Genomic DNA, 121,896 nt, shown 5'->3' with positions numbered 1-121,896 from the left:
TCTCTAGTCAGAGACCTCCTGAAGCCAAAATAGGTAGCGGTGCATCATTGCACGCGAGTCCTGGGAAAAATGGTAGCTTCCTACGAAGCAATCCCATTAGGCAGGTTCCATACAAGAACTTTTCAGAGGGACCTGGTGGACAAGTGGTCCGGATCGCATCTTCCGATGCATAGGCTGATAACCCTGTCTCCAAGGACCAGGGTATCTCTACTGTGGTGGCTGCAGAGTGCCCATCTTCAAGAGGGCCGCAGGTTCGGCATACAGGACTAGGTCCTAGTGACCATGGATTCCAGCCTTTGAGGCTGGGAGGCAGTCACACAGGGAAGAAATTTCCAGGGACTTTGGTCAAGTCAGGTTATTTCCCTACACATAAATATTCTGGACCTGAGGGCCATTTACAATGCCCTGAGGCCGGCAAGGCCTCTGCTTCAAAACCAGCCGGTACTGATCCAATCAGACAACATCACGGCAGTCGCCCATGTAAACCAACAGGGCGGCACAAGAAGCAGGATGGCGATGGTAGAAGCCACAAGGATTCTCCGATAGGCGGAAAATCATGTGTTAGCACTGTCAGCAGTGTTCATTCCCGGAGTGGACAACTGGGAAGCAGATCTTCTCAACAGACACGACCTCCACCCGGGAGAATGGGGACTTCCTCCAGAAGTCTTCCAATAGGATTGTACACCATTGGGAAAGGCCACAGATGGACATGATGGCGTCCCGCCTCAACAAAAAGCTATAAAAGATATTGCACCGGGTCAAGGGACCCTCAGGCGATAGCTATGGACGCTCTGGTAACACCGTGGGTGTACCAGTCGGTTTATGTGTTCTCCCCTCTGCCTCTCATACCAAAGGTACTGAGAATAATAAGAAGGCGAGGAGTAAGAACGATACTCGTGGATGGCCAAGAAGAGCTTGGTACCCAGATCTTCAAGAATTTATATCAGAGGACCCATGGCCTCTGCCACTCAGACAGGACCTGCGGCAGCAGGGGCCCTGTCTGTTCCAAGACTTACCGCGGCTGCGTTTGTCGGCATGGCGGTTGAACGCCGGATCCTGAAGGAAAAGGGCATTCCGGAGGAAGTCATTCCTACGCTTACTAAAGCCAGGAAAGAGGTTACAGCAACTCATTATCACCGCATATGGCGAAAATATGTTGCATGGTGTGAGGCCGAAAGGGCCCCAACAGAGGAATTTCAACTAGGTCGATTTCTGCATTTCCTGCAAGCAGGAGTGACTATGGGCCTTAAATTGGGTTCCATTAAGGTACAGATCTCGGCTCTGTCGATTTTCTTTCAAAAAGAACTAGCTTCAGTACCTGAAGTTCAGACATTTATAAAAGGAGTGCTGCAGAGTCAGCCCCCGTTTGTGCCTCCTGTGGCACCTTGGGATCTCAACGTGGTGTTGAGTTTCTTAAAATCACATTGGTTTGAACCACTAAAAACCGTGGATCTGAAATATCTCACGTGGAAGGTGGTTATGTTATTGGCCTTGGCTTCTGCCAGGCGAGTATCAAAGTTGGCGGCTTTGTCTTGTAAAAGCCCTTATTTGATTTTCCATATGGATAGGGCAGAATTGAGGACTCGTCCCCAGTTTCTCCCAAAGGAGGTGTCAGCGTTTCACCTGAACCAGCCTATTGTGGTGCCTAGGCTACTAGGGACTTGGAGGACTCCAAGTTGCTAGACGTTGCCAGGGCACTGAAAATATGTTTCCAGAACGGCTAGAGTCAGAAAATCTGACTCGCTGTTTATCCTATATGCACCTAACAAGCTGGGTGCTCCTGCTTCTAAGCAGACTATTGCTCGTTGGATTTGTAGTACAATTCAGCTTGCACATACTGTGGCAGGCCTGCCACAGCCAAAATCTGTCAATGCCCATTCCACAAGGAAGGTGGGCTCATCTTGGGCGGCTGCCCGAGAGGTCTCGGCTTTACAACTTTGCCGAGCAGCTACTTGGTCAGGGGCAAACACGTTTGCAAAATTCTACAAATTTGATACCCTGGCTGAGGAGGACCTGGAGTTCTCTCATTCAGTGCTGCAGAGTCATCCGCACTCTCCCGCCCATTTGGGAGCTTTGGTATAATCCCCATGGTCCTTACGGAGTTCCCAGCATCCACTAGGACGTTAGAGAAAATAAGAATTTACTCACCGGTAATTCTATTTTTCGTAGTCCGTAGTGGATGCTGGGCGCCCATCCCAAGTGCGGTTTATCTGCAATACTTGTACATAGTTATTGTTAACTAAATCGGGTTATTGTTGAGCCATCTGTTGAGAGGCTCTATTGTTTCATACTGTTAACTGTGTTTCATATCACGAGTTGTACGGTGTGATTGGTGTGGCTGGTATGAGTCTTACCCGGGATTCAAAATCCTTCCTTATTGTGTACGCTCGTCCGGGCACAGTACCTAACTGAGGCTTGGAGGAGGGTCATAGTGGGAGGAGCCAGTGCACACCAGGTAGTCTAAGATCTTTCTAGAGTGCCCAGCCTCCTTCGGAGCCCGCTATTCCCCATGGTCCTTACGGAGTTCCCAGCATCCACTACGGACTACGAGAAATAGAATTACCGGTGAGTAAATTCTTATTTTTCCCCTCGTCATTTCATTACCCAAGGTACTGAGAATCATAAGGAAAAGAGGGGTGAGAACAATACTCATTGTTTCGGATTGGCCAAGAAGAACTTGGTATCCAGATCTGCAAGAGATGCTCACAGAGGACCTATGGCCTCGGCCTCTAAGACAGGCTTGGTTGCAACAGGGGCCCTGTCTATTCCAAGAAGATGGAGCAAATATGTGTGTGAGTGGGTGTCTCCGTCGACGACGACGACATTTGTTTGGATATGTGCTAAGGTGAATTTATTGCACCTAAGTTTGGAGAACGGACAGGAAATCTACCCATGTCTGTCCTTATGTCGCAGAGACCGTTAGTCTCTCAAGGTTCACTATCCAAAATAAGGGACGCTGAGAGCGACACGGCGTTTGACCCCAGTGTAGACTACTATAATGTACAGTGTTCAATGTGACGGTTGAACATTATCACCGTATATGGCAAAAATATGTTGCTCGGTGTGAGGCAAGGAATGCTCCTACTGAGGAATTCCAGCTGGGCCGTTTTCTTTCACTTCCTACAGTCGGGAGTGTCTTTGGGCCTAAGAATAGGATCCATTAAGGTCCAGATATCAGGCTTATCCATTTTCTTTAAAAAAGAACTGACTTCTCTTCCTGCAGTTCAGACCTTTGTGAAGGGAGTACTGCATATACAGCCCCCGTTTGTGCCTCCAGTGGCACCTTGGGATCTGAACGTGGTGTTGATTTTCTTGAAATCACATTGGTTTGAACCACTGAAATCAGTAGAGTTAAAATATCTCGCGTAGAAGGTGGTCATGCTTTTAGCCTTAGCTTTAGCTAGGCGTGTGTCGGAATGGGCGGCTTTGTCGCATATAAAGCCCCTATCTGGTTTTTCATATGGACAGGGCAGAATTGTGGATTCGTCAGCAATTTCTGCCGAAGGTAGTGTCATCTTTTCATATGAAACAACCTATTGTGGTGCCTGTAGCTAACCAGTGGCTGGAAGGATTCCGAGTTACTAGATGTAGTGCGGGCTTTGAAGAGTTATGTGGCCAGAACGGCTAAGGTCAGGAAAACTGAGTCGCTGTTTATCCTGTATGCATCCAACAAGCTGGGTGCTCCTGCTTCAAAGCAAACTATTGCTCGCTAGATCTGTGACACGATTCAGCAGGCTCATTCTGCGGCTGGGTTGCCGCATCCAAAATCAGTAAAGACCCATTCCACAAGGAAGGTGGGCTCTTGGGCGGCTGCCCGAGGGGTCTCTGCATTGCAACTTTGCCGAGCAGCTACTTGGTCGGGATCAAACACATTTGCAAAATTCTACAAGTTTGATACACTGGCTGAGGAGGACCTTGAGTTTGCTCATTCGGTGCTGCAGGGTCATCCGCACTGTCCCGCCCGTTTGGGAGCTTTGGTATAATCCCCATGGTCCTTACGGAGTCCCCAGCATCCACTTAGGACGTTCGAGAAAATAAGATTTTACTCACCGGTAAATCTATTTCTCGTAGTCCGTAGTGGATGCTGGGCGCCCGTCCCAAGTGCGGACTTCTTCTGCAATACTTGTACATAGTTATTGCTTAACAAAGGGTTATTGTTATGTTACATCAGTTTGTCTGATGGTTTGTAATTGTTCATACTGTTAACTGGGTTTGATTATCACGAGTTATACGGTGTGATTGGTGTGGCTGGTATGAGTCTTACCCTGGATTCCAAAATCCTTTCCTTGTAATGTTAGCTCGTCCGGGCACAGTTTCCTTAACTGAGGTCTGGAGGAGGGGCATAGAGGGAGGAGCCAGTGCACACCAATAGACCTAATTCTTTTCTAGAGTGCCCTATCTCCTGCGGAGCCCGTCTATTCCCCATGGTCCTTACAGAGTCCCCAGCATCCACTACGGACTACGAGAAATAGATTTACCGGTGAGTAAAATCTTATTTTATGCCTTCTCCAGGTTAATACATCTGCCCCGAAGTCACCTGTGTCTAAGCACGGATAGCCTTAAACCCTGGACTGTTGGGTTCCTTGAGGACTGCGTTTTAGAACCACTGCCTAAGGCAGGCATGTCCAAACTGCGGCCCTCCAGCTGTTGAGAAACCACATCCCAGCATGCCCTGACATAACTTTAGCATTCTTTGACAGCAAACTGTGTCAAGGCATGCTGGGATATGTAGTTTCACAACAGCTGGAGGGCTGCAGTTTGGACAGGCCTGGCCTAAGGGCTAGATTTACGATCTGTCAAGTTTACAAAGATCATCAGCAACTTTGACCGATGGATTTCTGAGGTGAATTGTATTTCTCATACGTCCTAGAAGATGCTGGGGTCACATCAAGAACCATGGGGAATAGACAGGATCCACAGGAGACATGGGAACTCTAAGACTTTCAAAGGGGTGTGAACTAGCTCCTCCCTCTAGGCCCCTCCCCCAGACTCCAGTTTATAATCTGTGCCCAGGCAGACTGGATGCACACTGAGGAGCTCTACTGAGTTTCGCAAAGACTTGTTAGGTTTTTTTTATGTTCAGGGAGAATTGCTGGCAACAGTCTCCCTGCTTCGTGGGACTTAGTGGAGAGAAGTCAGAACTATTTCTGTGAGTTTAAAGGCTCTGCTTCTTTGGCTACAGGACACCATTAGCTGCTGAGGGTCGCTAGGCACACCTAGATGCTCGTTCCCAGAGCCCGCCGTCACCCCCCTTGCAGAGCCAGAAGACAGGTGAGTAGAAGATCAGAAGACTTCAGTGACTGCTTTGAGGTACCGCACAGCGGCCGCGCTGCGCGCCATGCTCCCACAAACAGCGGCACTGCAGGATGCGAGGGGGGGGGCGCCCTGGTGATTTTGGTGCAGTATATGTAACTTATAAAAGTGCTGCAGGTCTGGGACATTTTTGGTAGTGTTTTCAGACCGGGTTTGGGCGCTGGGGTGTGAGCTGGCAATATCTCCCTCTGTGTCTCTCTAACAGGCTTTACTGTGGGTCTGCGTGTGGTGGGTGCACGTGTGTTGGCATGTCTGAGGCGGAGTGCTCTTCCCAGGAGGAGACTGTTAGGGACACAAGTGGCTGTGGGAGTGACCCTGTCTGCACCGCCAACACCTGATTGGGTTAATGTTTTGAGTGCTTTGAATGCAAATGTGGCTCTGATAAAAGATTGGATAAATCGGAGTCTCAGATCCAGGCTTGGAAGAAATCTGTAGAGGATGTGTTGTTTCATGTCGAGACCCCCTCGGGGGTCACAAAAATGTTCATTTGCTCAGCTGGTAGACACGGATACGGACACTGACTCAAGTGTCGACTATAGTGATGCCAGATTAGATCCAAAACTGGCAAAGAGTATTCAGTACATGATTGTGGCTATAAAAGATGTATTACATATCACTGAGGACCCTACTGTTCCTGATACTAGGGTCTGTATGTATAAAGGGAAGAAACCTGAGGTAACGTTTCCTCCCCCTCATGAACTGAACACGCTTTGTGAAAAAGTTTGGGAAAGTCCTGACAAAAAGTTTCAGATTCCCAAAAGGATTCCAATGGCGTATCCGTTTCCCTCTAGGGATAGGGAAAAATGGGAGTCACCCCCCATTGTGGACAAAGCTCTATCACGGCTGTCCAAAAAGGTGGCTCTCCCGTCCCCTGACACGGCAGCCCTAAAGGACCCTGCGGATCGCAGACAGGAAAATACATTGAAATCCATTTGTCACCACGGGTACGCTACTCAGACCAGCCATTGCATCTGCGTTTGGTGAGTAGTGCTATCGAAAAATGGGCAGATAACTTGTCATCTGATATAGATACCCTGGATAGGGATAACATTCTTCTGACACTAGGTCATATCAGCGACGCTGCAGCCTACCTAAAGGAAGCTGCGAGAGATATTGGCCTCTTGGGTTCACGGGCCAATGCCATGGTAGTCTCAGCTAGGAGAGCATTGTGGATTCATCAATGGAATGCTGATGCTGACTCGAAGAAAGCTATGGAGTCTCTACCGTATAACGGTGGTGTGTTGTTTGGTGACTGCCTCGCTGATGTGGTATCTACGGCTACCGCCGGTAAGTCATCGTTTTTGCCTTGTGTGCCTGCACCACAAAAGAAAGCTCACCACTATCAGATGCAGTCCTTTTGGCCCAATAAATACAGAATGGGCCGAGGGTCTTCCTTCCTTGCTACTAGAGGAAAGTGAAAAGGTAAACGATCACCGGCCGTGGCCGGTTCCCAGGAGCAGAAGTCCTCACCGGCTTCTGCCAACTACACTACATGACGCTGGGGCTCCTCTGCGGGAGTCCTCACCGGTGGGGGCACGTCTCAAGCTCTTTAGTCAGTTCTGTGCTCGTTCGGCCCTGGATCCATGGGTTTTAGAAATAGTGTCCCAAGGGTACAAACTGGAGTTTCAAGACGTTCCCCCTCACCGATTTTTCAAATCTGCCTTACCAGCTTCTCTTCCAGACAGGGAGGTGGTATGCGCCGCAATACAAAAATTGTGTCACAAGCAAGTCATTGTCAGGGTTCCCCCGTCACAACAGGGAGAAGGCTTTTATTTGAGCCTGTTCGTGGTCCCGAAGCCAGACGGCTCAGTCAGACCAATCCTGAACCTCAACTCCCTCAATTTCTACCTAAAAAAAATTCAAGATGGAATCTCTCAGGGCAGTGATCTCCAGTCTGGAGGAGGGGGATTTTATGGTGTCTGTAGATATAAAGGATGCCTACTTGCATGTTCCCATTTATCACTCACATCAGGCTTACCTGAGGTTTGCAGTTCGGGATTGTCATTACCAATTTCAGACGTTGCCGTTTGGTGAAAACTCTCGGAGTCGTGGAAAGACCAAAGTAATAGCCGAAATGATGGTTCTCCTACGCAAACAAGGAGTCACGATAATCCTGTACTTGGACGATCTCCTGATAAAGGTGAGATCCAGGGACCAATTGATGCAGAACATTACGCTCTCCCTGACAATTCTGCAGCAACATGGTTGGCTCCTAAACTTGCCAAAATCACAGTTGGTTCCGACGAGACGGCTGTCGTTTTTGGGAATGATTCTGGACACACAATTACAGAGTGTCTTTCTTCCAGTGGAAAAGGCTCTGGAAATTCAGAACCTGGTCAAACAATTGCTGAAACCAGCAAGAGTATCGATCCATCAATGCACTCGGTTGCTGGGAAAGATGGTGGCGGCATACGAGGCCATTCAGTTTGGCAGATTCCATGCCAGAGTGTTTCAGTGGGACCTGTTGGACAAGTGGTCCGGGTCCCATCTGCACATGCACCGAAGGATAACCCTGTCTTTCAAGACTAGAATCTCACTCCTGTGGTGGATGCACAGCTCTCACCTCCTAGAGGAACGCAGGTTCGGGATCCAGGACTGGATCTTGGTGACCACGGATGCGAGTCTCCGAGGCAGGGGAGCAGTCACGCAGGGGGGGTAAGCTTCCAGGGAAGATGGTCAAGCAGGAAATGTCTACACATAAATGTTCTGGAGTGAAGGGCCATTCACAATGGCCTTCTGCAAGCGAAACATCTTCGCAATCGGCCCGTCTTGATTCAGTCGGACAACATAACAGCAGTAGCGTACATAAACTGCCAGGGCGGAACAAAGAGCAGAGCGGCAATGGCAGAGGCCACAAAGGTGCTCCGTTGGGCGGAAAAGCAAACAGGCGCTCTGTCAGTGATCTTCATTCCAGGAGTGGACAACTGGGAAGTAGACTTCCTCAGCAGACATTATCTCCATCCAGGAGAGTGGGGTCTTCATCAAGAGGTCTTTGCAGAAGTGACAAGTCTTTGGGGAACTCCTCAAATAGACATGATGGCGTCTCGCCTCAACAAGAAACTTCAGAGATATTGTTCCAGATCAAGAGACCCTCAAGCAATAGCGGTGGACGCTATAGTGACACCGTGGGTGTTTCAGTCGGTGTACGTGTTTCCTCTGCTTCCACTCATTCCAAAAGTGATAAAGATCATAAGAAGAACAAAGGTTCGAGCGATCCTCATTGTTCCAGACTGGCTAAGAAGGGCTTGGTATCCGGATCTTCTGCAATTACTTGTAGGAGATCCCTGGCCTCTTCCTCTGAGGGAGGCCATGCGTGTTCCAAGACTTACCGTGACTTCGTTTGACGGCTTGGAGGTTGAACGCCGGATCCTAGCCTGGAAGGGTATTCCCGAAGAAGTTATCCCCACTCTTATTCAGGCCAGGAAGAGAGTAACGTCCAAACATTACCACCGTATTTGGAGAAAATACGTGCCTTGGTGTGAATCAAGGAAGGCTCCTACGGAAGAATTTAGTTTAGGAAGTTTTCTCCATTTTCTACAAGCCGGGGTGGATGCGGGCCTAAAGTTGGGCTCAATTAAAGTTCAAATCTCAGCCTTATGGGTTTTCTTTCAAAAATAATTGGCCTCCCTTCCAGAAGTTCAGACCTTCGTGAAAGTAGTGTTGCACATCCAACCTCCCTTTGTGCCACCTGTGGCACCATGGGATCTTAACATGGTGTTGCAATTCCTTCAATCTCATTCGTTTGAACCCTTGCAGAAGGTAGTTAAAATTTCTTACTTGGAAAGTGGTCATGCTGTTGGCCTTGGCATCCGAAAGGCGGGTGTCTGAATTGGCGGCCTTGTCTCACAAGACCCCTTATTTGATCTTCCATGAAGATAGAGCTGAAGTGAGGACTCGTCAGCAGTTTCTGGCGAAAGTGGTTTCATCATTCCACTTGAACCAACCTATTGTGGTGCCAGTGGCTACTGACGCCTTGCTGGAATCGAAGTTTCTCGATGTAGTAAGAGCTTTGAAAATTTATGTTGCCAGAACGGCTCAGTTTAGGAAAACAGGCTCTGTTTATCCTGTATGCTCACAATGAAATTGGGGCCCTTGCATCCAAGCAGACTATTGCGCGCTGGATCTGTTATACGATTCAGCAGGCTCATTCTACGGCTAGATTGCCGTTACCGAAATCGGTGAAGGCCCATTCTACCAGAAAGGTGGGCTCGTCCTGGGCGGGTGCCCGGGAGGTCTCGGCATTACAACTTTGCCGAGCAGCTACTTGGTCAGGTTCAAACACCTTTTGCGAAGTTCTGCAAGTTTGATACCCTGCCTAATGAGGACCTCATGTTTGGTCAATTGGTGCTGCAGAGTTATCTGCACTCTCTCGCCCGTTCTAGAGCTTTGGTATAACCCCATGGTTCTTGATGTGACCCCAGCATCCTCTAGGATGTAAGAGAAAATAGGATTTTAATACCTACCGGTAAATCCTTTTCTCTTAGTCCGTAGAGGATGCTGGGCACCCATCCCAATGCGTACTGTATCTGCAATTATAAGTTGTGGTTACACACATGTTGTTACGTTTATAGTCAGCCTGTTGCTGCTGATGTTCATGCCGTTGACTTGAGTTGTGTTAAATGCTATGTTGTATGGCGTGCTTGAGGTGTGAGCTGGTATATATCTCACCTTAGTTTAACAATAAATCCTTTTCCTCGAAATGTCCGTCTCCCTGGGCAGAGTTCCTATAACTGGAGTCTGGAGGAGGGGCATAGAGGGAGGAGCCAGTTCACACCCCTTTGAAAGTCTTAAAGTGCCCACGTCTCCTGTGGATCCTGTCTATACCCCATGGTTCTTGATGTGACCCCAGCATCCTCTACGGCAGGCTTTCCCAACCACGCTCCTCAAGGCACACCAACAGTGCAGGTTTTAGTGATATCCAGGCTGCAGCACAGATGGTTAAATCAAAATAACTGATCTACTAATTAAGTCACCTGTGCTGAAGCCTGGCTATCACTAAAACATGCACTGTTGGTGTGCCTTGAGGACCGTGGTTGGGAAAGCCTGCTCTACGGTGTAAGAGAAAAGAAGATTTTTAGAACTGGTGATGTTGCCCATGATAACCAATCAGATTCTACTTACCATTTACCTGGCTGCTTCTAGCAGATAATAGATATAATCTGATTGGTTGCTATGGGCAACATCACCAGTTCTAAAAATCTCACACCTTAGTAAATTTACCCCTAGGTGAGAACCACTGATGCAGATGCTGGATGCGTATGGCGTGGCATTGTAACATTAAGGCAGTAGTTCCCAAATGACTCTTAACAGTCCAGGTTTCAAGGATATCCCTACTTGTGCACAATGGTATAATCAAACTGACTGGAATAGTGGGGGCTGATATATTAAGTCTGGAGAAGGCATAAGGAAATGATACAGCAGTGATAAATGCACCAGCCAATCAGCTCCTGTCAATTTACATATTGGACCTGATTGGTGCATTTATCACCTTGCACTTATCACTTCTTTATGCCTTCTCCAGGTTAAAACATCTGCCCTGAAGTCACCTGTGCTGAAGCACGGATAGCTTAAAACCTGGACTATTGGGTGCCTTGTGGACTGTGTTTTACAACCCCTGCCTAAGGGCTAGATTTACGATCTGTCAGGTTTACAAAGATCATCAGCAACTTTGACCGATGGATTTCTGAGGTGAATATTATTTAATGATACACCATGCTGATTTAACATTACTTTTGCCCTTTGAAACATAGTCACCGATCACTGATGGGTTTGTAAACTTGCCGTGTAACCTGTCCCTAGGTGCCGTGGGAATACTAAGATGATGAAACAGTAAGGGTGGGTACAGACTGATGTGCTCTATGAGCGACGTCGCCTAGTGTTTCCTTTCCCTGCCGGGTGGTCAGCAGCAGTGCGTACACACTGACTATATGACAACCCTATCGCCCAGTGACGTTACACTGCGGTCGGGCTGTGCATGCAGTTTTTGGACGACAGGCCAAATTGAGCTGCATGCACGGCTGACAGTGAAGGGTCGTTAATGACCTGCGGGGCTATACATCACTCAGCGACATACACATTTAGCGAAAAATTAAACGGCGTCGCTCAGGAAGGGTCAAAATGAGCAACGTTGTTAATCGCTAAGTGTGTCCTCACCTTAAGGTCTTGTTCTGATATAGACTAAGGACAGCTAATTACCAAACGCGTGTCATGTTGGGCACATGAACCCAGCTGGAATTACCGGTCAAGGAACATCTGTTTCAACAGCAACCGCCATGCACACAGAGAATCACGGGAAAGGAGGGGCACGGCCGATCCTATAAGTGCGTCATTTCTAGCAAGAGTTGCCATGTTTGATGCCAATTGCCCTAAAGCTGACGCAGTCAGAACAGCAGTGACTACAACAAAAGGGTACCAATTGCAGCTGTCAGTCAGCCAATCAATTGTGAGCGCTGTCCTGATATTAAAGAGGTTGTGTTGTTCAGCTGGCCAATCTGGAAGCGTGGGGTGTGGAGAGAGGATGTGGAGTAAGCAGTATTCCAGAACTGGTGGCATCCGTAAGAAGGTATCCGGACTCCAGGTCGACAGCAAAAAGGTCGACGCCAATTGGTCGACAGGAACAAGGTCGACATGAGTTTTTCACGATTTTTTTTCTTATTTTGAACCTTTTCATACTTAACGATCCACGTGGACTACGATTGGAACGGTAATTTGTGCCGAGCGAAGGCTCCATGCCCAAAGCATTCGCTCACCATGCGAGGGGACGCGGTGCACTAATTTGGGTTCCCGGTCACTCTACGAAGAAAACGACACCAAAAAAACATAAAAACCTCATGTCGACCTTGTTCCTGTCGACATTTTGTCCATGTCGACCTAAGGTGTGTCGACCACTTGGCGTCGACCTATGGTGTGTCAACCTTTTTGCTGTCGACCCTCAGTCCCAGACCCCATAAGAAGCCTACCTTCCTGGAATATGCACACTGCACTAATAACGCTCGCTTGCATTACCAAACTCCCCGTAAACAGCTGAAAGCGGATTGGCTGCATATTTTGCGCACGTGTAATGAAATACATAGCTCCCAGTATCTAATGCCACAACACACACCTGTAACAACAGATACAAGCACACGTTTATCTACAGTTGAAGACTGAGTTTGGGCTACACTGGCCTAAACGCTCCTAGTTCAGAAATCATTTCCCCAGTACTTGGGTTCATGGAGTTTAATTTCATAGGATACAATACAGCACATATAAATAAGAGTGGTTTATATAAGGAAACGGGACTCTGCACATACAGTTCTGCTACAGTGGTGGTGGGGGGGGTGATTACTTCTGCTCCCTCCGCCAGATGATCACCATCCCCTTTGCGTCGCTGGAGGCCAGCAAGCTTTCATCACAGTTGAAACTAACGCCCAGGACGGCTGCGCTGTGGCCCTGCAGTTTGTTCACAATGGCTTTGGTGGCCCGCTCCACATCGAAGAAGTAGACGCACATGTCTTCACTCCCCGTTACTGTAGAAGGAAATAGAAAGCTTGGTCAGGGCGACGTTACATAACTAGAACACTGGTGCCAAAGAGGAAAGAGCTGAATGTTACACCATACCACCAGCAGAAGACACTATGGAGATGTCACTGCTTAATGCCAATGCTTGCTGGGTGGTCGGCTTAAGTAGTGGGAGGAGCAAGTTTCTGCCGCTTTTAGGGCTGATTCTGTTTGGACCGATCTCTTCAACGACGCAAATGGTGAGTTTACATGGAAATATTAGCAGTGGTAAGTACCGGGAGTACCAGCGCACAAAACTCTACAAGGGACCCCTGAAAGCTCCAGAAGCAGTGCGGCCCTGGGACCTGATGCCATGGCTACTTTGGGCCCCTTGCAGCATTAACTTTGAGGAGCCTTTCAGTAGTATGTAAAGCTCTGGTAAAAGCCATTTGTTCGTTTGGCATTAACACGCCAATCCACCTCCCACCTGTCCTGTCTGCTATGCAGTGGTAAATTAATTATGCCAGAGGGGAAAGAGGTGCTGCAGCAGCCATGCCCACTGCAGGAGTGTAAGCAGCTCCAATGCAGGAGCCTGGCAATGATAGAGAAAGACTTCTACAATTGTGGGCACTAGCTCAGTGCCCGCAGTTGTAGGACAGCGATGGGCATGGAGACCTGGCAAAAAGAGGAGTGGTTAGTGATGGCATACGGATAAACTCCACCCGATCGCTTGGTGCAGTCAGCCAATCTGACATCAGCGACTGAGCGGAAACACTTATAAGGGAATCTCTATACTAATAATATACACTGGGTGGAGATGGCACCGTTGTTGGGTCCTCATTCATCAGGACCACTATTGGACAAGGTAATTCAGACATCATTGTTGGGCTGCGTTTTTTGCAGCCCTGCGATCAGATAGTCACCACCTACAGCGGGAGGGGTAAAATGCTGTGCAGGTGTGTGATCGCTTTTGCAGCAGATCTGCACAAACATCACTTTGTGCAGTCTCCGCATTGCCCAGGACTTAGTCTGCCGCTGCGTTTACTGGCTGCTGATCGGGGGCCGGAGCTGACGTCGGACACCCTCCCTGAAATCGTCTGAGCCCGCCTGCGTTTTTCCGGACACTCCTGTAAAACGACCAGTTGCCAAACACAAACTGCCTCTGCCTGTCAGTCACCTTGCGAATGCCCGTGCGTTCGGACGTTTCGCCCCATCTTGTCGCTAGGCACCGATGTCCGACGGGTCGGCGCATTGGGGTGCATACGCATGCTCAGATCTGAATGCACGCAGGTCTGAATTGCCCCCTATGACCACTACTTTCTACTATAGGGCACATTGTATAGTGGGAGCATGGTGCAATTACGACAGCTGTATATAAAATTGTGTCAAGCACCTACCCAGACAAACCTGAATAACTGGAATGAGGGCACGCCCTGCTATGGGTTGTGTGCCGGAGAAACGGCCGTATATAGACTGTACCTCCATGTGCTGCTACAGTTCTGGCTATTCCTCCTGCGGTAATGCACTGTACTACACGGAGATCAGTCTCGGGTATGAAGGAGAAACCCAAGGCGGTACTTCAGCCTGTTCATACTTACAATAATAGTTAAATAGAAGACTAAAATAACTTTCAGGAAATAATGGAGTATTTTTTCATATGTAAAAATAAATAAAAGTGCATAAGGTTATTCGGTTAACAAAAAAAAAAAAAGGCACTGTTGCATGATCCAAAAAGACTGAACCCCTCCCCCCCGTACTACGACGTACTTACCGACACAGGCTCCTTGTCTGAAGGACATGAGTGGGCAGAAGATACTGCGGATGGCATTACTGGATTGCTGGATCGGGAAGGTTCGTTTTAACTGCAAAGTTCCCTCGTTATCCACAACCCTGCAGCACAGAGAATGGGAGGTGATAATTAGGCATCGATCTGATTGTACGCAATTAACTTAAAGGAGCACAAATTGTGCCAAGCGGAGGAGAATGTACATATTAGACATGGTTTTATTTTATGGAATCTGAGAAACGTTTGGCGCAAAGATCCTCAAATGCGGTCCTCAAGGCACGCCAATGATCCAGGTTTTACGTATATCCATGCTTGGCCACAGGTGAATTAATTAGTGCCTCAGTCACTTTGGTTTAACAATCTCTGCTGAGCCATGGCTATACCGAAAACCTGGACTGTTGGGGTTGCTTTGAGGACCAAGTTTGAGAACCTCTGCTGTAGGGGTTTATCTGCCACTTATATATCTACTTATTGACATCATTTTGGAGCGATCACCCCATTTAATGATGTAATATTCCATCCCCAGCTCTTGCCATTGGACACACCTCTATTCTAACCCAGAGCGATCCTTTTTCACTGTGCCGTGACCGCATTATCACGGCGATAACCCGGGTTTTAGCGGCAGTTTACAACATGGGAAGATCCGCGGGGAAGCTGCTTCCTGCAGCGCCGATACTGATCCTGGGGCGGAGCCAATGATGTCAGGGGCGGGGCTGGAGTCTCTACTGCTGCTGCTGCAAGACTCCCATCCCTACTGTACCAGTGTGCAGTGTAAATGGCTCCGGGTCGGCGTTGCGGTGGAAAGGGGTCATTCCCGGGCCCAGTTTTGAACTGTTTCATATCTCAGGTCCGACCTGGTACTTAGGTGGAAAAGGGGTGTCAGACTCATACTAGATTAAGGATAGGAAACTACTGTAGAGTGACCCCAGCGAGCATATTTACTAACACCATGGCAGCCACATTCCTTCATACAAAGAGATAATAAATAGTATATGGTTCTGTTCGCCGGCAGGTGTCGTACCTGTACAGTAGCAGTTTGTTAATACAGGCGTTGACCAGCAGGGAGGGGTCTCGGGCCTCGCGGCTGATCCACGAGCGGGCAGAGATGCTGGTGATGGCACTACCTTCTGACACGACCAGACGTTTGGCTTTTGTCAGCTTACCTGCAGGAGATAAATATACATTACTACTGTGTGCAAGAGAAGTCACAATTCGCGGCACTGCTCCATCTGTATAACGCCGGCATATACCCCCAAGCCAAAACCGATTGTTACCGCAACAGAAGCGTTGTAGAAACGTTTCAGCCTCCAAAACCGCTGCTTCCTCCGTATGCTGAAGCGTACATTGGTGGTCATTCCGAGTTGTTCGCTCGCTAGCAGATTTTAGCAGCCGTGCAAACGCTATGCCGCCGCCCACTGGGAGTGTATTTTAGCTTAGCAGAAGTGCGAACGAAAGGATCGCAGAGCGGCGGCAAAGTTTTGTTGTGCAGTTTTAGAATAGCTCAATACCTACTCAGCGCCTGCGATCACTTCAGACTGTTCAGTTCCTGATTTTACGTCACGAACACGCCCTGAGTTCGCCCAGCCACACCTGCGTTTTTCCTGGCAAGCCTGCCTTTTTCCGAACACTCCCTGAAAACGGTCAGTTGACACCCAGAAACGCCCTCTTCCTGTCAATCACTCTGCGCCCAGCAGTGCGACTGAAAAGCTTCGCTAGACCTTGTGTGAAACTACATAGTTCGTTGCAATAGTACGACGCGCGTGCGCATTGCGCCGCATGCGCGGAAGTGACTTTTTTTTTCCTCGTCGCCTCCCAGCAAACGACTGCAGCTAGCGATCAACTTGGAATGACCACCATTGTAAACTGGGTTTCCGTCACCCCCCCCCCCCCCCTTTTCCCCCGCACTACAGAATAAATGCACCATGCCGTCACTCAACTCCCACTCACCAGTGGCCATATCGAAAAGGAACGAGAAGATACTCCCGCGGTCGTCGCCTGCCCACAGGATACGCCCGGCCGAGTCGAAAGACAGCGACAACACTCGCCCGGTCAGTTTGCTGCTGCCGCCCTTGACCTTTTTACCAGTGGAGATATTCATGACGTGGACGTTGTGTTTCCCGTTACCGACCTGAAAAAAATGGCACAAGACCGCGCAGGCCGTTAGAAAGTGGCGGCGCGGGAGGAATATGGAGACGGGTACGAGAAGGCGGTTGCTCTGCACTCACCACGGTGAGATTGTTATTGATGGGCTGAAACGTGCAGCACAGCAGCTGAGCCGAATCCGGGTCCGGGATCTGTCGGATGCAGCGGCCGTCCTGGGTGTTCCAGATGCGCATGCTGCCGTCCAGCGAGGTGGAGACGATAATGTCGTTCGACAAGGACCAGGCGAAGTCACTGACAGGACACGTGTGGCCACGCAAGGTCTGCAGCACTGCGGGGGGTGTGGGCACCAGCTGGCACACGGATATCGTCCCATCCAGCGAGCAGCAAGCCAGGAGGTTCTTGTCGTCGTTGGCAAATTGCACCTTATGGACTGGACACAATATAAATCAATCATACGCTGGCCCAATGCCACGTCTCTGTGTACGCGCTGCATCAATGAATCCAGCGCTCAGAACTGCGACTACGTTTAGCCCGCCGGTTCCCAAACATCTACTCTCGACCAAGGACAAGTCTGATGGTCACCTACCTGCTTTATCCACGTGTTGGTCAAATATATGGTACATGCCGGCAAAGGCGTAATTCTCGCTCAGGGTGGTGTCGCCAGCCATTGCCCGGCTGGCCTCTGCCAGTGGCGTCGGCACCACGCTGCCGGGAGCTCTGTGGGGGTACAGACGCTGTTAGCAGGCATCCATTGTAACTGTGTGTCCCCGTCCCCCCTGGGGATTTTACTCACCTTTCCTCTTGTGCCACACGGTTCATTTGCGCCTGCAACTGGTAGGAGCCGCGACTGACCGAACGTCTGTGTCCTCGTGACCCCTGGGAACGTGGCTCTTCGTCCAAATCCTAAAATTTAAATGACTCGGTATTCTCTTTCTGCGAGTACCAACATGTCCAGGACGTGCCCCCCCCCCAGACCACCAAATAAGCCTCCCTGCTACTCACTTCCATGCGGTCCAGGGTAGTGCGGGAGCTGCGGATGCTGTTGCTGTGTGCCCGGAAGCTGCTCTGCTCAGACAGGGGACCGTACCGCTGGGCAAGGAGTTGGCTGCGCAGCTTCAAGTACTGGCGCCGCAGGAGCGGCTCATATCCAGCCTTCGCATTCTCTCGCAGAAGCTGACTGCGTCTGCGGATGTACTGTGTGCGGAACTGCGGGTGTGCAGGAGTGCGGTATGCGTTGTACCTGAGAGAGTTATTAGAGTCACACATCCGTCATAATGCATACAGCCTGCCCCCCCCAGTCACCACACACACACACACACACACACACACACACACACACACACAGCCTGCCCCACCCCAGTCACCACACACACAGCCTGCCCCCCCAGTCACCACACACACAGCCTGCGCCCTCCAGTCACCACACACACAGCCTGCCCCCCCAGTCACCACACACACAGCCTGCGCCCTCCAGTCACCACACACACAGCCTGCCCCCCCAGTCACCACACACACAGCATGCACCCTCCAGTCACCACACACACAGCCTGCCCCCTCCAGTCACCACACACACAGCCTGCGCCCTCCAGTCACCACACACACAGCATGCACCCTCCAGTCACCACACACACAGCCTGCCCCCCCAGTCACCACACACACAGCATGCACCCTCCAGTCACCACACACACAGCCTGCCCCCCCAGTCACCACACACACAGCATGCACCCTCCAGTCACCACACACACAGCCTGCCCCCTCCAGTCACCACACACACAGCCTGCGCCCTCCAGTCACCACACACACAGCATGCACCCTCCAGTCACCACACACACAGCCTGCCCCCCCAGTCACCACACACACAGCATGCACCCTCCAGTCACCACACACACAGCCTGCGCCCTCCAGTCACCACACACACAGCCTGCGCCCTCCAGTCACCACACACACAGCCTGCGCCCTCCAGTCACCACACACACAGCATGCACCCTCCAGTCACCACACACACAGCCTGCGCCCTCCAGTCACCACACACACAGCCTGCGCCCTCCAGTCACCACACACACAGCCTGCCCCCCCAGTCACCACACACACAGCCTGCGCCCTCCAGTCACCACACACACAGCCTGCGCCCTCCAGTCACCACACACACAGCCTGCACCCTCCAGTTACCACACACACACACACACACACACACACACACACACACACACACACACACACACACACACAGCCTGCACCCTCCAGTCACCACACACACACACACACACACACAGCCTGCACCCTCCAGTCACCACACACACAGCCTGCCCCCCCTCCCCAGTCACCACACACGCACAGACTGTCCCCTCCGGTGATTATATACACTGCTCAAAAAAAATAAAGGGAACACTAAAATAACACATCCTAGATCTGAATGAATGAAATATTCTTATTAAATACTTTGTTCTTTACATAGTTGAATGTGCTGACAACAAAATCACACAAAAATTATCAATGGAAATTAAGGGGTATATGCAATTGCGGTCGAATTCCCGAAATCGCCAAAAAAAAAAATCGTCAATGCAATTCAGTACTTTCCGTCAAAAAAACGGACTTTCAAAATTCGACTTTTTGAAATTCGACTTTTGTCAAATTCGACTTTTCTGCAATGATACAAGTGCTGCAATTCGACCAAAGTATATTCAATTGAAGTTTGGAAATTCGACAACAGTGCTTTTAGACAGTAAATTCGTCATTTTCAATCCGCCACACTTTGGTGGGTGAAACTAATAAAAAAAATTTAAAACATGTTTTTTTTGGTGTTTTTTTTATTGGTAATAGCATATCTATTTATATTAGAAGGGATTAGGTACTTGGTTTGTCTTTTTTGGAGGCACAAGTATTTTTTATATATTTTTAAAAATAATATTATTTTTTTTAGATGGAATGGTAAAATCCCGGTAAAAAATGGTGTGGGGTCCCCCCTCCAAAGCATAACCAGCCTCGGGCTCTTCGAGCCGGTCCTGGTTCCCAACTCCCCCAGGGTACCCCGGCCAGGGGTGACTAGTTGGATATTTAATGCCACGGCCGCAGGGCACTGTATAAAAGTGACCCCCGGCTGTGGCATTATCTGTCCAGCTAGTGGAGCCCGATGCTGGTGTATAAAATACGGGGGACCCCTACTCTTTTTGTCCCTTGTATTTTTTGCACCAGCACCAGGCGCAGAGCCCGGTGCTGGTTTTAAAAATACGGGGAATCCCTGTCAATTTTTCCCCCGGATTTTTAGAACCAGGACTAGCTCGAAGAGCCCGAGGCTGGTTATGCTTTGGAGGGGTGACCCCACGCCATTTTTTTTTCGGGTTTTTCCTGTTTTTTCCCGTTTTAAAAAAAAAAACGGATCAAAATCCGTCAAATCGGCCGTTTTTCGGCCGCGGGACTGTCGAATCTGTTTTTTATTGCATATGGTCAATTTCGGCACCCACTTGCCGAAATTAGCCTGTCGAATTGTGTCGAGTTGAAAAACGGCCGCTAATTTGCCGCTAATTGCATATACCCCTAAATGTATTAACCCATGGAGGTCTGGATTTGGAGTCACACTCAAAATTAAAGTGGAGAAACACACAACAGGCTGATCCAACTTTGATGTAATGTCCTTAAAACAAGTCAAAATGAGGCTCAGTAGTGTATGTGGCCTCCACGTGCCTGTATGACCTCCCTACAACGCCTGGGCATGCTCCTGATGAGGTGGCGGATGGTCTCCTGAGGGATCTCCTCCCAGACCTGGACTAAAGCATCCGCCAACTCCTGGACAGTCTGTGGTGCAACGTGGCGTTGGTGGATGGAGCGAGACATGATGTCCCAGATGTGCTCAATTGGATTCAGGTCTGGGGAACGGGCGGGCCAGTCCATAGCATCAATGCCTTTGTCTTGCAGGAACTGCTGACACACTCCAGCCACATGAGGTCTAGCATTGTCTTGCATTAGGAGGAACCCAGGGCCAACCGCACCAGCATATGGTCTCACAAGGGGTCTGAGGATCTCATCTCGGTACCTAATGGCAGTCAGGCTACCTCTGGCGAGCACATGGAGGGCTGTGCGGCCCCCCAAAAGAAATGCCACCCCACACCATTACTGACCCACTGCCAAACCAGTCATGCTGGAGGATGTTGCAGGCAGCAGAACACTCTCCTTGGCGTCTCCAGACTCTGTCACGTCTGTCACATGTGCTCAGTGAGAACCTGCTTTCATCTGTGAAGAGCACAGGGCGCCAGTGGCGAATTTGGCAATCTTGGTGTTCTCTGTCAAATGGCAAACGTCCTGCACGGTGTTGGGTTGTAAGCACAACCCCCACCTGTGGACGTCGGGCCCTCATACCACCCTCATGGAGTCTGTTTCTGATCGTTTGAGTAGACACATGCACATTTGTGGCTTGCTGGAGGTCATTTTGCAGGGTTCTGGCAGTGCTCCTCCTGTTCCTCCTTGCACAAAGGCGGAGGTAGCGGTCCTGCTGCTGGGTTGTTGCCCTCCTACGGCCTCCTCCACGTCTCCTGATGTACTGGCCTGTCTCCTGGTAGTGCCTCCATGCTCTGGACACTACGCTGACAGACACAGCAAACCTTCTTGCCACAGCTCGCATTGATGTGCCATCCTGGATGAGCTGCACTACCTGAGCCACTTGTGTGGGTTGTAGACTCCGTCTCATGCTACCACTAGAGTGAAAGCACCGCCAGCTTTCAAAAGTGACCAAAACATCAGCCAGAAAGCATAGGAGCTGAGAAGTGGTCTGTGGTGACCACCTGCAGAACAACTCCTTTATTGGGGGTGTCTTACTAATTTCCTATAATTTCCACCTGTTGTCTATTCCATTTGCACAACAGCATGTGAAATTGATTGTCAATCAGTGTTGCTTCCTAAGTGGACAGTTTGATTTCACAGAAGTGTGATTGACTTGGAGTTACATCATACTTGCCTACCTGCCCCTCTCCATGAGGGAGAAAATGCTCTGTTCCTGGACTTTCCTGGTAATGTATGATTGCCATCACCTGTGGTGAGCTAGGTAATTGATAAAGGTGTTTCACCACAGGTGATGGCAATCATACATTACCAGGAAAGTCCAGGAACAGAGCATTTTCTCCCTCATGGAGGGGGTCAGGTAGGCAAGTATGAGTTACATTGTGTTGTTTAAGTGTACCCTTTATTTTTTTGAGCAGTGTACACACACACACACACTCCGGTGATTGTACACACACACTGTCCCCTCCGGTGATTATACACACACACTGTCCCCTCCGGTGATTATACACACACACTGTCCCCTCCGGTGGTTATATATATATATATATATATATATATATATATATATATATATATATATATATATATATATATATATACACACACACACACACACTGTCCCCTCCGGTTATTATACACACACACACACACACACACACACAGTCCCCTCCGGTGATTATACACACAGAGACACACACTGTCCCCTCCGGTGATTATATACACACACACACACCGGCCCCCTCCGGTGATTATACACACACACACACTGTCCCCTCCGGTGATTATACACACACACACTGTCCCCTCCGGTGATTATACACACACACACACTGTCCCCTCCGGTGATTATACACACAGACACACACTGTCCCCTCCGGTGATTATACACACATTGGTTACCTTGCATCCACTGCCAGAACCTGCTGCCAAACTGCAGCCATTCCCTGAACACGAGCAGCTTCCTCACTGGGAAAGGACGGAGAAATCCTGAGAATGGAGTGCAGTAAATACATCAATTAATAAATTCAATTATGCGTATTGTTCTAGCCTCTATTGCACAACAGCATATATATGTCACGCGAGGTAGTGGGCTGGTACACTTGGGGGAGATTTATCAAAGCTTGGAGAGAGAGCACCAGCCAATCAACTCCTGCCATGTTACGGGCTGTGTTTGAAACATGACAGTTAGGAGCTGATTGGTTGGAATTATCCACTGGATCGCTCTACAAACTTTGATACATTTCCCCCATAGATTTCACTGTATGGTTTGAACTGCAACTGTCTGTTCACTCTCCAGTGAGACATGCATGGACGCCCGCACGCTGTATAACGGAGAGGTAGCCCGCAGCTGGCACACTCGCCATGGAAAAAGCGGAAGCATGTCCAGCTCTGGCTTCAATAAATTGATTTTATAACCTTTTCTAATGACGGAATGTTACTCCTGATGAAGCACCCGTGGTGAAGTCCTTGTGGCCACATTTTAATAATTCACTAGTCATCTATGAACATTACAGAGACATACAGGACGCGCACAGACACAATATTACTTCAGTCAGAAACAGTGACATCACAGTGCCTACATGATGTCACTAGTTCCTACTGAATTGATAATTTGGAGAATGAACTAATAACTTATCTCCAGTGTGCGGCTGATGTAGAGATAGTAGGAAAATGGGTGTAAATCACTAAATAAAACAATAGCGTATTGCTGACCATATGTACAGATATATACATCTTGAGATGGGCATGGCATAGATATGTGCCTGGTTTATGCCAAGTCACCAGCAGCGGCGTGTGTAGCGGGTGATAAAGATACACCCCCTGTGTGGGCAAATCGTCTGCACCGGCTGTGTGCCCATGTATGGAGCAACTCCGTCACTCTACACGGGTTGGGATTGAAATGCCGGCATTTGGGATGTTGGCGGTCAGAATACTGATGTGCCATCCCAATGATCAGAATCTCAACAGGAGATGGTAAGCATACTTACCCTCCCCCAATAGCCCCCTAACCCCCCCCCCCCTTCTAGCAGCTAACCCTAACCCCTCTTCCTGCAGCCTAACCCTCCTCCTCAGGGGTGCCAAACTCTAACACCCCACAGCATAAATGGTCATTAGCCAAGTACACACTCACTAGGAGGAGGACCACAGAGGGCGTATTTTACTCTCATCAGGAGGGTCACCTGTGCCCCAGGGCCGCAGCTTAACCACTGCTCAATTACCTGGCAGTCCTAGCTGTGCTGAGCTCCTCGGTTTTCCTAGAGAACCTGAAAAATAATGTATTGTCTTCTCCAGCCAGGAATGGCTCCTACTGATCTCTGAGGGGTGACTCTATACGGATCACAGCTATCCAATCAGGTGCTAAGGAAATCCGCACACCAATCAGAATCATCATTACTTCCCCAAATGCTATACTCACTCATATCCAGCATCCATTTCCCTCGGTGTGATTTGTGTTTATGTAATATATAGCTTGGTGTGAACTTCTTACCGTGATAGCAGGATATGGAGGTTGTCGTATTTTTATACACACTGATGCATACACCGCAGGACAAACCTCTGACAATTACACCCAGTATAGCTAGGCTAACCATACTGTCCCTTTAAACCGGGACACATGAATTACACAGGCTCTGTGGCTGGTTGTACTTAGCCACAGAACCTGTGCAATCCATGAGCGTCCCGGTTTAAAGGGATAGTATGTTAAGCCTAACTACAGCTAGCTATATGCCTTACATTATCCATCTGCCTAACTACAGCTAGCTATATGCCTTACATTATACATCAGCCTAACTACAGCTAGCTATATACCTTATACTATACATCAGCCTAACTACAGCTAGCTATATGCCTTACATTATCCATCAGCCTAACTACAGCTAGCTATATGCCTTACATTATCCATCTGCCAAACTACAGCTAGCTATATGCCTTACATTATCCATCAGCCTAACTACAGCTAGCTATATGCCTTACATTATACATCAGCCTAACTACAGCTAGCTATATGCCTTACATTATACATCAGCCTAACTACAGCTAGCTATATACCTTACATTATCCATCAGCCTAACTACAGCTAGCTATATACCTTACATTATCCATCTGCCTAACTACAGCTAGCTATATGCCTTACATTATACATCAGCCTAACTACAGCTAGCTATATGCCTTACATTATACATCAGCCTAACTACAGCTAGCTATATGCCTTACATTATACATCAGCCTAACTACAGCTAGCTATATGCCTTACATTATACATCAGCCTAACTACAGCTAGCTATATACCTTACATTATCCATCAGCCTAACTACAGCTAGCTATATGCCTTACATTATCCATCTGCTTAACTACAGCTAGCTATATGCCTTACATTATCCATCAGCCTAACTACAGCTAGCTATATGCCTTACATTATCCATCTGCTTAACTACAGCTAGCTATATGCCTTACATTATCCATCAGCCTAACTACAGCTAGCTATATGCCTTACATTATACATCAGCCTAACTACAGCTAGCTATATGCCTTACATTATCCATCTGCTTAACTACAGCTATCTATATGTCTTACTTAGTGAGCCTGGGCTACTGTATGCAAGATATACTATATATAGCAAGACACCAGTAATTGCTGGTTTATTTACCTAGAGTGCGAAATACACACAATATATATATATATATATATATATATATATATATATATATATATACACACACACACACACACACTCTCTCTCTGTTGGTTATATGGTGTGATGCCTATGCCTTATAAATAAGTGGACACTGTAGGACACCTGATACCATTAGAAATGGATTATACAGGTAACATACTAGCAATAGCAGAGGTATGACATCACAGTGAGACATGAAGCTGATATATATAATATATAGACAGCGGGATACCTGCTCCGCCGGAAGCTCCATCCGCCCAGACTCCAGCGGTGACGTCATTACGGGATAAACCTCTGGCTCCAGCAGCTGTCAAACGCTCCACCAATCACAGAGCAGCTTCTCTCGGCTTCGGCCAATAGCCGCACAGAGCAGGCGGGGTTTTTGTTGTCAATCACCTTGATTGTGTCAACTTCACAACAAACGCCCGCTTCCGGCACTAGGGGGAAGAATGTGTGTAATGTTTCTGTCACGGCTGCAGGAGACATGTTTCTGTAGTCTCGCGCTAGGCTGATTTGCCGGCAGCGTTTAGAGCTGAGAATGAGAAGGAGCCTCTCTGGTTATAACTATCATAGTGTAAGGCAGAGGAAGGCAATCTGCTGCTGCCCGGCTGCAAACACGTACTGGAAAGGGACTAATGATTGATGTGGAAACTCCCTACACTAGTATGGCGGCTTGCTAAGGCGCCGTTTCCACGACAACAGGCGCAACGTCTGATGGGAAGGGGCGGGACTGGACCAATGAGGACGCTGATGAGGCGGTATGGCCATCCAATAGGATTTGTAGTGTGGGAGCGGGAAGCAGTGACAGGAGGAGGAGGATGGCGGAGACCGCTGAACGGTAGGTACCGGGCGCCTGAGGGCCCTCCCACACGTACCGGCCTCTGATGGGTCATGCGTTGGTCTCCGCTGGATAATGAGTTGATATCCCTGACATTGTCCATGGCCGCAGTCTACCCTGTACTAGCGTTGCTTTGTTGTAGTCTGCCCACTGGGGGCGCTGTTCCATTGCAGTCTATGGGGCAAATGTATTAACCTGGAGAAGGCATAAGGAAGTGATAAACCAGTGATAAGTGCAAGGTGATAAAGGCACCAGCCAATCAGCTCCAATATGTAAATTAACAGTTAGGATCTGATTGGCTGCTGCCTTTATTACCTTGCACGTATCACTGGTTTATCACTTCCTTATGCCTTCTCCAGGTTAATACATCTGCCCCTATGGGTGATATGCCATTCCTCTAATGTGCGACATGTCAGCTCCTATTACTTACAGTGTGTGTATATATATATATATATATATATATATATATATATCCAGTCAAAAAGTAGGAGCACTCACCAGTCTTCTTATTATTCTCATTGTTTATTAGCAGCAAAGCATCAATACACCCCTCTATTGATGCTTTGCTGCTAATAAACAATGAGAATAATAATGAGAATAATAAGAAGACTGGTGAGTGCTCCTACTTTTTGACTGGATATATTTGCACTAATGGATCTCTGAGGATTCATTATTATTTGGAAGGCACCCCAGCATATATGGATAAGGCCAGAGTGTGGACTGCCTCTATGAATATATATATATATATATATATATATATATTTCTCTGACGTCCTAGTGGATGCTGGGAACTCCGTAAGGACCATGGGGAATAGCGGCTCCGCAGGAGACAGGGCACATCTAAAGAAAGCTTTAGGATCACCTGGTGTGCACTGGCTCCTCCCCCTATGACCCTCCTCCAAGCCTCAGTTAGATTTTCTGTGCCCGACGAGAAGGGTGCACACTAGGGGCTCTCCTGAGCTCTTTGTGAAAGTTTTAGTTTAGGTTTATTATTTTCAGTGAGACCTGCTGGCAACAGGCTCACTGCATCGAGGGACTAAGGGGAGAAGAAGCGAACTCACCTGCGTGCAGAGTGGATTGGGCTTCTTAGGCTACTGGACATTAGCTCCAGAGGGACGATCACAGGTTCAGCCTGGATGGGTCACCGGAGCCGCGCCGCCGGCCCCCTTACAGAGCCAGAAGAGCGAAGAGGTCCGGAAAAATCGGCGGCAGAAGACTTTCCTGTCTTCAGATAAAGGTAGGCGCACAGCACCGCAGCTGTGCGCCATTGCTCTCAGCACACTTCACACTCCGGTCACTGAGGGTGCAGGGCGCTGGGGGGGCAGCGCCCTGAGACGCAATAAATCGATAGAAAACCTTTTATGGCTAAAATAAATGCATCACATATAACTCCTGGGCTATATGGATGCATTTAACCCCTGCCAAAACATACAAGAAAACGGATGATAGGCTCCGCCCCTTTCTCGGCGTCCTTATCTCCTCAGCACACTGGCGCCATTTTCCCTCACAGCTCAGTTGGAGGGAAGCTCCCTGGCTCTCCACTGCAGTCACTACACTACAGAAAGGGGTTAAAAAAGAGAGGGGGGCACAAATTAGGCGCAGTATAAACAATACAGCAGCTATAAAGGGAAAAACACTTATATAAGGTTATCCCTGTATATATATATATATATAGCGCTCTGGTGTGTGCTGGCAAACTCTCCCTCTGTCTCCCCAAAGGGCTAGTGGGGTCCTGTCCTCTATCAGAGCATTCCCTGTGTGTGTGCTGTGTGTCGGTACGTTTGTGTCGACATGTATGAGGAGAAAAATGATGAGGAGACGGAGTAGAGTGTCTGTAATAGTGTTGTCACCCCCTGGGGGGTCGACACCTGAGTGGATGTACTGTTGAAATTGCGTGACAGTGTCAGCTTTGTATAAAAGACAGTGGTTGACATGAGACAGCCGGCTACTCAGCTTGTGCATGTCCAGACGTCTCATACAGGGGCTCTAAAGCGCCCGTTACCTCAGATACAGACGCCGACACGGATACTGACTCCTGTGTCGACGGTGAAGAGACCACCGTGATTTCCAATAGGGCCACACATTGCATGATTGAGGCAATGGAAAAAGTTTACACTCTTCTGATAATATAAATACCACCAAAAAAAGGGGTATTATGTTTGGTGAGGAAAAACTTCCTGTAGTTTTCCTGAATCTGAGAAATAAAATGAGGTGTGTGATGATGCGTGGGTTTCCCCCCGATAACAATTGATAATTTCTAAAAAGTTATTGGCAGTATACCTTTTCCCGCCAGAGGTTAGGGTGCGTTGGGAAACACCCCCTAGGGGGGATAAGGCGCTCACACGCTTGTAAGAACAAGGGCTCTACCCTCTCTGGAGATGGCCGCCCTTAGGGATCCTGCTGATAGAAAGCAGAAGGGTATCCTAAAATGTATTTACACACATACTGGTGTTATACTGCGACCAGCAATCGCCTCAGCCTGGATGTGCAGTGCTGGGTTGGCGTGGTCGGATTCCCTGACTGGAAATTTGATATCCTAGATAAGGACAGTATATTATTGCCTATAGAGCAATTAAAAGATGCATTTCTATATATGCATGATGCACAGCGGAATATTTGCCGACTGGCATCAAGTATAAGTGCGTTGTCCAATTATACCAGTAAAGTGGTCAGGTGATGCGGATTCCAAACGGCATTTGGAAGTATTGCCTTAAAAAAAAAAAAAAGGGGATGTACCCCAGGTCGCCTCTCAAAATAAGACGCCGTATTATCAGGCGCAGTCCTGGTTGGCAAGCGGACAAAAGGGTTCCTCTTTTCTGCTCCTCTTTCCAGGGCTCACTCGCAAGTAGACCCCTGGATCCTTCAGGTAATATTTCAGGGGTACAAATTGGAATTCGAGACGTATTCCCCTCGCCGTTTCCAAAAGTCTGTTTTACCGACGTCTCCCGCTGACAGGGAGGCAGTTTTGGAAGCCATTCACAAGCTGTATTCCCAGCAGGTGATAATTAAGGTACCCCTCCTGCAACAGGGAACGGGGTATTATTCCACACTATTGTGGTACCGAAGCCAGACGGCTCGGTGAGACCGATTTTAAAATCTAAAATCTTTGAACACTTACATACAGAGGTTCAAATTCAAAATTGAGTCACTCACAGCAGTGATTGCAAACCTGGAAGAAGGGGACTACATGATGTCTCGGGACATCAAGGATGCTTACCTTCATGTCAAAATTTACCCTTCTCACCAAGGGTATCTCAGGTTATGGTACAGAACTGTCACTATCAGTTCAGACGCTGCCGTAGGGATGGTCCACGGCACCCCGGGTCTTTACTGAAGTAATGATGATATTCCTTCGAAGGAAGGGAATTTTAGTTATCCTTTACTTGGACGATTCCCTGATAAGGGTGAGATCCAGGGAACAGTTGGAGATCGGTGTAGCACTACCTCAGGTAGTGTTGCGGCAGCACGATTGGATTCTCAATATTCCAAAATCGCAGCTGGTTCCGACGACTTGTCTTCTGTTCCTAGGGATGATCCTGGACACAGTCCAGAAAGAAGGTGTTTCTCCCGGAGGAGAAAGCCAGGGAGTTATCCGAGCTAGTCAGGAACCTCCTAAAACCGAACCAAGTCTCAGTGCATCAATGCACAAGGGTTCTGGGTAAAAATGGTGGCTTCCTACGAAGCAATCCCATTCGGCAGATTCCACGCAAGACTTTCCAGTGGAACCTACGGGACAAATGGTCCGGGTCGCATCTTCAGATGCTTCAGCGGATAACCCTGTCACCAGGGACAAGGGTATCCCTCCTGTGGTGGTTGCAGAGTGCTCATCTTCTAGAGGGCCGCAGATTCGGCATGCGGGACTGGGTCCTGGTGGCCACGGATGCCAGCCTGCGAGGCTGGGGAGCAGTCACACAGGGAAGGAATATCCAGGGCTTATGGTCAAGCCTGGAGACATCACTTCACATAAATGTCCTGAAGCTAAGGGCCATTTACAATGCTCTAAGCTTAGCAAGACCTCTGCTTCAAGGTCAGCCGGTGTTGATCCAGTCGGACAACATTACGGCAGTCACCCACGTAAACAGACAGGGTGCCACAAGAAGCAGGAGGGCAATGGCAGAAGCTGCAAGGATTCTTCGCGGGGCGAAAAACCATGTGATAGCACTGTCAGCAGTTTTCATTCCGGGAGTGGACAACTGGGAAGCAGTTTTCCTCAGCACGACCTCCACCCGGGAGAGTAAGGACTTCACCCAGAAGTCTTCCACATGATTATAAACCGTTGGGAAAAACTCGACAGGTATTGCGCCACGTCAAGGGACCCTCAGGCAATAGCTGTAGATGCTCTGGTAACACCGTGGGTGTACCAATCAGTGTATGGGTTCCCTCCTCTGCCTCTCATACCCAAGGTACTGAGATTGATAAGAGGGAGAGGAGTAAGCACTATATTAGTGGCTCCGGATTGGCCAAGAAGGAATTGGTAACCGGAACTTCAAGAGATGCTCACGGAGGATCCGTAGCCTCTACCTCTAAGAAGGGACCTGCTCCAGCAAGGACCTTGTCTGTTCCAAGACTTACCGCGGCTGCGTTGACGGCATGGCGGTTGAACGCCGGATCCTGAAGGAAAAAGGCATTCCGGATGAAGTCATCCCTATCCTGATCAAAGCCAGGAAGGATGTAACCGCAAAACATTATCACCGCATTTGGCGAAAATATGTTGCGTGGTGCGAGGCCAGTAAGGCTCGACGGAGGATATTCAACTGGGTCGATTCCTACATTTCCTGCAAACAGGAGTGTCTATGGGCCTGAAATTGGGGTCCATTAAGGTTCAAATTTCGGCTCTGTCAATTTTCTTCCAAAAAAGAACTAGCTTCAGTCCCTGAAGTTCAGACATTTGTTAAAGGGGTACTGCATATACAGCCTCCTTTTGTGCCTTTAGTGGCACTTTTGGGATCTCCAGGTGGTTTTTGGGTTCCAAAAGTCACATTGGTTTGACACACTTAAATCTGTGGAGTTAAAATATCTCACAGAAAAAGTGGTCATGCTGTTGGCTCTGGCCTGGGCCAGGCGCGTGTCAGAATTGGTGGCTTTATCCTGTAAAAGCCCTTATCTGATTTTTCCATTCGGACAGGGCGGAATTGAGGACTCGTCCTCAGTTTCTCCCTAAGGTGGTTTCAGCGTTCACCTGAACCAAACCTATTGTGGTGCCTGCGGCTACTAGGGACTTGGAGGACTCCAAGTTGCTAGACGTTGTCAGGACCCGGAAAATATATGTTTCCAGGACGGCTGGAGTCAGGAAATCTGACTCGCTGTTTATCCTCTATGCACCCAACTAGCTGGGTGCTCCTGCTTCTAAGCAGACTATTGCTCGTTGGATTTGTAGTACAATTCAGCTTGCACATTCTGTGGCAGGCCTGCCACAGCCAAAAATCTGTAAATGCCCACTCCACAAGGAAGGTGGGCTCATCTTGGGCAGCTGCCCGAGGGGTCTCGGCTTTACAACTTTGCCGAGCAGTTACTTGGTCAGGAGCAAATACGTTTGTAAAATTCTACAAATTTGATACCCTGGCTGAGGAGGACCGGGAGTTCTCTCATTGGGGGCTGCAGAGTCATCCGCACTCTCCCGCCCGTTTGGGAGCTTTGGTATAATCCCCATGGTCCTTACGGAGTTCCCAGCATCCACTAGGACGTCAGAGAAAATAAGAATTTACTTACCGATAATTCTATTTCTCGTAGTCCGTAGTGGATGCTGGGCGCCCATCCCAAGTGCGGATTGTCTGCAATACTGGTACATAATTATTGTTACCAAAAAAGTTCGGGTTATTGTTGTAGTGAGCCATCTTTTCGAGAGGCTTCTCTATTATCATGCTGTTAACTGGGTTCAGATCACAAGTTGTACGGTGTGATTGGTGTGGCTGGTATGAGTCTTACCCGGGATTCAAAATCCTTCCTTATTGTGTACGCTCGTCCAGGCACAGTATCCTAACTGAGGCTTGGAGGAGGGTCATAGGGGGAGGAGCCAGTGCACACCAGGTGATCCTAAAGCTTTCTTTAGATGTGCCCTGTCTCCTGCGGAGCCGCTATTCCCCATGGTCCTTACGGAGTTCCCAGCATCCACTACGGACTACGAGAAATAGAATTATCGGTAAGTAAATTCTTATTTTATATATATATATATATATATATATATATATATATATATATATATATAATATAGTGATTCCTCGCGCCCTACACACCGTCGCAAGGGGCCACGCCCCTTTAACCCTTGCAGTCCCTTGGGGTGTGCAACAATTTTAATATATGGAGTATTATCTCCAATCATAATTGTGTGAGTGGTTAAATATTGCACAGACAAAAGGCATGCAATGGTTAAGGGGTCGTAGCCCCTTGTGACGGCGTGAACCGCGCACGCAGGGCACGATGAATCACCTAGTAGGTGCTGTGGGTGCGGGGGAGATGTGGATGTGGGAGAGGGGCGGGTGGGGAGGGAGTCCTAAGCCAATGCGGGTGGGGAGGGGCGGTTGCAGAGGGTTGTGTGGATGGGGGAGGGGTCCAGAGGCGCTGCCGGTGGGGAAGGGGCGGGTGCACAGGGGGCGTGGAAGGTCCAGAGATGGTGGGGGAGTGGGTATGTAGATGCTGGTGGGGGAGGGGCGGATGAAGGAGGGGGGTCTGGAGGTGCTGTCTGTGGGGGAGGGGGGTTGCGTTTGGGCTAGGGACAGGGTGGGATGGGTTTGGGAGAGGGGTAGTGTTAGGGTGTTGCGGATGGGGTCTGTAGATGGTGGGGGAGGGGTGGCTGTGGATTGGGGAGGTGGAGGCCATGGATAGGGGATGGGTTCCGGAGGCGCAGCAGGTGGTGGAGGGGTGGGCGCTGGGGCACCATGGGTGGGTGAGGCGCGGGAGGGATGGGGCAGCAACTACTCACCAGAAATTAAAAGGATCATGGCCTGCATCCAGCCACCTCTCCTATATATTTGGGTAGATCTATGACTCCGTCCAGCATTGGGAAATGAGTCACAGATCTGGGCTAATACAGTATATATATATCTGTGCAAAAGTTTTAGGCAGGTGTGAAAAATGCTTTGAATGTTTAAAAAAATAGAAATGTTAATAGCTTATTTTTTTATCAATTAACAAAATGCAAAGTGAATGAACAGAAGAGAAATCTAAATCACATCGATATTTGTTGTGACCAGCCTTTGCCTTCAAAACAGCATCCATTCTTCTAGGTACACTTGCACACAATTATTGAAGGAACTCCGCAGGGAGGTTGTTCCAGATATCTTTGAGAACTAACCACAGATCTTCTGTGGATGTAGGCTTGCTCAGATCCTTTTGTCTCTTCATGTAATCCCAGACAGACTCGATGATGTTGAGATCAGGGCTCTATGGGGGCCATATCATCACTTCCAGGACTCCTTGTTCTTCTTTAATCTGAAGATAGTCCTTAATGACATTGGCTGTATGTTTGATACTAAGCAGGCTTAGGCTGGGTACACACTCGACGATGTGCACCTGAGATTAAGGTTCAAAAAGGGTTGAGATTATCTAAAGGATTAAAAAAAAAGGGGCAGACTAGATGGGCCAAGTGGTTCTTATCTGCCGTCAAATTCTATGTTTCTATGATCTATCGTCCAAACCGGTGGGATATATCGTTTATATTGTCCAGTGTATAAACACTATATCGTTAACGATGCGCGTTCCCGCGGGTCATTAATGAAGTCCAATATATTTAGTTCCAGCATGCCATCACTGACTATATTGCTGACCATATCGTTTAGTGTGTATGTCCGATATCGTTTCACTTGACGATGTCACATCTTATGCGCATCGGTAAGTGTTAACCCAGCCTTAGTCAATTCTCTTTTCTCTAACGTCCTAAGTGGATGCTGGGGACTCCGTCAGGACCATGGGGAATAGCGGCTCCGCAGGAGACAGGGCACAAAAATAAAGCTTTAGGATTAGGTGGTGTGTACTGGCTCCTCCCCCTATGACCCTCCTCCAAGCCTCAGTTAGGTTTTTGTGCCCGTCCGAGCAGGGTGCAATCTAGGTGGCTCTCCTAAAGAGCTGCTTAGAAAAAGTTTTTTAGGTTTTTTATTTTCAGTGAGTCCTGCTGGCAACAGGCTCACTGCATCGAGGGACTTAGGGGAGAGAATTTCAACTCACCTGCGTGCAGGATGGATTGGATTCTTAGGCTACTGGACACCATTAGCTCCAGAGGGAGTCGGAACACAGGTCTCACCCTGGGGTTCGTCCCGGAGCCGCGCCGCCGACCCCCCTTACAGATGCTGAAGATTGAAGGTCCGGAAACAGGCGGCAGAAGGCTCTTCAGTCTTCATGAAGGTAGCGCACAGCACTGCAGCTGTGCGCCATTGTTGTCACACACTTCACACCAAGCGGTCACGGAGGGTGCAGGGCGCTGCTGGGGGCGCCCTGGGCAGCAATATTTTAATACCTTATGGCAAAAGAATACATCACATATAGCCATTGAGGCTATATGTATGTATTTAACCCATGCCAGTTATCTAAAACTACGGGAGGAAAGCCCGCCGAAATAGGGGGCGGGGCTTATTCTCCTCAGCACACAGCGCCATTTTCCTGCTCAGCTCCGCTGTGAGGAAGGCTCCCAGGACTCTCCCCTGCACTGCACTACAGAAACAGGGTAAAACAGAGAGGGGGGGCATTTTTTGGCGATATATTGGATATATTTAAGCTGCTATAAGGAACAACACTTATATAAGGTTGTTCCCATATATATTATAGCGCTTGGGTGTGTGCTGGCAAACTCTCCCTCTGTCTCCCCAAAGGGCTAGTGGGGTCCTGTCTTCGATAAGAGCATTCCCTGTGTGTCTGCTGTGTGTCGGTACGTGTGTGTCGACATGTATGAGGACGATGTTGGTGTGGAGGCAGAGCAATTGCCGATAATGGTGATGTCACCCCCCAGGGAGTCGACACCGGAATGGATGGCTTTGTTTATGGAATTACGTGATAATGTCAGCACATTACAAAAATCAGTTGACGACATGAGAAGGCCGGCAAACCAGTTAGTACCTGCCCAGGCGTCTCAGACACCGTCAGGGGCTGTAAAGCGCCCTTTACCTCAGTCGGTCGACACAGACCCAGACACAGACACTGAATCTAGTGTCGACGGTGATGAAAAAAACGTATTTTCAAGTAGGGCCACACGTTATATGATCACGGCAATGAAGGAGGCTTTGCATATCTCTGATACTGCAAGTACCACAAAAAGGGGTATTATGTGGGGGGTGAAAAAACTACCTGTAGTTTTTCCTGAATCAGAGGAATTAAATGATGTATGTGATGAAGCGTGGGTTAACCCAGATAGAAAAATGCTAATTTCAAAAAAGTTATTAGCATTATACCCTTTCCCGCCAGAGGTTAGGGCGCGCTGGGAAACACCCCCTAGGGTGGATAAGGCGCTCACACGCTTATCAAAACAAGTGGCGTTACCGTCTCCTGATACGGCCGCCCTCAGGGATCCAGCGGATAGGAGACTGGAAACTACCCTAAAAAGTATATACACACATACTGGTGTTATACTGCGACCAGCCATCGCCTCAGCCTGGATGTGCAGTGCTGGGGTTGTCTGGTTGGATTCCCTGACTGAAAATATTGATACCCTGGATAGGGACAGTATTTTATTGACTATAGAGCAATTAAAGGATGCTTTCCTTTATATGCGAGATGCGCAGAGAGATATTTGCACTCTGGCATCGAGAGTAAATGCGATGTCCATATCTGCCAGAAGGAGTTTATGGACGCGACAGTGGTCAGGTGATGCGGATTCCAAACGACATATGGAAGTATTGCCGTATAAAGGGGAGGAATTATTTGGCGTCGGTCTATCGGATCTGGTGGCCACGGCAACTGCCGGAAAATCCACCTTTTTACCTCAAACCCCCTCCCAACAGAAAAAGACACCGTCTTTTCAGCCGCAGTCCTTTCGGTCCTATAAGAACAAGCGGACAAAAGGACAGTCATATCTGCCTCGGGGCAGAGGAAGGGGTAAGAGAGGGCAGCAAGCAGCCCCTGCCCAGGAACAGAAGCCCTCCCAGGGTTCTGCAAAGCCCTCAGCATGACGCTGGGGCCTTACAAGCGGACTCAGGAGCGGTGGGGGGTCGACTCAAGAATTTCAGCGCACAGTGGGCTTGCTCACAGGTGGACCCCTGGATTCTGCAGGTAGTATCTCAGGGTTACAGGTTGGAATTCGAGAAGTCTCCCCCTCGCCGGTTCCTAAAGTCTGCTTTGCCAACGTCTCCCTCAGACAGGGCAACGGTATTGGAAGCCATTCACAAGCTGTTTTCTCAGCAGGTGATAGTCAAGGTACCCCTCCTACAACAGGGAAAGGGGTATTACTCCACGCTATTTGTGGTACCGAAGCCGGACGGCTCGGTAAGACCTATTCTAAATCTGAAATCTTTGAACCTGTACATACAAAAATTCAAGTTCAAGATGGAGTCACTCAGAGCAGTGATAGCGAATCTGGAAGAAGGGGACTTTATGGTGTCCCTGGACATAAAGGATGCTTACCTGCATGTCCCAATTTGCCCTTCACATCAAGGGTACCTCAGGTTCGTGGTGCAAAACTGTCATTATCAGTTTCAGACGCTGCCGTTTGGATTGTCCACGGCACCTCGGGTCTTTACCAAGGTAATGGCCGAAATGATGATTCTTCTGCGAAGAAGAGGCGTATTAATTATCCCTTACTTGGACGATCTCCTGATAAGGGCAAGGTCCAGAGAACAGCTGGAGGACGGAGTAGCACTAACCCAACTAGTGCTGCAACAACACGGGTGGATTCTGAATTTTCCAAAATCTCAGTTGACCCCGACGACACGTCTGCTGTTCCTGGGAATGATTCTGGACACGGTTCAGAAAAAGGTGTTTCTTCCGGAGGAGAAAGCCAGGGAGTTATCCGAACTTGTCAGGAACCTCCTAAAACCAGGGACAGTGTCTGTGCATCAATGCACAAGAGTCCTGGGAAAGATGGTGGCTTCTTACGAAGCGATTCCATTCGGCAGATTCCACGCACAAACTTTTCAGTGGGATCTGCTGGACAAATGGTCCGGATCGCAGCTGCAGATGCATCAGCGGATAACCTTATCGCCACGGACAAGGGTGTCTCTTCTGTGGTGGTTGCAGAGTGCTCATCTGTTAGAGGGCCGCAGATTCGGCATACAGGCCTGGAGATGTCTCTTCACATAAATATACTGGAGCTAAGAGCGATTTACAATGCTCTAAGTCTGGCAAAACCCCTGCTTCAGGGTCAGCCGGTGTTGATCCAGTCGGACAACATCACGGCAGTCGCCCACGTAAACAGACAGGGCGGCACAAGAAGCAGGACAGCAATGGCAGAAGCTGCAAGGATTCTTCGCTGGGCGGAAGATCATGTGATAGCACTGTCAGCAGTATTCATTCCGGGAGTGGACAACTGGGAAGCAGACTTCCTCAGCAGACACGATCTACACCCGGGAGAGTGGGGACTTCATCCAGAAGTCTTCCACATGATTGTGAACCGTTGGGAAAAACCAATGGTGGATATGATGGCGTCCCGCCTCAACAAAAAACTGGACAGGTATTGCGCCAGGTCAAGAGACCCTCAGGCAATAGCTGTGGACGCTCTGGTAACACCGTGGGTGTTCCAGTCAGTGTATGTGTTCCCTCCTCTGCCTCTCATACCAAAAGTACTGAGAATTATACGGCAAAAGGGAGTAAGAACGATACTAGTGGCTCCGGATTGGCCAAGAAGAACTTGGTACCCGGAACTTCAAGAGATGCTCACGGAGGATCCGTGGCCTCTACCTCTAAGACGGGACCTGCTTCAGCAGGGACCGTGTCTATTCCAAGACTTACCGCGGCTGCGTTTGACGGCATGGCGGTTGAACGCCGAATTCTAAGGGAAAAAGGCATTCCGGAAGAGGTCATTCCTACACTGGTAAAAGCCAGGAAGGAGGTGACTGCACAACATTATCACCGCATTTGGAGAAAATATGTTGCGTGGTGTGAGGCCAGGAAGGCCCCGACAGAGGAATTTCAACTGGGTCGATTCCTACATTTCCTGCAAACAGGATTGTCTATGGGCCTCAAATTGGGGTCCATTAAGGTTCAAATTTCGGCCCTGTCGATTTTCTTCCAGAAAGAATTGGCTTCAGTTCCTGAAGTCCAGACTTTTGTAAAAGGAGTACTACATATACAGCCCCCGGTTGTGCCCCCAGTGGCACCGTGGGATCTTAATGTAGTCTTGGATTTTCTCAAATCCCATTGGTTTGAGCCGCTCAAATCGGTGGAGTTGAAGTATCTTACATGGAAAGTAACCATGCTACTGGCCCTGGCTTCAGCCAGGAGAGTATCAGAATTGGCGGCTTTATCATATAAGAGCCCATATCTGATTTTCCATACGGACAGGGCAGAACTGCGGACGCGTCCTCATTTTCTGCCTAAGGTGGTGTCAGCGTTTCACCTGAACCAGCCTATTGTGGTGCCTGCGGCTACTAACGATTTGGAGGATTCCAAGTTGTTGGACGTGGTCCGGGCATTGAAAATATATATTTCAAGAACGGCGGGAGTCAGAAAGTCTGACTCACTGTTTATATTGTATGCACCCAACAAGATGGGTGCTCCTGCTTCTAAGCAGACGATTGCTCGTTGGATTTGTAGCACAATTCAACTTGCACATTCTGTGGCAGGCCTGCCACAGCCTAAATCTGTCAAGGCCCATTCCACAAGGAAAGTGGGTTCATCCTGGGCGGCTGCCCGGGGGGGTCTCGGCATTACAACTCTGCCGAGCTGCTACTTGGTCAGGGGCAAACACGTTTGCAAAATTCTACAAATTTGATACCCTGGCTGAGGAGGACCTTGAGTTCTCTCATTCGGTGCTGCAGAGTCATCCGCACTCTCCCGCCCGTTTGGGAGCTTTGGTATAATCCCCATGGTCCTGACGGAGTCCCCAGCATCCACTTAGGACGTTAGAGAAAATAAGATTTTACTTACCGATAATTCTATTTCTCGTAGTCCGTAGTGGATGCTGGGCGCCCATCCCAAGTGCGGATTGTCTGCAATACTTGTACATAGTTATTGTTACAAACAAATTCGGGTTGTTATTGTTGTGAGCCGTCTGTTCAGAGGCTCCTACGTTTGTCATACTGTTAACTGGGTTCAGATCACAAGTTATACGGTGTGATTGGTGTGGCTGGTATGAGTCTTACCCGGGATTCAATATCCTTCCTTATTGTGTACGCTCGTCCGGGCACAGTATCCTAACTGAGGCTTGGAGGAGGGTCATAGGGGGAGGTGCCAGTACACACCACCTAATCCTAAAGCTTTATTTTTGTGCCCTGTCTCCTGCGGAGCCGCTATTCCCCATGGTCCTGACGGAGTCCCCAGCATCCACTACGGACTACGAGAAATAGAATTATCGGTAAGTAAATTCTTATTTTTTTTCTTTTTAATCTGACCGATCGGCTGGACAAATCTCTCTGTTCATGGCCAGCTATACTATCGCAGATTTTCTAGGTTCAACCAATGGGTGAAGGCTGTTACTCATATCGATCACTAACATGTAACATTTGTACAAACGTTATGTGGTATCGATTGAATGCATCGATGCCCGAGTCACCGTCTCTGCTACAAACACATACAGCAGCTGGGAGTATACATGCGTGTATGAAGCCGGGCACTGGTAATAATAAGTGGAGAGAATGAGCTAATAAGAAGCCGATTTACTTGGAGGTAGTGACAGTGTTTGGGCAATCGTATTAGGTCTGGTGTGAGGATAACAGTCTTGACATGGGATTACCTGTGATCTGGGAGACGGGATACAGGCTGCACCCACCGCTAGTCCCCGGTGACACCCGTTTATTGCCGCGTTTGTAATGGGACCTGTTTTATACAGTGCAGCAGGGATAAAAGTCTGTACTCATTAAAGATAAACGGGAAAGCTACTTTAAAAAATAAATTAAAAAAAAATGAATTTTATTCCAAAACAGGCAGAAATGGTTTCCCGGTCGCTAAAGTAAAAGTTCCCACCGTGTATTTACTGCTCCAAGTTATATCTGTGATCTGACGCAGATAACGAAGTGTTGCTACAACAGCAGGAAAAAAAGGCAATGAATGCGTTAAATCATTATTTTACATTTGATATTAATGATTACATCAAAATGTAATAAATATGTTTCTCTTTTTTTTTTCTTTTTTCTTACTTTTTGCTCAGAAAAAAGCCACTTTCTTTGTGTTGTGCACTAATGTACTAAGTTACCTTGTTCAGGCTCTTGGACTCTCTTTCCAACATCTCCTGGCTGGACGTGCGGCAGAAAGCAGATGGGGATGCAGAGGTCCCGGCTAAAGTCCTGGTGGACTATTCTGTGGTGAGAAATCCGCTATCATACTGTCAGTGTGCTCCCTAGAGGTGCTGCGGAAACGCTTCCTGCATCCGTTGGTTCTGTCAGTGGGTCTCTTATGTCATTGGGGGTCATTCCGAGTTGTTCGCTCGCTAGCAGTTTTTAGCAGCCGTGCAAACGCTATGCCGCCGCCCACTGGGAGTGTATTTTAGCTTAGCAGAAGTGCGAACGAAAGGATCGCAGAGCGGCTACAAAATAATTTTGTGCAGTTTCAGAGTAGCTTCAGACCTACTCAGCGCTTGCGATCACTTCAGACTGTTCAGTTCCGGATTTGACGTCACGAACATGCCCTGCGTTCGCCCAGCCACGCCTGCATTTTTCCTGGCACGCCTGCGTTTTTCCGAACACTCCCTGAAAACGGTCTTGACACCCAGAAACGCCCACTTCATGTCAATCACTCTGCGGCTGCCTGTGCGACTGAAAAGCTTAGCTAGACCTTGTGTGAAACTACATCGGCTGTTGTGAAAGTACGTTGCGCGTGCGCATTGTGTCGCATGCGCAGAAGTGCCTTTTTTTGCATCATCGCTGTGCAGCGAACATTTTCAGCTAGCGATCAACTCGGAATGACCCCCATTATACGTACAGAACATACAGACTTCTAGTTAAGTGCCGCCTAACACTATAAACCTCATTGTAACAATTTGGACCTGAGGCAGAGTTGAGCGTACGACTGTACATATCTTGCGTGTCTTCACACTGCGCGTGCTCTGGAAACTGTGCACACACAAGTACAGGCGATGCATAGCCGTCCAAAGTTCTGTCACATCTACCTGATGAGTGTTTTCCTGGCAGCCTAGCTAATGGGGAAACTGCATTATTTTTAGACCCGTTGGCTAATACCATGTGAAGATGGCATTACCCGATTTCTCCCTATGAAGGCATTAAATGAGGAAAGGGATCAAGCTAATGCTGCCATTTTTGCCAAACGGTGCTGCTTGTGCATAGTTGGCGACTCTGGGACTGCCAGTCGAGGAGATCCTGGAGCAGGGGGTGGTTCCAGGGGGCATAGTGGTGCGAACCTTATCAGCGTTATCATAGCCCCACTGAAGATGCGGAAGGGTTGTGAACTTTCCCGGGATCCCAGGAAATTCGGGAGTCTCCAGGATGTTCCAGGACAGTAGGCCAGTATGATTTCTTATGGCCTGGCATGCCCAGTGTCAGCAGTTGCAATGACGTGATAACAATAGCTATTATCTCACCGCAACTCTCCACGCCAGGGCTCCCTCTTATTAGATCTGCTGACCCGACACAAGCTCATTGATAAATAGCTATGACTGACTAGTCCTCAGTGCTACGATGATGATTAATAGGACACGTCACCTTTTTTGATACTTTCATACTCCCACTAATGAATATTCATTGTTACCTAGCAGACTGATAATTTCTGGTGACTACAGATGAAACTACGGGTGGGGGGGAGGGGCGGTTGTTCTACCTGTTCCATAAGTAGTGCTGCTGGCCACCATAGCTAGGCAGCACAGACCAGGGCTAGGCCTGTGATATTGCGCAAGTTAATTTCCATTTCTCTAACGTCCTAGTGGATGCTGGGGACTCCGTAAGGACCATGGGGAATAGACGGGCTCCGCAGGAGACAGGGCACTTTAAGAAAGAATTTGGATTCTGGTGTGCTCTGGCTCCTCCCTCTATGTCCCTCCTCCAGACCTCAGTTTTGAATCTGTGCCCGGACGAGCTGGGTGCTGTTCAGTGAGCTCTCCTGAGCTTGCTATAAGAAAGTATTTTGTTAGGTTTTTTTATTTTCAGGGAGATCTGCTGGCAACAGACTCTCTGCAGCGTGGGACTGAGGGGAGAGAAGCAGCCCTACTCTCTGAAGATAGGTCCTGCTTCTTAGGCTACTGGACACCATTAGCTCCAGAGGGATCGTACACAGGATCTCACCCTTTGTTGTCCGATCCCGGAGCCACGCCGCCGTCCCCCTCGCAGAGCCGGAAGACAGAAGCCGGTGAAAGAAGCAAGAAGACTTCAAAATTGGCGGCAGAAGACTCCAGTCTTCAAACTAAGGTAGCGCACAGCACTGCAGCTGTGCGCCATTGCTCCCACATTAAACCCACATACTCCGGTCACTGTAGGGTGCAGGGGGGGGGGCGCACTGGGCAGCAATTAGGACCTCTTGGCAAAAGTTGGACATATATACAGTTGGGCACTGTATATATGCATGAGCCCCCGCCATAATTTTACACAGAAACGCGGGACAGAAGCCCGCCGCTGAGGGGGCGGGGCTTCTTCCTCAGCACTCACCAGCGCCATTTTCTCTCCACAGCTCCGCTGAGAAGAAGCTCCCCAGGCTCTCCCCTGCAGATTCACGGTAGAAGAGGGTAAAAAGAGAGGGGGGGCACATAAATTGGGTGCAAAAACATTATATACAGCAGTTACTGGGTTAACATTAAGTTACTGTGTGATTCCTGGGACATATAGCGCTGGGGTGTGTGCTGGCATACTCTCTCTCTGTCTCTCCAAAGGGCCTTGTGGGGGAACTGTCTTCAAAAAGAGCATCCCCTGTGTGTGTGGTGTGTCGGTACGCTTGTGTCGACATGTTTGACGAGGAAGGCTATGTGGAAGCAGAGCGGGAGCAAATGAATAAGGTGTCTCCGCCGACGGCGCCGACACCTGATTGGATGGATATGTGGAAGGTTTTAAATGATGATGTTAATTCCTTGCATAAAAGGTTGGATAAAGCTGAAACCTTAGGACAGCCGGGGTCTCAGCCCATGCCTGATCCTATGTCGCAGAGGCTGTCAGGGTCTCAGAAGCGCCCACTATCCCAAATTGTTGACACAGATACCGACACGGATTCTGACTCCATTGTCGACTATGATGATGCAAAGTTACAGCCTAAATTGGCTAAAGCTATACGTTATATGATTATAGCAATGAAGGAGGTGTTGCACATCACAGAGGAAACCCCAGTCCCTGACAAGAGGGTTCATATGTATGGGGAAAAAAGGCAGGTGGTGACCTTTCCCCCTTCACATGAGCTAAATGAGTTATGTGAAAAAGCTTGGGAATCTCCAGATAAAAAACTGCAGATTTCCAAACGGATGCTTATGGCGTATCCTTTCCCGCCAACGGACAGGCTACGCTGAGAATCCTCCCCTAGGGTGGACAAAGCTCTAACACGCTTATCCAAGAAGGTGGCCCTACCGTCACAGGATACGGCCACCCTAAAAGATGCTGCGGATAGAAAGCAAGAGGGTACCCTGAAGTCCATTTATACACATTCAGGTACCTTACTAAGGCCGGCAATTGCGTCGGCCTGGGTGTGTAGTGCTGTAGCAGCATGGACGGATACCTTATCTGAGGAACTTGATACCTTGGACAAGGATACTATATTAATGACCCTGGGGCATATAAAAGACGCTGTCCTATATATGAGAGATGCTCAAAGAGACATTAGCATACTGGGCTCTAGAATAAATGCAATGTCGATTTCTGCCAGAAGGGTCCTGTGGACTCTGCAATGGACAGGCGATGCCGACTCAAAAAGGCATATGGAGGTTTTACCTTACAAGGGTGAGGAATTGTTTGGGGAGGGTCTCTCGGACCTGGTCTCCACAGCTACTGCTGGAAAGTCACATTTTTTGCCATATGTTCCCTCACAATCTAAGAAAGCACCGTATTACCAAATGTAGTCCTTTCGTTCACAAAAAGGCAAGAAAGTCCGAGGTGCGTCCTTTCTTGCCAGAGGCAGGGGCAGAGGAAAGAAGCTGCACAACACAGCTAGTTCCCAGGAACAGAAGTCCTACCCGGCTTCCACTAAATCCACCGCATGACGCTGGGGCTCCACAGGCGGAGCTAGGCCCGGTGGGGGCGCGTCTCCGAAATTTCAGCCACAAGTGGGTTCACTCCCAGGTGGATCCCTGGGCAATAGAGATTGTGTCTCAGGGATACAAGCTGGAATTCGAGGAGATGCCCCCTCACCGATACCTCAAATCGGCCCTGCCAGCTTCCCCCTTAGAGAGGGAAATAGTATTAGCTGCAATTCACAAATTGTATCTTCAGCAGGTGGTGGACAAGGTTCCCCTCTTTCAACAAGGAAAGGGTTATTATTCGACCATGTTTGTGGTACCGAAACTGGACGGTTCGGTCAGACCCATATTGAATTTACAATCCCTGAACATATACCTGAAAAGGTTCAAGTTCAAGATGGAATCGCTCAGAGTGGTCATCGCAAGCCTGGAAGGGGGGGATTTTTTGGTGTCTCTGGACATGAAGGATGCATACCTTCATGTCCCCATTTATCCACCTCATCAGGTGTACCTCAGATTTGTGGTACAGGATTGTCATTACCAATTCCAGACGTTGCCGTTTGGTCTCTCCACGGCACCGAGAATATTTACCAAGGTAATGGCGGAAATGATGGTGCTCCTGCGAAAGCAAGGGGTCACAATTATCCCATACTTGGACGATCTCCTCATAAAGGCGAGGTCCAGAGAGCAGTTGCTGATCAGCGTAGCACGCTCTCGGGAAGTGTTACAACAGCACGGCTGGATTCTAAATACAGGTTGAGTATCCCATATCCAAATATTCCGAAATACGGACTTTTTTGAGTGAGAGTGAGATAGTGAAACCTTTGTTTTTGATGACTCAATGTACTCAAACTTTGTTTAATACACAAAGTTATTAAAAATATTGTATTAAATGACCTTCAGGCTGTGTTTATAAGGTGTATATGAAACATACATGAATTGTGTGAATGTACACACACTTTGTTTAATGTACAAAGTTATAAAAAATATTGGCTAAAATGACATTCAGGCTGTGTGTATAAGGTGTATATGAAACATAAATGCATTCTGTGCTTAGATTTAGGTCCCATCACCATGATATCTCATTATGGTATGCAATTATTCCAAAATACGGAAAAATCCGATATCCAAAATACCTCTGGTCCCAAGCATTTTGGATAAGGGAGACTCAACCTGTATTCCGAAGTCGCAGTTGATTCCTACGACTCGTCTGCCCTTCCTGGGCATGATTCTGGACACAGACCAGAAGAGGGTTTATCTCCCGATGGAGAAGGCTCAGGAGCTCATGACACTGGTCAGAGACCTATTAAAACCAAAACAGGTGTCGGTGCATCACTGCACGCGAGTCCTGGGAAAGATGGTGGCATCATACGAGGCCATTCCCTTCGGCAGGTTCCATGCGAGGACCTTTCAATGGGATCTGTTGGACAAGTGGTCCGAATCACATCTTCAGATGCATCGGCTGATCACCCTATCCCCCAGGGCCAGGGTGTCTCTCCTGTGGTGGCTGCAGAGTACTCACCTTCTCGAGGGCCGCAGATTTGGCATTCAGGACTGGGTCCTGGTGACCATGGATGCAAGCCTCCGAGGGTGGGGGGCAGTCACACAGGGAAGAAATTTCCAAGGTCTGTGGTCAAGTCAGGAGACTTGCCTTCACATCAATATCCTGGAACTAAGGGCCATATACAACGCCCTACGTCAAGCGGAGACCTTGCTTCGCGACCAATCAGTTCTGATTCAGTCAGACAACATCACCGCAGTGGTTCATGTAAACTGCCAAGGCGGCACAAGGAGCAGGGTGGCGATGGCGGAAGCCACCAGAATTCTTCGCTGGGCGGAGAATCCCGTAAGCGCACTGTCAGCAGTGTTCATTCCGGGAGTGGACAACTGGGAAGCAGACTTCCTCAGCAGGCACGACCTCCACCCGGGAGAGTGGGGACTTCATCAAGAAGTCTTCACGCAGATTGCAAATCGGTGGGAACTGCCACAGGTGGACATGATGGCATCCCGCCTCAACAAAAAGCTACAGAGGTATTGCGCCAGGTCGAGACCCTCAGGCGATAGCTGTAGACGCACTAGTGACACCGTGGGTGTTCCAGTCGGTTTATGTGTTTCCTCCTCTTCCTCTCATACCCAAGGTGCTGAGAATCATAAGAAAAAGAGGAGTGAGAACAATACTCATTGTTCCGGATTGGCCAAGAAGGACTTGGTATCCAGATCTGCAAGAAATGCTCACAGAGGACCCATGGCCTCTGCCTCTAAGACAGGACTTGTTGCAACAGGGGCCCTGTCTGTTCCAAGACTTACCGCGGCTGCGTTTGACGGCATGGCGGTTGAACGCCGGATCCTAGCAGAAAAAGGCATTCCGGATGAAGTTATTCCTACGCTGATAAAGGCTAGGAAGGACGTGATGGCTAAACATTATCACCGTATATGGCGAAAATATGTTGCTTGGTGTGAGGCCAGGAATGCCCCCACGGAGGAATTCCAGCTGGGCCGTTTCCTTCACTTCCTACAGTCGGGAGTGACTTTGGGCCTAAAATTTGGTTCCATTAAGGTCCATATTTGGGCCCTATTTTCTTTCAAAAAGAACTGGCTTCTCTGCCTGAAGTGCAGACGTTTGTAAAGGGAGTGCTGCATATTCAGCCCCCTTTTGTGCCTCCAGTGGCACCTTGGGATCTAAACGTGGTGTTGAGTTTCCTGAAGTCACACTGGTTTGAACCACTTAAAACTGTAGAGTTAAAATATCTCACGTGGAAGGTGGTCATGCTATTAGCCTTGGCTTCGGCTAGGCGTGTGTCAGAATTAGCGGCTTTATCACATAAAAGTCCCTATCTGGTTTTCCATATGGACAGGGCAGAATTGAGGACCCGTCCACAATTTCTGCCTAAGGTGGTGTCCTCTTTTCATATGAACCAACCTATTGTGGTGCCTATGGCTACTCGTGACTTGGAGTATTCCGAGTTACTAGATGTGGTCAGGGCTTTGAAGATTTATGTAGCCAGAACGGCTGGAGTCAGGAAAACTGAGTCGCTGTTTATCCTGTATGCATCCAACAAGCTGGGTGCTCCTGCTTCAAAGCAAACTATTGCTCGCTGGATCTGTAACACGATTCAGCAGGCTCATTCTGCGGCAGGATTGCCGCTGCCAAAATCAGTAAAAGCCCATTCCACAAGGAAGGTGGGCTCTTCTTGGGCGGCTGCCCGAGGGGTCTCTGCATTACAGCTTTGCCGAGCAGCTACTTGGTCAGGTTCAAACACTTTTGCTAAGTTCTACAAGTTTGATACCCTGGCTGAGGAGGACCTTGTGTTTGCTCATTCGGTGCTACAGAGTCATCCGCACTCTCCCGCCCGTTTGGGAGCTTTGGTATAATCCCCATGGTCCTTACGGAGTCCCCAGCATCCACTAGGACGTTAGAGAAAATAAGATTTTACTTACCCGTAAATCTATTTCTCGTAGTCCGTAGTGGATGCTGGGCGCCCGTCCCAAGTGCGGACTTCTTCTGCAATACTTGTATATAGTTATTGCTTGCATAAGGGTTATGTTATAGTGCATCAGGGTTGATCTGATGCTCTGTTGTTGTTCATACTGTTAACTGGGTAAGTTTATCACAAGTTATACGGTGTGATTGGTGTGGCTGGTATGAGTCTTGCCCTGGATTCCAAAATCCTTTCCTTGTACTGTCAGCTCTTCCAGGCACAGTTTCTCTAACTGAGGTCTGGAGGAGGGACATAGAGGGAGGAGCCAGAGCACACCAGTATCCAAATTCTTTCTTAAAGTGCCCTGTCTCCTGCAGAGCCCGTCTATTCCCCATGGTCCTTACGGAGTCCCCAGCATCCACTACGGACTACGAGGAATAGATTTACCGGTAAGTAAAATCTTATTATATCAGGTGGTGCAGCCAATGATAGAGCTGTCTGCCTGATTTGGGTCCAGGACCTACAGCAGCCACTTGAAGCTAATTAATATTTACAAACTCCTATTGGCTGCGGACGCTCGGGCAGAAAGCCCTGTCATTGGCTGCAGTGCCCGCTATTCGCAAAAGGCTTCTTCAACTAATATTCCGTGTTCCGACCCCAGCCGTAATGTTTCTGTGCTGTAATCAGCCGTGAGAAGGTCTCAGCTTGTATATGAACCGCATGTGACACGTTGGTGGCTGGTGCTCCCAAACTTTATATTCCCCATGTTTAGTTACTGTCCCCTGGTCGTCATTTACCTGCCAGGGGTACATTGTCTGGGCACATGCAGTTTAAACGGCCTTTAAGGTGGACGTATAATGGTCTGGGTACATACGCTAAACCCGGCTCTGAGTCTGAGCTTCAGTGTAATGGTCTGTGCAGGAGAATTGTGCCATGTACCAGTCTCTGTGTAATGTCTGTGCCCACCTCACACAGGAGAGAAGCAAGAAGCAGAAGATGCTGTGCGGCCAGCTACAAGTCCTGCGTTTCATGCTCGAGTTTCTCAGAGACGCCGACTCCGTCAGCTGGGAGGACACCATCCCGGAGTTACTGAGTGAGTGTTTGGGTCGGTGCGTGAGAGTTGGGTCTATGCTGTGCATATTGAAAAGGTGGTCTATACAGGGATAAGGTGCCCAGAGGGAGCAATCTGGTGTTATAGAGGGGAAAGGTGTTCGGAGGGAGCAATTTGGTGGTATAGAGGGGAAAGGTGCCCAGAGGGAGCAATTTGGTGGTATAGACGGGAAAGGTGCCCAGAGGGAGCAGTCTGGTGTTATAGAGGGGAAAGGTGCCCAGAGGGAGAAGAGGGGAAAGGTGTTCGGAGGGAGCAGTCTGGTGTTATAGAGGGGAAAGGTGCTCGGGGGGAGCAATCTGGTGTTATAGAGGGGAAAGGTGCTCGGAGGGAGCAATTTGGTGGTATAGAGGGGAAAGGTGCCCAGAGGGAGCAATTTGGTGGTATAGACGGGAAAGGTGCCCAGAGGGAGCAGAGGGGAAAGGTGTTCGGAGGGAGCAATTTGGTGAAATAGAGGGGAAAGGTGCCCAGAGGGAGCAATTTGGTGGTATAAGAGGGGAAAGGTGCCCAGAGGGAGCAATTTGGTGGTATAGAGGGGAAAGGTGCCCAGAGGGAGCAATTTGGTGGTATAGAGGGGAAAGGTGCCCAGAAGGAGCAATTTGGTGGTATAGAGGGGAAAGGTGCCCACAGGGAGCAATTTGGTGGTATAGAGGGGAAAGGTGCCCAGAGGGAGCAATTTGGTGGTATAGAGGGGAAAAGTGCCCACAGGGAGCAATTTGGTGGTATAGACGGGAAAGGTGCTTGGAGGGAGCAATCTGGTGGTATAGATGGGAAAGGTGCCCGGAGACAGCAGTGTGGTGGCATAGAGTGGTAAGGTTCCTGGAGGGAGCAAATTTGCGGCATATAGGGAGCATGGTACTTGGAGGGGGCTAACTGGCGGCATGGATGGGGGCGGAGGAGGTGCCCAGGTGGAGCAAACCTAGTGGCTTAGAGGATGATGTATTCGGAGGGAATAAATTATCGGAAGAGACCCTGCACCTACCCCAGTACCTGTCATCCAGGAGGGGGTGTAGCCAAAGCGTAGCCTGTCCTGGCTTATTGTTCTTCATCAACAGGCCGGGAGGTGGAGGAGGTTAAAGAGAAGTGGAAGGCTCTTAAATGTGAGTATCAGGAGAAGGTGACGGATGTGGTGGATGTCCTCCCCCAGCTCTTGGACAGAATCCAGCTACTTCAGGAGAAGAGGAGACAACTGGAGCAGAGTCTGCAAAGGTACCAGAGCCAGGTAAGGGCGCGGCTTCCTGACCAATATTATAGGGTCTGAGTCAGAGGTGGATGTGATCCGGCTCAGGGCTGCATCTGTGAATGTGCACGCAGTTGTGAATGAGCGTGTGATGGCTCCGGTCGCCGTCTCTTCTTTATGCAGTTGCTTCTGTTTACAAACACGAATTAGGCCCCATGTTATTAATAAAGCCAAAATATACCGCAGTCAGAGAACTTACAATCAAACTTCCCTACTATGGGCCCCACACCCCAATAAGTACTTGTCACCTGTCACCTACCCACAGTGTACCAGCCCCTGTCCCCTACCCACAGTGCACCTACCCCGGCACCTGTCACCTACCCACAGTGCACCTACCCCGGCACCTGTCCCCTACCCACAGTGCACCTACCCCGGCACCTGTCACCTACCCACAGTGCACCTACCCCGGCACCTGTCAGCTACCCACAGTGCACCTACCCCGGCACCTGTCCCCTACCCACAGTGCACCTACCCCGGCACCGTCCCCCCTACCCACAGTGCACCTACCCCGGCACCTGTCACCTACCCACAGGGCACCTACCCCGGCACCTGTCACCTACCCACAGGGCACCTACCCCGGCACCTGTCACCTACCCACAGGGCACCTACCCCGGCACCTGTCGCCTACCCACAGGGCACCTACCCCGGCACCTATTCCCCAGCCACAGTGCACCTACCCCGGCACCTGTCCCCCAGCCACAGTGCACCTACCCCGGCACCTGTCCCCCAGCCACAGGGCACCTGTCACCTACCCCGGCACCTGTCACCTACCCACAGGGCACCTACCCCGGCACCTGTCACCTACCCACAGGGCACCTACCCCGGCACCTGTCACCTACCCACAGGGCACCTACCCCGGCACCTGTCACCTACCCACAGGGCACCCACCCCGGCACCTGTCGCCTACCCACAGGGCACCTACCCCGGCACCTATTCCCCAGCCACAGTGCACCTACCCCGGCACCTGTCCCCCAGCCACAGTGCACCTACCCCGGCACCTGTCCCCCAGCCACAGGGCACCTGTCACCTACCCCGGCACCTGTCACCTACCCACAGGGCACCTACCCCGGCACCTGTCACCTACCCACAGGGCACCTACCCCGGCACCTGTCACCTACCCACAGGGCACCTACCCCGGCACCTGTCACCTACCCACAGGGCACCTACCCCGGCACCTGTCACCTACCCACAGGGCACCTACCCCGGCACCTATTCCCCAGCCACAGTGTACCTACCCCGGCACCTGTCACCTACCCACAGTGTACCAGCCCCTGTCCCCTACCCACAGTGCACCTACCCCGGCACCTGTTACCTACCCACAGTGCACCTACCCCGGCACCTGTCCCCTACCCACAGTGCACCTACCCCGGCACCTGTCACCTACCCACAGTGCACCTACCCCGGCACCTGTCACCTCCCACAGTGCACCTACCCCGGCACCTGTCCCCTACCCACAGTGCACCTACCCCGGCACCGTCCCCCCTACCCACAGTGCACCTACCCCGGCACCTGTCACCTACCCACAGGGCACCTACCCCGGCACCTGTCACCTGCCCACAGGGCACCTACCCCGGCACCTGTCACCTACCCACAGGGCACCTACCCCGGCACCTGTCACCTACCCACAGGGCACCTACCCCGGCACCTGTCACCTACCCACAGGGCACCTACCCCGGCACCTGTCGCCTACCCACAGGGCACCTACCCCGGCACCTATTCCCCAGCCACAGTGCACCTACCCCGGCACCTGTCCCCCAGCCACAGTGCACCTACCCCGGCACCTGTCCCCCAGCCACAGGGCACCTGTCACCTACCCTGGCACCTGTCACCTACCCACAGGGCACCTACCCCGGCACCTGTCACCTACCCACAGGGCACCTACCCCGGCACCTGTCACCTACCCCGGCACCTATTCCCCAGCCACAGTGTACCTACCCCGGCACCTGTCACCTACCCACAGTGCACCTACCCCGGCACCTGTCACCTACCCACAGGGCACCTACCCCGGCACCTGTCACCTACCCACAGGGCACCTACCCCGGCACCTGTCACCTACCCACACGGCACCTACCCTGGCACCTGTCACCTACCCACAGGGCACCTACCCCGGCACCTGTCACCTACCCCGGCACCTGTCACCTACCCACAGGGCACCTACCCCGGCACCTGTCACCTACCCACAGGGCACCTACCCCGGCACCTGTCACCTACCCACAGGGCACCTACCCCGGCACCTGTCACCTACCCACAGGGCACCTACCCCGGCACCTGTCACCTACCCACAGGGCACCTACCCCGGCACCTGTCACCTACCCCGGCACCTATTCCCCAGCCACAGTGTACCTACCCCGGCACCTGTCACCTACCCACAGTGCACCTACCCCGGCACCTGTCCCCTACCCACAGTGCACCTACCCCGGCACCGTCCCCCCTACCCACAGTGCACCTACCCCGGCACCTGTCACCTACCCACAGGGCACCTACCCCGGCACCTGTCACCTACCCACAGGGCACCTACCCCGGCACCTGTCACCTACCCACAGGGCACCTACCCCGGCACCTGTCACCTACCCACAGGGCACCTACCCCGGCACCTGTCACCTACCCCGGCACCTATTCCCCAGCCACAGTGTACCTACCCCGGCACCTGTCACCTACCCACAGTGCACCTACCCCGGCACCTGTCACCTACCCACAGGGCACCTACCCCGGCACCTGTCACCTACCCACAGGGCACCTACCCCGGCACCTGTCACCTACCCACACGGCACCTACCCTGGCACCTGTCACCTACCCACAGGGCACCTACCCCGGCACCTGTCACCTACCCCGGCACCTGTCACCTACCCACAGGGCACCTACCCCGGCACCTGTCACCTACCCACAGGGCACCTACCCCGGCACCTGTCACCTACCCACAGGGCACCTACCCCGGCACCTGTCACCTACCCACAGGGCACCTACCCCGGCACCTGTCACCTACCCACAGGGCACCTACCCCGGCACCTGTCACCTACCCCGGCACCTATTCCCCAGCCACAGTGTACCTACCCCGGCACCTGTCACCTACCCACAGTGCACCTACCCCGGCACCTGTCCCCTACCCACAGTGCACCTACCCCGGCACCGTCCCCCCTACCCACAGGGCACCTACCCCGGCACCTGTCACCTACCCACAGGGCACCTACCCCGGCACCTGTCACCTACCCCGGCACCTATTCCCCAGCCACAGTGCACCTACCCCGGCACCTGTCACCTACCCACAGTGCACCTACCCCGGCACCTGTCACCTACCCACAGTGTACCTACCCCGGCACCTCTCCCATAGCCACAGTGTACCTACCCCGGCAACCTGTCACCTACCCACAGGGCACCTGTACCCTGGCCACAGTGTACCTACCCCGGCACCTGTCCCCCAGCCACAGTGTAACTACCCCGGCACCTGTCACTTACAGTGTATCTGTTGCATCACCTCTACACAGTGTACGGAGGAATGCGAAAGGGGAGGCAACGATATTCTTGAGAACACAGTCCATCACTTCACCAGGAACTAGTGGCTCGTGCCTCAGTAATGTCTGATGTCATAGTGAATTATTTTATACATTGGGGGTAGGCAACTTTTTTATTTGCTGTTGTTTTTCATTTTTATTTTTTATACTTAATTATTCCTGCATATCGCGCTGTATGTCACTGCAGCAGGCGGCCATGTTACAGGGGAGGAGCTTCTGTAATAGAGCAGGAGCAGCGACTGGCGACGGCACTTGCTGTACAGTATTGCGCAGTCTAGTGGCGGTTTCCTGCACTGGGGTTATGTCACAGTAATTAAGTAATGTCATCTGTCTGTTACCCCTTCCCACTAGATTGTTAGCTCTTCAGAGCAGGGCCCTCTTTCCTCTTGTTGTCTAAGCCATCTTCTCCTCACATGTCACTCATAGCTCTCTACTATTCAGCGACCATCTTTACCGCTTTTCTCCTGCTGGTAAAGGCTCCTCTCTATCTATGGCCGCCAGCCCCTAATAGTACGATGATTACTCCCTCACTACTTACATCTTAGCTGTATTATGTATGAGAATGTGTGGTGCTCTGTTACCTGTACTCTATTTCTGTTATTTATTTACTGTAATGCTAAGTTTTGTCTCCCTGTACTGTCCTTTGTACGGCGCTGCGAAACACTTGTGGCGCCCTATAAATAAATTAAAACAAACCACAAATCCCTGGTGAAGAATGTAGAGAATTAATAAGGATATCCTACATTTTCCTGCAATATATACTGTATATTGATCGCCTTCTCTAACGCGTTCCCCTGAGAAGGGAGTTACCGCACGCCTCTCACTGGCAGACGAACGCTCAGCATTTCAAAGCGAGTTACCTAGAGCGGATTCTGGTCTCTGGTGCCAGCGGGTGGAAGGCAGCAGGTCAGGCCTGCAAGCCCTTTGTTGATCTATTTTTGCTGACGCAAGCCGACATTCCTGCCAACTGCAAATCATATACTGCGTGTAAGAATCCGATTGTTCCGCGAACCTTTGGTTACGGGCTTCTATGGTTGTTTTCACTTTCATGGTCGGATCTCTCTCCTACCAAAAATCCGTTGTTAAAGCCCTTAACCTGCAGACATAGCATTGTTCTAAGGTGCAATGGAATGTTAAAATATATATTAGAACTCAGGTAGGAGAGAAGGATTTGCACCAACACAAAGTTTCCAAGAAATACATTGCTTTATTAAGGATATTACATTTTATAAAGACCCAACAAACATTTCTGTCTGAATAGTCTTTCCTCTGGAACCCCTGAGGAAAGTATTCAGACTGAAATGTTTGTTCGATTTGTGATGTAACTGCTGTAATAAAGTAATCTATTTCTTGGAATCTTTGCGTTTGTGTAAATACTTCTTGCCAGCCTGCTGGAGGAGAGTAGTGATATATTGTAAGATTTGTATAGCACCAGACTATTCTGTTGTCGGTCACAGTGGATTGATGTCATCTGAAGTGTGTCTGAGAGGCGCATGCTGTTTGAATTGTATTCATACAGAGAGGCAGTACAGATTTAGCCGTATGGTAGCAAAAGTGTATTGGCAATGTATGGGTCTCTCCTGGGAGGTAACGGGGGTGACTAATCAGACGCGCGGCATCTTATGTGAGTGTCTCTGACAATGGCTGTGTGCACAGAGGCTCAGCTCCTCACATATTCAGACGAAGAATGCGAGTAGGCACATTCCGAAGCATGGTGGTTGTACACCAGGGAAGAGCATAAAGTCACCGCTGCAACTGCAACCGACTCAGAATTATTATTATTATCCTTTATTTATATGACGCCACAAGGGACCCGCAGCGCCCATTACACAGTACATAATCAAATGAGCAAACAAGAAAACCGCACTTACAGTTCAAGACAATATAGGACAGGTATAGAAAACCCGGGGTTAGGTGCCATCAAAGGGAGTAGGAAGTATAAGATAGTGTAAGTAAGAAAAGGAAAGGCACATGAAGAAAGAAGTCCCTGCTCTTGCGAGCTTACAATCTAAAAGGTGAGGGGCTAACAGACCGGAGTGACACAGAAGGGGTAGACAGTGAGCATAGACAAGAGGGTTAGGAGGAGAGTTGGCTGGGTTTGGTGAAGAAGTGGGTCTTGAGAGCCCGTTTGAAGTTTTGTAGAGAGTTGGAGAGTCTGAGGGGGAGAGGTAGGGAATTCCAGATATAGGGAGCAGCACGTGCAAAATCTTGAAGGTAGGAGTGGGAGGAAGTAATCAGTTGGCAGGAGAGATGACGTGCATTAGCAGAGCGAAGAGGACGGGTGGGAATGTAAAGAGAGATAAGGTCAGAGATGTAAGAGGGAGAAGAGTGGGTGAGGGCTTTGTAGGTGAGTGTGAGAAGCTTGAATTGGATTCTGAAAGGGAAGGGTAGCCAGTAAAGGTCCTGCAAGAGAGGGGATGTGGATGTAGTACGTTTGGTGAGGAAGATTAAACGGGCAGCAGCATTGAGGATAGATTGAAGGGGAGAGAGGCATTTTTGAGGGAGGCCAAATAGGAGGAGATTGCAGTAGTCTAATCTGGAGATGACCAGTGAGTGGATGAGGGTCTTAGTAGCATCCTGGGTGAGAAAGGGTCTGAATCAGGCCCCATGAAAGATTGCAAGCTCTAACAAAGAAGAGAGCTTTGAGGGCATGTATGAAGGCTGGGAGGCAAGTCCGATTAGGTGTGGGATGCACTCCACAGGTTTGCAACAGCATGGGAGAAGTCATGAAGGTGAGACTATGAGGAGGCTGTGGGCTGGAGCGAGTATGAGTGGAAGAGTCTGGACATTTAGGAAGCAGTAGATTGGATGAGAGCCTTGTAGGAGAGAGGGAGGTTTGTATCTGATGCTGAGTGGTACAGGGAGCCGGTGATGTGACTGTCAGAGGTAGAGCCACGAGACAGGCAGCAGAGGTAAGGATAGATTGAAGAGGAGTGAGGCAGGAGATGAGGAGGCCAGAGAGGAGCGGATTACAGTAGGCGAGGTGATGAGGGCATCCAGCGTTAGAAAGAGCCGGATCATGGAAATATTGTGATGGAGAGGACCCAGATTTTGGTGGAAGGAACGGGCACAGTCTGGGACGACACTCAGACAACGGTCCTGGGGGATAAGAGAAAAGGAAGATGTGAGACAAATACCATTTAGCCTAATGAGTAAATATATTCCATCTATATCTAATGGGGGTGTCCCGCTCTCGCATCAAAAGCTCATCTCTGGGGTGCACTACACATATTATCCTGAGCGGGCGATTCCAGTACTTATAGATTCCAGCAAATAGGCACTCTCCAATTCTTATATATGTGCTTGAAGATATTTTTCATATATTGTACTCGCAAGGATACAGATGCAAGGCTTCATATCATATGCATGTGGACAATATAGCAACATTTTCGGTCCCTCAGGACCTTTGTCAAGCATGTCACCAGGACAGGCCAACAACATAACAGCAAAGCAGAGTCATTACAGCGGAAGTCTCAATCGGCAGAGGTGGCTGGAGAGGAAGAGTGAGGGCAGCAGCAGAGTTGGGGATAGACTGAAGGGGAGCGCGGTGGGTGATATGTAGGGCAGTGTAGACCACATTACAGTAATGCGGGGGAGAAATAATTATAGAGATGGATGATGCTGGTCACCTTTTCTTAACCGCCTTTTTATTTATTTTTTCTTCTTTCTTGATCCTGCTAGAAAGAAGTTGCAGAAATGAAGGTACGTCAGGCGTTCTGCCTTTTCTTTTGCTCCCCCTTCCACCACCCAACCTCCCAGTTGAAGGCGCGATTGGTCTTCCTGCGCATGATCATCTTCTTTTTTTATTTTTTTCTCCTCCTAAGGCCAAGGAGAAGCTGCAGCATTTGCAAGAGGTTGTTGAGAAGCAGCGGCTCGTGGTAGAGAAATGCCAGGGCCAAATACTGGAGCTGAAGGAAGAGTTACAGAGACTGGAGCAGTCTGCGGACAGCTGGATACAAGCTGTGAGCAGGTGAGGCAGGAGTCCACTCAGGCGGCTTGGAACCGGTACTCGTGGCCTCCTCACACCATTCCACCTTCTCTTGTAGAGACTCCACGCACTTGGGTCTCCTGAGGTCTCTGAGTGGAGTCTCGCTGGTGAGTATTGGAGGGAAGGAGCTTGTTCTAGACGTGAGTGCTGATGAGAAGACTGAGATCCCACCACTGAGGGTGACTCTGCACGGGACAGCGGAGGGGAAATTCCAGGTGGAGGTAAGGTACACCACCACGAAGAGGTGACCTCTACGTGGGTTTCCACAGAGCCTCAGACTAGTACATTGGTGAATCCCTTTAATGGGACTGGTACCTGAAAGTTTGCCTGAATAGATATGACTACAGTATTTGCTGCTTATTGGATGGCTGCAGCAGTCTTACCATCTGGTGGGGGCAATCAGACCCAACCACTAGATGGCTCTCCTACAGTGGTGTTTGTACAGATACAGTGAAAGCTGCATTGCACATATGGAAAGTACGCTAGTTAGCAGTGTACTAGTCTGGGGGCGGTGTTTGATCTACCCACTTTAGTAGGCTTGTACTTACAGGCAGTCGTCCATCTGCCCCTGGTACGTTGCTTTCCAAAATTGTGATATGCTCATTGAAACCCTTTGCGGGACGTTCATTCAATTCCTTTGCAAGAATGTAGCCTCCAGGTCACACTTTCCAACAATAATTCCCAGGATTAACAGGGTTAAGCTGCACCTCCCGGGATAACCGGCGAGCGCAATGCAGCCGTCTGATCACGTCTAGCCCTGTAGCACCACATGAAGCAGATTTCTGGCCGCACCTCAGGAGGATGCAAGCAGAAACCCATGGTGAATGCCGGATCGGAGCTAGTCATGGGTAGTCATTAAATAGCTCCCAGGCACTTAGCTGTATTGTATTGCCCCCTTTTATGCTCGCTGGGTCCCAGATAGACCAAAAATAGAACAATTGCATTCAAGGTCCCGCCATTGTCTATTGCTGTGAGAGTGCATAACCCATTCAAGTTGTATCAATTGTTCTGTTGTGTCCTTGCAACCCTTAGTAAGAAAGCTAGGCCACAGGTCGCAGAAATTCCCAAATGGCCTCTTGTCTGAGCTCAAGGTGCTGTAACCTTTATTTTTGCTCCAATATCAGCAAGCAGCAACAGGATAAGCTATGCGTCAAGGAATTGTGTTTCCATGGCAGTGCCCTTAATAAAACGAATGTAGGTTTTGTAGTACACCAGCGTGCTTGTGTGGTTCATGTATGTGGTGCTTTCTGCAGACTGACAGCTCTGTGCCCAGCCTGCCCGCCGACCTACAGCACGTCAGCAGCTCCCACATCACGCCCGTCATCCTGGAGCTGCAGAGCTGGTACCGGAGCAATACCCGACTACTAAAGGAGCTGGGAGAACTGCAGCAGAGGTAACCCTACAGTGTGTGCTGCCGTCCTGTACATAATAGCTGTATAATCAGTGAGATCTGATGTCATCGCTTAAATGAGGTCACAAGGTCAACAGGGGTAAAGAATAAATGTTTACAATCTCTGATGCAATAATAATTCCCCAAATAAAGATTAAAATGGAAAAGTATTTAAAGTGAAAGTAAGAAAAAGTTGAAGAAAATAATGAATTAAAATAAGATCTGGGGCTGTCCGTGTCACAAGCCGGAGGCTATCCTATATAATAAAAGGCTAACACTACTCCTCACCTCTATGGGGGGAATTTAAGTGTTTTGCGCACCGGCGGCCACTAGATGGCACCTGATGGAGCAATTCAAGTGTTCCTCCGTTCGGCCGCACACAGCTACCGGAGCTGCCGTCACTGTTCCGTCAATTTGACGAGCTGGTAAATAGTATATGGTAATATTGGTAATCACTCAGTCCACACTGTATTTATTACAACAGTGAATATCGGGGAGTAATAAAGCGATCGTACGTGTATTGAGCAGCTGGATGATAAATATCTGTATTTATGATGTATCCTTGCTGACGAACGCTAGGAATTAATATTGTGCATTAATCTTGCTGTCGTGTCATTATTCCTAAAGTCCTATTCTAATTAAATTAAAATTGGTTCGGATTACAATCAATGACCGGTGAATGTTCAGAAATACTTGAGCGCTGCAGTGAAAGCTCATCGTTCTAGAATTATTTTACTAGAAAACACACTAACCCTACGGACGCTGGTATAAGAAAACTTTTCTAGGATGAACTTTACATCCTAAAATCTATGTAAAGGATATTTGTCTGTAATAATACCCAATACAATTTTTATTATCAAGACTAAGACACTCTGGGCATTCTACTTGAACAAATTCAAGGTGGTTTTCTGAATAAATGAACTAGGAGGACACTAGGGGAGAGAGATCTGCGTATTAGGGGGCTAATTCAGTAAGGATAGCAAATTCTGCTAATCGGCAGAATTTGCTATCCTGTAGCAGGCATGCTGGGGGCCACCTAGCATGCTGACCGGCGCCTCCCCCCCTGCTACAAGCAGAAATTGCGATCGCCTCGCAATTTCTGCTTGTCAGCAGAAACTAAGGTTGACTCCCGGCCCCATTTTACCTGTCGCAGCGGCTGCGTATGACTTCATGCCGAACATCCCACCATTTCCTCCCTGAAAAAGGAGCATTGCCACCCTGCATCCGCCTGATTGACAGGCAGAGGCGACCACATTTTCTGCACCCCCCACCCTGCAGAAAATGCGGACACATGCGCAGTAGGGCCTGCTGAGCATGCGCCCGCGGCACCCCCGCAAAAATTCCGTCTGGATCGCGATTTGCGATCCGACCTGAATTAGCCCCTAGGGGTAGTAAAAGTCCAAATACCCCAGTGTTCATATGAGAATTAACAAGAGTTTGTCTCCTATATATCAAGAAAGAACCTTACTGTATGGAGATGCTATAATATAAATCTCTTAGAGGCACCCAGTTTCAGTTGAAGAATTATTTAATATCTAGCCGATACAGTTACCACCATTTCAATTTAATTTAAATATGACTTTAGGAATAATGAGACGACACCAAGATTAATTCACAATATTTATTTATTCCCAGCATTCGTCAGCAAGAGTACATCATAAATACAGATATTTATCACCCAACTGCTCAATACATGTACGTTCGCTTTCTTACTCCCTGATAGTCACTGCTGTAATAAATACAGATTGGACTGAGTGATCACCAATACGATCAGAAGCCGCCTCCAGCCTGTAACACTGATGACTCCCGGCAGCCAGTGCTCTTAAGTCTTTTTCTTACTTCATGATTTTAAATACTTTGAAATTGGAATCTTTATTTGGGCGATTTAGTATTATATTAGATCAGCGATTTGTAATCTTACAGAAATGCGAATACATATAAACTGTGTGCATTTGTTAGATACACACTGCTCCAGTATAAGGTGAAAATCGTGTTTCTAATGGGAGCAGCGATGAACACTTTCCAAATCCTTGCGGGGGCAGAATTGGGGACTGTTCAGAGATTACTAGGAATGGACAGGACACGTTACAATTAGGGATGTGCACCTGAAATTTTTCGGGTTTTGGGTTCGGTTCCGTGGCCGTGTTTTGGGTTCGAACGCGTTTTGGCAAAACCTCACCAAATTTTTTTTTGTCGGATTCGGGTGTGTTTTGGATTCGGGTTTTTTTTTTTCAAAAAACCCTAAAAAACAGCTTAAATCATAGAATTTGGGGGTCATTTTGATCCCATAGTATTATTAACCTCAATAACCATAATTTCTCTGACGTCCTAGTGGATGCTGGGAACTCCGAAAGGACCATGGGGAATAGCGGCTCCGCAGGAGACTGGGCACAACTAAAGAAAGCTTTTAGGTCACCTGGTGTGCACTGGCTCCTCCCACTATGACCCTCCTCCAAGCCTCAGTTAGATTTTGTGCCCGGCCGAGGTTGGATGCACACTAGGGGCTCTCCTGAGCTTCTAAAAAGAAAGTATATAATTAGGTTTTTTATTTTACAGTGAGACCTGCTGGCAACAGGCTCACTGCAGCGAGGGACTAAGGGGAGAAGAAGCGAACCTACCTGCTTGCAGCTAGCTTGGGCTTCTTAGGCTACTGGGCACCATTAGCTCCAGAGGGATCGACCGCATGGAACTGGCCTTGGTGTTCAGTCCCGGAGCCGCGCCGCCGTCCCCCTTACAGAGCAAGAAGCAAAAAGAGGTCCGGAAAATCGGCGGCAGAAGACATCAGTCTTCACCAAGGTAGCGCATAGCACTGCAGCTGTGCGCCATTGCTCCTCATACACACTTCACACTCCGGTCACTGAGGGTGCAGGGCGCTAGGGGGGGGCGCCCTGAGCAGCAATAAAAACACCTTGGCTGGCAAAAATACCACAATATATAGCCCCAGAGGCTATATATGTGATAATTACCCCTGCCAGAATCCATAAAAAAGCGGGAGAAAAGTCAGCGAAAAAGGGGCGGAGCTATCTCCCTCAGCACACTGGCGCCATTTCTCCCTCACAGCTCCGCTGGAAGGAAGCTCCCTGGCTCTCCCCTGCAGTCTACACTACAGAAAAGGGTAAAAAAGAGAGGGGGGGGCACTAAATTTAGGCGCAGTATATATAACAGCAGCTATAGGGGACATAATTCAGTTAGTCCCTGCATTATATAGCGCTCTGGTGTGTGCTGGCATACTCTCACTCTGTCTCCCCAAAGGGCTTTTGTGGGTCCTGTCCTCTGTTAGAGCATTCCCTGTGTGTGTGCGGTGTGTCGGTACGGCTGTGTCGACATGTTTGATGAGGATAATGATGTGGAGGCGGAGCAGATGCCTATAGAAGGGATGTCACCCCCTGCGGGGCAGACACCTGAGTGGATGGACTTATGGAAGGAATTGCGTGCACGTGTCGACTCCTTACACAAAAAATTTGACGACATGCCAAATGCGGGACAGCCGGCTTCTCAGCTCGTGCCTGTCCAGGCGTCTCAAAGGCCATCGGGGGCTCTAAAACGCCCGCTACCTCAGATGGCAGACGCGGATGTCGACACAGATACTGACACCAGTGTCGACGACGACGAGTCTAGTCTAATGTCCACTAAGGCCGTTCGTTGCATGATTGAAGCAATGAAAGAGGTGTTACAAATTTCTGATATAAACCCAGGTACCACTAAAAAGGGTATTATGTTTGGGGAGAAAAAACTACCCGTAGTTTTTCCCCCATCAGAAGAATTAAATGAAGTGTGTGAAGAAGCGTGGGCTTTCCCTGATAAAAGATTGGTAATCTCTAAGAAGTTACTAATGGCGTTCCCTTTCCCGCCAGAGGATAGGTCACGTTGGGAGACACCCCCTAGGGTGGATAAAGCGCTCACACGTTTGTCTAAAAAGGTGGCACTACCGTCTCCGGATACGGCCGCCCTCAAGGAACCTGCTGATAGAAAGCAGGAGGCGATCCTGAAGTCTGTATATACACACTCAGGCATTATACTTAGACCAGCTATTGCGTCAGCATGGATGTGCAGTGCTGCCGCTGCGTGGTCCGATTCCCTGTCAGAAAATATTGACACCCTAGACAGGGACACTATTCTGCTAACCATAGAGCATATAAAAGACTCAGTCTTATACATGAGAGATGCACAGAGGGAGATCTGCCGGCTGGCATCTAAAATAAGTGCATTGTCCATTTCTGCTAGGAGAGACTTATGGACTCGCCAGTGGACAGGGGATGCAGATTCAAAAAGGCACATGGAAGTTTTGCCTTATAAGGGTGAGGAGTTATTTGGGGATGGTCTCTCGGACCTAGTTTCCACAGCAACTGCTGGGAAGTCAGCATTTTTACCCCATGTTCCCTCACAGCCTAAAAAGGCGCCGTTTTATCAGGTACAGTCCTTTCGGACTCAGAAAAACAGGCGTGGAAAAGGCGGGTCCTTTCTGTCCAGAGGCAGAGGTAGGGGAAAAAGGCTGCAACAAACAGCAGGTTCCCATGAGCAAAAGTCCTCCCCCGCTTCTTCCAAGTCCGCCGCATGACGGTGGGGCTCCACAGGCGGAGCCAGGTACGGTGGGGGCCGCCTCAAAAATTTCAGCGATCAGTGGGCTTGCTCACAGGTGGATCCCTGGATCCTGCAAATAGTATCTCAAGGGTACAAACTGGAATTCGAGGCGTCTCCACCCCACCGGTTCCTAAAATCTGCCTTGCCGATTACTCCTTCAGACAGGGAGGCTGTGCTAGCAGCAATTCACAAGCTGTATTCCCAGCAGGTGATAATCAAGGTGCCCCTACTTCAACAAGGACGGGGTTACTATTCCACACTGTTTGTGGTACCGAAACCGGACGGTTCGGTGAGACCCATTTTAAATTTGAAATCCTTGAACACATACATAAAAAAATTCAAGTTCAAGATGGAATCGCTCAGGGCGGTTATTGCAAGCCTGGACGAGGGGGATTACATGGTATCCCTGGACATCAAGGATGCTTACCTGCATGTCCCCATTTACTATCCTCACCAGGAGTACCTCAGATTTGTGGTACAGGATTGCCATTACCAATTCCAGACGCTGCCGTTTGGACTGTCCACGGCACCGAGGGTGTTTACCAAGGTAATGGCGGAAATGATGATACTCCTTCGAAAAAAGGGAGTTTTAATTATCCCGTACTTGGACGATCTCCTAATAAAGGCGAGGTCCAAGGAGCAGTTGTTGGTGGGAGTAGCACTATCTCAGGAGGTGCTACACCAGCACGGTTGGATTCTGAATATTCCAAAATCACAGCTGGTTCCGACGACACGTCTACTGTTCCTGGGTATGATTCTGGATACAGTCCAGAAAAAAGTGTTTCTCCCGGAGGAGAAAGCCAAGGAGCTGTCATCTCTAGTCAGAGACCTCCTGAAACCAAAACAGGTATCGTGCACCACTGCAAGCGGGTCCTGGGAAAGATGGTGGCTTCTTACGAAGCAATTCCTTTCGGCAGGTTCCATGCCAGAATCTTTCAGTGGGACCTGTTGGACCAGTGGTCCGGATCGCATCTTCAGATGCATCGCCTAATAACCCTGTCTCCAAGAACCAGGGTGTCTCTGCTGTGGTGGCTGCAGAGTGCTCATCTTCTAGAGGGCCGCAGATTCGGCATACAGGACTGGGTCCTGGTGACCACGGATGCCAGCCTTCGAGGCTGGGGGGCAGTCACACAGGGAAGAAACTTCCAAGGACTATAGTCGAGTCAGGAGACTTCCCTACACATAAATATTCTGGAACTAAGGGCCATTTACAATGCCCTAAGTCAGGCAAAATCCCTGCTTCTACACCAGCCGGTACTGATCCAGTCAGACAACATCACGGCAGTCGCCCATGTAAATCGACAGGGCGGCACAAGAAGCAGGATGGCAATGGCAGAAGCCACAAGGATTCTCCGATGGGCGGAAAATCACGTACTAGCACTGTCAGCAGTGTTCATTCCGGGAGTGGACAACTGGGAAGCAGACTTTCTCAGCAGGCACGACCTCCACCCGGGAGAGTGGGGACTTCATCCATAAGTCTTCACGCTGATTGTAAATCGATGGGAACGGCCACAGGTGGACATGATGGCGTCCCGTCAAGGGACCCTCAGGCGATAGCTGTGGACGCTCTAGTGACACCGTGGGTGTACCAGTCAGTTTATGTGTTCCCTCCTCTGCCTCTCATACCAAGGGTACTGAGAATAATAAGAAAACGAGGAGTAAGAACAATACTCGTGGTTCAGGATTGGCCAAGACGAGCGTGGTACCCGGAACTTCAAGAGATGATCTCAGAGGATCCATGGCCTCTGCCGCTCAGACAGGACCTGCTGCAGCAGGGGCCCTGTCTGTTCCAAGACTTACCGCGGCTGCGTTTGACGGCATGGCGGTTGAACGCCGAATCCTGAAGGAAAAGGGCATTCCGGAGGAAGTCATTCCTACGCTGATTAAAGCCAGGAAAGATGTAACTGCAAAGCATTATCACCGCATATGGCGGAAATATGTTGCTTGGTGTGAGGCCAAAAAGGCCCCAACAGAGGAATTTCAACTAGGTCGATTTCTGCATTTCCTACAAGCAGCAGTAACTATGGGCCTAAAATTAGGCTCCATTAAGGTACAGATCTCGGCTCTGTCGATTTTCTTCCAGAAAGAACTAGCTTCACTACCTGAAGTTCAGACGTTTGTGAAAGGAGTGCTGCATATTCAGCCCCCGTTTGTGCCTCCAGTGGCACCTTGGGATCTCAACGTGGTGTTGAGTTTCTTAAAATCACATTGGTTTGAGCCACTTAAAACCGTGGATCTAAAATATCTCACGTGGAAAGTGGTCATGTTATTGGCCTTGGCTTCAGCCAGGCGTGTGTCAGAATTGGCGGCTTTGTCATGTAAAAGCCCTTATCTGATTTTCCATATGGATAGGGCGGAATTGAGGACTCGTCCCCAGTTTCTCCCTAAGGTGGTATCAGCTTTTCACTTGAACCAACCTAATGTGGTGCCTGCGGCTACTAGGGACTTGGAGGATTCCAAGTTACTGGACGTAGTCAGGGCCTTGAAAATTTATGTTTCCAGGACGGCTAGAGTCAGGAAAACTGACTCGCTATTTATCCTGTATGCACCCAACAAACTGGGTGCTCCTGCTTCTAAGCAGACTATTGCTCGCTGGATTTGTAGCACAATTCAGCTGGCGCATTCTGCGGCTGGACTGCCGCATCCTAAATCAGTAAAAGCCCATTCCACAAGGAAGGTGGGCTCATCTTGGGCGGCTGCCCGAGGGGTCTCGGCTTTACAACTTTGCCGAGCTGCTACTTGGTCAGGGGCAAACACGTTTGCAAAATTCTACAAATTTGATACCCTGGCTGAGGAGGACCTTGAGTTCTCTCATTCGGTGCTGCAGAGTCATCCGCACTCTCCCGCCCGTTTGGGAGCTTTGGTATAATCCCCATGGTCCTTTCGGAGTTCCCAGCATCCACTAGGACGTCAGAGAAAATAAGATTTTACTCACCGGTAAATCTATTTCTCGTAGTCCGTAGTGGATGCTGGGCGCCCATCCCAAGTGCGGATTGTCTGCAATACTTGTACATAGTTATTGTTAAGTAAAGGGTTATTGTTGAGCCATCTGTTGAGAGGCTCAGTTGTTTTCATACTGTTAAACTGGGTATAGTATCACGAGTTATACGGTGTGATTGGTGTGGCTGGTATGAGTCTTACCCGGGATTCAAAATCCTTCCTTATTATGTCAGCTCGTCCGGGCACAGTGTCCTAACTGAGGCTTGGAGGAGGGTCATAGTGGGAGGAGCCAGTGCACACCAGGTGACCTAAAAGCTTTCTTTAGTTGTGCCCAGTCTCCTGCGGAGCCGCTATTCCCCATGGTCCTTTCGGAGTTCCCAGCATCCACTACGGACTACGAGAAATAGATTTACCGGTGAGTAAAATCTTATTTTACACTAATTTTCAGTCTATTCTGAACACCTCACAATATTATTTTTAGTCCTAAAATTTGCACCGAGGTCGCTGGATGGCTAAGCTAAGCGACCCAAGTGGCCGACACAAACACCTGGCCCATCTAGGAGTGGCACTGCAGTGTCACGCAGGATGGCCCTTCCAAAAAATACTCCCCAAACAGCACATGACGCAAAGAAGAAAAAAAAGAGGCGCAATGAGGCTTTTGCCGCAAGTCTTTTCTTTTTTCTAGCGAGAGGATGAGTGCTTCCATCCTCCTGTGAAGCTGAACCACTAGCCATGAACATAGGCCAGGGCCTCAGCCGTTCCTTGCCACTCCGTGTCGTAAATGGCATATTGGCAAGTTTACGCTTCTCCTCAGACGCTTTTAATTTTGATTTTTGGGTCATTTTTTTACTGATCTTTTGTGTTTTGGATTTTACATGCTCTGTACTATGACATTGGGCATCGGCCTTGGCAGACGACGTTGATGGCATTTCATCGTCTCGGCCATGACTAGTGGCAGCAGCTTCAGCACGAGGTGGAAGTGGATCTTGATCTTTCCCTATTTTTTTAACCTCCACATTTTTGTTCTCCATATTTTGCGCACAACTAAAAGCCACCACAGGTATACAATGTAGATGGATGGATAGTATAGTATTACTTATACTTATGGACGACGAGTGACGACACAGAGGTAGGTACAGCCGTGGCCTACCGTACTGCTGCTTAGTGCTTATATATAAATATAATATACTGTATAACGGACCTGGTGGACAGTGTCAGCAGACTGCTAAACTAGTATGAAGAAAGAAAGAAAAAAACACCACAGGTATACAATGTAGATAGATGGATAGTATTACTTATACTTATGGACGACGAGTGACGAGTCGACACAGAGGTAGGTGCAGCCGTGGCCTACCGTACTGCTGCTTAGTGCTTAATTATATATATAATATACTGTATAACGGACCTGGTGGACACTGTCAGCAGACTGCTAAACAAACTAGCATGAAGAAAGAAAGAAAGAGAAAAAAACACCACAGTGTTTTTCAGGCAGACAAACGTATACTGAACTGGTGGTCACTGTCAGCAAAACTGTGCACTGTACTCCTGCTATAACTGCTCCCCAGTCCCCACAATTAGGCAGTGTGAGCAGTGCACTCAGCACAGATATGGTGGAGCGTTTTTTTTCAGTCAGAGAAACAACGGATTAAACTCAAAACCCTGCACTGTACTCCCTAACAGCTGCTCCCCGTCCCCAATCCTCCCCACAATTATAACTAACTAAGTTCTAATAATTAATAATAAACGGACTCGGAGAGGACGCCAGCCACGTCCTCTCCCTATCAATCTCAATGCACGTGTGAAAATGGCGGCGACGCGCGGCTCCTTATATAGAATCCGAGTTTCGCGAGAATCTGACAGCGGGATGATGACGTTCGGGCGCGCTCGGGTTAACCGAGCAAGGCGGGAGGATCCGAGTCGCTCGGACCCGTGTAAAAAAAAAAGGTGAAGTTCGGGCGGGTTCGGATTCCGAGGAACCGAACCCGCTCATCACTAGTTACAATGACATGTTCATTTGAAATACTAATACACACACTAGTCTTCCAGTAGGCACTCAAAATCATGCTATTTACGAACACTCTGTCATCCCTGAGGTGGTACAGGTGATGGCGGTACCTTTCCTCACACCATCAATGCCTTTCTTCTGTCTATGCAGGTTTGCCCTAGACTGGATCCCTGCAGAGCAAATGCTTATCGTCCTGAAGGGGGGCAAACAGTTCCGTTTACTCATAGAGCCAGGTTACCCGCTCAGCGGAAGCATCCGGCTAGTGTCTGTGACGGGAGCCGAGCCATACACCGTTCCTGAGAACTTCAAGGTAACGCGCCGGGATTCGGTCTCCGGTGGGAAATGATTATATGGGTATTGGGGGTGTTATACAGAGGGGTTAAGATCTGGACTCTGAGCTGGCCAGTCCATCCGCTTACCAAATTCTCTGTATGCCAGTCTATTGCGCAGCCCACGATGATCCCTCTTCAAATGTTAGGACCTTCCGGCAAGCCGTAGCAAGTGATCTAATCAGCACCCATCTACCTGTTTTATACCTTCACGAACACGTGTCCGCTGCAGGGGCACACCATTTTGCTTGGGGCGGGGGCAGTTAGTTTGCAATCACTTTTATCTAATTAGTGTAATCATGTTTCTTTCTTTAGCCCCCGGTTGAGAGCCCGTCGCTGAGTGAATGGCTGGAATACCTGCACGATTCTCCTCACTTCACTTCCTGATTGGACGTCTGTCCATGAAGACAAGAATCCGCTCGATCCCGGTGTGCGGTCGTCTTCTGTGTCACTGAGGCCGCACGTCGTTGCCCAGATGTCACGGGATCTCTGCCGCCTCGCACACACCCCACGTTTCACTGCTCGGCTAGACTATATGTAACTGTACTGAGCCCCACTGACTGCTCCAATAAACCGTATTTATACCTTTCTATGCACTGAGCCAACCTGTATAATTTCCAATGAGACTACACTGCTTCCCACTATGCCACCGTGCTTCATAAATACTTTTCAGGCCCAAAGCATGTGAGCTGAGACTCGCAGGAGAGGTGCTGACAATTATACTGACATATTACAGAATGCTGCTGCCATTTATGTATAGAATATGTGCCAGGAACTATGGGGGTCATTCTGACCCGCTCGCTGCTGTTTCTTGCAGCCGAGCGAACGGGTCTCTACTGTGCCGTAGTACGCCGGCGCATGCCAGACGGCCGTAGCAGGGCTACGATCGCCTCTGCCTGATTGACAGGCAGAGGCGATCGCTGGTTGGTGAGGGGCGGAACGGTCCAGCCAACGCAGGTGTGGCCGGACCGAACGGGGGGCGGTCCGCAGCGGCTGCGTGACGTGGGAGTGATGAGTAGCTCCCGGCCAGCACGCTAAAGCTGTGCTGGCCCGGAGCTACTCTTGAAGTGCAAAGGCATGTGTTAGCTGATGCTTACACACAGAATAAACATCTGATCACAAGATTTGATCACAAGGCCATCTGGATCACAGCCAGAGCCACCCAGCCTGACCCATTTATCTTCCCTCTACAAGGAACAGAAAGCTGTGCGGGAACGTCACTGCCACTAAGGGGTTAATCCGATATAGAGGAGCGAGCTGGGACAAATTGGATTACACCTTTGTAAAGATGGAGGAGGTGATGGCAGATTAATAGAATGAGGGATTTAAATCCACACACGTCTCAGATAAGAGGAATCCACCCCTCAGGCTGGCCGGAAATGTCACATCCGGGGCTCAGTAACGATCCAGATTCTTACCTAATTTTCTGTTGTAAAAGTTTCACGTTCTAACATTGCGGGAGTTGTGAGGTGTTCCTTTTATTTACTGGTAATTAAAAGCAAAACGGGACATGAAGACGTAAATCGTCATTTAGAAATAAATAACAATGCGGAAAAAAAATAGTGATGAAACCCAGCCAGGAACGGACACCAGGATCTTCTCTGAACTGACCTATGGTTGTGTTCTGGCGCTGGACCAAGATGACATGGTTTTGGTGGGATTATTGTATATGCTAGTCATTTCAAATAAACAATTTGCTGTACATGGTATATTTATTTATGTTGCTAAATCCCACAATTTACAAATAGGAGCACGTGACATTGGAGAGAAACAAAACAAGAGAAAAATCCCGATCCCACAAATGTCCTTGCTGAGCAGAGTGCATTTCTGTGTATTGTGCTGTGCATTGCAGGGTGAAACGCACTCCGGTATAACAAAACATCGCTTGTCCATGGTGGAAGGTGTCACATTCAGCAAATCACATGTAATAGCCAGTGTCAATACCAGATATATACATAGTATTTTTGAGTTGGGTAATAATTACAGGGCCAGTTCTAGCCCTTGTGGCGCCCCGGGCGAAAATAGGGGCGTGGCTTCATACAGGGGCGTGGTCAGTTACGCCCCCTGTAGAGTTTTGCCCCCATTTGTGCCCCCTGTAGAGTAGTGCCGCTTACACACTCAAAAAAAATTAAAATACTTACTATCCCCGCTCCTGATTCACGACCGCTGCTGACCTCCGCCGGCGCCGCTCCTCGGATCTATGGGAGAGACGTCATGACGTCTCTCGCATAGCACAGCATAGACACTAGAGGTCAATTATGACCCTTAGCGTCTATGTGCCGCTCCCACAATGCTGTGCGCGATGACGTCATCGCGCACAGCAAAGGTCCTCTACACGAAGGGAAACTAGACGGGTAGCGTCTACCCGTCTAGTTTCCTTCACAGCACCGGGGGGGCACTGACCAACAGTAGTGGATCATGGCATGGCGCCGGAGCCCCGGGCAAAAATCCCGTGTGCCCGTAGCAAGATCCGCTACTGAATAATTATATATATATCTAGTGGTAAAAGAAGTGGGATTGTGTGGGTTGAGGGCAGCTATATTTGTCCAAGATTTCTGTCCTTTGAGTTTAAAACCCCCAGGAAAAGGTCTGTTTCTGCTAAACAGACTTATGGGCCCTACACAATCTCGTTCCGTAATGAACAATAAATTGTTCATATCGCTCAGTGTGAATGCACCAACGATGCGCGTCTCCGCGGTCGTTCATCATTGGTCTTCCCTCATTCTGCATAGCAAGCCAATTTGGACGATGGTCGTTCATCGTTGAAACAGACCATCGTCCAAATCGGAAACATCGGCAAGTGTGTAGGGCCCATTAGTTAGCGTACGGGTTTTGAAGACCTGTATCCTGAGAGAAGACTAATTAGTGCTGACACCTGCATGGGTGTAATAAAAGCCTGTCACTCCGGACAAGAAATTGCTCATTGCCTGGGGAGCCAACTACTGGCTTGCCGATAGAGCCGCCATTACTGCCTGAAGTGAGTGCTGTGTTGAACTGCTGTTTTGATGAGCAGGACAGTACGTCCTTTCGCACATGTATAATTAGTGGTCAGATGGGCTAGGATTTATGTGTATGTTTTGTTTTACTTTTGCTGCAAATAAAAAACAGCTGCGGCTATTTGCACCAGACGTCCCGGACTGGTGTGTCACTATTTGGCAAAATATATACTGTATATATATACCTGCATAGTCAAACAAGAATAGAAAGCAAATCACAGTAAGACTATTGGCAATAGAATATAAATAAAGGAGGATGATAAGAATGGCAGGAATTTCTCATGATGTATTTTACTCATGTACAAAGCAGGATCAAGAAACAGTCTGCAGTGTCCTATGTATCAAGGTTACACTGTCCAATCATAAATAGCTTCCTAAGTGCCTGTGGGCGAATCACAAAAGGGCAGGATACACAGTTGCAGGAAGGGCATATGGTTCCATCTGGCCCATACTTGCTCCGTCTTTACCACGCAGGTCCTAGTGGCGTACACCGATCACTCACGTCCTTATATTGACAGGTTAGCGGGTTACAAATATGCATCTTTATTTATTCCGTACGTTTAGATTAAATCCAAAGTGATTGGTAGCTGGAGATGAGCGTGAAACAGAGAAGCCTCTTCTAGCTATACAGCCTTGCTCCGGACCCAAAGAGGCCTGTACCAGGGGTCATACCCAGGTGAGGTGCCCAGTATTGCTCTGAACTGAGGACATGGGTGTGGTATGGAAGGTAGATAGTGTCTAGGTCGGCTACTATTGGACAGGTCAAAAGGTCGACATGAGTTTTTTATGGGGGGGTTTGTGTCGTTTTCTTCGTAGAGTGACTGGGAACCCCAATTAGAGCACCGTGTCCCCTCGCATTGCTCGTTTCACTTGCCATGCTTCGGGCAAGGGGCCTCACTCCACTCCACTCAGCACAGGTTACCGTTCCCAATCGTATTCCGCGTGGATCGTTAAGTATGAAAATGCTCAAAAAAAGAAAAAAATCGTGAAAAACTCACGTCGACCTTTTCATCTATAACATGTCGACCTAGAAACCCTGTCGACCAATAGTGGTCGACCTAGATAGTGTCGACCTAGAGACCGGATCCCGAGGACATCTAGGCATCTGACCACCCCTGACTTTAGCAAGGCCTGATTCAGAGATGTCCGCCAATGTCACCGCAGCTGCATATTTGTGAAAATCTACCGATGTCGCAGCCTCCGGGATTTGCATTGAGAACCCAATGCAGGCGTCTCTGTAGCGCCTCTTGCGTACAAAGACGCACATAGGTTAAACAAACACTGGTGGCGCAGCATGGCCGCTGGCAGTAAGACGCCATCGCCCCGTTACCTCTCCTTACTGTCACTTACTACGAGTGCAGTGGCAAAAAAAAATCCTTTTCTTTGATTCCATAGGGGAGACAGGGATGACTCTGGGTATAGCCTGGAGAGGATGAGTCTGGGCACCAAACAGTTAACACTGGTTTCACTGCAGCTCAGGCTCCCTCTCCTCTATATCCGCCAGCCAGTTAAGTTAGCAAGCCCAAGGCAAGGAGAAAGAAGAAGGAGAGTGAAGACCGGCACTCACACAGAACCACTTACACAGGGAAGGTGAGCAGAGAACAAGTAGTAATGTAACAAACACGGCAAGCCAGGTGCGTCAGGGTGGGTATCCTGTGTCCCCTATGAAGTCAAAGAAAAGGATTTAATAGGTAAGAACATAAATCTCCTTTTCTTCTTCCTCAACTAGGGGACACAGGGATTACTGAGAGACGTCCCAAAGCTGTCTCCCTATGGGAGGGAACGCTCCTGAGCTGTACTGAGAACCCTTTGCGTCCGAAGTCGTGAAGGTGTCAAAGTAATACAATGACTGGAAGTGTGGGCACAGAACCACGTGGCAGGCTTACAAAGCTGCTCCGCGGAGGTGCCACATTGAGCTTGCTCAAGACGTTCCCACTGACTGGGTGGAATGAGCAGTCACCACGTCAGGGGCAGGAAGATCCACTGCAGTTGGCCTGGTGGATTGTCAAACAGCCACTTGGCCGAGGTCTGCTTAGTAGCCAGCCAGCCAGCCCCGCTTGTGAACATCATACAGGACAAGCAGAATCAGTCCTGCGGAGATTCTTGGTCCTGTGGACATAAATCCAGAGAGCCCTCACAACGTCCAAAGAGGCCTCCTTCCGGCGAAGAGTCGGTAACTCGGAAAGACGGGACTACAATCTCCTGGTTGATATAAAATAGAGACACATCCTTGGGAAGGTCCACAGAATGGCCCGATCCGAGTGGAATTTCATTAACCGGGAGCGATAAGACAAGGCGCTCAAGTCTGACACTCTCCGGGCTGATGCGATGGCAAGCTGGAAGACAGTCTTCCACGTAAGCCAACGAATGTTCACTGTATCCAAGGATCTCAAAGTGAGCAGACTGTAGAACCCTAAGAACCAGAGATAGGTTCCATGGAGCCGCCGGAGTAACAAATGGTGGCTGAACATGGAAGACGCCCTGAAAAAAACGTCCGTACATCGAAAACCATGAGGGACCACCTAAAGCAGCCTTCCTCAATGGTGCTGCTCCTGCTGGTACCAAACTAAAACTGGCTGCTGGTAGCTGGGATGAGGAATAAAGGAGCGGGAGCCTGGGCTGCTGGGAAACAGTTAACTGTTTGGTGCTCCGACTCGCCCTCTCCAGGCTATACCCGTGGTTATCCCTGTGTCCCCTAGTGGAGGTAGAAGATCCCTCCACTGTGTAATAAATCAATTTTGCGTATCTCTGTGAATCAGGTCCATAGACTCCTATGCAAGATATAAAGTAGTATCTGTTGCAATAGCTACTAAAGATAAGCCGCCTACTCCCCAGTGAGTGAAGAAAATGGATTGAAAATTAACTTATTCTAAGTTGCCTTGTCCCTGGTTTATTTACTCTCCATATAAAGAGCTGCTGGCTGCCATGTTGGGGGAGGAGCTTCTCTGATACAGCACGCACAGTTACAGGTAAGTTTGCAGTGCTGCCGTGCAAGAATCCTCTGAATGGGTGTGGCATGGCTGACCGGCGCAGGGATCCTGGCGGGGGGAGGAGCAAGTGCAACAAGCCCCTTGCGGGCAAAGTGGCAACCTATTCCCACTCTATTGGTGTGGTGGACACCCACGATTGGAAATAGTCCCTGTTGGTTAGCATGCTGACTGTCGGGATAGTGAGGGGGCGGGATGTTGGTGATGGTCATGTGACCGCTGGTCACATGAATACCACACCTCTGAATTGGTGCATTATGCAGAGGCTGTGCCAGTGATGCAATTACTGCATTTTCATCTTTTTGAGCTGTGGGGGTGATTGAGACCTGATCACACGCAGGTGGTTTCTTGCAGTGTTGCGATCAGGTAATTGCTGTGCAGGGGAACGATCGCTTGTGCAGAGAGCTGCACAGCTCAGGATTTACTCAGCCGCTGCCAGGAGCTGACGTCAGGAACCCTCCCTCCAAACGGCTGGGCACGCCTTCATTTTTCCGGACACTCCCTAGAAACGGTCACATGACACCCACAAACGGCCTCTTCCTGTCAATCTTCTTGTGATCGCCGATGCGATCGCTTTCTTCGTTAAAGCCGTCTCTGTCCGGCGATCCCCGTCGCCGGCGGCCAATGCGCCTGCGCACTGCGGAGCATACGCATGCACAATACAGACCCGATCACACCGCTGCAAAAAAAGCTAGCGTGCGATCGGGTCTGAATGACCCCCTGTAACTGAAAGGATTTGCCCTTATATTCATTAACCCTCGATGTGATGGCCTCTTAGACGTCTGGAGTGTAAATCTTTAGCCACAAGGTACATGCACAACACAAGCAGTAAAAATTCACACTGTTTATTATGAAGTTAACAAAAGTATATAAGACAATGCATATGGGTGTAACTGACATGTCGTTACACTCCCATTGGCTCGTTAATAGTTACCAGGCAGAACAGAAAAGGCGGATGTCCATATATGGGTTTTCTACAAGTTTCTCAAACATTTAACAAAGTTTTTTGTAACACAGTATATTTGGGTAGAAAGAACAAGTTTCATCTGGTATGGAACTGACCTTGGATGCCAGACCCACACAGGCCTGGTATCTGTATGAGAGACAAAGGCACCTAGCACAGGGCAGCACGCATCCATGCAAACACATAAGAGTTCATATAGCATGTTTTAACCCTTCACTAGGGAAATAGAAATATTCACTTTTACACTGTAACTATTATAAGGAAATTGATCATATAAAAAGTAATATTTACAAAGCACAGAAGAGTTAACCCTTCAATCCCCTCTTAGAATCATGATTATTATATGACATGATTCTTGAGTGAGGCTCCTTTTAAATTTCTCCCTGTGGTGGTGTTAGATGTATAACAGGTATAGTTTCCAGGATATATGGTTATGGTGCTTCCTGGGTTGGGATTTTTTGACAATATGGGATATTCCCTTTTCCACATTTCGCACTGACTGTCATTTGTTTTGGTGTCATTGGAAAGGCTGAAAAAACAATTTTCCTGTTCTAGGGGTATATTAAGGGGCACTGTACCTAGGTGGGGCCTAGATTTGCCACAGACATAACAGTTGCTTTTATTGTGTTTGTTAGCACTATACTTCATCCATTCCAACCAAAAATTAATGTCAGGGAAACCAGTTTCAATAGCTAGGGTGTCTTCAAAGGTAGGGTTAGTAATAGCCACCATATCTTTAGAAGTGGCAATATGGGGCTTTAAAGGTTTGTTTTGGGGAGCAATTTTAGGCTGGTATTTTGGGTTTTTATACATGTCCCACAAATAAAACATTTGCCTTGCACTATAGTATCCTGCTTGCCACCCCACAGCTTCCCAGGAATTGCAATTAGATCCATAATATCTAATGTCATAGTACCATTCGTCAGTAACACAAATATATACTGTCTCAGACATTCCTGATTTCCTCCTGTGTTGTATATAATATTTGTCATCAGCAATTTTGGGGAACATAAAATAGTCAAGGATATATGTGGCTACGTGTGTGTTAGAGGAATTATACCACAAGGTGGGGATCCCATTTGTTTGTGTGATGTCGACTTCACATATTGTGAGGTGAATAAGGGCCAGTAGGGCTATCGAGATAGTCCCCAGGATAGAGATAGGGGACAGGTTCCTCATCTTCTTCTGTTCTTCTTTCTTCGCTAGGTGGGAGGTCAGGGCTGTCTGCCCCGGTTCGTACCTCACTGGAATCACTTGCTTCCCTCTCTAGGTCTGGTCTAGGAACCTTTTTTACTCGGGATGCATGGATCCAGGTAGGACTTTCCTCTGTCAGGACTGCTGTCCGGGTAACTGCTACGACCTCTGTCTCTGGACCATAGGTGAAGTCTCCTGGGCTCTTGTTCCTGGGGAGCACCTTCACCACGACTCTGTCTCTGACTTTAAAGGGGTGTGTAGGTTCCTGTGGATTCAAAAGGGTTTTTACAAACAACCTCATGTTCAATTTCATTCAGTTTTGTTATCAGGGACCTGACATACTCTTCTCTGATGAGTTCTAGATCTCCTTCCTGTATTACTAGTGGTTTCTTAGCCCAGGGTGTAGGAAAAGGGTCTGCCCATTAGTATTTCAAATGGGGAGTAACCTAGAGTCTTTTGTGGGGTATTCAAGATGCTGGTGTTTAGCTTTATTAGGGTTGTTCCTGAGGCAAGTGATGCATCTGCTAACATACTGGTCCACAAGTGATTTGGCATTAGTAACATAAAAATCATTGGTTAGTAGGAGGAGTGTTGTGGCTTCACCACGGTGACCAACACCACGGCACTGGGCAACGAGCAAAGGGGCACTGGACTGGGGTATACAGGGTTTCCCCTCTTTGCAGATTAATCCTGATTTAGGATTTTTTCTGCAGAATTGGGTAAGTCCAGTCGGAGAGATCAGTATTAGTCGCAGCAGCTTGAAGTTGAGTGAGCAGATGGACGTTATCAAGGGAGGGACATGCTCTAGTGAGTGCAATGAGTTCTGCAGCTTGCGCGGACTGATAAGGTATTGGCAGGGTTTCCAACACAGTGTCAGGGAGGGTGACAATGGCATAGCCAGCCCGGTATGTATTGTCATTGGGCCTACTACAGGAGCCGTCAACAAAAACTATGTCTGCGCCTGGTATGGGAACGGGAGACATGTCAAGTCTGGGAGAAGTTTCAGCTTCAATGGAAGCAGCACAGTCATGTAGGTCGGGTGGTTCATCCTCGGGACCTTTCAAGCCTAAAAGGGCATTGAGAATGGGTGCAGGGCCAGAAGAACTAGCAGTGTACTTGATGGTAAGGGTAGGGTTACTCAAAAGGAGTACTTCATATCCACTAAGGCGTTGTGCTGACATGTGCTGTGTGTGCAAGCCTTTAAGTATTGCCAGGACATCATGTGTGGTGTGGAGTACTGTGATGTGGCCTAAAGTGAGGGTAGTGGCCATTTCTGCAACCATTGCACAGGCTGCCAAAGCCCTGAGGCAGGCAGGCACACCTTGCACAGACACTGGCATGACTTTGGGAAAAAAATGCCACGGGGCGCAACTTCCCTCCATGAAACTGTGTGAGCACCCCCGCCATGGTTTTACAATTGTCCCTTGCATATAGATGGAAAGGTAGTACATAATTGGGGAGGCCAAGTGCCGGACTTTTCATCAACATACATTTTAAACTTTCATATGCAGTTAACATTTCTTGTGACCATTGTACAGTTTTAGGTTTGTCCTTCAGTGTGGCTTGTCTCAAAATGTTATCATAATAAGAGCAATCAGAAATCCACTGTCTGCAGTAATTTACCATACCCAGGAAGGACAGTAGTTCCTTCTGGGTAGTTGGGGTGACCAGGCCCAATACAGACTGTATGCGTTGTGGACTGACTTTCCTCTCTCCCTGAGTGAGCACAAAACCTAAGTAATCAACATGCTTTTTACACCATTGCATTTTTATTTTGGACACCTTGTGTCCACATTCACAAAGCCAGTTTAGTAATGAAACACCATCCTCTCGGCAGGCCTCCTCAGTTTTACTACAGAGCAGCAGATCATCTGCATACTGTAGCAGGACTGAACCATGGTGAGGTTGCCAGGGCCTCAATGTGGCCTGGAGACAACAGGTGCGTCAATAATCTGCACCAGGTAAGTTGTTTACCCTCAAAAGAAAAGGCAAAAAGTAATTGTGTCTGTGAATCTACAGGTATGCTGAAAAAAAGGCATTCTTCAAATCAATTACAGAGAAGAACGCAGCATCTGCAGGGATTGCAGAAATGAGTGAGTTTACATCTGGAACAATTGGTGCAATTGGGACAATTAACTGATTGATCGCTCTGTGATCCTGTACAAATCTTATACTACCATCAGCTTTGGCAACAGGGTTCACAGGAGTACAGTATGGTGATACAATATGTCTGAGAATACCCTGTTGTAAGAATTGCTGTATCATGGGGCGGGGACCTTCTATCTTTTCTGGTGAGAGGGGATACTGCATAGGTCAGAACACAAAACACTGGTTGTTGCACCGCTGTCCACTAAAAAGGGAATTTTACTTCCATTTATAATAAGTGGCAGCAGAGGTGAATATTTTTACTATGACGGGAGAGTTGAATAAAGGCTGGGATATCCTCCTCCGGGCCCCGTCAGTGCGCGGGGTCTTTGGAATCTTCCCTGACTGCGGGGTTGGCTCTGTCTGTCAAAGCGTCTGGAGTTCTGATAGGCATGAGTGGGTGGGGAAATGAGTAAGCTTTCTGAGTTAAGCAAAGGTAAGCCAGCGTCATCTGTCCAGCAGTCCTTAAACCTTTTCCAAAACGCAGTAACAGACTATGAAGGTTTCTGTTTACAAGCCACAGCGACAGGCAAAACAAAAAAAAAAAAAAAAAAGCACAGGCAAAAAAGCCTTCCTTCATATGTGTATAGCTGCGTCCTTTGCAAGCTTTGCGCAAATAAGATATACAGCCATCGAGGGTAATAGTGGGCTTGGGACAGTGTTTTACTATTATCTAAACTCTGGGTTATTGGTGCTAGGGATAGAGCTAGTGGACGCACCCTCCAGCAGTGGAGCTGGAGGCAATCCCATTTGGTGTGAAAGGGTTACTGCTGCCAAGAGATCTGTGTCCTCAAGCGCAGGATACATTGGAATGCAAGGGGGGGAGGCGAGAGGGATTTAAAAGATTTACAGTTCTCTGCAGTTTCGCTTCTGTGCTAAACTGACATTTTTTCTTAAATCTCCATATAGAAAGGGTAATTACTGCCTTCCCGTAGGAATGGGTCCTGTCCTGCCTTCTCTGTCCATCCCGCTAAATTATCCACCCATGGGTTAACTAAATAATAATCTGTGGTGGAGTTACGGGCAACATACATCTTGCATGTCTCACCAGGGAGGGGCGGGGGATATGCAGTTTTTTTTTACTCTGACTAGAGCCCATTGTCAGACAGTAATATAAATCAACAATACAACTTTAAAGGAAAATATCTAAAATTTACAACTCTACTATACATGCATCAGCTAACCAGTTAATTAGTCATTGACAATATCACAATATTATCTGTATAGTGAGAACATGAAATCTTTTGACGGTACGATACTTACCATTCGTACAAGATGTCAGAAAAATACAGCGTTTTAGACAGGAAGCAAGAAAAGTGTTTGAGTAAAGATATCTGGCAGACGAAAACTTACCAGCCGTCTGGACCAAATATAAGAACTTATCTCACTACAAACATACAAGAATATAGACGATCAAATCGAGGTATTCTCTACGTTACGTATAGACTCCCAGGTCTATTTTTTTTAAGTATCCCAGATACTAACGTCTTTGGAGAATTGCGCTTGGACGCCTGGTCCTTTCTCAGACGTATCTTTAAGTCCCAGACATTAAAGATTCTATGGTATCCCTGATACCTGTTTTATGCTTTTACATAAAACTTCGTAATATTAAGTCCCGGACTTAAATATTACCTTGTCACGTGTTCCCGGAACACTGACACGGATTCAGCTTCAGTGTATGACCGCAATCCTGTATGGCAAAGACAGACAATAAATTCTCTATCTTACCATTCAGGGACGATCACTGAATTCCGGACATAGCCCCCAGCTGAAAGGATTTGCCCTTATATTCATTAACCCTCGATGTGATGGCCTCTTAGACGTCTGGAGTGTAAATCTTTAGCCACAAGGTACATGCACAACACAAGCAGTAAAAATTCACACTGTTTATTATGAAGTTAACAAAAGTATATAAGACAATGCATATGGGTGTAACTGACATGTCGTTACACTCCCATTGGCTCGTTAATAGTTACCAGGCAGAACAGAAAAGGCGGATGTCCATATATGGGTTTTCTACAAGTTTCTCAAACATTTAACAAAGTTTTTTGTAACACAGTATATTTGGGTAGAAAGAACAAGTTTCATCTGGTATGGAACTGACCTTGGATGCCAGACCCACACAGGCCTGGTATCTGTATGAGAGACAAAGGCACCTAGCACAGGGCAGCACGCATCCATGCAAACACATAAGAGTTCATATAGCATGTTTTAACCCTTCACTAGGGAAATAGAAATATTCACTTTTACACTGTAACTATTATAAGGAAATTGATCATATAAAAAGTAATATTTACAAAGCACAGAAGAGTTAACCCTTCAGTAACCAGTCCCATCAGGACACTGTCCAAAAAGAGGAACATGGGCTCTCCTGTAATGGGTGTCAGAGGTAATGGTTTAACAGAGCTGCCCAAAAAGTCACCGTAACATTGTATTTTCCCTTCATATATGTGAATATTTCAGTTTTGAATCATGCTCCGTTTAATCTGATTTGCCAGAACAACCTTATTGGGTAATCCATTCCGCGTCTCTTCTGCTGTCACTGTACAGAATCCTTTTTCTGTTAGTTATAACAGTCTCTTCATGTAAGCAGTGACCTTGTCTCCTGAGCTGAACATGAAGCATCAAACAGCTGTTTGCAATGACCTTGAATACTTTGTTGTAAAACAATTCTTGTATTGCCACTGTGTATTTCCTCTGTACGCCCTTCACAGCAGAGGACAGGCCTTGTCTCACACTCAGCGCCTGATTCTGAGTATATATATATATATATATATATATATATATATATGCTCCTTCTGATGCTGGTGGGTGATCCAGTGCAGATTAGGGCTGCGTATATGTGTTTTAGGGTACCCGAGTGCCATGATTTGCTCTCTGTGAAACCGTATACCATGGCATTGTCCAGGTATCATTGAGGTACTTACTAGTGTTGTCACCTTTACATAGGATTTCATCTGGGACATGTGAATCACACAGGTTCTGTGGCTGGTTAAAGTCAAGCCGGCATTTCACCTAGGTTTTAATCAGCCACGGAACCTGTGTAAATCATAGGTGACTCGGTTTAAAGGGATGTTATGGCAAGTCTACCTTTACACCAATTTCAGAAGACTCTTATCTAGATCATATCGGTTGCAGCGCCACCAATTGCGTTTTCTCCCTGCGTCAGACTGGACAGCCCGGTAATCATTCTAGTGTCTGACGTCTGTGTCATTATGCTATTACTGCCACGCTAGCAGTGTGTGGTGTGACCATGTGGGAGCTTGTAGACTTACATAATGTTGGCGCAGTTGGATCATCCATTCTGCAACCCAAACACCCGCCTGGGGCCACGTGAGGGTGCACTTAAAATGCTGCCCGACGGGATCTCGGCGGGTGAAATACTGACACCGGAATTCCGACCTATGGCATAAGCTTAGCCCGGTGTCGAAATACCGACGAGGGTCACGATCTTGGCGTCAATACTGGCAGCCGGAATCCCGATCGTTGTTTCAGTGGGACATGCTTGCTTCCTGCAGCGGTTCGGGGGGAGGTTGGGGTTAGGCACTAGTAGGGCAGTAGGGTACAGGGATGGGAATGGTAGAGTTAAGTACCGGGAAGAGACAGTTAGGTTTAGGCAATTAGAAGGGGAGGTTAGGCGGGGAGAGTTGGGGTTAGGCAGCGGGGAAGGGAGGGTTAGGCACCACCGGGGAGGGTTAGGGTTAGGCAGCGGGGAAGGGAGGGTTAGGTACCACCGGGGAGGGAGGCACCCACAAGGGAGGGTTTAGGGTAGGGAGCAGGGGGGGGGTTAGTCACCCACAAGGGAGGGTTTAAGGTAGGGAGCAGGGGAGGGTTAGGGTTATGCACCCACAAGGGAGGGTAGGGAGCAGGGGAGGGTTAGGCAGCAGAGAGAGTTAGATTTGGATGTGGTGTGTTCAATCTGCAGTCTAATTTGCAGTGTAAAAATAAAGCAGCCAGTATTTACCCTGTACAAAAACAAAATAACCCACCGAAAAACTAACTCTCTCTGCACATGTTATATCTGCCTCCCCTGCAGTGCACATGGTTTTGACCAACTGCTAAAAAATTTCCTGCTGCGATCAACTTGGAATTACTTTCATGGTTCGTCCAGGCACAATTTTGTAAGGCTCTGCCATCGGTGGTTGATGGTTTTCCACATTAGCAAATAGCAACTGATGGTGAGCCATCGATAGTTGGGCTATGCGCACAGCAGTGCCGATGCTATGCTCATCATTGGGGATCAGCCACTGCTGTTCATCTTTGGTGGCCTCCCATCAATGATGAAAACACGCGGGGTATAGTATCGAGTAATCTCATAATATAACCTAAGTACATTTTTACTATTTATAGGGGGAGATTTATCAAAGCGTGGACAGAGATAAAGTGGCAGCCAATCAGCTTCTAACTGTCGTGTTACAGGCTGTGTTCAAAAGATAACAGTTTATTGGTTGGTACTTTATCTCTCCAAACTTTGCTAAATATCCCCCTGTATCTCTCCACTTTATCGCTCTCCAAGTATTGATACATCTCCCCCTGTATCTCTCTCCAACCTGTGATAACTCTCTCCCTGTATCTCTCTCCAAACTTTGATAAATCTCCCCCTTTATTTCTCTCCAAGCTTTGATACATCTCTCCCTGTATCTCTCTCCAAGCTTTGATACATCTCCCCCTGTATCTCTCTTCAAACTTTGATACATCTCCCCCTGTATCTCTCTCCAAGCTTTGATAAATCTCTCCCTGTATCTCTCTTCAAGCTTTGATACATCTCCCCCTGTATCTCTCTCCAAGCTTTGATAAATCTCTCCCTGTATCTCTCTCCAAGCTTTGATAAATCTCCCCCTGTATCTCTCTCCAAGCTTTGGTAAATCTCCCAATGTATCTCTCTCCACTTTATCTCTCTCCAAGTATTGATAAATCTCCTGTATATTTCTCCACTTTATATCTCCCCTAGCCTTGATAAATCTCCCCCTGTATCTCTCTCCACTTTATCTCTCTCCAAACGGTGCTAAATCTCCTGTATATCTCCACTTTATCTCTCTTCAAACTTTGATAAATATCCCCCTGTATCTCTCACCACTTTATCTCTTCCCTAGCTTTGTTCAATCTCCCCCTGTATCTCTCTCCACTTTATCTCTCCCCTAGCCTTGATAAATCTCCCCCTGTATCTCTCTCCACTTTATCTCTCCCCAAGTTTGACAGACCTCCCCCTGTATCTGTCCCAGCTGCAGCACTTGGATGCACCGTCAGCCTGAAAAGTTCCAGCAACTGCAAAATGTTTCCACTGTGCTGTACCATCTGCCACCATGAATGGAGTGTAAACGGGGTCGCCCACGCACACACTGCCCCTGTAACTGTCCTTCTTAGTAAATATGTATACAGAATTCATAATAATAAAATGTCATAGAGGCTTTTTCATGACTCTGTTAAATTGGCTATCATCAAATGAGGGCTTATAACCAATCAATAAAAATAATAACATTAGGCAGGCGGCTGTTACTGTTGTGCCTAGGGGTGCCCTCACCCCTAAATCCGCCCCTACCCATAGACAGAGAGAGATAAAAGGTTAGTGTACGCCACGTCCTGACCCTTACACCCAGCCGGCGGCAGGACAGGGGGCTGAGTGTAATGGGAAGGCTGATGGAAAGGGAGGAAGGCGTGGTGTAAAGGCTTCAGCTCTCTCCCACTCAGGGCTCACACTACAAGCGGCGGAAGCAGCCACAGGCAGGGATTCCCGGGTCTAGCAGTCAGTAAGTGATCAGCTGTGGATATGTGGCTGTCCTGAGTGGGGTGGGAGGCTGGAAGGTGCAGCTATTTGCTGATAGATAATTGCATTGTGTGCCTGCGGTGACATTGTATCAGGATGGTGTGAGCTGTTCCAGACTCTCTGCAGTGGAATCTGCTGGGCTGGTGAGCCCCTGGGGCACGTCACTGACTCCCCCTCCCCTACTGCTACCCCGGCAGTGGCCCCATATAATAGCTGTGTACAGTATGGATTGTATCGGCCCTTAGAGAGGAGGGAGGGGGGTAATTAGCTGGTAAACACGGGAGTTCTGCAGCCTAATCCTGGTCAGGCCGGCTGCTGTGTGGTAATCTCTGAGGCTCCTCTCGGTTACATGATGTAATTGCCTTAAGTTACAACAGTTGGTGTTGTGGTTAGCAGTACTGCCTCACGTCGCTGAAGTCTGGGAACCTATTCCAACCAAGGTCATTTATGTGTGGAGTTTGTACTTGCTCATTGTGCTTGCGTCTGTGTGTACATGTGGTAGGAGATATAGGGCCTAATTCAGAGTTGATTGCAGCAGCAAATTTGTTAGCAAATGGGCAAAACCACGCGGCACTGCAGATGGGCCAGATGTAACATGTGCAGAGAGAGTTAGATTTGGGTGGGTTGTATTGTTTCTGTGCAGGGTAAATACTGGCTGCTTTATTTTTACACTGCAATTTAGATTTCAGTTTGAACACACCCCACCCAAATCTAACTCTCTCTGCACATGTTGCATCTACACCCGCCCCCTGCAGTGCACATGGTTTTGCCCACTAGCTAACAAATTTGCTGCTGCGATCAGGTCTGAATTTGGCCTATAGATTGTAAGCTCCACTGGGCCAGGGACTGATGTGAATCATGGAAAATACAAATGTCAATAGTTTACCAAGTGTTAAGCCGTAGGGAGAAATTCCCTTTCGTGATGTTTGGCGATTACTTGTGCACATAGTGTAGTCTCATGAGAGGTGCGAGGCTTTGCAGGCCAGGATTACGAGGTAAAAGTGCGCGCTGGCTGATGGGAGAAGCTGCGTGGATCTAGAGCGTGACTTGCTGAGTGTAGATCAGGGGCCTGAGTGGATGGAGGGAGGAAGCGTACATACAGGAGGGGTCCATTATATTTTTAATGGGACACATTCTCCACGCAGAAGAGTGACACGTGTGATAAAGTCCTAATGTTCTCTTACTGTGATGATTATTTAATCAATAAACAAATCTAAGCCAAGCGGCATTATCCGACTCCTTTTCCACCAAAACCCCGGGTCCGACCCAGGATTTGGAACACGGTTCCAATCCGGGACAGACCCCTTTCACATTGCAGCTGCGGCCAGGGGTTCTTCCCGGGTAGGCGCTGTTTACACTGCACACGGGTGCAGTCTCGCTCCTCTGCTGGCGCCTGGAGATGACATCACATCCCAAGTGCTGGGAAAATCCAGCATATAACCGGAATGCCGGACTGGCGATCTGCATCAGGAGTGGGGGTGTCCCACTTGGGAGGGTGTCTGTCACAGCTGTCGCGGGGTGACGGGCAGGGAGAGACTACAACCTCCTTGTATGAAGCGGAAATGGTGTAGAAGCCGGAAGGGTCTGGGCCTCTTGGGATGGCTGTAATCTCTCTCCCCAGTGATCGGATGATCTGGGTTACCCATTTACACTACCCCTTAACCCAGGTCCAACCCTGGTCGCTACCCGGGTTGGATTGCCGGGTCACCAGATCCAGTTTTTTTTGGGGGGGACTCTTTTCCACTGAGGCGTATCCCAGGTTCTAGCGGCAGTGGAAAAGTCCGGTATTGTACAGGGGATCCACAGGGATGCGGTCATGTGACAGGCGCTCGGGATCAGGGCGGTCACCATGCAACGCCAGGATCCCGAGCGATCAAACAGCCGATAGTCGGCCGGCCCACTAACAGGGACAATTCCCACTTGTAGGTGTCCACGACACCCGTATACCGCTTTCACATTGCAAAAATAACTCGGTATCCACCCGGCATATTACTGGGTTGACGCGGGTCAGTGTGCGACTTGATAGGGGCCTTGGAGAATTCTCAGGTCACCTGACCCGGTAATTTAACCCGGGTTATTCCCGGGTTGAATACCAGGTTAGTGGCAGTGTAAACGGGTTCCCGTGTCGATGCAATGATGTTTACTACATAGGGAGAGACGGCGCGGAGATGAGCTTATCTCCCAGCGCCGCCTCCACCGCTATGGCAACCGGCCCTGCATATTGGCCCCGTTTCCAATTCCCAAGTGGGATCCAGCATTGAAGATGTGAAAGGGTCTATAGAGTGCGAATAGAACCTGGTTGCTATGGGCAACATCTCCACTTTAGAAGGTTTGGCACATCCCCCTAGTTTTAGTAACAATGGCAGACCTGATGTTTGTTTATAAATCTGGCAGATTGGCGCTTGTTCCCTGACGCCGGCCGCGTGATGCTATCGGTGGTCCTGACTCTCGGTGCGGTTCTGGTGGCGGCCGTCCTCCTGGTCATCTGGAAGGTGCGTACGGATGGCCAGTGGGCACTCTGGTGGCATGATAACTACCTAGAACGAATACGGGACTTCCTCTCCGGCACCACGCGCCCTATGCGGATCCTGCAGCACGTGCAGCGTCACGCCATTCGTGGCGATGCCCTCAGTGTCATCTCAGCGGTGGATTCCTATTGCTCCCAAGTGGAATGGGCCATGAACGTGGGCGATAAGAAAGGTAAGAGGAGCGGGACGTCTCCTGCTTTCTACAAGTCATAACCTGTGTGCCATCTCCATGATCTGTCTCGTTTTCCACCCCAGGGGAGATCTTGGATGCAGTGGTCACGGAGACCCGCCCGCGCTGGGTATTGGAGCTTGGCACCTACTGTGGATATTCAACTGTGAGGATTGCCCGTTTGCTGCCCCCCGGTGCCCGACTCGTCACAATAGAAATGAACCCGCACTATGCCCAGGTGGCTAAGGAACTGTTCCAACATGCGGGACTGGATGCACAGGTGGGCAGAGTATGCTGTGTGCCAGGGGCGTAGTCTGGGCAAGAGTAGGTAGATACTATCGGGTCCTCCATATGCCATGTGCTCATGCATTTCTCTTTCTTCTCATTGACTGTACCCCTTACACCTGTCCACCTGTAGCTGCTCCCTCTCCCTGATACCCCATTGCCCCCCGCTCCCCACTCTCCCTGCTGCCAGGCAGAACAGCCAGCTGTGGACGCCATCCAGCCCGCCTCCTGCCAACCCAAGTGGCGCCTGCAGGATGCTCTCCTCTACACTACCCTGCAATGTCTGCAGCTGCCCCTTCAGCTCTTTTCCCGTAGCGCCCAAAGCCCACTGACCCCCTCCTCACTTCCAGCTCAGGAGAGAGAGACCGAGAGGCGGCCGACAGGTCAGACCTGCAAGGTGAGACCCTATTCCCACCTCCCTGAGCGTTCCCTGGACTGTGAGGAAACAGAATCTGCGTCTTGTTGTGCTCCTATTGCGTCAACGCTGGAACCCATCGCAGACCCCAGGCTTCAGCGCTCTCCTAGAGGCGGCATTGATTAGGGTTCAGCTATCGGCCATGATGATGTAATTGCATGTGAGTTACCCATTCTGCATGGCTGGCCTACAGGAGGTCACGTGGCCGTCTGCAGCTTTTACTACACAGCATGCCTCGTGTGTGTGTGCTGATGTGTAAGGAAGGCGTGATCAGCCCACATTTATCATGGGGATTGTGCCTGTTACAAGCGTAGGAAACGGCAAAAGCTGCAGTGACCCAAAAACACATTTTATTTTTATTATAGGCAGTTTCTCTTCTGGTTTTTCTCCTTTAATGATGAATCTGACCAAGGTATGAGCCCATTGTTACGTCATCTCTTACTGATCTGGGTGTACCCTAGATCTTAGCCAGTCATCAGATTGCCCACAGCAGCACAGAGTATATCAGGAGAAGAGTGATGTGTCAGTGAGGACAGGGCTGCATGTGACAGGGGCAGTGACATGATGTGAGGAGGGGAATGGAGGCAGCAGGAAGCCACAGACTGAGAGTTATATAGTGGGAGGAGCAGAGTCCCCAGCAGCACAGAGTATATCAGGAGATGAGTGATGTGTCAGTGAGGACAGGGCTGAATGTGACAGGGGCAGTGACATGATGTGAGGAGAGGAAATTGAGGCAGCAGGAAGCCACAGACTGAGAGTTATATAGTGGAAGGAGCAGTGTCCCCCAGCAGCACAGAGTATATCAGGAGATGGGTGATGTGTCAGTGAGGACAGGGCTGCATGTGACAGGGGCAGTGACATGATGTGAGGAGGGGAATGGAGGCAGCAGGAAGCCACAGACTGAGAGTTATATAGTGGGAGGAGCAGGGTCCTCAGCAGCACAGAGTATATCAGGAGATGAGTGATGTGTCAGTGAGTACAGGGCTGTATGTGACAGGGGCAGTGACATGATCTGAGGAGGGGAATGGAGGCAGCAGGAAGCCACAGACTGAGAGTTATATAGTGGGAGGAGCAGGGTCCCCAGCAGCACAGAGTATATCAGGAGATGAGTGATGTGTCAGTGAGGACAGGGCTGCATGTGACAGGGGCAGTGACATGATGTGAGGAGGAGAATGGAGGCAGCAGGAAGCCACAGACTGAGAGTTATATAGTGGGAGGAGCAGGGTCCCCAGCAGCACAGAGTGTATCAGGCGATGAGTGATGTGTGAGGACAGGGCTGCATGTGACAGGGGTAGTGACAATGATGTGAGGAGGGGAATGGAGGCAGCAGGAAGCCACAGACTGAGAGTTATATAGTGGAAGGAGCAGGGTCCCCAGCAGCACAGAGTATATCAGGAGATGAGGGATGTGTCAGTGAGGACAGGGCTGCATGTGACAGGGGCAGTGACATAATGTGAGGAGGAGAATGGAGGCAGCAGGAATCTACAGACTGAGGGTTATATAGTGGGAGGAGCAGGGTCCCCAGCAGCACAGAGTATATCAGGAGATGAGTGATGTGTCAGTGAGGACAGGGCTGCATGGGGCAGTGACATGATGTGAGGAGGGGAATGGGGGCAGCAGGAAGCCACAGACTGAGAGTTATATAGTGGGAGGAGCAGGGTCCCCAGCAGCACAGAGTATATCAGGAGATGAGTGATGTGTCAGTGAGGACAGGGCTGCATGTGACAGGGGCAGTAACATGATGTGAGGAGGGGAATGGAGGCAGCAGGAAGCCATAGACTGAGAGTAATATAGTTGAAGGAGCAGGGTCCCCAGCAGCACAGAGTATATCAGGAGATGAGTGATGTGTCAGTGAGGACAGGGCTGCATGTGACAGGGGCAGTGACATGATGGAGGAGGGGAATGGAGGCAGCAGGAAGCCACGGACTGAGAGTTATATAGTGGGAGGAGCAGGGTCCCCAGCAGCACAGAGTATATCAGGAGATGAGTGATGTGTCAGTGAGGACAGGGCTGCATGTGACAGGGGCAGTGACATGATGGAGTAGGGGAATGGAGGCAGCAGGAAGCCACAGACTGAGAGTTATATAGTGGGAGGAGCAGGGTCCCCAGCAGCACAGAGTATATCAGGAGATGAGTGATGTGTCAGTGAGGACAGGGCTGCATGTGACAGGGGCAGTGACATGATGTGAGGAGGGGAATGGAGGCAGCAGGAAGCCACAGACAGAGTTATATAGTGGGAGGAGCAGGGTCCCCAGCAGCACAGAGTATATCAGGAGATGAGTGATGTGTCAGTGAGGACAGGGCTGCATGTGACAGGGGAAGTGACATGATGTGAGGAGGGGAATGGAGGCAGCAGGAAGCCACAGACTGAGAGTTATATAGTGGGAGGAGCAGGGTCCCCAGCAGCACAGAGTGTATCAGGCGATGAGTGATGTGTGAGGACAGGGCTGCATGTGACAGGGGTAGTGACAATGATGTGAGGAGGGGAATGGAGGCAGCAGGAAGCCACAGACTGAGAGTTATATAGTGGAAGGAGCAGGGTCCCCAGCAGCACAGAGTATATCAGGAGATGAGGGATGTGTCAGTGAGGACAGGGCTGCATGTGACAGGGGCAGTGACATGATGTGAGGAGGGGAATGGAGGCAGCAGGAAGCCACAGACTGAGGGTTATATAGTGGGAGGAGCAGGGTCCCCAGCAGCACAGAGTATATCAGGAGATGAGTGATGTGTCAGTGAGGACAGGGCTGCATGTGACAGGGGCAGTGACATGATGTGAGGAGGGGAATGGAGGCAGCAGGAAGCCACAGACTGAGAGTTATTTAGTGGGAGGAGCAGGGTCCCCAGCAGCACAGAGTATATCAGGAGATGAGTGATGTGTCAGTGAGGACAGGGCTGCATGTGACAGGGGCAGTGACATGATGTGAGGAGGGGAATGGAGGCAGCAGGAAGCCACAGACTGAGAGTTATATAGTTGGAGGAGCAGGGTCACCAGCAGCACAGAGTATATCAGGAGATGAGGGATGTGTCAGTGAGGACAGGGCTGCATGTGACAGGGGTAGTGACAATGATGTGAGGAGGGGAATGGAGGCAGCAGGAAGCCACAGACTGAGAGTTATATAGTGGAAGGAGCAGGGTCCCCAGCAGCACAGAGTATATCAGGAGATGAGGGATGTGTCAGTGAGGACAGGGCTGCATGTGACAGGGGAAGTGACATGATGTGAGGAGGGGAATGGAGGCAGCAGGAAGCCACAGACTGAGAGTTATATAGTTGGAGGAGCAGGGTCACCAGCAGCACAGAGTATATCAGGAGATGAGGGATGTGTCAGTGAGGACAGGGCTGCATGTGACAGGGGTAGTGACAATGATGTGAGGAGGGGAATGGAGGCAGCAGGAAGCCACAGACTGAGAGTTATATAGTGGAAGGAGCAGGGTCCCCAGCAGCACAGAGTATATCAGGAGATGAGGGATGTGTCAGTGAGGACAGGGCTGCATGTGACAGGGGCAGTGACATAATGTGAGGAGGAGAATGGAGGCAGCAGGAATCTACAGACTGAGGGTTATATAGTGGGAGGAGCAGGGTCCCCAGCAGCACAGAGTATATCAGGAGATGAGGGATGTGTCAGTGAGGACAGGGCTGCATGTGACAGGGGTAGTGACAATGATGTGAGGAGGGGAATGGAGGCAGCAGGAAGCCACAGACTGAGAGTTATATAGTAGGAGGAGCAGGGTCCCCAGCAGCACAGAGTATATCAGGAGATGAGTGATGTGTCAGTGAGGACAGGGCTGCATGTGACAGGGGCAGTGACATGATGTGAGGAGGGGAATGGAGGCAGCAGGAAGCCACAGACTGAGAGTTATATAGTGGGAGGAGCAGGGTCCCCAGCAGCACAGAGTATATCAGGAGATGAGTGATGTGTCAGTGAGGACAGGGCTGCATGTGACTGGGGCAGTGACATGATGTGAGGAGGGGAATGGAGGCAGCAGGAAGCCACAGACTGAGAGTTATATAGTGGGAGGAGCAGGGTGCCCAGCAGCACAGAGTATATCAGGAGATGAGTGATGTGTCAGTGAGGACAGGGCTGCATGTGACAGGGGCAGTGACATGATGTATCCCTCACAGTCCAGAAATGAGATATCCTCTGGTAATGATGAAATATAAGAGCTCAGCATATTCATTTCCCATAAGAAAGAAAACATCTGCTCGTACTTCTGGCTGGTACATGTGAACTCACTGACATCGTCGGAAACACCATATGCATGGCAGGGAGTAAGCTGCAAGTCTGTGCTATACTTTTGAGGCTCCCGTGGTTATAGCCACTCGCTCACTCATCTTCCAGACTCACAGGGCATGTTTTCAGGATTTACTTTGAGGAGCGGAAGAAACAAACAATGATTACTGTCACACAGAAACAGATAAATTAATCTGTGCATCATTAAAAGAACAAAATTAAAACAGAACTGAGTAATAACAGGCAGACATAGAGGTAGGAAGGCCCTGCTCGCACGCTTTGGAAACAGATATTGGTACACAAGGGGGGGGTCATTCCGAGTTGATCACTAGCTAAATTTGTTCACTGCGCAACGATCAGGCTAAAAATCGGCAGTTCTGCGCATGTGCAACGTACGGGCACAACGAACGATGCAGTTTTGCACAGGGTCTAGCGATGCATTTCAGTCGCACTGCTGGCCGCAGAGTGATTGACAGGAAGAGGGCGTTTCTGGGTGGCAACTGACTGTTTTCAGGAAGTGTGCGGAAAAACGCAGGCGTGGCTGGCCGAACGCAGGGCGTGTTTGTGACGTCAAATCCGGAACTGAACAGTCTGAAGTGATCGCAAGCGCTAAGTAGGTTTTGAGCTACTCTGAAACTACACACAATTTTTTTGCAGGCACTCTGCGATACAACCGTTCGCACTTCTGCTAAGTTAAAATACACTCCCAGTGGGCGGCGGCAAAGCGTTTGCATGGCTGCTAAAACTAGCTAGTGAGCGATCAACTCGGAATGACCCCCATGGCTAGGTGCTATCTAATGCATAATAGTCCAGCCAGATTGCAAAGGTTCTTTGCGATCTGGTACATGTTCACATGTACCAGCCAGGAGTACAAAGGTTGTTAGTGAGCTGTATGGGTGGTCTTCTGTATGCCGAATGTAGGGATCCCGGCGCACAGTATACCCAAGACCCCCGATCTGTATGATATAGTTACACAGCAATGTTGGTCTTGGGGTCAGGAGGAAGTGAACGTGAAGAGAGAGAAAATGTTACGGTATGTGTGGACTGTACAGAGGGGATAATAAGAATTTACTTACCGATAATTCTATTTCTCATAGTCCGTAGTGGATGCTGGGGACTCCGTAAGGACCATGGGGAATAGCGGCTCCGCAGGAGACTGGGCACATCTAAAGAAAGCTTTAGGACTATCTGGTGTGCACTGGCTCCTCCCCCTATGACCCTCCTCCAAGCCTCAGTTAGGATACTGTGCCCGGACGAGCGTACACAATAAGGAAGGATTTTGAATCCCGGGTAAGACTCATACCAGCCACACCAATCACACCGTATAACCTGTGATCTGAACCCAGTTAACAGCATGATAACAGAGGAGCCTCTGAAAGATGGCTCACAACAATAATAACCCGATTTTTGTAACAATAACTATGTACAAGTATTGCAGACAATCCGCACTTGGGATGGGCGCCCAGCATCCACTACGGACTATGAGAAATAGAATTATCGGTTAGTAAATTCTTATTTTCTCTAACGTCCTAAGTGGATGCTGGGGACTCCGTAAGGACCATGGGGATTATACCAAAGCTCCCAAACGGGCGGGAGAGTGCGGATGACTCTGCAGCACCGAATGAGAGAACTCCAGGTCCTCCTCAGCCAGGATATCAATTTTGTAGAATTTTACAAACGTATTTGCTCCTGACCAAGTAGCTGCTCGGCAAAGTTGTAAAGCCGAAACCCCTCGGGCAGCCGCCCAAGATGAGCCCACCTTCCTTGTGGAGTGGGCATTTACAGATTTTTGGCTGTGGCAGGCCTGCCACAGAATGTGCAAGCTGAATTGTACTACAAATCCAACGAGCAATAGTCTGCTTAGAAGCAGGAGCACCCAGCTTATTGGGTGCATACAGGATAAACAGCGAGTCAGATTTCCTGACTCCAGCCGTCCTGGAAACCTATATTTTCAGGGCACTGACAACGTCTAGCAACTTGGAGGCCTCCAAGTCCCTAGTAGCCGCAGGCACCACCAATAGGTTGGTTCAGGTGAAACGCTGAAACCACCTTGGGGAGAAACTGAGGACGAGTCCTCAATTCCGCCCTGTCCGAATGGAAAATCAGATAAGGGCTTTTTCAGGATAAAGCCGCCAATTCTGACACGCGCCTGGCCCAGGCCAGGGCCAACAACATGACCACTTTCCATGTGAGATATTTTAACTCCACAGATTTAAGTGGTTCAAACCAATGTGACTTTTGGAACCCAAAACTACATTGAGATCCCAAAGTGCCACTGGAGGCACAAAAGGAGGCTGTATATGCAGTACCCCTTTTACAAACGTCTGAACTTCAGGGACTGAAGCTAGTTCTTTTTGGAAGAAAATTGACAGGGCCGAAATTTGAACCTTAATGGACCCCAATTTCAGGCCCATAGACACTCCTGTTTGCAGGAAATGTAGGAATCGACCCAGTTGAATTTCCTCCGTCGGGCCTTACTGGCCTCGCACCACGCAACATATTTTCGCCAATTGCGGTGATAATGTTTTTGCGGTTACATCCTTCCTGGCTTTGATCAGGATAGGGATGACTTCATCCGGAATGCCTTTTTTCCTTCAGGATCCGGCGTTCAACCGCCATGCCGTCAAACGCAGCCGCGGTAAGTCTTGGAACAGACAGGGTCCTTGCTGGAGCAGGTCCCTTCTTAGAGGTAGAGGCCACGGATCCTCCGTGAGCATCTCTTGAAGTTCCGGTTACCAAGTCCTTCTTGGCCAATCCGGAACCACGAATATAGTGCTTACTCCTCTCCATCTTATCAATCTCAGTACCTTGGGTATGAGAGGCAGAGGAGGGAACACATACCCTGACTGGTACACCCACGGTGTTACCAGAGCGTCTACAGCTTATTGCCTGAGGGTCCCTGGACCTGGCGCAATACCGGTCAAGTTTTTAATCATGTGGAAGACTTCTGGGTGAAGTCCCCACTCTCCCGGGTGGAGGTCGTGCTGAGGAAGTCTGCTTCCCAGTTGTCCACTCCCGGAATGAATACTGCTGACAGTGCTATCACATGATTTTCCGCCCAGCGAAGAATCCTTGCAGCTTCTGCCATTGCCCTCCTGCTTCTTGTGCCACCCTGTCTGTTTACGTGGGTGACTGCCGTGATGTTGTCCGACTGGATCAACACCGGCTGACCTTGAAGCAGAGGTCTTGCTAAGCTTAGAGCATTGTAAATGTCCCTTAGCTTCAGGATATTTATGTGAAGTGATGTCTCCAGGCTTGACCATAAACCCTGGATATTCCTTCCCTGTGTGACTGCTCCCCAGCCTCGCAGGCTGGCATCCGTGGTCACCCGGACCCAGTCCTGAATGCCTAATCTGCGGCCCTCTAGAAGATGAGCACTCTGCAACCACCACAGGAGGGACACCCTTGTCCTTGGTGACAGGGTTATCCGCTGATGCATCTGAAGATGCGACCCGGACCATTTGTCCAGCAGGTCCCACTGGAAAGTTCTTGCGTGGAATCTGCCGAATGGGATTGCTTCGTAGGAAGCCACCATTTTACCCAGAACCCTTGTGCATTGATGCACTGAGACTTGGCTCGGTTTTAGGAGGTTCCTGACTAGCTCGGATAACTCCCTGGCTTTCTCCTCCGGGAGAAACACCTTTTTCTGGACTGTGTCCAGGATCATCCCTAGGAACAGAAGACACGTCGTCGGAACCAGGTGCGATTTTGGAATATTGAGAATCCAATCGTGCTGCCGCCACACTACCTGAGATAGTGCTACACCGACCTCCAACTGTTCCCTGGATCTTACCCTTATCAGGGAATTGTCCAAGTAAGGGATAACTAAAATTCACTTCCTTCGAAGGAATATCATCATTTCGGCCATTACCTTGGTAAAGACCCGGGGTGCCGTGTACCATCCATACGGCAGCGTCTGAACTGATAGTGACAGTTCTGTACCATAAACCTGAGGTACCCTTGGTGAGAAGGGTAAATTTTGACATGAAGGTAAGCATCCTTGATGTCCCGAGACATCATGTAGTCCCCTTCTTCCAGGTTCGCAATCACTGCTCTGAGTGACTCAATCTTGAATTTGAACCTCTGTACGTAAGTGTTCAAAGATTTTAGATTTAGAATCGGTCTCACCGAGCCGTCCGGCTTCGGTACCACAACAGTGTGGAATAATACCCCGTTCCTTGCAGGAGGGGTATCTTGATTATCACCTGCTGGGAATACAGCTTGTGAATGGCTTCCAAAACTGTCTCCCTGTCAGAAGGAGACATCTGTAAAGCCGACTTTAGGAAACGGCGAGGGGGAGACGTCTCGAATTCTAATTTGTACCCCTGAGATATCACCTGAAGGATCCAGGGGTCTACTTGCGAGTGAGCCCACTGCGCGCTGAAATTCATTGAGACGGGCCCCCCACCGTGCCTGATTCTGCTTGTAAAGCCCCAGCGTATACTGAGGGCTTGGCAGAGGCGGGAGAGGGTTTCTGTTCCTGGGAACTGGCTGATTTCTGCAGCCTTTTTCCTCTCCCTCTGTCACGGGGCAGAAAAGAGGAACCTTTTGCCCGCTTGTCCACGAAAAGACTGCGCCTGATAATACGGCGTCTTCTCATGTTGAGAGGCGACCTGGGGTACAAACGTGGAATTCCCAGCTGTTGCCGTGGCCACCAGGTCTGAAAGACCGACCCCAAATAACTCCTCCCTTAATAAAGCAATACTTCCAAATGCCGTTTGGAATACGCATCACCTGACCACTGACGTGTCCATAACCCTCTACTGGTAGAAATGGACAACGCGCTTAGACTTGATGCCAGTCGGCAAATATTCCGCTGTGCATCACGCATATATAGAAATGCATCTTTTAAATGCTCTATAGGCAAAAATATACTGTCCCTATCTAGGGTATCAATATTTTCAGTCAGGGAATCCGACCACGCCAACCCAGCACTGCACATCCAGGCTGAGGCGATTGCTGGTCGCAGTATAACACCAGTATGTGTGTAAATACCTTTTAGGATACCCTCCTGCTTTCTATCAGCAGGATCCTTAAGGGCGGCCATCTCAGGCGAAGGTAGAGCCCTTACAAGCGTGTGAGCGCTTTATCCACCCTAGGGGGTGTTTCCCAACGCACCCTAACCTCTGGCGGGAAAGGATATAATGCCAATAACATTTTAGAAATTATCAGTTGTTATCGGGGGAAACCCACGCATCATCACACACCTCATTTAATTTCTCAGATTCAGGAAAACTACAGGTAGTTTTTCCTCACCGAACATAATACCCCTTTTTTGGTGGTACTCGTATTATCAGAAATGTGTAAAACATTTTTCATTGCCTCAATCATGTAACGTGTGGCCCTACTGGAAGTCACATTCGTCTCTTCACCGTCGACACTGGAGTCAGTATCCGTGTCGGCGTCTATATCTGCCATCTGAGGTAACGGGCGCTTTAGAGCCCCTGACGGCCTATGAGACGTCTGGACAGGCACAAGCTGAGTAGCCGGCTGTCTCATGTCAACCACTGTCTTTTATACAGAGCTGACACTGTCACGTAATTCCTTCCAACAGTTCATCCACTCAGGTGTCGACCCCCTAGGGGGTGACATCACTATTACAGGCAATCTGCTCCGTCTCCACATCATTTTTCTCCTCATACATGTCGACACAAAAGTACCGACATACAGCACACACACAGGGAATGCTCTGATAGAGGACAGGACCCCACTAGCCCTTTGGGGAGACAGAGGGAGAGTTTGCCAGCACACACCAGAGCGCTATATAAATACAGGGATAACCTTATATAAGTGTTTTTCCCCTTATAGCTGCTGTATAGTTAATACTGCGCCTAATTAGTGCCCCCCTCTCTTTTTTAACCCTTTCTGTAGTGTAGTGACTGCAGGGGAGAGCCAGGGAGCTTCCCTCCAACGGAGCTGTGAGGGAAAATGGCGCCAGTGTGCTGAGGAGATAGGCTCCGCCCCTTTTTCGCGGACTTTTCTCCTGCTTTTTTATGGATTCTGGCAGGGGTTAAATGCATCCATATAGCCCAGGAGCTATATGTGATGCATTTTTTGCCATCCAAGGTGTTTTTATTGCGTCTCAGGGCGCCCCCCCCCAGCGCCCTGCACCCTCAGTGACCGAAGTGTGCTGAGAGCAATGGCGCACAGCTACCTTGTTGAAGACAGGACGTCTTCTGCCGCCGTTTTTCCGGACCTCTTCTGTCTTCTGGCTCTGTAAGGGGGCCGGCGGCGCGGCTCTGGGACCCATCCAAGCTGGGCCTGTGATCGTCCCTCTGGAGCTAATGTCCAGTAGCCTAAGAAGCCCAATCCACTCTGCATGCAGGTGAGTTCGCTTCTTCTCCCCTTAGTCCTTCGATGCAGTGAGCCTGTTGCCAGCAGGTCTCACTGAAAATAAAAAACCTAAACTAAAACTTTCACTAAGAAGCTCAGGAGAGCCCCTAGTGTGCACCCTTCTCGTTCGGGCACAGAGATCTAACTGAGGCTTGGAGGAGGGTCATAGGGGGAGGAGCCAGTGCACACCAGATAGTCCTAAAGCTTTCTTTAGATGTGCCCAGTCTCCTGCGGAGCCGCTATTCCCCATGGTCCTTACGGAGTCCCCAGCATCCACTTAGGACGTTAGAGAAATGGGGGGTCATTCCGAGTTGATCGCTCGTTATTTTTTCTCTCGCAATGGAGCGATTAGTCGCTAATGCGGATGCGCAATGTCCGCAGTGCGACTGCGCCAAGTAAATTTGCTATGCAGTTAGGTATTTTACTCACGGCATCACAAGGTTTTTTCTTCGTTCTGGTGATCGTAATGTGATTGACAGGAAGTGGGTGTTTCTGGGCGGAAACTGGCCGTTTTATGGGTGTGTGTGAAAAAACGCTACCGATTCTGGGGAAAACGTGGGAGTGTCTGGGCGAACGCTGGGTGTGTTTGTGACGTCAAACCAGGAACTAAACTGACTGAACTGATCGCAGATGCCGAGTAAGTCTGGAGCTACTCAGAAACTGCTAAGAAGTGTCTATTCGCAATTCTGCTAATCTTTCGTTCGCAATTCTACTATGCTAAGATTCACTCCCAGTAGGCGGCGGCTTAGCGTGTGCAAAGCTGCTAAAAGCAGCTTGCTAGCGAACAACTCGGAATGACCACCATAATTGGGTAGGAAAGCTTATGGAGGTTATGTGGGTGGTACTGAGATGTGATAAGATGTGAGTTTTCAGGGAACGCTTGATGGTTTGGAGACTAGAGGAGAGTCTTATTGTGCGTGGGAGGGCATTCTACAGAGTAGGTGCAGCCTGAAGAAAGTCCTGCAGTCGTGCATGGGAGCGAGTAATGAGCCGTAGATCTTGTGCAGAGCGGAGAGGTTGGGAGATATTTTGAGATAAGAGATGTACATAGGTGCAGATTGATTAATGGCCTTGTGTGCGAGTAAAAGTATTTTATATTGATTACGGTAAAATCCAGGTAACCGGTGAAGGATTTGCCCCTGTACAATACCATGTGGAGAGGACCCCTTTCCCTGTGAGACTTCTGATGATATTAGGCTTCTATGGGGATGGGGAAGGGGGGGGGGGTTCTTATCTGCTCTACTTAATGACACAGTTGGAGCGGGTTGGGGGATGTTATACCTTTAATATTGCAGCTTACTCTGACAATCAAACCTCCTACCTGAAGGCCCAAGTATATCGGGGCTGCTATACCACAAAGTAAGCTTGTCTCAGATGAGTAACACCCCAAGAACAGCCTACTAATCAGGTGTAAGTCCATTGTGTATAGAGGTAGCCTTGTTTTGAGGGCTTCACTAATATTCATTTAAATCCAGACAGCGCCCCATTAGGCCGCCAGACCAAGTACATATCACTCATGCAGGACCTCAATAGCATCACTGGTCAGACTTTTAAAGGTGTTTTTGGCTTCAGCCCAGTTGATTCCACCATAATCACTGTGTAAGTGACTAAGACATCTGTGCTTAAGCAGCCTGGCTGGTGTAAGACCACTTTATAACTTGGTTTCAGGACAGTGTTGCCTGACGTCATAGCAATGGTAGGCCACTGTTTCTGGAACCGTGGTGCAGGGCTGTATGGTCTTGTGTCAGTCTCGTAATATCAAGTAATGTGCCCTGCTTAACTGCCCCATGACCGCCATAGACCTGTAGGTAGAAGCAGGGATGAGAACATCCTACTAGCCTTGAGAGACAACCGATGATGAGTTCAGCCAATACAAGGTGAATCCACTGAGCTTCTGCAGAAACGGTAGCGGTTGCGGCTAATGAAAGGACTAGGTGCTGAGAAAGGAGAGTGAAGCCGGAACAGTTGGTGAGGCTACTTGGTAATAGTGTAGGCATATATCCATCCTGTGGCAGTCCGCGAGAGGCGCCATGGTCCTTATCCAGCCCATATGCGTATCACTGTCCTGTACTGGTAATGTTCTCATCTGCTTCTTGTCTCCTAGGTGGACCTGTTGGTGGGATCCAGCTCCGTCCTGATTCCTCAGCTGAAGAAAAAATTTGACATTGAAAAGTTTGACCTGGTGTTTATAGATCACTGGAAAGTCAGTTACCTTCCTGACACCAAACTGCTAGAGGTGAGTAAGGTATCACCTCTCCCCCTCAGCTTGAAGTGCAGGTCTAAGGAAATGTCTGCGCTTTGTGACATAGGGGGTAATTCAGATCTGGTCGCAGCTGTGCGTTTCCGCACAGCAGGTGATCAGATCCAAACTGCGCATGCTCAGTAATGCGCAGGCGCGACGGACTGCTGCAAAGGGGACCGCAGGTCAGCGACGGGTTTGTGCGACTGATCCATTCGCACGGGCGATCGCAAGGAGATTGACAGGAAGAGGGCGTTTGTGGGTGGCAACTGACCGTTTTTAGTGAGTGTCTGGAAAAACGCAGACGGGATCCTGCGTTTGCAGGGAGGGAGTCGGACGTCAAATCCGGCCCCCCGAACAGGCTGAAGTGATCGCAGCGGCTGAGTAAGTCCTGGGCTGCGCAGAGACTGCACAAAATCTGTTTGTACAGCTCTGCTACACATGCGTTCGCACACTTGCACTGCGAAAATATACTCCCCCTGTAGGCGGCGATTCTCTGATCGCCAAACAGCAAAAATCGTTGACCAGCGATCAGATCTGAATTACCCCCATAGTTGCTGCGTGTACAACAGTTTCAGCTAAATGGGATCATAAGACTTCACCAGGAGAGTTTTGTCTTAGGTGCAAGCTCACCTGGCTTTTGTGTTCTCCTCTGGGCACATCGACCCTACTCTAATGTGAGCTCTCTGAGCTTGTGTGGGGACACTCTGCTCTCTACTGGGAGCCCTCTGCTATGAGTTCTCTGGTCCTGGCACTGCCCTCTACCGTTACCACTGTGCCCCTGACCCTGCTCTCCACTGTGAGAACTCTGCACCTGACTCCTCCCTCTACTTTGAGGACTCTGCCCCTGACTCTTCCCTCTACTGTGAGGACTCTACCCCTGACTCTTCCCTCTACTGTGAGGACTCTACCCCTGACTCTTCCCTCTACTGTGAGGACTCTACCCCTGACTCTTCCCTCTACTGTGAGCACTCTGCCCCTGACTCTTCCCTCTACTGTAAGGACTCTGCCCCTGACCCTGCTCTCCACTGTGAGGACTCTGCCCCTGCTCTCCACTGTGAGAACTCTGCCCCTGACTCTTCCCTCTACTGTGAGGACTCTGCCCCTGACTCTTCCCTCTACTGTGAGGACTCTGCCCCTGACTCTTCCCTCTACTGTGAGGACTCTGCCCCTGACTCTTCCCTCTACTGTGAGCACTCTGCCCCTGACTCTTCCCTCTACTGTGAGCGCTCTGCCCCTGACTCTTCCCTCTACTGTGAGGGCTCTGCCCCTGACTCTTCCCTCTACTGTGAGGGCTCTGCCCCTGACTCTTCCCTCTACTGTGAGGACTCTACCCCTGACTCTTCCCTCTACTGTGAGGACTCTACCCCTGACTCTTCCCTCTACTGTGAGGACTCTGCCCCTGACTCTTCCCTCTACTGTGAGGACTCTGCCCCTGACTCTTCCCTCTACCGTGAGGACTCTGCCCCTGACTCTTCCCTCTACCGTGAGGACTCTGCCCCTGACTCTTCCCTCTACCGTGAGGGCTCTGCCCCTGACTCTTCCCTCTACCGTGAGGGCTCTGCCCCTGACTCTTCCCTCTACCGTGAGGGCTCTGCCCCTGACTCTTCCCTCTACCGTGAGGGCTCTGCCCCTGACTCTTCCCTCTACCGTGAGGGCTCTGCCCCTGACTCTTCCCTCTACCGTGAGGGCTCTGCCCCTGACTCTTCCCTCTACCGTGAGGGCTCTGCCCCTGACTCTTCCCTCTACCGTGAGGGCTCTGCCCCTGACTCTTCCCTCTACCGTGAGGGCTCTGCCCCTGACTCTTCCCTCTACCGTGAGGGCTCTGCCCCTGACTCTTCCCTCTACCGTGAGGGCTCTGCCCCTGACTCTGTGCTGTACTGTGAGGACTCTGCCCCTGACTCTGTTCTGTGAACTCTGTGCTCTTACCTGTGTGGGTGCTTCTGTCCTGTCTTCCACTATTGCTCATGCAGACCCCCCGCGCTCATGCTTGTGTGCTCTGCCCCTAGCTCTGTGCTCTCTGTGGGTGTATGTTCTGGCCCTGTCTCTGCACCCGTCCCTTTTTCTTCAGTAGAGGTTTACCTTTACCCTCTCCATTCTAGGAATGTGACTTGTTGAGAGCCGGCTCCGTTCTTGTGGCGGATAATGTCGTCTGTCCTGGAACCCCTGAATACCTTCAATATGTAAGGAATAGTCCTCGTTACCGGAGCCAGTATTTCAAGTCACACCTGGAGTACCTGCAGGTAGAGGACGGCTTGGAGAAATCTGTCTTCTTGGGCTGATGGATGGTCACAACTCCTGACCTGGGTACTGCTTATCAGCAGAGGTTGGGTGCTGATTACGACCTGATGGTCATTATATAACTGGCACCAGAAGAGCGCCGACCATCTCTGCTTCCTTGTAACATAAACTAAGGGATTATACTGGTTTTATACCTATTTCACCACCAGTCCTGGGCTGCGTTCTCATAAATATTGGTTCAGACTACAAAATGGCTGCCTCAGCTGTGTACAGGTACCGCATACCATTTACCCCTTACTTCTGCCACTGATGTAGGATTTACAACAGGACTCGTCCTGCTCTTGTCAAACATTAAGTGATTTATCTCAAGCCTTGGAATACTGTTCTGTGTCAGGTAGTACGTGTACCCGCATTGTAAGAATGAAGAGATGTACAATAAATGTCACCCTTTCCTAATTATAATCACAAAACTCCAAAGTGTTAATCCTGAAGGTTGTGGAACACGGAGTTGCTCAGATTGGCCTACTATGCGGGATTCCCTACTGCTGGAGAATAAGGAGCTCAACAAGTAGGACAGGAAAACCCATAACGTAGCTAGGGCCTGTGTAACTACATATAAACCACCCTTTTCTATAACTTGCCCTTCACTGTAGAAAATAGAGGAGGTTTCCTCCCTCCCTCCACCCCCTTACCTGAAACTGAGAAGTCTTTGGGAGAGACTGGTGACTGCCATGGATTTACAGCTCCCGACTTCGTCTATAGTGGGCAGGTGAAACTAGTCTTATTTTGACATGGGCATAAGGTTGGAAAGGCTCCCCTTACCTCCTCTCCTGATATACTCTGTGCTGCTGGGAGCCCCACTTCTCCTCCCACTACATAACTCTCAGTCCGTGGCTTCCTGTTGCCTCCATTCCCCTCCTCACATCATGTCACTGCCCCTGTCACATGCAGCCCTGTCCTCACTGACACATCACTCATCTCCTGATATACTCTGTGCTGCTGGGGACCCTGCTCCTCCCACTATATAACTCTCAGTCCGTGGCTTCCTGCTGCCTCCATTCCCCTCCTCACATCATGTCACTGCCCCTGTCATATGCAGCCCTGTCTTCACTGACATATCACTCATCTCCTGATATACTCTGTGCTGCTGTGGACCCTGCTCCTTCAACTATATTACTCTCAGTCTATGGCTTCCTGCTGCCTCCATTCCCCTCCTCACGTCATGTCACTGCCCCTTTCACATGCAGCCCTGTCCTCACTGACACGTCACTCATCTCCTGATATACTCTGTGCTGCTGGGGACCCTGCTCCTCCCACTATATAACTCTCAGTCCGTGGCTTCCTGCTGCCTCCATTCCCCTCCTCACATCATGTCACTGCCCCTTTCACATGCAGCCCTGTCCTCAATGATACATCACTCATCTCCTGATATACTCTGTGCTGCTGGGGACCCTGCTCCTCCCACTATATAACTCTCAGTCCGTGGCTTCCTGCTGCCTCCATTCCCCTCCTCCATCATGTCACTGCCTCTGTCACATGCAGCCCTGTCCTCACTGACACATCACTCATCTCCTGATATACTCTGTGCTGCTGGGGACCCTGCTCCTCCCACTATATAACTCTCAGTCTGTGGCTTCCTGCTGTCTCCATTCCCCTCCTCACATCATGTCACTGCCCCTGTCACATGCAGCCCTGTGCTCACTGACACATCATTCATCTCCTGATATACTCTGTGCTGCTGGGGACCCTGCTCCTTCAACTATATTACTCTCAGTCTATGGCTTCCTGCTGCCTCCATTCCCCTCCTCACATCATGTCACTGCCCCTGTCACATGCAGCCCTGTCCTCACTGACACATCATTCATTTCCTGATATACTCTGTGCTGCTGGGGACCCTGCTCCTCCCACTATATAACTCTCAGTCTGTGGCTTCCTGCTGCCTCCATTCCTCTCCTCACATCATGTCACTGCCCCTGTCACATGCAGCCCTGTGCTCACTGACACATCATTCATCTCCTGATATACTCTGTGCTTCTGGGGACCCTGCTCCTCCCACTATATTACTCTCAGTCTATGGCTTCCTGCTGCCTCCATTCCCCTCCTCACATCATGTCACTGCCCCTGTCATATGCAGCCCTGTCCTCACTGACACTTCACTCATCTCCTGATATACTCTGTGCTGCTGTGGACCCTGCTCCTCCCACTACATAACTCTCAGTCTATGGCTTCCTGCTGCCTCCATTCCCCTCCTCACATCATGTCACTGCCCCTGTCACATGCAGCCCTGTCCTCACCGACAACCCCATCATCTCCTGATATACTCTGTGCTGCTGGGGACGCTGCTCATATTTTAATATTTCTAACTAGTGTTAAACGGATTATTTTATATTGACACCTGTTACACAAAGTCAGGCGTTGCTCAGTGGGAGCTGCCATGATGGACAAGCCTCACAGCGTAATATACCATGCTGTGTATACTGACATCCATTACACAAAGTCAGGCTGTGCTCAGTGGGAGGTGGCGGGTATACTGTGCTATGTATACTGACACATCACCACAGCTGGGATGTTTGTAGTGATGAGCAGGAAGGAAGGAGGCAAATCCCTGCAGCAATTGAAGGCTGATTTGTGGGGAGGGGTATTAGGGACTGCCTAGTGCTTAGGAAGGGTACACATGTCCTACATTACTCTAAAGAAGCCCCCTAGACAGAGCTAAAATATTCGTAATGTTGGACAGTGACACCGATGTAAATTCTGATGGATCACCGAATCATCAGTGATATGGCAGCATGCACGGAGCAACCTCTCAAAGATTTTCAAGTCCTCTACCTGAGCCTCAGTGGTGTTACTTGTTAATAGTGCACTCACTGATCCAGTGTTATAGTTTAAGGTGCTAATTAAGATATTCTACATCAACATTTAGAAAAAAGAATACTATGAGAAGTTAAGTATTACGTTCCTAAAGGGGTTTCCCCATCTCAGGTGGTTTGTATACACCCTCATGCAACATCCACAAAAACCAGTGTGCTGTCAGTCCTTCTGTGTTCTTCAGCCTTGTCTTTACAACAGGGGGCAGAGCTGTTTATTTTTCTTATAACCCTATGGCAGTGGTTGTCAACCTGGGGCACTTGATGTGACGTTCCGGGCTAGTGAACAGTTTTCCAGCAATGGTGGGTTGGAACATCCAGATGATAATTAGACACACAGAGAAAGCAGCGTGCTAGGAACCCCTGGCTGCATGCATCACAGTACGGCTGCTGTAGGTACATACTATATAACTAGGTGCTTCATCGCGCCCTACGGGCGCTCTTCACACCGTCGCAAGGGGCTACGCCCCCTTAACCCTTGCATGCCTTTCTGGGGTTCAATATTTGTGTTATATGGAGTATCACCTGCATTCCTTTGTTAGTGGTTAAATATTGCACAATGAAAGGGCGTGCGATGGTGAAGGAGGCGCAGCCCCTTGCGACGGCGTGAACAGCACCTGCAGGCCACAATGTACAGAATGTAGCGGGTGCGGGGGGTACTGCGGATGGTGTCTGTAGATGCTGCGGATGGAGGGGGGCGGAAATGGGGGTGGGGCCCGGGTGGGGAAGGGTTGGGAGGTGCTGCGGGTGGGGGAGGGGCAGAGGAGTGGGGGATGCAGATGGGGGAGGGGTCCGGAGGCACTGCAGGTGGGGGAGGGGCAGGTGTGGGGATGTTGCAGATGGGTGAAGGGTTCCGGAGGTGCTGTGGGATGGGAAGGGGCGGGAGTGCCGCTGGTGGGGTAGGGGTCCGCAGGCGCCATGGGTAGGGGAGGGGCAGGTACAGGTGTTGCGGCGGATGGGGAAGGAGGTCCGGAGGTGCTGCAGGTGGTGGTGGGGCAGGTGCGGGGATGCCATTGGTGGGGGAGGGGTGGGTGAGGGGGGGACCGCGGATGGAGGAGGGTGTCTGCAGATGCTGCGGGTGGAGGGGGGCAGGTGTGGGGGAGACATATAAGGGGGGTGAATGGTGGAGGGGGCCTGGAGATTGCTGGGGGTGGTGAAGGGGCGGAGGAGTGGGAGCCGCGGGTGGTGTAGGGGGTCTGGAGGCACAGCATGTGGGGGAGGGGTGGAGTGCCGCATGTGGTGGAGGGGCTAGGTGCGGAGGTGTGGTGCATTGGGGAGAGGTCTGGAGGTGCTGCGGGTACTGTACCTGCCAAAAAGGTAGTTGGAGGGTATGCAGTAACAGGGCCAGGACAGGGGTGACAGGGTCAGAACAGGGTTGACTGGGCCAGGACAGGGGTGACAGGGTCAGAACAGGGGTGACAGGGTCAGAACAGGGGTGACGGGGCCAGGACAGGGGTGACGGGGCCAGGACACGGGAGACGGGGCCAGGACAGAAATGACAGGGACAGGATAGGGGTGACGGGGTCAGTGTAGGGGCGGCAGGACCAGGACAGGGGTGACAGGGCCAGTATAGGGTTGACAGGGCAACCACAGGGGTGACAGGGCCAGGATAGGGGTAGCAGGGCCAGCATAAGGGTGACAGGGCCAGGATAAGGGTGAAAGGGCCAGGATAAGGGTGGCAGGTCAAGGCCAGGGGTGACAGGGACATGACAGAACACAGGGCACGGGAGAGATTGGTATTAGGGACAGAACAGTGGTGACAGACAGATGTGTCTTACCGGAGTCACTGCTGCTGGCTGCTGCTGTTCCACTCCAACCTGTTGGGATCTGCTGCTGGTGGAGACTTGGCATGGCTGACTCTCTTAGGCTGTAGTCCTGCTTCCTCTGCCCCGTCCGCATCACTCCCCCCCTCCTCAGTCACACACCGCAGACCTCGCGCAGCTGCCGGGCACTGTGGTAAGGTGAGACTGGGAGTGACTGGTTAGCCCCCAGGAGATGCTGCGGCTGGAGGGAGGAGGGGGTCATAGCATGCACGTGGCGCGGACCTCACGGCTGCTGGGCACTATGGTAAGGGGAGACTGGGAGTGACTGGTTAGCTCCCAGGAGACGCTGCTGCTGGAGGGAGGAGGGGGTCAGAGCCTGCAAGCAGCGTGGACTTCTGCAGCGCTACCCGCCGGCTAAAGTGTGTGAAGGAGCTGGGCGCACCTCACTGCGGGTGGCAGCGCTGCAGCTAGCGGTGGGGTTGCCGGGGCTGGAGATAACAGAGGCAGTACGGAAAGTGCACAGCGGCTGGTGACCCACAAAACTGCAGCTAAGAAGCGTGGAGTGTGCCAGAAAGTGACGCTCCTCCCCGCCAGAGAGACCCTGCTGAGTATGGTGATGTGGGGGTCAAGTATGGCATACCCCCTCACACACCCCCATACCTCCCAAATGTCCCAATTTTCGCGGGACAGTCCCATTGTTTGGGGCCTGTCCCGCTGTCCCACCCGCGGGTCGCAGTGTCCTGCGGTGGGGGGGGGGGGGGGGGCAGTTGGAAAGCTCCTGTACTCGCTGTTCTGCTTAGCAGAGCAGCGGTGAATAGTGGAGGCAGAGGGAGAGGGGGCATCAGGGGGTACGGATTAAGGGGGGGTTCCTGCAGCAGAGCCGGATTAAGGGGGGGGGGGCAGGCGGTACGTACCGTTGGCCCCACAATTTTAGGGGTCCCCCCGGCTCGAGTAGCTCTGTCCCAGCTCAGAAGCTCCCCCAGCAACAACGGCAGCATTATGCTACTGAATACGCATGCTGCTGCGTATTGGCAGGTCTGTGGTGTTGCAGGGAGGCAGCAGTCTCCCTGCTTTCTTCTGCCTGTGCGGGTGTGTAGGGGGGAGCGACCACCTCCTCTGGATTTAGCCCTAGCTGAGGGGCCAAAATTCCATTAAAAAATAAAATAAAAAAATACCGGAATTTGCATAAGGGGGCGTGGCCTCACAGGCGCGGTTAGGCCACGCCCCCAACCCCACAGCAGGCACAGCAAAGAGAAAGGGCTCCCCTGTCTCAAGTGCCCTGGGCCCCCCCGGACTCATAATCAGCCCCTGGGGGCATGCCAGCAGCTCACAGATGGGCAGATGTATTAACCTGGAGAAGGCATAAGGAAGTGATAAACCAGTAATATGTGCAAGGTGATAAAGGCACCAGCCAATCAGCTCCAATATGTAAATTAACAGTTAGGATCTGATTGGCTGGTGCCTTTATCACCTTGCACATATCACTGGTTTATCACTTCCTTATGCCTTCTCCAGGTTAATACATCTGCCCCACTGCGCTGGGCAAGCCCCCTCACTGACGAAAACGGGAGCCCTCCCGTGAAGCCACGCCCCCTTTTCGGGGTGTGTGTGTGTGTGTGTGTGTGTGTGTGTGTGTGTGTGTGTGTGTGTGTGTGTGTGTGTGTGTGTGTCTCCTTCTGCCTGAAGAAAGCTCATGAAGAAAGCTGGGAGGTATGCACCCCTGCCTGTGCCATGTCCATACTATCTGCTTCTGCAGCTGCTCCTAGTGTCCTATAGATTTGGCCAGATCTGTGACTCATTTGACTAACTCCGCCCACTGTTGTGACTCCGCCCAGCGTTAGCAAATGAATCACAAAATCACAGATCTGGGCTATTATATAGGAGATATACAGTATTGGTCAATCTTGCAATCCGCGATATATTGCCGCGACCATTGTATAGCGCGTACATCCGATTTGATGAATTGTGAGGTTGCATCTTCCCATCAGATGGGACGATGCGTCGCACAGAGCGATTGGCTATCATCGATATTGTAACGATAGATCGAGCTGTCATATAGCGGGATTGTACACTGCGTACACAGGCACAATATATATTGTTACATCGTATCGCCCGTTTCAAGATCGCCGGATCGTTCAGGTGTGTACCCAGAGTAACACTCTGACAGCAAAATGAAAAGGTCTATCCCTGTATCCTGTAGATGAAAGCATCAGCGGACTGTAGTTTTATTGTCCATTTATTTATAAATTGAAATATGTAAGAAATACATATGTACAATTCATTAGATTCCCCCCCCCCCCCCCCCCGATTAAATCATGATTGTTGCAGATTTATTGCTTTTATCTATAGCAGTACCTGAAATCACATAGCAATTGTCCCATTACAGATGTATTGCTTTGCACATGTTGAGGGGTGCACATGAGGGAATGGGCTGCCAGGGGGTACCTACAGTAGGTGTGACATGACTGCACTAGGAGAGGGCACAGCTGACCGCTGATGGTGCAGCTGAATTACCTAAAGGTGGGAGACCCTTTAGCCTTAACTGCAGCTTGCTTTGGCTTCAGTTACTTTTATCAGTCTAATATCCGCTAGTATGATCAGGGTATGTAACGGGGCTGCATAGCTTTATTATCCTTGGCTGGCTGGGTCTACATTTGCAATCTTGTGCGCCACCCACTGGAGAGGGAAAAACTAGCACCAGCGCCTGTCCTGTCAGTGGTCAATGCTCTTATTTTCTAATAAATCCTTTTACGCTTCCTGGTGTCTGCTGTGTTACTGGGGGGGAAGGGGGGGGGGGGGGTGCAGGAGGCCGAGGAGAACTCCCCAAATTCCACTGCACTGTGCACTAACATCTGATGGGAGAGACGATTCCCCCCGCACTCAGTCTGAGAGGCTGCAATGAGTGTGGCCAGAGGGGCCTCAGGAATTTAGGTCACCCAGCAGGAGGGGCCGCTGAGAAGCTGCAAGGATTAGGCCTCTGCTTAGTGTCCCGTAATTAGGAAGGACGCAGCCTAATTTAACTCCCGCGCCTCCTCTCCATCTACCTGGGGTGTAACGCCCTTTGTGCACAATATTCTCAGCATCAGCTACAAAACATCAGTGTCCGAGGAAGGTCTGAAACGCGTCATGAAAACCGCACTGCTTGCGGCAGGAGCACTGGGGTAGTATACATTGCTTGCGGACTACGAGATCATATATGCAAATTTCCAGCAATCGGATCCAATTACACAGAGATTTATTTTTAGTGTAGTGTGTTTCCCTGTTGGGCGGCGGAATCTCTAAGTCACTCTAAGCCATTTAGAGTTGGAAATCTTAACGTGCACCAACCTCAGCGAACTCTTATGCCTCATGCACACCAAGCGTGCAGTTTCCCCGGTGTGCGCAGCGCTGTGTGACCGGTATAACGCACACAGAGGACATAAAGCCTGGTAATAGAAGTTGTTTGCAGCCCTGTCTCCCGTTACTGATGTATACTGGTATACAGGCACACGTCTCTGCATTGCAAATTGCAGCGATGTCACCCAATGACAGGAGATGAGCAGTGAATTAGGATTAACTGTAATCTCTGAAAATGTCACATCATCCCATCTGCAATAACTGGCAGAGCTGGAAATCAGCCGGATCTGGATCCACTCCGCATTGTAAAGAGCCGCCTGTGAGCACCCGCCGCGGTGTGTACAGTTTATTGGGTGAACCTGCCCTGCCTGTGCCCCAACTGGCTGTTAAATCACCATCATACAGTAGGTGCAGACAAAGCCCTAAATACAAGCAGAGCAACGTGTGGAGCCGCTGTACACGGAACCCGGTTACAGCTGAGACACATGTCTGACGATTGATTAAAACAATGGATTTAAAACGCTCTGCTTAGTGACCCCGGGACACACATCGGTGACCGGAGAACAGGCAGTAGTGTATACTGTATATGCCTTGCAATGATTATTCCCCAATCTCCATGCAAGCAAGGGTAGACAGAATAACATATAATGCACTAGCCGGTGGGTTAAATTTAGAAGCCAATAAGAGAATTTCTGGAGCGTGGGAACGTGTGAGCCCCTTGGCAGCTGCACAGAGGACGCCCAAGAGGCAGGCGGCTGCCGTCAGCTCATTTGCTAGCTGCAGCGGTTACCTGGCTCCTGGGACTTGTGTTCATTGATGTGCCTCAGTGCTCTATATGGGATCCGGTCTCTAGGTCGGCAATGTCTAGGTCGACCACTATTGGTCGACAGTAACTAGCTCAGGATGCCAGGTTGAACCGTTTTGGCTGCTGGTTCTGTAATACAGAAGCAGATCAATTATTTTAATTCACCAACTTTAAATTGTGGAAGAGAGAGGTGGGAAGGGGGGGGGGGGGGGCAGTTTGCGGGCAGGAAGACCAATCATTAGGCAGGATTCCGCAGCTCGTGATTTGTTCTCCCACTCGCCCCGTGTTCAGCCAACAGCCATACAGCTACAGCAGATGAAGGTGGCCACTTCATATAAGATTGTCATAGGTGGAAGCCCGGGTGGGGGTGGGGCGATGTCTCAAATCAGAGGATTGTCGCTTCTGTTTTGGGGGAGGGCCGAAGCCAGTGCCTGCGTTCTTAGATACAGTTTCACAGGCCCCGGTTACTCAGATCTCTGATGTTGCGACCGATGGTTGCGACGCTGATCTGATGATACATCTTCGGATGCAGGCAGCAGATACAACGGAGATACAATGCATCCGGAAAGTATTCACAGCGCTTCACTTTTTCCACATTTTGTTATGTTACAGCCTTATTCCAAAATGGAATAAATTTACTTTTTTCACTCAAAATTCTACACACAACACCCCATAATGACGACGTAAAAAAAGTTGTGTTTTTTTTAGATTTTTGCAAATTTATTAAAAATAAATTAAGAAATCCCATATACATAAGTATTCACAGCCTTTGCCATGAAGCTCAAAATTGTGCTCAGGTGCATCCTGTTTCCACTGATCATCCTTGAGATGTTCCTACAGCTTAATTGGAGTCCACCTGTGGTAAATTTGGTTGATTGGACATGATTTGGAAAGGCACACACCTGTCTATATAAGGTCCCACACTTGACAGTGCATGTTTGAGCACAAACCAAGCATGAAGTCAAAGGAATTGTCTGTCGACCTCTGAGACAGGATTGCACAAATATGGGGAAGGGTACAGAAAAATATCTGCTGCTTTGAAGGTCCCAATGAGCAGAGTGGCCTCCATCATCTACAAATGGAAGAAGTTCTGAACCACCAGGACTCTTCCTAGAGTTGTCTGGCCGTCTAAACTAAGCTATCAGGGGAGAAGGGCCCTAGTCAGGTAGGTGACCAAGAAACCGATGGTCAGAGCTACAGCATTCCTCTGTGGAGAGAGGAGAACCTTCCAGAAGGACAACCATCTCTGCAGCAATCCACCAATCAGGCCTGTATGGTAAAGTGGCCAGACCTAAGCCACTTCTTAGTAAAAAGCACATGGCAGCCCGTCTGGAGTTTGCCAAAATGCACCTTAAGGACTCTCAGACCATGAGAAACAAAATTCTCTGGTCTGATGAGACAAAGATTGAACTCTTTGGCGTGAATGCCAGGCGTCATGTTTGGAGGAAACCAGGCACCGCTCATCACCAGGCCAATACCATCCCTAAAGTGAAACATGGTGGTGGCAGCATCATGCTGTGATGAAGTTTTTCGGCAGGAACTGGGAGAATAGTCAGGATAGAGGGAAAGATTAATGCAGCAATGTACAGAGACATCCTGGATGAAAACCTGCTCCAGAGCGCTCTTGACCTCAGACTGGGGTGACGGTTCATCTTTCAGCAGGACAACGACCCTAAGCACACAGCCAAGATATCAAAGGAGTGGCTTCAGGACAACTCTGTGAATATCCTTGAGTGGCCCAGCCAGAGCCCAGACTTGAATCCGATTGAGCATCCCTGGAGAGATCTGATAATGGCTGTGCACCGACGCTTCCCATCCAACCTGATAGAGCTTGATAGGTGCTAGAAAGAGGAATGGGCGAAACTGCCCAAAGATAGGTGTGCCAAGCTTGTGGCATCATATTCATAAAGACTTGAGGCTGTAATTGCTGCCAAAGGTGCCTCAACAAAGTATTGAGCAAAGGCTGTGAAAACTTATGTACATGTGATTTCTTAGTTTTTTTTTTTTTTTTTTATAAATTTGCAAAAACCTCCAAAAATTATTTTTCACATTGTCATTATGGGGTATTGTGTGTAGAATTTTGATGGAAAAAAATGAATTTATTCCACTTTGGAATAAGGCTGTAACATAACAAAACGTGGAAAAAGTGAAGCGCTGTGAATACTTTCCGGATGCACTGTACAAAGCCTGAGGGGAAAAGAAATGACTGGCCAGACGTCAGATGCTTGGGCTGGGTGTGTTTGTGGGGTGTGGTTCGTTTTATCGACAGTGTCTAGGTCGACAATGTTTAGGTCGACCACTATAGGTCGACAGTCACTAGGTCGACATGGTTGGAAGGTCGACAGGGTTTCTAGGTCGACGTGCTAGGTCGACAGGTCTAAAGGTCGACATGAGGGTTTTTTTTTTTTTTTGGGTGTCGTTTTCTTCGTAAAGTGACCGGGATCCCAAATTAGTGCACCGCGTCCCCTCGCATGGCTCGCTTCGCTCGCCATGCTTCGGGCATGGTGCCTTCACTCCGCTACCGCTTCGCTCAGTACAGATTACCGTTCCAATCGTAGTCCACGTGGATTGTAAAGTATGGAAAAAAAAAAAAAATATTAAAAAAAAAAAAAACTCATGTCGACCTTTAGACTTGTCAACCTAGCACATGTCGACCTAGAAACCCTGTCGACCTTCCATCCATGTCGACCTAGTGACTGTCGACCTATAGTGGTCGACCTAAACATTGTCGACCTAGACACTGTCGATCTTCAGACCGGATCCCGTGTTTGGGACGGGATCCGGTCTCTAGGTCGATGATGTCCAGGTCGACCACTATTGGTCGACAGTAACTAGGTCGACATGGTTTCTAGGTCGATAGGTCAAAAGGTTGACATGAGTTTTTCACAATTTTTTATTTATTTTTTACTTTTTCATACTTTACGATCAACGTGGACTACGATTGGGAATAGTAACCTGGAGCGAGCCATGCGAGGGGACACGATGCACTAATTGGGGTTTCCGGTCACTGTACGGAGAAAACATCCCAAAAAAAAAAACCAACAACCTCATGTCGACCTTTTGACCTGTCGACCTCGAACACGTCGATTTAAAAACCCTGTCGACCTAGCATCCCCAGTTACTGTCGACCAATAGTGGTCGACCTTCCATGCCACACCCGTTTGGGACACAGTTCTTGCAGTAACAGACGTTCTTTACACAGGCGTTCCTCAGGACCACGCTGCCCCTGGTGGAAGACTTGGCGTGGGCGCCCCCTTGTGGCGACCTGACTTCACAGCATGATCAGACTAAATCACAATGTTACACAGTGTAATCACAAGGAGCCCAAGTTCTTGCAGCTTTGTCATTTTAACAAACACACAACATAACACAGGCACCGCCTGACTGAACGTGTATGTATGCCCATTGTCTACACACAGGAATTTCATTCACTACTGAGCCGCAACAGATCACTAGGGCATCCATGGCACCTAGGGGTCTATTCATGAAACAGTGCAAAGAGTGGAGACGGGCAACTTCTCCCCTGGCTCACTTCTCCACTCTTTGCACTGTTTCATGAATAGACCCTCTAGTGACTTCACAGGCTCCATCACATAATCACTGGCTCAGCACACAAAATGGCCGCTGCCACTCTGAGGCGACAGTGCTTGTTCAGTCTGTGAGCAACATGCTTTAAAGACATATTAGCAAGCTGCATGTGTATGAAGACTTAAGGGCCCTACACACTGCGCGATCCGCCGCCGAGCTGCCCGACGGCGGATATGGCCGACAGCCGACTCGGCGGCGGGGGGCAGTGATCGGGGGAGTAAAGTTTCTTCACTCCTCCTCCGTCACCCGGCTCCATAGCAGTGCAGGCAAATATGGACGAGATCGTCCATATTGGCCTGCATGAACAAGCGACGGGGCACCAGCGATGAACGAGCGCGGGGCCGCGCATCGTTCATCGCTGGTGACTCCACACTGCACGATATGATTGGTATAACGTTCATATCTTTCACTAATATCGCCCAGTGTGTAGGGCCTATTACATTTATTTTCTTTGACACAAATTGCGTGAGGCTGCGGGGAAGGGGGTTAGGGATAGCAGTCAATTACTTTCCGGAACGCCGGAGGATCAAAGGTCACATGACCACCGAGACCTACAAGATGTCACTGGAGTTGCCCGTAAGTAACACCACTGAGCCACCAAGACGAATTGTCGAAATGTAATCACTGTCTACATCAGAGGTTCTCAAACTCGGTCCTCGGGGGCACACACAGTGCATGTTTTGCAGGTCTCCTCACAGAATCGCAAGTGAAATAATTAGCTCCACCTGTGGACCTTTTAAAATGTGTCAGTGAGTAATTAATAACCTGCTGGGTTACCTGCAAAACATGCACTGTGTGTGCCCCCGAGGACCGAGTTTGAGAACCTCTGGTCTACATGATGAATGTTGACATTTGTACCCAACCTCGTTGTGTCTGCCTATTATTCAGCAAACTCATGCAATCTCACACATGCACACAAATTAACACCGCCCTGCAAGATTTCGCTGCAAGTGAGTGCAGCAGAACCGGCAGTGCTGTGGTTGGGCGGCGGGGTGGGGAGGGGGCTCGGAGACAGCTGATCCGGATCAAATGTTCCCTGCACCAGCGCAATCCTGAATTGCTACCGTAATATGGTATCAGATGCCACAATTTGCAGCGAGTCAGACACAAAGTATCGGGGCCCATTGAGGTACAGTATATGCACATGAAATGCTTAAGACTCTGCGTCCTCCCCCGTTCTGGTGTAAGTTTGGCTGCGGAGCTTACACAGTGCAAAAACATTCAACAGGCATAAGCTCCTCAGTGTGAGGCGCAAAGTACTAACCTCTTTACTCGTAGCCCCACGTTATCCTGTTGTAGTCGTTTCTATTGAGAACTGTTTCGGAGCTTACTGGCACGACGTGGCCAACTGCTAGTGGCGGTAGTACCACAAAAGTGTATTTACTAACCAGCCACTGATCATTAGTGGCACTGACTGATAGCATTTGGGGGTAATTCCAAGTTGATCGCAGCAGGAATTTTGTTAGCAGTTGGGCAAAACCATGGTGGTCATTCCGAGTTGTTCGCTCGTTACCGATTTTCGCTATATTGCGATTAGTCGCTTAATGCGCATGCGCAAGGTTCGCAGAGCGCATGTGCTTAGTTATTTTACACAAAAGTTAGGTATTTTACTCACGGCATAACGAGGAATTTTCATCGTTCTGGTGATCGGAGTGTGATTGACAGGAAGTGGGTGTTTCTGGGCGGAAACTGGCGGTTTTATGGGAGTGTGCGAAAAAACGCTGCCGTTTCTGGGAAAAAACGCGGGAGTGTCTGAAGAAACGGGGGAGTGTCTGGGCGAACGCTGGGTGTGTTTGTGACGTCAAACCAGGAACGAAACTGACTGAACTGATCGCAGTGGCTGAGTAAGTCTGGAGCTACTCAGAAACTGCTAAGAAATTTCTATTCGCAATTGTGCTAATCTTGCGTTCGCAATTCTGCTAAGCTAAGGGCCCTCATTCCGAGTTGATCGGTCGCAAGGCGAATTTAGCAGAGTTACACACGCTAAGCCGCCGCCTACTGGGAGTGTATCTTAGCATCTTAAAATTGCGACCGATGTATTCGCAATATTGCGCTCACAAACTACTTAGCAGTTTCTGAGTAGCTCCAGACTTACTCTGCCTGTGCGATCAGTTCAGTGCTTGTCGTTCCTGGTTTGACGTCACAAACACACCCAGCGTTCGCCCAACCACTCCCCCGTTTCTCCGGCCACTCCTGCGTTTTTTCCGGAAACGGTAGCGTTTTCAGCCACACTCCCATAAAACGGCCTGTTTCCGCCCAGTAACACCCATTTCCTGTCAATCACATTACGATCGCCGGAGCGATGAAAAAGCCGTGAGTAAAAATACTATCTTCATAGCAAAGATACTTGGCGCAGTCGCAGTGCGAATATTGCGCATGCGCACTAAGCGGAATTTCACTGCGATGCGATGAAAAATACAGAGCGAACGACTCGGAATGAGGGCCAAGATACACTCCCAGAGGGCGGCGGCTTCGCGTGTGCAATGCTGCTAAAAGCAGCTAGCGAGCGAACAACTCGGAATGAGGGCACATGTGCACTGCAGGGGATGCAGATTTAACGTGCAGAGAGAGTTAGATTTGGGTGTGTTGTGTTCAATCTGCAATCTAAATTGCAGTGTAAAAATAAAGCAGCCAGTATTTACCCTGCACAGAAACAAAATAACCCACCCAAATCTAACTCTCTCTGCAAATGTTATATCTACCCCACCTGCAGTGCACATGGTTTTGCCCAACTGCTAAAAAATTTCCTGCTGCGATCAACTTTGAATTACCTCCTTGGTTCTGTAGCCTAATGGTCAGCGAATGGTTAGTAAATAGAGCCCAAAGTCTTTAGCCATATTCCTGTATAATGAAGTATGGTAGTATAGTACATGAGTCTCTAGAAGTGTTCAATCGTGTTGGATGATCCTCAATGATAATGGATGAACCTCTTGGGATCCCACATCCCTCAAAGAAAGAAAAGAAACAAAAGAACTGATCGTGTAGTATGTCTCTTACTCCTTAGTGGGGCATTTCTTTACAATATCCTCTTATGTGGGGATTTTCAGATTGGAAAAAGCACTCGTACCGTACTCACGTGTAAACGTGGCGTTATCCTCTTATAAAGGTATCTTTAGGCCTGAGTCCCATGACATTGGGGGGATTCCCCTTGGGTGGGAATTGATCTCTTAAATCCTCAGGAGAAGAAACAAATAGAGGAGAGGAATGGATACGACCAATTGTGTAGTAGGTCCTAGGCAAATAGGTTTCCCCTAGAAGTGATATTCCTTCCCCTCTAATATGTAACAGTGTGCATACTGTACTCACGTCTGTTCATATTGATACACACATGTAAAGGTATCTTTAATCCAGTTTTCCCTGTCCCCCATGGAACGTTTACCATCCCAAGTAAAGTCATAGGGGTAAGCGCTAAAAGGTATAAAAGTTGGGCGTACCCAGCTCACAGTAAGGAGCGTAGAGATGTATCTGTAACATGTTTTTTTTTTTTTGGTTCTCCCAACAGAGGTGTAACAAGGGTTTTTGGAGCCCAGGGTAAGATTATGAATGGCGCCCGACCACCCCCCCAAAGATTCATAAAGTAGCTACGGTGCGCGCAAAAAAACGGGCGTGGCCACGCTCCAGAGGGGGCGTGGTCACTGAAAGTGGAGCATGCCGACATGACATTCCGCCTGTTTCACGTCACAATGGAAACATTCTTTTCAGTTGCACATGCACCTTACCTACAGTATATGATGATTTCTGACAATGTGGAACCTCTGGAGAAATGTATCTTCCGAGGCAGATGGCGTCTTCAGTCTCTATTCACTATTCATGCAGGAGATCACATCGTCTAGAAGATGCCTGATTGTGTAGGAATATTAACAAGATCAGCATCATACAACAGCGGTTCTACCAGACTCACATCCTGCCCCCTGCGTCTCTCAGCCACACCATCACCCCCCTGCGTCTCTCAGCCACACCATCTCACACCTTTGTCTCTCGGCCACAACATCATCTCCCCCTGCATCGTCACTCTGCACATCATCACCCACCCGGCACAGTCACTCAGAACACCATCATCTCCCCCTGCGACGTCTCTCAGTACACACCATCACCTACCCCGAGTCGTCTCTCTGCACACCATCACCTCCCCTTACGTCGTCACTCAGCACACCATCACCTCCCCCTGTGTCGTCACTCAGCACACCATCACCTCCCCCTGCGTCGTCACTCAGCACGCCATAACCTCCCCCTGCGTCGTCACTCTGCACACCATCACCTACCCCGAGTCGTCACTCAGCATACCATCACCTCCCCATGCGTCGTCACTCAGCACACTATCACCTACCTCTTGTGTTGTCACTCAGCACACCATCACCTATCCCGAGTCGTCACTCAGCACACCATCACCTCCCCATGCGTCGTCACTCAGCACAACATCACCTACCTCCTGTGTTGTCACTCAGCGCACCATCACCTATCCTGTGTCGTCACTCATCACACCATCACCTACCCGTGTCGTCACTCAGCACACCATCATGTACCCCGTGTCAGCACTCAGCACACCGTCACCTACCCCATGTCGTCACTCAGCACACCATCACCTACCCGTGTCGTCACTCAGCACACCATCACCTACCCGTGTCGTCACTCAGCACACCATCACCTACCCTCTGTGTCGTCACTCAGCACACCATCACATTTTAAATCTCCCAGTGTCTCTCCCCCCACTTTGCTATGTCTCCCAGGGTCTCTCTCTCCCCTCAGTGTGTTAACTCTCACCCCTCTCCCCTTACCTAGTGGGAGCCGGAGGGCTGAGGCAGCAGGCTGTTCAGGCAGGGGAGTCACGCTCCCAGTAGGAAGAGCTGAGGAAGGACTGCTCACCCAGCGGCGGCGCAACTGTGGAGGGCGGAGCTCCGGCGGCGGTGGGCGCATGGGGCGAGCGGGCCGTGCAGGTGCCGGTGGCACCCCCCTCTGCTGGGGCTGCCACGGCGCCCAGGGAACGCACCCTGCTCGTCCTGTGCTGGTTACGCCTCTGCCTCTCAATCTTCTTGACCCCCATTTCGTTTTTCCTCAAGACCTCATATGAGGTTGACAATGTACGTAAAAGAAGGGCTAATCGTCATGAGCAAGAAGTATATAAAAAATGTTTTTATTTGAATAAAAGTGCACACCAAAAAGTTAAAAAAGCTGGACACACCTTGAGAAAGACAGCAGTCGAAACGCGCTGGTGTGAAGGCCAAGAGCGCTGGGAAACTGTTTGGGTCACATCGCTTCAGGTGAGAGAGTCCGGACATTAATTTCTCCACCCCAGTAATGCGTTTTCATCTCCCAAACTAGTAGACCGGTTTTCTATTTTTTTGGCGAGGCACCTTGCCGGCAGCCATGCAAGGGGACGCGGTACACTAATTGGGGCTCCTGGTCATTTTATGGCAAAAAAACGACACCAAAAACAGTTGAAAAATCCACGTCAACCTGTCCTGTGTTGACCATTTTTCATGTGTCGACCATGCATCCATGTCAGTGTCGACAAATAGTGGTCGACCTAATGACTGTCGACCTTAACTAGGTCGACCATTTATCCCAGAACCGAGTGGCCCCTATATAGCATGCACTGACAGGTTGACATTAATTTGACCCTGTGTCCCAGAGACAAAGCCCGCGAATTACCCCTTACCTGATTGGCGGCTTAGCGGGGAGCATTACCCAGACCCAGGCCAGTGACTGGCTGGCTCGATCCAGGCCAATGAGGGAGCGGGGACCCTGAGGAGAGGCGGAGCAACCAGCGGCGCGGAGGATAAAAGAAAAGAGCGGGCGGGAGGGAGAGCCGCTACTGGTTGTGTGGGCGGCGGCTGGAGACTAGGAGCAGGAACGGCGCTGCCAGACCAAGCTGTCCGGACCCCTGTGGTAAGGCAGACGGAGCACTGAAGGCAAAGGCAGGGCGGACGGGTGCAGTGAGGGCAGTTGAGGAGGACCCCGGAGACTGCTGGGAGATAACGTGGTATCAGCAGAGGAGTGTCCGGCAGAAGAGACAACCCTCACCCAGCTGAGAAGGTAGCGGGACCGGGAGGAGCGAGCCACACCGGATGTTTCCATGCTGCTGGGGCCCCATCCTGGTTGGCTGCTGCTGGGGGCCCATCCTGTTGGCTGCAGCTGGGGGGCCTATCTTATTGGTTGTGCTGGGGGCCCATCCAGGTTGGCTGCTGCTGGGGGCCCATCCTTAGCTGCTGTAGGTGAATTGGGGCACCACAAGTGCAATGCTTTCCCCACAGGCCGGGTCTCCAGAGGCAGTGTTCCCCATACTTGAGGTTGCTAATGCACACTGCCTCTCATAGGGGTATGGGTCGTTGGGTCGACCACTAAAGGTCGACATGTGCAAGGTCGACAGGCCAAAATGTTGACGTGTTTTTTTAAACTTTT

The 121,896-nt window shown here is 49.6% G+C and overlaps 4 protein-coding genes across 10 annotated transcripts in view; 3 read left to right on the top strand and 1 right to left on the bottom strand.

Annotated features, from left to right (window-relative positions):
- Positions 1 to 12,516: 12,516 nt before the first annotated feature.
- WDR13 (WD repeat domain 13) lies at positions 12,517 to 25,492 on the bottom strand. Of its 2 annotated transcripts, none has more exons than XM_063936015.1 (10): positions 25,360 to 25,492; positions 22,355 to 22,441; positions 17,684 to 17,921; positions 17,475 to 17,584; positions 17,268 to 17,398; positions 16,804 to 17,111; positions 16,526 to 16,706; positions 15,600 to 15,741; positions 14,564 to 14,682; positions 12,517 to 12,821 (listed from the first exon to the last, which is right to left on the bottom strand). In XM_063936015.1, the coding sequence occupies exons 2-10, from the start codon at positions 22,393 to 22,395 to the stop codon at positions 12,637 to 12,639; spliced, it is 1,455 nt and encodes a 484-aa protein (XP_063792085.1). In that variant the 5' UTR covers positions 22,396 to 22,441; positions 25,360 to 25,492; the 3' UTR covers positions 12,517 to 12,636. The 2 variants fall into 2 exon arrangements, with proteins under 2 accessions (XP_063792085.1, XP_063792086.1); XM_063936016.1 differs by lacking the exon at positions 25,360 to 25,492 and adding an exon at positions 23,674 to 23,763.
- An 88-nt stretch (positions 25,493 to 25,580) lies between these two features.
- Positions 25,581 to 69,241, top strand: ZWINT (ZW10 interacting kinetochore protein). Its single transcript, XM_063936017.1, has 10 exons — positions 25,581 to 25,965; positions 40,244 to 40,343; positions 48,535 to 48,652; positions 49,723 to 49,889; positions 57,098 to 57,118; positions 57,241 to 57,386; positions 57,463 to 57,625; positions 58,658 to 58,797; positions 68,471 to 68,630; positions 68,965 to 69,241. Exons 1-10 carry the CDS (start codon positions 25,946 to 25,948, stop codon positions 69,034 to 69,036), a joined length of 1,107 nt encoding a protein of 368 aa, XP_063792087.1. The 5' UTR covers positions 25,581 to 25,945; the 3' UTR covers positions 69,037 to 69,241.
- A 15,287-nt stretch (positions 69,242 to 84,528) lies between these two features.
- On the top strand, positions 84,529 to 103,600 carry LOC134948183 (catechol O-methyltransferase A-like). Of its 4 annotated transcripts, none has more exons than XM_063936011.1 (6): positions 84,529 to 84,682; positions 87,094 to 87,399; positions 87,483 to 87,676; positions 87,815 to 88,078; positions 100,763 to 100,894; positions 103,000 to 103,600. In XM_063936011.1, the coding sequence occupies exons 2-6, from the start codon at positions 87,126 to 87,128 to the stop codon at positions 103,177 to 103,179; spliced, it is 1,044 nt and encodes a 347-aa protein (XP_063792081.1). In that variant the 5' UTR covers positions 84,529 to 84,682; positions 87,094 to 87,125; the 3' UTR covers positions 103,180 to 103,600. The 4 variants fall into 4 exon arrangements, with proteins under 4 accessions (XP_063792081.1, XP_063792084.1, XP_063792083.1 ...); XM_063936013.1 differs by lacking the exon at positions 84,529 to 84,682 and adding an exon at positions 84,744 to 84,842; XM_063936012.1 differs by lacking the exon at positions 84,529 to 84,682 and adding an exon at positions 84,924 to 85,139.
- Positions 103,601 to 121,258: 17,658 nt separating this feature from the next.
- Positions 121,259 to 121,896, top strand: part of LOC134948181 (uncharacterized) — a 151,456-nt gene continuing 150,818 nt past the window's right edge. Inside the window, exon 1 of one of the 3 annotated variants that reach the window (XM_063936009.1) lies at positions 121,259 to 121,383. The gene's annotated coding sequence lies outside the window, so the exon portion shown is untranslated. Of the gene's footprint in view, positions 121,531 to 121,896 lie in introns of all 3 variants that reach the window. The other 2 variants (XM_063936008.1, XM_063936010.1) reach the window with 2 other exon arrangements.

This window comes from Pseudophryne corroboree, chromosome 8 (genome assembly GCF_028390025.1).
Source record: "Pseudophryne corroboree isolate aPseCor3 chromosome 8, aPseCor3.hap2, whole genome shotgun sequence".
In the NCBI taxonomy this organism is placed as follows: domain Eukaryota; kingdom Metazoa; phylum Chordata; class Amphibia; order Anura; family Myobatrachidae; genus Pseudophryne; species Pseudophryne corroboree.
The sequence above is the reverse complement of the archived record's forward strand: the minus strand, read 5'-3'. Positions and strand labels throughout refer to the sequence as shown.

What these genes read in the sequence shown, in the direction of transcription:
- LOC134948183 (XM_063936011.1), top strand. Translation starts at nt 87,126, where the DNA reads ATGCTATCGGTGGTCCTGACTCTCGGTGCGGTTCTGGTGGCGGCCGTC. An exon ending in GAACGTGGGCGATAAGAAAG is followed by an intron (nt 87,400 to 87,482) that starts GTAAGAGGAGCG and finishes TTTCCACCCCAG; the next exon opens with GGGAGATCTTGGATGCAGTG. An exon ending in CGACAGGTCAGACCTGCAAG is followed by an intron (nt 88,079 to 100,762) that starts GTGAGACCCTAT and finishes CTTGTCTCCTAG; the next exon opens with GTGGACCTGTTGGTGGGATC.
- WDR13 (XM_063936015.1), bottom strand. Translation starts at nt 22,395, where the DNA reads ATGGCTGCAGTTTGGCAGCAGGTTCTGGCAGTGGATGCAAG. An exon ending in GTTCTGGCAGTGGATGCAAG is followed by an intron (nt 17,922 to 22,354) that starts GTAACCAATGTG and finishes TAACTCTCTCAG; the next exon opens with GTACAACGCATACCGCACTC. An exon ending in CTACCCTGGACCGCATGGAA is followed by an intron (nt 17,585 to 17,683) that starts GTGAGTAGCAGG and finishes TTTAAATTTTAG; the next exon opens with GATTTGGACGAAGAGCCACG.
- ZWINT (XM_063936017.1), top strand. Translation starts at nt 25,946, where the DNA reads ATGGCGGAGACCGCTGAACG. An exon ending in AAGAAGTTGCAGAAATGAAG is followed by an intron (nt 57,119 to 57,240) that starts GTACGTCAGGCG and finishes TCTCCTCCTAAG; the next exon opens with GCCAAGGAGAAGCTGCAGCA. An exon ending in AGGGGAAATTCCAGGTGGAG is followed by an intron (nt 57,626 to 58,657) that starts GTAAGGTACACC and finishes TGCTTTCTGCAG; the next exon opens with ACTGACAGCTCTGTGCCCAG.